The 144,179-nt window shown below is 37.1% G+C and overlaps 2 protein-coding genes across 3 annotated transcripts; one reads left to right on the top strand and one right to left on the bottom strand.

The window, feature by feature from the left end:
• Nucleotides 1-49,916: 49,916 nt before the first annotated feature.
• LOC121423295 (ras-associating and dilute domain-containing protein-like) lies at nt 49,917-124,395 on the top strand. Of its 2 annotated transcripts, none has more exons than XR_005971260.1 (12): nt 49,917-50,337; nt 55,057-57,002; nt 63,392-63,429; nt 70,726-71,020; nt 83,674-83,905; nt 109,638-109,807; nt 113,576-113,729; nt 117,798-117,956; nt 118,562-119,755; nt 120,705-120,916; nt 121,976-122,311; nt 123,625-123,707. XR_005971260.1 is itself a non-coding variant. In XM_041618635.1 (12 exons), the coding sequence occupies exons 2-12, from the start codon at nt 55,155-55,157 to the stop codon at nt 123,722-123,724; spliced, it is 4,542 nt and encodes a 1,513-aa protein (XP_041474569.1). In that variant the 5' UTR covers nt 49,917-50,337; nt 55,057-55,154; the 3' UTR covers nt 123,725-124,395. The 2 variants fall into 2 exon arrangements, 1 of the variants encoding a protein (XP_041474569.1); XM_041618635.1 differs by having other exon boundaries at nt 121,976-122,115; nt 123,625-124,395.
• A 5,902-nt stretch (nt 124,396-130,297) lies between these two features.
• LOC121423007 lies at nt 130,298-134,151 on the bottom strand. The gene is made up of 2 exons (XM_041618277.1): nt 133,957-134,151; nt 130,298-132,302 (listed from the first exon to the last, which is right to left on the bottom strand). Exon 2 carries the CDS (start codon nt 132,177-132,179, stop codon nt 130,356-130,358), a length of 1,824 nt encoding a protein of 607 aa, XP_041474211.1. The 5' UTR covers nt 132,180-132,302; nt 133,957-134,151; the 3' UTR covers nt 130,298-130,355.
• Nucleotides 134,152-144,179: the final 10,028 nt, after the last annotated feature.

Here is a 144,179-nt window from a genome sequence, read left to right as displayed (position 1 = left end):
CTAATCGTCAAATTCGTAAATATTGAAATATTGTATAATTCAAACAATAAAGAACAAAAGAAATAGTGAGTGAGTGACATCATCATCTCTCTCATTTGGATGTAACTGGCTCGTTCATATAATTATTTTGTTAAAAATTAGCGAATCTTTGAAATGTCATAACTTTCTTATTTTACATCCGATTTTGATGAAATTTTCAGCATTGTGCTTGTCTGATTTTTCTCTATTGATTCAAATCAACATTTTTCTGAGGTGGACTTGACCTTTAAGTAACTGCCTGAAACTGTATACACCAACTAGAGCACTTAGGTCAGCAAGTGATCACCTTCGCCTCACATATTCATTAACTCCTACATTAGCTGGTGACAGAACTTTTACGGTGTCTGCTTCAAAATCCTGGAACGACCTGTCACTAATAATTAGACTGTCTCCATCATTAGCAATTTTCAAAAAGTCATTAAAAACTCATCTCTTTCGTACTTTGTAGTTTTTTAAATATTACATTTAATTAATTCATTGTAAGCGCTTTGGGCCTAATAGCGTGGAGCGTTGTGGCCCAGTGGATTAGTCTTCGGACTTTGAAACAGAAGGTCGTGGGTTTGAATCCCAGCCATGGCGTAATTTCCTTCAGCAAAAAACTGATCCACAATGTGCTGCACTCAACCCAGGTGAGGTAAATGGGTACCGGAAGGAAGTAATTCCTTAAAAAGCTGTGTGCGCCATGATCGCCTAGCTTAGCCGGGTAATATAAGAGCGCCTTGAGCACCTAACAAGGTATCCACCTTGTTAGGTGCGCAATATAAATACCCTATATTAATAGGAAAAGCGCGGTACAAAAAATAAGTAATAATAATATACCGCGTCGGTATGGATTTGGGAGCACGCAGACACAACGTAGCATTTTTAGTGCCTAAGAAACTTTCGCTAGAGATACTGATTCACCCACAGTACGGGTAATGCGGGTGCCCTGTACAGCCAACAAGCGCAAAACACACTGACAATGTGAGTGTCAGTGCCGTCACTTGCTTTATGGATGTGCTCTTGAAAAGTGCGTAATCCGTGCTTACTAGGCAATTACCCAGTTCAACTGTCCAATAAGCACGCACATCATACCAAGTATGAACGTGCTCTGTACTTTTTCCAAGATGCCCGAGAAAATGCAGAAAAAGGAGTCAGCTGCATCTGCCTTCATTTTTTTGACACTTTCCTGACCTCTCCCTATTTGTCAACATTATGATATTGGTGATATGTTCGTAAGATATCAATCTTGTGATATAATGATCAGGTCAAAATATTTAGTTTGGCCGAACATTCGGTTTTTGTCTTGCCTGCATAGCATAGCAATACTATACAGTGCATCCCAGAAAAAACAAAACCGAGATTAAGCGATGATTTATCATAACTTAATCATAAATATAATAGACAAATGACTTATCAGTGTAAGGCTTAGAATCTCCTCTTTCATCTGATATTAGTTAGATTATTCCCCATTCACGCATGAGTGAGCAAAAAAAAATTGAAGAAAGGATACCAAAAAATCATTTGGCGGGGGGGTATCAGAATTTCAAATAGAAAATCACATGCCTAAAAAGTTCAATATCTGCTCTTTATTTGATACCTTAATCTAAGCTACAAGAAATGGTCAAGAAGTAAATAAGTTATGTTCCGTCAAACAATGCTTGTATTTCCATAATTTCATTAAATAAATGTGTTTTCATCGGTTTCCCACAGAAGCTATCGCATGGTTAACAAAAGACTTAATGCATGGCTAATCGTCAGCAAAACGGAGTGTCGAGTGAGTTTGAACGCTAGCATGTTAAACCTCGTAATTTTATGAAATTATTGCATGAAATTCAAGCCTTATTTCAAATAACCAGAACTTTGTTATTTCTTTACCATTTTCTGTAATTGAGGTGTCAAATTAAAGAGCAGATATTGAACTTTTTAAAAATGTGGTTTTCGTTTTGAAACCCAGGTACAGCCCGCCAAATGACTTTTTGGTATCCCCTCTTCAAATTGTTTTTGCTCACTCATGTGTGGATGAAAAATAATCTAAGTAATTTCAGATGAAAGAGGAGATTTTAAGCTTTACACTGGTAGGTCATTTGTGTATTGTATTTGTGATTAAGTTATGATAAATCCTCGTTAAATCTCGGTTTCGTTTTTTGTGGGACGCACTGTATAGGCGCTACTTTTCCCATGGCAACGGCAACATTGAAATCTTAACCTAAGGTTAAGTTTTTGATATGATATCACAACTTACAATATATATGGCAGGGGCCGCGGAACGGTTTTCAAAGTGGGGGGGCTGAGCCAAAAGTGGGGGGGCTGACCATGCTAAAAATCACAATCGTATGGTAATTTTTGCGTTTTTGTACACGGTTTTGGAAAAAAATGGGGGGGGGGCTGAAGCCCCCCCGGTTCCGCGGCCCCTGTATGGACCTAGTTCATGAAACCTGGACGTAAGGTTTATCAAGTATTACTGAACATCCTGGTTGGGTTTCAGGTCACATGACCAAAGGTCATTTAGGGTCAATGAACTTTGGCCATGTTCGCGATAATTGTTTAATTACCAGCATAACTTTGAAAGTTTATGGATCTGATTCATATACTTGGACATATTAAGAGCAATCAAGAATTACTGAACATCCTGTGCAAGTTTCAGGTCACATGACTAAGGTCAACAGTCATTTAGGGTAAATGAACTGTGGCCAAGGTGGGTTATTTGTTGAATTACCATCCTAACTCTGAAAGTGTATTGTTCTGGGGCCCGTTTCTCAACACCTGGACAAGTTAGTCATATTTTTATCCACCAACCACGGAGTTAGTTCCAATCTTACTAAACCCGTTTCTCGAAAGGCTTTCTAACTAAAATACCTTGATATCGATATTATCGTAAAAAGAGCAGACGAGACGTAGCCTTAGTCACAAAATAGCATAATTTTCAAAAAGAAAAATTACAACAAAATTGCAAATATTGTGATGAATTGGGAATTTCATCTTTTAAAAATAATAGCACAGGTATTTTATGCACCATACATACTTAGACCATGAAGACTAGAGCATTCAATTGCTGAGAATATGGAGTTATGAATAATTGATCTCGTGGCTAAAAAATCACATGTGGACGTTGAGATGGGTACCCCCGGGATATCCAATTTTAATAGTTTACGAAAGTAAAACCATAACGGTTTTCGTTGTAAAATGATGATAATTATACAGTATTTTACGATTCCAAACATAATCAAAATTAACAGTTTTCTTTTAAATCTTAGATACTAAAACTTAGGTTTGACAAATTCTATGCATAAATTAGAGATAGAATTTATCAAAATGTTAATAGGGGTCTGAAAATGACAAATATGAATCCATTTAAGGATGGCCTGACGTGGTTGAATCTTTATCGATTAAATTATTTTACTATTTCAAAATGAATGGTTTGTGGAGTATTACCAACAGTTTTTGTAGATTCTTTGTATTACAATGATCATAGAATGCATTATCCAACTTGTGTTTGGATGTAATTTCAACATCTATGATTGATTATGTAAGATTATAATTTTCACATTTCTAGGCACTTTTGCATGTCATAGTCTACCCACGTGATGCCACTACATCATTAAGAAGGAAGTTGTGACAGGTTCGGAGGTGTCATAAATATTTAGTGAGGTTGTTGTACCCGATCTTGGTAAAGAGGTAAAACGGTTAGCGGACAAGTAGCTCACTATCTCCGATTTAGTCAAGAAGTTAGACTTATGATGGTGTTGAGAAACGGGCCCCAGGTTCATAAAACTTGGACATAAGAGTAATCAAGTATCACTGAACATCTCCAACATGACCAAAGTCAAAGGTTAGTTAAGGTCAATGAACTTTGGCCATGTTGGAGGTAATTATCAAATTGCTGTCATAAATTTCAAAGTTCGTGATTTCCCCTCTAAAAAGTTAAGTCTAAACAGCACTTCCAGAACCACATTACGATCGGCATTCTGAAACAACGTTTGAAAATGCTGATTCTGTCCTCACAATGGAAGCATAAACACACCCTAATGATATTAACCTCCTTTGAGGGCACTCCGTATTTTATAGATTGGTTTCATAAAACCATTTGTTACTAATTCACTTATAAGCGTCATGGTGTAGTGGTTCTGACTTGAGTCTTGTAATCAGAGGGTCGTGTGTTCGAATCCCACCATGGCCTAGCTTCCTTTGGCAAGGCATCAATCCACACTTTGCCACTCTCACCCAGGTGCTAATTTGGTACCGTTAGGAAACAACCATCATTGTGGTTGGTTTAGCAAGTGTGCACCTAATAGGCTGTTTGAAATGATATGAATCCAGTGACCGGGTAATAATGATTGTGAAGCGCTTTGAAGGAAGTTTGAGCAGTCGTAGATTGATAGAGCGCTATATAAATGCCAATCATTATTATCATTATTATTATTATCAAGCATGGGAATCTTCATTTCATTTCATGTTCCTGTAAATGCAGGTCATAATCGTGCTCAAGTGCAAAGAAAATCAAGTATTTTTATAAACAAGTTATCCATATACCCTCCAATTTAATCTGCATGAAAGACTGTTGAACAGCTTATGCCCTAGTGAGTGACATTTTAGAATCCGTTGTATTATGGAAAATAATTATTTGAACAGAGATAGAAGCCACAGTTTAGATCCCCAAGTTCCCTGGCTCTGTAGAAAGGGCTCCTGTAGTTTGTCTGACAATCCTCTCCAATTATTGATGCTAATTAATGTTTCCCTTCTCCTCCTTATTCAGCAAGAATAATGCAGTTCCTGATTTAGCTAATTAATCTGCCATGTTGTGTGCTATGGTTGCTGTTTCTTTGTGTAGCCTGTAGGACTAATCTTTTTTAGCAATGTGTTTTATATTTTCTTCTCAGCTTTACCATTAATTCCTGGATGTGAACTCGCCATTTTCTTGGAATGAGCTACCAATCAAAATCAGAAAGAAACCATCAAGATCTAGTTTTCTTAAAGCTGTTGTTGAACATCTGTTGAATTTGAAAATGAATTTTGTTATCATCTATACGGTATTTTTGTTATCTAGATATCTGTCATATGTAAATACTGTTAACTTTTGTTAAATTGTTATGTAGTCATTGTTTATATATATTACAGAGTATGTTTAGTAGACTCATGATTGTTCATTCTTAACTAACAAGATAAGAAACATGTTTCTATCTATCTAGACCAGAAGGGGCCAGACTTGACTAGCATTCATGCTATTTTTTTGTTTCCTATTATCCTTGCTTTTCTATGTATTCACAACTGATTGTCTGTAAACTTGTAAATTGGTATCATCATTGCATTGGATAATAAATAAATTCATTCATTCATTTCATTTAGCATTTATTTAGAAATGCAATGACACATGAATAAGAAATGGCATATGATACAGCTGTGTAGAGTCATTAATGAAAGCTAGAAAGAAATGATGAAAAGTACAGTTAATCTCTTTCCTCATCCAAACAAGAATACTTGACTTGACGAATTAAAACCAGAGAAAGAATGGATTTTTTAATGAGAAGGTGCCTAACCCATCTAGCAGGATTTATGCAATTTACCGTGTCTCCTGCTTGGACTTTCAAGAGCTATAGGAGGGTCAGCAAGTAAATTGACTCAGAATACTAAAAGGTTCAATGACATAAACATGTAAAAGAATGCAAACATGTTGCACAAGCCCTTCTTCACTGGGACCCTGTCATTATTATGAAGGAAACGTTCTGCTTTTTTGTTGCATGTTAAGTGGGGGAAGGTTGTAGGTGTGTAAAAGACAGATGATGGTTATCACGGATGTTTGTGGGGGTTGTGGTAGGAAATGTCAATGCAACGGTGCATGAATGCTGTTCTCTTGAAATTCTTGTGATTTCATGTTGAAATTTTTTTGTAACCACCTGCACATATAGAAAAATACAGGTGGCCCCAATTATGTCTGAAATATATGATATTGATCTATTTTAATGAATAGTGGTGTTTGGGACTGATATTCAGAATATACTACACTACTTGTTCCTTACTTAGTCTGTAAATCAAAAAAACTTACCGTATAAAAGCCTGACACAAATAGAATCCATTCTGGTAACAAGTGTATGTGTTTTTGGTGGTTCCTGAAGGAGGATGGGATATCATCGGCAAGATCATTCAAATTTTATTTGAATTGAATATTTTGATGAGTTCTCTTTTGGTAAATGATTATTATTTTCATACTTGTTTTAGTCATATCAATATCAATTTCTAACTGTAATTTACTCCATTTCTGCATAAACATGTCTACATGTATTCAAACAACAGTTGTATAATTTAGAAAGATGATCTTTTGACATACAAAATTCAACATTTTCTTTTAAGGACAAGTTGTGAATAGAAACTGATTACATACAATAATCAATGTAATAAAGTGTAGAGATCAGCTCCATGATCCACCATTAAGCTTTATATTACAGGGCCTGGATATCTCAAGGGGTTTAACTAAGTCAAAGGTGGACTGAGCCTGGCCCCCAAACTGGCTCAAAAGTCAACTTAAAAAACCCTACTCATGTGTTACAGAGCCCTTAAAGGGGAAATTCACCCTGAAGAAAACTTTGTTGTAAAAATAGCAGAAATAATAGTAAAAAATATTGGTGAAGGTTTGAGGAAAATCCGTTAAATAGTAAGAAAGTTATTAGAGTTCAAAATTATGGATTTGTGACGTCATAAACGAGCAGCTGCCCCATGTGTTATGTAATATAAAATTATGAATTTCTTGTTTTGTATGGTTCCTGATGACTTAATTTTGTTTTCTTTTCATGATCGGGTGTGAAATGATTTGTCTATTGATATACAAAAGTTGCAGTGAAAACCATTTTCAGTTTTCTGAGAAAATGACATTTCATTGATTTTTTACTATTCGCTATGTAGGAATGCTGCTCGCATATGACGTCACAAATCAAATAATTGAAATTCTAATAACTTTTTAATTATTTGATGAATTTTTCTCAAACCTTTGGCAATATTTTTTATTATTTTTTCTGCTATTTTTACAATAAACTTTTTGTCAGGGTGAATTTTCCCTTTAAAGAAGAGATGTAGAAACCTGAAGAAAGAAAACAAAAGGTCAAACATAGCAGCCTCCTGCCTGTAGTGACCACTAGAACTGATTCCCATTCAGGTAGATGGTGTTTGTAGGAACCTGTCTATAGCAGCCACCTGCCTATAGTGACCACTAAAACTGATTCCCATTCAGGTAGATGGTGTTTGTAGGAACCTGTCTATAGCAGCCACCTGCCTATAGTGACCACTAGAACTGATTCCCATTCAGGTAGATGGTGTTTGTAGGAACCTGTCTATAGCAGCCACCTGCCTATAGTGACCACTAGAACTGATTCCCATTCAGGTAGATGGTGTTTGTAGGAACCTGTCTATAGCAGCCACCTGCCTATAGTGACCACTAAAACTGATTCCCATTCAGGTAGATGGTGTTTGTAGGAACCTGTCTATAGCAGCCACCTGCCTATAGTGACCACTAAAACTGATTTCCATTCAGGTAGATGATGTTTGTAGGAACATGTCTGTAGCAGCCACCTGCCTATAGTGACCACTAGAACTGATTTCCATTCAGGTAGATGGTGTTTGTAGGAACCTGTCTATAGCAGCCACCTGCCTATAGTGACCACTAAAACGGATTTCCATTCAGGTAGATGGTGTTTGTAGGAACCTGTCTGTAGCAGCCACCTGCCTATAGTGACAACTAGAACTGATTTCCATTCAGGTAGATGGTGTTTGTAGGAACCTGTCTGTAGCAGCCACCTGCCTATAGTGACAACTAGAACTGATTTCCATTCAGGTAGGTGGTGTTTGTAGGAACCTGTCTGTAGCAGCCACCTGCCTATAATGACCACTAAAACTGATTCCATTCAGGTAGATGGTGTTTGTAAGAACCTGTCTATAGCAGCCACCTGCCTATAGTGACCACTAAAAACGGATTCCATTCAGGTAGATGGTGTGTGTAGGAACCTGTTTGTAGCAGCCACCTGCCTATAGTGACCACTAAAACTGATTCCATTCAGGTAGATGGTGTTTTTAGGAACCTGTCTGTAGCAGCCACCTGCCTATAGTGACCACTAAAACTGATTTCCATTCAGGTAGATGGTGTTTGTAGGAACCTGTCTGTAGCAGCCACCTGCCTATAGTGACCACTAAAACTGATTCCATTCAGGTAGATGGTGTTTGTAGGAACCTGTCTGTAGCAGCCACCTGCCTATAGTGACCACTAAAACTGATTTCCATTCAGGTAGATGGTGTTTGTAGGAACCTGTCTATAGCAGCCACCTGCCTATAGTGACCACTAAAACTGATTTCCATTCAGGTAGATGGTGTTTGTAGGAACCTGTCTGTAGCAGCCACCTGCCTATAGTGACCACTAGAACTGATTTCCATGGAGGTAGATGGTGTTTGTAAGAACCTGTCTGTAGGAGCCACCTGCCTATAGTGACCACTAGAACTGATTTCCATTCAGGTAGATGGTGTTTGTAGGAACCTGTCTATAGCAGCCACCTGCCTATAGTGACCACTAGAACTGATTCCCATTCAGGTAGATGGTGTTTGTAGGAACCTGTCTATAGCAGCCACCTGCCTATAGTGACCACTAGAACTGATTCCCATTCAGGTAGATGGTGTTTGTAGGAACCTGTCTGTAGCAGCCACCTGCCTATAGTGACCACTAAAACTGATTTCCATGCAGGTAGATGGTGTTTGTAGGAACCTGTCTGTAGCAGCCACCTGCCTATAGTGACCACTAGAACTGATTCCCATTCAGGTAGATGGTGTTTGTAGGAACCTGTCTGTAGCAGCCACCTGCCTATAGTGACCACTAGAACTGATTCCCATTCAGGTAGATGGTGTTTGTAGGAACCTGTCTATAGCAGCCACCTGCCTATAGTGACCACTAGAACTGATTCCCATTCAGGTAGGTGGTGTTTGTAGGAACATGTCTGTAGCAGCCACCTGCCTATAGTGACCACTAAAACTGATTCCATTCAGGTAGATGGTGTTTGTAGGAACCTGTCTGTAGCAGCCACCTGCCTATAGTGACCACTAGAACTGATTCCCATTCAGGTAGATGGTGTTTGTAGGAACCTGTCTATAGCAGCCACCTGCCTATAGTGACCACTAGAACTGATTCCCATTCAGGTAGATGGTGTTTGTAGGAACCTGTCTGTAGCAGCCACCTGCCTATAGTGACCACTAGAACTGATTTCCATTCAGGTAGATGGTGTTTGTAGGAACCTGTCTGTAGCAGCCACCTGCCTATAGTGACCACTAGAACTGATTCCCATTCAGGTAGATGGTGTTTGTAGGAACCTGTCTATAGCAGCCACCTGCCTATAGTGACCACTAGAACTGATTTCCATTCAGGTAGATGGTGTTTGTAGGAACCTGTCTGTAGTAGCCACCTGCCTATAGTGACCACTAAAACTGATTTCCATTCAGGTAGATGGTGTTTCTAGGAACCTGTCTATAGCAGCCACCTGCCTATAGTGACCACTAAAACTGATTCCATGGAGGCAGATTGTGTGTATAAGAACCTGTCTGTAGCAGCCACCTGCCTATAGTGACCACTAGAACTGATTTCCATTCAGGTAGATGGTGTTTGTAGGAACCTGTCTGTAGCAGCCACCTGCCTATAGTGACCACTAGAACTGATTTCCATTCAGGTAGATGGTGTTTGTAGGAACCTGTCTGTAGCAGCCACCTGCCTATAGTGACCACTAAAACTGATTTCCATTCAGGTAGATGGTGTTTGTAGGAACCTGTCTGTAGCAGCCACCTGCCTATAGTGACCACTAAAACTGATTCCATGGAGGCAGATTGTGTGTATAAGAACCTGTCTGTAGCAGCCACCTGCCTATAGTGACCACTAAAACTGATTTCCATTCAGGTAGATGGTGTTTGTAGGAACCTGTCTATAGCAGCCACCTGCCTATAGTGACCACTAATACTGATTCCATGGAGGCAGATTGTGTGTATAAGAACCTGTCTGTAGCAGCCACCTGCCTATAGTGACCACTAGAACTGATTTCCATTCAGGTAGATGGTGTTTGTAGGAACCTGTCTGTAGCAGCCACCTGCCTATAGTGACCACTAGAACTGATTTCCATTCAGGTAGATGGTGTTTGTAGGAACCTGTCTATAGCAGCCACCTGCCTATAGTGACCACTAGAACTGATTCCCATTCAGGTAGATGGTGTTTGTAGGAACCTGTCTATAGCAGCCACCTGCCTATAGTGACCACTAGAACTGATTTCCATTCAGGTAGATGGTGTTTGTAGGAAGCTCTCTGTAGCAGCCACCTGCCTATAGTGACCACTAAAACTGATTTCCATTCAGGTAGGTGGTGTTTGTAGGAACCTGTCTGTAGCAGCCACCTGCCTATAGTGACCACTAGAACTGATTTCCATTCAGGTAGATGGTGTTTGTAGGAACCTGTCTGTAGCAGCCACCTGCCTATAGTGACCACTAAAACTGATTTCCATTCAGGTAAATGGTGTTTGTAAGAACCTGTCTATAGCAGCCACCTGCCTATAGTGACCACTAAAACTGATACCATTCAGGTAGATGGTGTTTGTAGGAACCTGTCTGTAGCAGCCACCTGCCTATAGTGACCACTAAAACTGATTCCATTCAGGTAGATGGTGTTTGTAAGAACCTGTCTATAGCAGCCACCTGCCTATAGTGACCACTAGAACTGATTTCCATGGAGGCAGATGGTGTTTGTAGGAACATGTCTGTAGTAGCCACCTGCCTATAGTGACCACTAGAACTGATTTCCATTCAGGTAGATGGTGTTTGTAGGAACCTGTCTATAGCAGCCACCTGCCTATAGTGACCACTAGAACTGATTTCCATTCAGGTAGATGGTGTTTGTAGGAACCTGTCTGTAGCAGCCACCTGCCTATAGTGACCACTAGAACTGATTTCCATTCAGGTAGATGGTGTTTGTAGGAACCTGTCTATAGCAGCCTCCTGTCTGTAAGAGCCACATTCTGTGCTTCCCTTGGTTGGTCATTAGACTGGTCATGGATCTTACTAGAACAGTCGTGGAGCTATGGTTAGTAGCGCCATAATCAAGGTAATAATGAATAATTAGGTGATCTATCAATCGACAGATCAACTATTAATTTCGTACGAATTTTCTTTTTTATTTCTTTATTTATTTATTTATTATTTATTTTTATTTCCCCACCTGTTGTTGTTAGCACAAAATCTCTAAAAAATCTACATTGTCAATAATCTTCAAAATATCATCAGATATGGGGACTTATCATGTGATGTGTACCAAACAAGTTCAAGGTCAAAAGGTCATCATGACGTCATCTAGACACCATTTTGTAAAATCACATTATCAATCGTGTCTTCATTATCAATAATAAAAAATTAACCATATTTACATCACATTAACTTCAGGTCAAGGGTCAACTGTCCATGTCATCAAAGGTCATGTAAAGGTCACGACGTGTGCGTCAAAATTTAAAAATGCTCAAAATCACTTTTTGACCAAAACAGATTACGAATCAGGTCATTTTAAGCATTTCAAAAATTTGCGCGCGCACGCGTTCCCTCACGTAACGGCACTGTAAAACATATGATTGCTATATTTTTCATATCAATGCACCGATAATATGATTCTGAACAATTTGATACCTTGATCAACCTTCTACGACAAGAAATAAAGGAATTAGCCTCCATCAACGTTTACAGCACACGCGCGCGCGCACTAACCATAGACAATATATGTGCAAAAATATGCCTATACAAAATTCATTATAGCTCTTAAGGTAGTCAGTTGACCCCAATTTGTTTTTACATATTCGAATAGAGTATGGATGGGAGATGTGATTTCATGTCACATTTGACCCGAAATTTTATCATGACGTCATCAAAATGGCATCGGAACTCAAAATTCCCATTTTGTTACTTATGACGTCATTGTAATTATGCAAATTTAACTCTAACTCTTTAGTTAATATTGGTCAATTTTCGCTCAGTTTTCAATATGTTGTAGTGAGGACATACTCTTTCTAATTTTATGGCTTTATTCACTTTTAAAGGAATGGATCATCCTGAAAAATGGCAAGTTATAGAGGCATGTCATTTTCACTCATTTTGTGTGCAATCTCTAGATCGGAAATGACTTTCTCAAAACTGGATTTTACATTCCTCTATTTTGCGAGCCATATCTCCATTTCTATTTGTTGGTTTTCTCTGAGCTTGGAGTATGTTGTAGCTGAGATTGTAAGCTATCGCTAGTGTGGTCTTTGTGTTCCGATCAGATGCTGGGATCATGCCCGTATTTCACTTGCAAAGTTGGATTACAGATCCTCTTGTTTTGCTTATGTGTAAAGTCTATGGGAAGTGTGTAGCTCAATGGGTAAGGCATCAGAAAAAAGTGGACAGAATTTTTTTTTCTTTTTTTTTTCTTTTCAACATTTCGCAAATGTTCCTTAATCACCATTACAAGGTATATAAGTTCAAATATCGCACAATAAAGTAGATTAAAATCTTTTTTAAAAAGCCTATAACATGTACAATGTGTATCGCCTACACCTACATGTATTTCACATATTCTCATTTCCCTCTTTTCAAGAGTATTCCACATTTTCTTTTCGTAATAAAAGTTTAGATTTCAATATGAGCATCGTATTGATCTCAATAAACAAAATAAAATCAGAGACAGATCACCTAATTCGTCCTCATGACGAATTAAAATTCTACTTTGTTTTTCTATTCCAATCATAAAGAAGCAGAAACGGAAATCAGCCATGTGTTTCGGTTTTTGAAAACACAAAAACGAATACACAATGAGAGAAGCATGTTTTGTAGATCAAAAACAGAAAATTGAAATCCGAAATACTTTTGGCGTTTTCTGATTTCTCATTCCAAATTTGAGTTTTTACACATAAAAAAACAAAATGAGAACACGATTTCCACTCTGTGATTATGTTTTCAGACAATCGCACAGCAAACATCAAAATTACCATCGGCTCTCTGACTTCTGATTTGATTTTGTTTATTAATATTAAAGGACAAGTCCACCCCAACAAAAACTTGATTTGAATAAAAATAGAAAAATTCAACAAGAATAACACTGAAAATTTCATCAAAATCGGATGTAAAATAAGAAACTAATGACATTTTAAAGTTTCACTTCATTTCGCAAAACAGTTATATGCACATCTTAGTCAGTATGCAAATGAGGGAACTGATGACATCACTCACTCTTTCTTTTGTATTTTATTTTATGAAATATGAAATATTTTGATTTTCTTGTCATTGTCATGTGAAATGAAGTTTTATTCCTCCCTGAACACGTGGAATTTCGTTATTTTAACATTTTGTGCTTCAGGCAAGGAGGTCCTAATCATCAAATTCGTAAAATTTGAAATATTGTATAATTCAAACAATAAAAAACAAAAGAAATAGTGAGTGAGTGACATCATCGACTCTCTCATTTGGATGTAACTGGCTCGTTCATATAACTATATTGTTAAAAATAACCGAAACTTTGAAATGTCATAACTTATTTTACATCTGATTTTGTTGAAATTTTCAGCATTGTGCTTGTCTGATTTTTCTCTTTTGATTCAAATCAACATTTTTCTGAGGTGGACTTGACCTTTAAAGAGCACCATCTACGTCAACAAAATGTTCAAAGCGCCATATTTCACAATTATCTTGATAGAATTCAAAGTAAACCACCGTTCTAGCATATATACTGGCAAGCTATGCGTGTCAATCTGTATTCATGGTTGGGGCCTGTTTTGTTCTCTTGTGAGGGATCTTTTTTTATTTTTTAAGATAAATTTTTGATAGCTTTTATTTCATTTCAAATTAAGTGAGTGAGGGAAACAAGCGAGCCAAAATGGCTTTTTGATATACAAATCAATTTGTTATGATGGATTTTTGTCATAATGTTTAACACATACATCATATCAAAATCAGTTGCAAAATTTTGATTTATCTATTTAAAAGGCTATTTTTGGCTCGGTCGCTTCCCTTGCTCACAGCATTTTAAAATTAAATTTTAGGCCTTTATGTCATGTCCTGCCCTGAAAACTTTAGTCTCATTACACCACTGACCTCCGCCCAAAGTAATAAAAAAAAGATAAAATAAAAGCTATCAAAAACTTAGAAAAAAAAGATCCCTCACAAGAGAATTAAACAGCCCCTAACCATGAATACAGATCAACACCCATGGCTTGCCAGTATGCTAGAACGGTGGTTTACTTTGAATTCTATCAAGACAATTATGAAATATGGCACTTTTAACATTTTGTTGATGTAGATGACGCTCTTTACTTCTTACTGTGCCAATACGAAAACCCCTTGACTGCCAGGGGTATTCGAGGGAATCCTAAATTGACCGAAACGTAAGCAGAGACTGATTTTAAAACGGTCATAACTCTTTACCCGTACGTTGTATGATGAAACCTTCTACACATGAAATGATGCATGGTTCATGGACTTTATGATCGTGTTATTATCTTATTTTTCTTATTTGCGTTTAAAAAAAACTGAGAAAAAATGTAATATTTTACTCTTTTTTTTCAATAGGTAAAACCCAGAAATTATAATTTCATGAACATTTCAAAGACCAAATAACCTGAGGAATTGTAGAGATACCAAGAAATTAAGAAGATAAAATGAAAGTTCAATGTTTAACCTTTTAAATGACGTAGCTATTGATGAAATTGAACGAACAGACTAAAAATAAAAAAAATAATACTCTTTTGGATGAAATACTATTTTGCTATTTAAGTTGCTTCCTCTGAAGAATACACACTCAATTGAAAGCGACCTAATCCAAAAAAGGGCATCGTCCTCGATCAAGTGACCAATCACAGCACAGCTGCGATCCCCCACGCGAACACACACAATAATATATCAGAACCCTGTATCTTCAAAGTGTTGCCAACCGTACCCTTTCATTCAGGTAGTCTTCAAAATAAGACCCTTTGTTTTTTATTTGTAGTGTAACAAACTAAGATAATACCAGTCAGAAGGAGACAAAATATAGAATTAAAGATGATATATTAAAATATAGATAAAGAGGGATCGGACAGATTCAATACTAACAAGTTTTGGGTATAAGATCCCACAAAATAATATGGGCGTTCTTGGCAAAGTACAAAAAAGTAAGAATTTTTATTTTCATTTTTCGTGAATCAAAGAAGAGGAAATGCAGATCAGTTACAAACAAAAAAATCAATACAAATTTTCATAAAGAAAATAGGCCTATTTGTTCTGTATTACTGGTCTGACCAAAGTAGCCACCTGTTAACATTCTACGCGACTACACACAATGGTTATATCACACCTGTCTTTGGGGAAAATCTTGATTCAGATCGCGGCAATATCCGAAAGCAACTCTTCAAAATACTAATGCAAAAATACCATTTTACTCAAAAAATGTCAATGTAAACCACTATATTTTATATGATAAAATCAATTGTGGACTCCTTGCCAGTATAACAACATGAAAAACACAGAATATGGTGTTGATTTTCTAGCTGTAAAATTGGTTAAACAAAAACAAGTTATTTGGGCAACTATAGGTGTCAATGGCATTATAGGGTTAAGGGCACGTATAGCAAATGAGAATTCAGAGAACCGACAGCAATTTTGATGTTTGCTGTGCGATTGTCTGAAAACAGAATCACGGAGCGGAGAGCGTGTTCTGATTTTGTTTTTTATGTGAACAACAACTAGCTACAGGTGTCTGTCATTGATCCAATCATTATACACTCAGGTGACATTTTGATAACGAGCTGTACTGAGACGAAACCTTTCATACTGTATAGTTTCATATTTTGAAGGCAGCACAGTATGGTGTTCACAAGCCTAACGACATTCCATCCGGGCAAAGTAAAGTAATACAATGTGATTACATGCCCAGTATCAAACGATGATTAGATGTTTCTCACTATAATTTGTAGCCCATTTGTAGAGGAAATGTAGGTTAAGCCAATGGCGTTTCCGCTGGCCTAATTACACAGGGAGATGGATATCAGTTGTTGTACAAGGTTCAGGATGCATCTGGCACTGCTGAATGATTTACAAACACTTTCATTAACATTTCCATTAATGTACTTTAGTTGGCTAATGATTATTCATTATTTCTGATGCAGTCGTGGTAAATTACCTGCTGTATTTACCTTGTTTGACTTGGAGGAATGATTTGCTTTCATGTTTGATTTCATGGGGTATTTTTATACTATCTCTTGTATTAGATGAACAACTGAAAGGAAGGAACACATCTTATGATCTATTCAAGATGTAGAGTTAGTATCATGTAATGTCAGTTGTCATGGTCTGTAGTTTTGTTCTTGAAAATTTTAATATGTATTTTTTATTCGCCCGTCCTAGACGAGACGTATTATGGTATCACGCTCGGTGTCTGTCCGTCCATCTGTCTCTCCGTAAACTTTTCCTTGTAAATGCGATAACTTCAGTTTGACTTAACCTAGGCTCATAAAATTTGGTGTGTATTATACTAGCTTGGATCCCAGGAAGCCTATTGATTTTGAGGTCCAAAGGTTAAGGTCACAGTGACATATTTTCATCTTACCCTTCTGCAGTACTTGTAAACGCAATATGTAGTCGCATTTATTTGACAAAATTCAAGAACATCAGGAAGATGAATGATAATAGTAATACTGGAATGTATGTAGGCCGTCATAAGTATGCAGGCACAGACCCTGCTTGAAACTTTGATAACAAGTGGGTCTCCACCTTAAGACTACCACATGCACTGAGTGCCTTCAGTACACAAGTCATTGTATGCTGCACATTCAGACCTCTTAACTTGAGTGAAGGATTACACAGCAGACTAGCCCGTTGTTACTTTCTGTGAATTGAATGAAGCAAATAAACATGTTAATCATTTGTGATTGGCTCCTTTGCCACCATACTCTAAAACAATTTGCTCTCTAAAATTAGATACACTAATGATTATTTACATCCCTTAACCCACTAGACTTTGCTGCTCTGTCCAATCACACATATGTGTGATGACTCAGGAAAATCGACCAGGGTTGATAATTTCATTAAGCCGTTGATTGGCCGAATCTTCATCCGAAAGTCCCCCTTCCTTAATTGATTGCGCTAAGAACGTATTTCCTCTATTCCTGACGAATTCTTCAGAGGGTCACACTGGACGCTTCTTCATATTGTGCCTGTCACCGCCATGTCTTGTTGAGGTTCTGCTGTTTTTAGCTGCTCTGGAGAGGAGTGAATTTTAGTGAACAGTGATTTCAGCAGAGAAAGAACAATCAGGGGCTTAGATACATTGGTCATATTTTGGATGAATATAAAAGTGAAGAGGAATCCTGATTGTTTATGATATCTAATTATTTCCTGGCTTGTCTGTAAAGATTCAACAACTCTGTAAGTATACTGGATAATTCGAGATTTTCTGTTCAATCAAATATATTTTTTGTCTTCATCTGAATAATCTGACATGTATTGTTTATACATGGTAAAATAAAGGTTTCTAAGTGTGCGTATGATTAGTATTCATCCATATACCATTAGTGCTAATAGAAACAGGTTTAGTGTACTGCTCATGTTATAAGCTGTACTCTTGTCCAAGATAACATAAATAAAACATTTAAAACATAAAATAACATATTAGGGTTCTGTCTTACAGAGAGCTGTGATTGATTCAATCAATCTCAAACCATTGAATCAATAACATCAGGGCTCTGTTTTACAAAGAGCTGTAATTGATTCAATCTATCGTAACTATTGAATCAATAACATCAGGGCTCTGTTTTACAAAGAGCTGTGATTGATTCAATCTATCGTAACGATTGAATCATTTACATCAGGGCTCTGTTTTACAAAGAGCTGTAATTGATTCAATCTATCGTAACTATTGAATCAATAACATCAGGGCTCTGTTTTACAAAGAGCTGTAATTGATTCAATCTATCGTAATTATTGAATCAATAACATCAGGGCTCTGTTTTACAAAGAGCTGTGATTGATTCAATCAATCGTAACTATTGAATCATTTACATCAGGGCTCTGTTTTACAAAGAGCTGTAATTGATTCAATCTATCGTAACTATTAAATCAATAACATCAGGGCTCTGTTTTACAAAGAGCTGTGATTGATTCAATCTATCGTAATGATTGAATCAATAACATCAGGGCTCTGTTTTACAAAGATTTAATTGATTCAATCTATCGTAACTATTGAATCAATAACATCAGGGCTCTTTTTTACAAAGAGCTGTGATTGATTCAATCTATCGTAACTATTGAATCAAATACATCAGGGCTCTTTCTTACGAAAAGTTTATCTAGATTTGGATTTCAAAATACATGAATTTGAAGAAGTAGAGATTGATGATGAAGGTTCTATTGAACAACAAAGCAACATGGGTAAAGATAAATTAGGGGAAATACGCCGGTGATGGTGAGTGAGACAAACTTTCTGAGTCGTATATCAACTTACATGCAGAGCTCTGCATCATTCAACAATATGCACCACTAAATCAATGAAAATCAAGCCTATGACCACTTTCAGACAGAATTTCTTTACTCACTCAACAAATTGACTTGATACCGAACATAATGCCTAGGCTGTATTTACAAAAGAGTGAAATATTTGAACCAGTATGAATCCAAATCAACTCATGAATAGCAGCAGACGATATACACTGATGATGAAACATGGGATAGATACTCACTTGTTCTGTAAGAGCTCATCTCATTTTTCTATAAAAAAAAATTTTTACATTTAATATGTCACACTCTTGTATATATTAATTGTTGGGTTTTCTAATAATTTGCCATACATGTATTTCAATCTACTGAAATTCTCTATTACACCCTCATATAATTAATTACCATTCCCCATTTCATGTAAAGCTCTTAACTTAGTTCATGTCACAGACCAATTCTTTGAATGTGTGTTTGATTCATGATTGATTATTTGATTTTCTAATGATTTGCAATACACATATATCTAATTACTTTTCTTTATATGGGAGCTTAAATTCAGTTGATATCTAAGAAGTTGTTTCCTTGAATAAATCTTGATTTTTTATCATTATTTGTTGTATAATTATTTTGCTGTTTTTTTTCTTTTGTTAAACTCGCACATAACAGTGACAAATGTCATGTACAACAATTCATTTCAGACTCTCAAAATTCAATCATTTGACCTCTGTGTCAAATGATCTCTGTCTCTAATTTGATAAATGACTATTGGCTGATTTGACCCAATCTTTCTTATTGTACATCTGATTTTGATGAAATTTTCAGTGTTATGCTTGTTGGATTTTCTATTTTTATTCAACTTTTCGTTGGGGTGGACTTTAATACACATCCATTTTTATGACTTGATGATTTTCTTTTTTAAAATCAAAATTACCTGAAGGGGACGGTCCAGGCTGAAAATATTTATATCTAAATAAGTAGAGTAAAATTCACAGAACAAAATGATGAAAATTTCATCAAAATCGAATAACAAATAGCAAAGTTATTGAATTTTAAAGTTTATCAATATTTTGTGAAAACAGTTATATGGACATCGTCATGAATATTCATTAGGTGGGCTGATGATGTCACATCCCCACTTTCCTTTTTGTTATGTTATTACATGATATCTTTAATGTTTCATTTTGTCATACATGTGTAAATGACGTGTCTCCATTATGATGAAATTGGGGAACCTGAATTACAAGCTCCGCTTTCCAAGGTTTCCCCCACAATATACAGCTAGCATTTAAGTTAAAACTGAACTTTCTAAAATTCAATTATACATTATATCTGTGTACTGGACCTTTGTGAATTTCAATATTTCTAATTGTTAATTTATTCTATACTCACATTTCTGTTGTAAAATAATTATCTTTGCTGTTATTGTGGAAATAAACGAAATGAAATGAAATGAAATGAAATAAGTTGCGGCAATAAATAACTAATGCACTTAATCAGTTGTCAATCCAATCGTTTAAGTTCTTGGTAGAAACATTTTGAATAAACCTACTTTCATATAATAAAATACAAAAGAACAAGTGGAGATATGACATCATCAACCCACCTAATGAATATTCATAAAGACATGCCTAGAACTGTTTCACCGGAATAATGCAAATCTTTAAAATCCAATAATTTTGTTATTTGTGATCCGATTTTAATGAAATTTTCAGTATTTTGCTCTGTAAATTTTACTATATTTATTGCGATATAAATATTTCCAGTCTGGACCATCCCTTTAAGTTTTGGATGGATTTGGCTTTTAAAAGTGTAATGCTGATATATTGAACAAGTTATTGATTAGTTTTTTAATAATAGTTTAAGGTATTTGTAAACTGCGCATATCCACCTTTGCCCTAGGCACTACTATATTAACCCGGCTCAGATCTGCAACCATGCTCCTTCCTGCCCGTACCCATTCACCCCACCTGGGTTGAGTGCAGCACAATTTTGACCACCAAGTTTAGAATCTTAATGAATCCATTTCCGTATTCAGCACCCATATTTCATAAGAATTTCATGAAAAGTTGCTCCTGTAGTGGGAATAGGGATGGTTTGAATTAAAGGTGGATTAGGAATCTTTCTTGGTCATAACCCCCTGTGGTTAGTAAGAGGGTCGTCTATTATTGCCAATCAATCTCTCATATCAATGTAATACATCATTCAAATGCCCAATTATCCATTAGTCTTTACCTTGTGACCAATAATTGGTAGAGGCAATTAATTTTTCCCCCTTTTGTGATATAAATTTCTTATCTTTTCATGAAACTTGAATTTCAGTTGAAAATTGTGTGGTGGCTGGTTGGAAATGGGAAAGTGATCAATTGATTAATCATTTTATTTATAGACACAAATCATTTATGATAAAAGAGTTATGTCTTTTCGTTTTGCTGATTCATGCATATTGAAATTTTATGGGATTATGGCTCATGGTAACTAACAACCCTTTTACACGGTAAAAAAATCGTAATTAGAATGATCCCAGTGAAAGATAAGGCTAAAGACAGATTTTAACACGTATGAAACCAAATTAGATCATGATATAGAATCATGAATGCTAATCACAATCATGAAATCAAATTCTACTCCGGAGGTGAATTCCAGTTAAGTTTCACTCAAATTATGGTACGAATTTTGCGTGTGAAAGGCTTGACCTCCCCAAAATCCTTGGGGGAGGGCAGAGCTTACTTGACCATTAAAGCACTTTGTAGAATGTAGATTGTCATGCACTCATCTTAGTTTGTATTTGCATGCAGTGCTTTGATTGACAAGTCACCATGGACACATACTGCCTTCACTCAGGAATTCAAATTCCAATCACAGTTTTCGAATGAGATGATTCTAAAGATGAATTATCATTACAATGATGATTCAAAATTCATGTGTGAGAACGCCCTATATAATTGTAAAGGCAAAAATAAAGATTAGGCGTGTAAGGTAATTAAGATGTTATTTAATCTGAGTGACAATATATATAATTTAGAATCTTGCCCCTTGCCTGCTTATCAAACCATAGTGTGCATGCTCGTAACTTTGAGAACTTACCCCACAAGGGTTTTCTTTGGGTCAGTATGAATGCAAGAGCCGGGAGGGGGAAACTATTGGGCATTTTTTCGCCTGAACAAGTTCACATAATTTAAATGGTATTCTGGTGATTGAGGTAGTCTGCATACACTTAGCATTGCATCATAATTACCCTGGCTTTAGTAAAGCAGTTATTAGGATATATCATAGGAGTCTGGAGAGGTATATAAGGAAAACACATTTCTCATCTGAAGTATGTCTCATCTGATCCATTCCAAATGAAATTTAGCAAATATGGTCTGCAGCCTTGACTGAATTTGATATCTTAAATCAGGCCAAGGTTTCAGGATAATGAAATGAATATCCTTAATTATTAATCTGTAATTGGTTCATTGCCCTTACATAAATTTGAGAAACTTTTCTTAGGTCAAGTTATGATTATGCCATAGTCTGGAATAAAGAGAAGTATAAGAAGTATGTTATAAACTTAGAATTTCTTGTATAGAAGGATGAATAACAGGCCATACATAATGCAGGGATTTTTCCAAGGTTGCAGGTATTCTTACTATGTGAAAGCAATTAATGAGAACTTAATGAACCCAGGGAGTAGTTGGCAGTGTGGGGCTGAATCACACACCTCTCTAACTGCTAATCATACTATGAGTACTGTAACTGAAAGGGTCTCTGCTTTGGGCCAATCCCCTACAGAAATTTAAGCGTGCCGCTTGCTAGTAACTAGCATGCGACTAGCAGGGCGCTCGCTTAATAAGCGAGTGCATGCTAGCGAACAGTCCCTGCTCGCTAAAAGATTGCTTAACTATTACTCTGCACGCATATTACACGCTAATAAGCTAGCTGCATGCTAGTTACTAGCATGCCGCAAGCTAGTTGCACGCTTCCCGCAAGCTTGGAAATTTCTGTAGGGGCCAATGTTGGGCTGATGTGAATGGGGAAAAAACTAATTGTCTGGCTTTTGAAGGCTTGAACAAGTTCTTGTGATTAAAGGGTATTCTAGTAATCAAGTCAGTCTGAATATGCATAATAACTCACAACTCATAACTTTGCTGAATATTGCGGTCATCATAGTCACTTTATTCTTGCTGCTTATTGGTCAGCTTACAAATCGCCTATATCCTGTTGATAGCAGTATTAATTATAAGACATTCATCCCCTTTGGATGGTTGCTTGCTTGCTGTAAATGATGGCCAAAATATTTATAGAATGTCTGCTTCACAAGAGGCATATTCAGACTGCCTTAAATATCAAGAATACCAGGTATCTTCTGATCAGAAAATACTAGGCATGCCAATATGAACAAAATACTTGAAATATTCCTGAAAAAATACCCACTAAACAGCAGGTACTACGCAAAATAGTGACATTTGCAGTGATTTTTTTTCCCAAGGTTTAAAACAAATTATATTACATCATGGATGGTGACAATGATGATCCTGTACACTCATCATCTACCCCCTACAGAAATTTAAGCGTGCCGCTTGCTAGTAACTAGCATGCGACTATAGCAGGGCGCTCGCTTAATAAGCGAGTGCATGCTAGCGAACAGTCCCTGCTCGCTAAAAGATCGCTTAACTATTACTCTGCACGCATATTACACGCTTATTAAGCTAGCCGCATGCTAGTTACTAGCATGCCGCAAGCTTGCGCAAGCTAGTCGCACACTTCCCGCAAGCTTGGAAATTTCTGTAGGGGACAATAGATTATTGCTTTTTATTTGAGTGTAAATTTATGATGAATTATTGTACCCCAGCTGTCATGTTAAGAAATTACACAATTATTTTACAGATGTATACACTTTTAGGTGTTTTATGTTATGCAAACCACATACTCTTTTCGAGAACTTGTATATTAGGCATACTACACCTTGATAGTGATAATGTTTAATTTCAACATTTGATATGTTTCATTCTCAAGCTTGTATTGTAAAATAGTATTAGTTGAGGCAAAAGCAACCCAATAAGATTGATCACCAAGCACAGTGACATTGCCATTAACAAGCAAACTGCCAAGGTTTAGGGCTACATATTTTTAGTTGCAGCCCCAAATTCAATTCTTGGCACAGAATTTATCTCTCATATAGACTTATACAGTCTCCTCATTCTCCCTCCTGAAGACTCGCAATTTGACCAACATATTTGTTATCTCCAGGAAAAGCATGCACCTGCCCTAAACGTTAGAATCTTGTCTCAACAGCAAAATCTTTAAAAAAAACGGCAACAATTTGTAACTGAGTTCAAGGTGACAGACGGTTGCGAAGGAACTTGGTGGAATGATACAATCAGTTTCGATCTTTGGTCATGATTACAAGTTTTCTGTGAAAGAAACGTCAATAAGACATATTTGGTGTTGAGATTGCGTCAACAAATGATGATGTTGTGGTAGAGCTAAATCTATAAGGCTTTCCTGCTTGCTAAAGGAATGAAAAAAAATGTTTACCATACTATAAAAATATATGAAATGTCATTGAGAATTGTATATATAAATTTAAAAAAAATTATGTTATGCTATTGATTATTAGTAAAGGGAACCCGGGGATGGGGGGGGGGGCACTTACATTGATGAGTGGATACCATGCACGACCCCAAAAACATGCAAATTGATGTGTTTTTCAAGAAAGGCGGGTTATGTACGTAACGTAATAAGGGTGACAAAAACACTAAAATAATGTAAAAGGGTATCTATTTCGCTAGGTAAGCTACATGTTTAGGGTCAAATTTCTGAGGGTATAAAAATTAAGTCTAACAATATAAAAGATGTACTTTTTGCCCCAACAGTAAACACTACGTGTTCAGAGTACGATTTGCACGAGGTGTGGGAGGTGGGGGCCGTAGTAAACCCAATGATGTAGGTAAAGGTAAAATAAGAAGGTTATGACATTTTAGAATTTTGTGTCTTTTTTCACAAAACTTTGATATGCACAGCTTGATGACATGCAAATGAGACAGTCGATGATGTCCCTCACTCATATTCATTTTGTTTTTTATAGTTTGAATAATGTAATTCATTTTGTACAGATTTGACAATAAGGACTTGACTGAAACAAAGTATTGAACAATGCTTATTCCACCTGTTCAGGGGGAATAAATCGTTGTTTCACTCGACAATCTGGAGAAAATTAGAATATTTCATACGATAAAATACAAAGGAAATAGTGAGTAGATGACACAATCAGTCTCCTCATTTTCGTACTGATCAGTATATTGATAACTGTTATATGAAATTAAGCAAAATTTTAAATGTCATAATTTCCCTATTTTACATCCAATTTTGATGAAATTTTCAGGGTTATGTCTGTTGTATTTTTCTCTTTTTATTGAAATAAATTTTTTGTTGGGTTGTACTTGTCCTTTAATAATGACTTGGGTCCATCCTCTTGGCACGACTGCCATGTTTAGTTGGACTAAATCTTTTTGAACATCCCCAGCAATATTTGATGTCACAGCTATCTATTTAGTATGAGGAGTAATCACTTCTAGATCTTCAATGGAACTTGGCAACCTAGTGATCTACTATTCAATCAAACAAATGATTCACAAGTTTATGGCTAGCCTATGACGGTTTCCCTGGCCTCAAGCTCTGTTACCAAGGACGAGAATAATTTCAGGAAATCATTTATTTGTTTTTGAAGGCAATAAAAGTTATGAAGAAGTTGGGTTAGCTATCCAAGTATATAAAGACTTACAATAAATCTATTACAAGAAGATGTAGCTGAGATGAAAACTAACCTGTCTCTAGATTTGGAGGTGAATATGGTCATATAGGCTAGATGTAGACTCCTTCACTTGTGATCATTGTTTTCTATATATAGAAATATATATATACTCATTATTCAATTATATACTGTCATGTTTTTCATCATTTTTGAAATGCATGTTTTAAATGCATTCATCTTTGCTGCTAATATGTTGTAACTAATTATTATATTTAGTATTATAAGATGGATGTTACACCAAGAAAGCGCTGACTGATTGTAGTGAACAAACTAAAGAGGAACTTGTTTATCTGATCTTCATTTCAACTTGGACTAACACTCTGGATTTGCTGTGCTCTAAACTTGGAATATTGAATTATTACTTTATCTTTGTGGGTGGAGTTTGGTTTGTGAGTGCACATGCTCACCATGCAAGTTTGTGCCAAGTCATGGATTATGATGTTCTGTAGGTAATGACACTTGAAATGCATACTGATAATGTGGGTGAATAAATGCTACGTCGGTTTTTGTCTCACCTGCGAAGCAAAGTGAGACTATAGGCGCCGCTTTTCCGACGGCAGCGGCGACGGCGGCGGCGTCAACATCAAGTCTTAACCTGAGGTTAAGTTTTTGAAATGACGTCATAACTTAGAAAGTATATGGACCTAGTTAATAAAATCTGGCCATAAGGTTAATCAAGTATTACTGAACATCCTATTAGAGTTTCATGTCACATGACCAAGGTCAAAGGTCATTTAGGGTCAATGAACTTAGACCATGTTGGAGGAATCAACATCGAAATCTTAACCTTAGGTTAAGTTTTTGAAATGTCATCATAACTTAGAAAATATATGGACCTAGTTCATGAAACTTGGACATAAGGTTAATCAAGTATCACTGAACATCCTGCATGAGTTTCACATCACATGACCAAGGTCAAAGGTCATTTAGGGTCAATGAACTTTGGCCGAATTGGGGATATCTGTTGAATTCCCATCATAACTTTGAAAGTTTATGGATCTGATTCATGAAACTTGGACATAATAGTAATCAAGCATCACTGAACATTTTGTGCAAGTTTCAGGTCTCATGATTAAGGTCAAAGGTCATTTAGGGTCAATGAACTTTGGCCGAATCGGGGGTATCTGTTGAATTACCATCATAACTTTGAAAGTTTATTGGTCTAGTTCATTAAACTTGGACATTAGAGTAATCAAGTATCACTGAACATCCTGTGCGCGTTTCAGGTCACATACCAAGGTCAAAGGTCAATGAACTTTGGCCGAATTGGGTGTATCTGTTGAATTACCATCATAACTTTGAAAGTTTATGGATCTGATTCATGAAACTTGTACATAAGAGTAATCAAGTATCACTGAACATCCTGTTCGAGTTTCAGGTCACATGATCAAGGTCAAAGGATGTAAGGTCAATGAACTTTGGCCATGTTGGGGTTTTTTGTTGAATAAACATCATATCTCTGTAAGTTTATTGGTCTAGTTCATAAAAAGTGGACATATGAGTAACCATGTATCACTGAACATCTTGTGCGAGTTAGAGTAGTATTCAAAGTCAGCACTGCTGCTATATTGTACCGCGTGATGCAGGTGAGACAGCCAGAGGCATTCCACTTGTTCTGTAAAACTGGTGAGGCAATTATGTGTAAGGATCAATTTGTTTTTGTCTTTGCAAAGATATTTTCTGTCAGTTTTTTATATGTACGTAAACTGCAAAATTTTACCACAGTGATTTTATAATAGTGCATCTCTACTAGTATAGACACACTCTGAAATATTGTTGTAAGCATGATATACTCCCATGGGTGGGGCCGGGGCACTCAAATCATATTTTGATGGGAATGTGCCTCTTGAAACCCTGAAATAAAGTTCTAAGGGACTGATTACAAGGGTAAGATGTTGGGTCTTGGGCACTAAAAAGTATAGGCCTACGGGGCGGTGTGAAAAACAGGGTCTACAGAACAGTATCAAATGGTAATGTTGGTATGATACATGCTACCACTGTGCATGTACATGTGGGTGCTTGTCATGCATGAAGCTGCTTGCGGGGGTTGGGAAGCCATGAGTGCAGCTCTATACATGTGGTGCTCGCACTGGACAATTTTGGCAGGGCTAGTAAACTGAGATGTTTCGTAACGGGGGTCTTGTGAGCGGGGCGATGTGGCTTCTGATACCGTGTTTACACAGTGACACGGCTCGGGGGTTCGACACGCGAGCCGTGCTCAACACGGCAATTTTATGCTGTGTAAACGCGATCAGTGTGATCCGCGAGCCGAGTCAGACTCAGCAATTTTTTCGTGTGTAAACAGAAAGCCGTGTCGAACTCTCTTGACCAGGTCACTGCGCGCGCTTTCACTTATGGCATTGTTGTTGTTCGCACGGACAAGATTCGATTCCGGCGGTGAATTTCCCGCATTTAATTTGCGACGTCATAATTCTTCTTCCGTTCGAGATCCGCGAGCCGTGTTGAACTCGCCTTTTTATATGTACGTATAAACGCAATCTCTGATCCCTTCTTCGCAGTGTTCAACCCAGCTCGCGGATTCAACACCCGAGCCGAGTCAATGTGTAAACACGGTATGAATGGAACTTGTCATTCAGAGTATCTAGAGAACTGAAAATTAGGGGGTCATCAAAGCGGCAAGTCCCTGTACCACCAATTTATGTGAGTGACCCCCCCCCGGTTGGGACATACCTATCTTTTTATATGCTCGTCCTCATCTTCTTTCTAAAACCAGGTCAGCGTGTCATTGGAATGCTAATAGCTGTCTTTGAAGTGGTCTTCTAAACCAATTTGGAAATCCACTTTTGATTTGGTTTTCAAGATTGCTTTGCCTCATAAAAACTGTAGATGAGGACGCAAGCGTTTGTCCACAAGCAATTTTCACCTAGAAGTATGATAGTGTGTGCAAGTTGCGTGCACTATTCGGTACATGCTTTGTTTAGAATACTGATGATTATATGTATGCTTATGCTGCAAAATCAATGTTTAGTCGACCTTCTCTCCAACACCGTTTCTCCTTCACTGTATAAAGGGCGATGCAGCGTGACCGGAAATCATAGGTCAACTTCAAAGCGGGTTTAATTGCAAAAGATACACAGTGTCAATTTCCAATATACGTGTATGGCTTTTGTTTGACGAAAAAGCAACAAATACCACTGTCAGCATGCATTATTGTATGAACATGGAAGTAGGCCATCACAATGACGATTGAATCGTGATTCAAATCACCATTACGTTAATTTAACCTTTTTCAATGTGATTCTGCAGAACGTCTATTCAAACGCCCCCTTTTCCACGTTTCCATGTGACTTGAAACGTTAACTTTTACTTGTGATTAAATGCAACCTTGATTCTGTAGAAATGTCTTTCTAAATGTGTTTCAAACATAAACACACCCGATGCTGGTTTTGTGAAGTGGTTTAAGGCTGCGTTTATGCGACCTCAACACAGAATCATGATTCAAAACAGCAACATGAATCACGATCCGACAGAATCAGCGTTTATACGACCATCTTTCTAACGCTGTTTCTCCCTGAATTCGGGCCGATCCAGTGCGCATCACAGTGCGCAGTTTGACCCAGGAAGTATAGGTCAACATTTTCGCGCATGTTTCTAACTTCACGTCGGCTGCTAGATTTTTGCTGCCGCCGGAGCTAACGCGCGATCGTTTGTGCAAGTGCAACGTTTACTCGGCTTCCGAAAAATAAATCTTTTACTTACAGAATTCTGTGTATTGTACCTCGTATTGTTTTTGATCGGGAACCAGAAGGAGTCATCATCCTCCCTCCCGATCAATTTTTCTTGTCTATGATGGTCCTGTACTGGGCACGAATTCTGTTAATTTTGTCTCGAAAGGCGGTGCCAAATCTCCGTTGAAATCCCTCCCTCGCAAGTGCCACTGAATGGGTTTCGTAGATCGTCTTATTTCTGTGAATCCCGGTAAGGGATGCTTGTGCTTCAGGCTGAGCCCAAAGCACAAGCAGAGCCCTGAGTTCGTCGTCGGTCCAATTTGTGCCTTTGGAACTTGAAGACATGATTGATGAAAAGAATGAAATATACAAATGACGCTACAGTACAACCCGGGGGTACAATACACAGAATGATAATTCCTAAATGCACGTGACAATAATTCGGTATATACCGGTACTAGTACACTGGCAATACTGCTACACGAAAATTAACCTGCACGAAACACAGCGCGCGCCTTTGAGTCAAACCCGGAAGAAGCACGACACAATGACGTCATAGAATCATGATTCAAATCATGATATCGTATACGACCTTTTTCGTTCATGATTCTACAGAAACGTCTTTCAAAACGCCCCTTTTTCCGTGTTTCATGTTTGTGATTTGAAAGACGTTTATTTCCACTTTCGACTAAACGCAATCGTGATTCTGCAGAATCGTGATTTTAATCACGATTCTAATCATGATTTTAGCGTAAAAAGTGTCGAATAAACGCACCCTAAGTGAAATCAGTTCAAGATAGTAGATAAAAAGGGTCTAGGGTGAGTGAGGTTTAGAAATAGTAAACACTTTATCATGAATGTTCACCAGATATATGCCTTATACCCCTTTCATACACCCATCCTCCAATTATCTGCCTAAGAGCAATGCGGATAATTCAATAAAAACTGCGTTCACAAACTCTGAAAATAATCCGCACTTTTTTTACGAGCGCCCGACCTGAAAAAAGGGAATAATTGTCATGGCAACTGCACACGCCCGCTCCGATGGGGATACGTTGGAAAAGGGTGACCTTGTGACTGCACCATGGCAATTATCCGCATTACTTTGGAAATGTGTTCATAAAGTCAAAATCTGGTCCCGATGCTGCTATTATGCGGATAATAGCAGCATCAAAATAATGCGGATAACTCTGGTCCTCCTCCGATTTTACGACCAAATTATGCGGCTATTATCCGGATAATTGGGTTTATGAAAGGGGTATAAGTTGTACCTGACAGCAGTTTTCACTTCGAATTGCTTGTGGTGTCCCCATATCATCATGTATGTGTGCATGAGTTACATCCCTTTAAATCTGGATGGATCAGTACATGGGTGAGATGTTCCAAATCTTGATGTCAAAGTCAAGCTGTCACTCTGTGGGTATATGAGTAACCTGCATGTGAGAATATTTTTTTGCTCAACCTCTGCAGTTTTCCCAGCTTACTCATTTTTAATTTGAACAGGTATCTGAATATTTGACAGAATGTTTGAATGTACTTCACAAGCTTACTCTACAATACCTTCAACTTTTAGATCTCTACAAGTCTACAAAAATGCCTTAGAGCCCGGGGGGGGGGGGGGGGGGGGCACTTCCATTGACAAGTGGATACCATGCGTGGCCATGGGGTTTTGAAAAGAATCCTAAACAAGTATTTTCCATGTTCTAAAAATGCACCCCTTAACAATTATTGGCATTTCAAACCTACCCTTAATTGGAAACAAAACGGAACCCTTGACAAGTATTAATTGAGTTCACCTCCTAAACAAGTACTACGATATCTTGTTTGTCACGGACGTGATTACGGACGTCGGCTTTAGAAATCAGACTATAAACATGTAGTGTTGGATCAGAAAGTACATCCTTTGTAGAGTATTTTAGTCTTTTTATACCTTCCCAAATTGGATTGTAAACACATAATTTCCTAGCGAAATTTATACCCTTTTTTCATTATTTTAGTGTTTTTGGCACCCTTATTTAATTCTGAACGTAACGTGCCCTATCTTGAAAAAGAGATCCTTTTTACGTGCTGTTTTGGTCGCACATGGGCCACTTGTCAATGGGAGTGGTCCCCCCCCTCCTTCCAAGGCATACAACAATCCTGACTGTGATTTCAATGTGCACGATCAAGCAAAATGTTGTATCCCCCTTTGGCCGTGTTTATGCTTTCACTTTTCAGGCCAGAATCAGCGTTTCCAAACGTGATTAGTCCAAAACACGGTTGCGTCCATGCTAACTTTCATTTAAACGCTGTTCCAAAACGCTGATCGTAAACTCACAAAAAAGTGTGTTTGTAAACGTCGTTTGACCAGAATCAAGATTTCTGGGGAAGTATAAACAGAACCACAATCGTAAACGTGTTTAAATGACGTCATTTGGTACATGCTTTTGGTGAGATGAAAATCCACGGGCAAATACAGTCACATTGCTCCATGTTATCTCCACGTAATAACAACACTCGGAATAAAACTTTCGAAAAAAGGCGCGCCCAATTTGACCTCGCTTTCCTGTGAAGCCAGCTGGAGATCGTGATTTCGCCTCTGAAAAGTTAAGCATAAACAGCACTCCCAGAACCACGTTTACGATCAGCGTTTTGAATCGACGTTTGAAAACGCTGATTCTGTCCTCGCAATGGAAGCATAAACACACCCTTTCACATGCAAAATCAATGAAATGCAGATACGACACGTTGGCTGACTGTGCATAAATTTGCATATGTAAAGTGCACGCAGCTGTTGCTTGCTTGATACAGTACATGTTTTCAATGGGATTTGCTCATTTTACAAAAAAATTTGTATGACACCGTCTACAAAATCCCTTCATATCTCAGAAACTAAAATACATTGCTGCCTAGGAATTTTCATATGTATAGAGTAGGACTTGTACTTCCATTTTCTGCAAAAATCTCAAAATCATTTTTTTTACCAAAACTGACTAATATGACAGTTCAGATGAACAATGAAGGAGTGTTTAACTCGCATTGGCTCAGAACAAGTTAGTCATTACAAATCACTGACTGTTTGCCTTGTGAAAACTTCCGTTTTCAAGTTAATGGCATCATCAGAGATGATTTTTGAAATTTTCTCATTCTAACTATTCCCTCTACAGGCGCGGATCCAGGAGGGGGCCGAGCCGGCCCCGGCCCCCCCCTATTTTTTGACAACCTGCAGAAAAAATGTACTCTTTATCTTGAGAGAAATTACGAAAAACAGAAAGAAAAGTAAGAAAGAGGTATTATACCCATGATGTGTAACTTACAGTCTCGTAACGGCCGGCTCGACCCCGAAAGGAAACAAGAAAAAGGTTAGGGAAACAATTGTAAAATAGACTTTATATGAAAAATTTCGCTCGCGCTTCACGCTCGCATTGCCTGTGTAATGAATCCTATTCAAGAGGATTAAATTACACTTCCTATTATATCCACTTCTGAAATCAATTTACACACAATATTCGCACATCAAGCTTTCATTATTTTGTTTTTGATTTACACAAATTGTTATATCAAAATTTTCAGCTCGTGCTGCGCGCTCGCATTGTTTGATTTGTGAGATACCTATCTTCTTTGGAAATTCTTTCCAAAATTTGTCAAAATGCTCTTTTATCATGTCAGTATATCAAAAAATTAAGCTCATATGCTCGCATTTAATTGCTTGACACACAGCTTGTTCTTTATTTAAATAAAAACGTGCTTAGACAGTCCAGTATTCAGGTCGGAATATCAAAAATTTTGAGCTCTAGCTTCGCACTCTCATTATTTATTGCTGATATCCTCTTCATTAATCACTAAAAACAGTCCTAATTGAGTCCCTTTTCACAATACTATAATCAAATTTCGGCTCACGCTTCGCGCTCGCATTGTTTAGTTGGATACTTATCTGTTTTTCATGATTATGAATACTGCTCAGAATCTTCAGTTCTAAGGACATAAAATATCAAAGAATTTTAGCTCAAGCTTCACGCGCGCATTATATATTAAGACCACATGAGATACCCTATCTTGTTTATAACAATAAAAACAGACATATATTTAAAACTTCAGTCTTTAGTTAGGACTACCCCCTGAAAAACCAACAAAAAATGAGATTATAGCGGCTAATCGAGAAAAAATTTTGATGAAAATATTTTCGGCCCCCCCTATTGGCGAAAGCTGGATCTGCCCCTGCTCTACAATCTTTAATCATGAAGTACCACAGACTGTATTGCTCTTTTTGAAGCCAGTACAGAATCATACTGCATTTACATGCTACACCAGCTCACGGGACAAACCCGGCTTGTGGACCAGACTGGACTTGCAGATTATCCAGCATCTCGTACTCGCGTTTACACCCGACTCAGCTCGTGAATCAGACTCAGGACAAAAACAGAGATCAGTGGATCATTGACTAACTTTGTCTTAAAAATCCAGTGGAATAGTGATGCATCTGAGGTGGATAACTTTCTCTTCTCTTTTAGAGTGGTATTTGACTTTAAGTTTGCTTTTATCGTTTAATGGATATTTATGCCACATAGACTTTCATAACTGAAAGAATGACTGATCGTTTTCTTGCAATTTTCTTTTCCTGACATTGCTATTGTTTAATGCGTGTAACCAGCCATGCACTGACTGATCCATTTCTTGCAATTTTCTTTTACTGACATTGCTATTGTTTAAAGCATTTAACCACCCATGCATGACTGTTCACATGAAAATGTCATGTCATACTGGAAGAAGAATATTGTCTGGTCATGTTGACATACAATGATTTGCCTTTAATCAAATATCGATATGGATTATTTTAACTTTTATAAGTGTCCAAGAACTTTTTTGCCAAGTGTAGTTCTGAGCAGATGACCAGTATTAGTCTTTGTACAATCCTCACTTCTTCATTTCTTCTGTTTCAAATATTCATTCTAATGTTTCCTGATTGCCAGATGGATCAGGGCACCTATAATCTTAATCTTCATCTTACTATTTTATCCATCAATGGATTAGATTGCTGCTCCCATGTCTTCATCTACTTTAGATCATAATTGCTTGTTCATAGGGTCTCCATGTCTTGGGGTTGAGCTGCCTTGAATAGTCATCCCATTGTGGTTTTGTTGCTGAATTCTTTTATAGTAGTCTTGATATATTCATTATCTTGGTCAGTGGTCCATGAAGCCTTTTGAACCACATTAGACTGTATTTTCACTGTTAGCCTCTTTGCCCACATTCACATTCTTTACATCTGTTCCGCACCTTTTGTTTGTCTGAAAAAGGAAAGTTATAAAACTTCTTCCCCTTAGAGCACACTTCTTCCTTGTTATATCCCCTCATCCTTCTCCCCCCATCTCTCCCTCTCATTTTGTGAGCACCAGCATTGTTAAATACCAGTAGTGGTATTTAATGGTTGATTGAAGCCATATGAGACCTGTTAAGTGCCCACCATTTCCTTACAACTACTTTAAATCTCTAAGCATTTATCTCCCATTTCATTGTTGAGTGCGCTTATTGGCCATAATCTATTTAATATGGTCCCCCAGACAGAATTAGAGCTCTATAAATTCATGTTATGTGTATTTATCCGGGCTATGGTAGAAATGAATTAGTTCTAATTGTCAAATGTATGTTCTTGTTGATCATATATCAGTATTATGCATAAAACAGACAGGGTGCTGTTTAGGTTAGATATAAAAGACTTGCATTGTTGGACTTTCATACCTGCTGTGAATGGCACCTACATGCCATGTATCAATTGAGTTTTTAAATATTCTGAAAGTATATCTTTGACTAAATTGACTTACCAAATTTCAGATGAAAATTCTTATGATTTAAAAAATAGGAGAAGTTTGAAAGTCAGTTCAAACTGTCATATCCCCTTCAGAATGAGTGGGACCCCAAATTTTTTTCATATTTCGATAGAGTAGGAATCATAGATATGATTTCATGTCTCGTTTGGCCCTCACTTATATCATGACGTCATCAAAATGGCGTCGGAACTCAAAATTTCCATTTTCCGTGTTATGACGTTATCATAATTATGCAAATTTGGCTCTAACTCCGTGAATATTGGTCAATTTTCGCCAAATTTGGGATATGTTGGAGCTTAGGTCTTACGCTTTCTGAGTATTGCCTTTATTTTTCATTTTGATAAACGGATCATCCTGAAAAATTTAGAGGCATGTCATTTTTGCTCATTTCTATCTAATAGGCCTATCTATTTACCAATTTATTTAATATGATCTTCTATCTGTCTATCTATCTATATATCTATCTATCTATCTATTTGTACAACGCCTACTTAGCTTGTTGTACGCGATCAAATGGGAGGCTGAATGTTACACATTCGTACCGTTGCACACAAGACGTACCATCCAAAATGTACCATTGCACGGCTTTAGGAGGTGACGTCACAATGCGATTTCATTGAATAAGGTAACAATGCGCGTACAGCCCGCTGGCTAAATGCGCAATGCTGTCCAAGATCATGTGCGCTTGTGGGCCCGGCTTGTGGGATTTTGCTTTTTGCTTTCAATATTTTTGCTCCCTTTTCATAGATTACTGGAGGGAAAAACTCTTGTGTTTTTTCATATTTTCGCTAGATTCCGAGGCGTTGTACAACACAAATAGCGAATATTCTTATTCGTGCAATGGTGCGAGATTTCGCATGAGGTGAAAGAAAGAAACGCTCTATTCAACTCGGCTAACGCCTCGTTGAATAGAGCATCTTTCTTTCACCTCATGCGAAATCTCGCACCATCGCACTCATGCCTATTCGCTATTTGTATACTATCTATCTATCTGTCTGTCTGTCTGTCTATCTATCTATTCATCTAATGTATATCTGTTTCAATATGTCTGTCTATCTAACACCTATTTATCAGTGTACATGTATATCTCTACATGTTTGCCTATATCTATCTATCTATTTATATCTGTCTGTCTATCTTCTATTAATATATCCACCTATTGTCTCTCCATCTTTCTATCCATCCATGTAATTTTCTATCGTATGTGCTTAGATATTGTCTGTTTGTAGATTTATCTTCCAATCTAATATCTATTTAAATAATTTTTTCTGTTTATCTACGACAGACCACCTAATTCGTCGGCATGACGAATTAAAATCTAGTTTTTATGTTATAATGGGACTATTTTAGTGAATAGGGTCATCACCTGTCAAGCATTACAAAAAGGAACGGTGAGCTGAAATCTAATTTTTCTTTTCGTTTTTTTTTTGGGGGGGAGGGGTCAACTAACATCTAATTCACCATGGCAATGATGATTTATAATGGTCTTTATAATGTTATTTGGCACTGAACTGTGTTCAGTTTAATCAGTTGAGATTTCAAATATGAATGGGTCTCTTTATTAGTATCCCCACTGATTCAAAGAACAGGAAATTATATTGAGATCATCATTGATTCTCTTTGTGTTTCAGCTTCATGTTTTCAATTTTCTGTGAATTTAAGGGAAGAGAGAGAGAGAAGGGGGAGGTGAAACAACAATGCAAACATCGTATTTCTCACCTGCCTAGAATCAATATTGCACTTGGTGCATGATACTAGCAGATAGGCATAAACGACAGATAGTATAAGTCTCTTATTACATACTGTCTGCCAAGAACAAGACCAATGCTCAAGATACTAACATCAAGTTGGAGTTATGCCCTTTTGGCTCCAAAGAGAGAATGTTGTATGAAAGTCTTACTACTATGCTAAATCTACACAAGCAAAAATTTCCCAGCACTGTAGGTGGGGCTTAATTGTCATTTAGTGTCACTTGATGAAATTTTAGTAACCAAGGAATGATTGAAAGAGGATTTATTTTCCATTATTTATTGCACAAGGTTTCAAGATTCAAGATATCATAAGTTTTATCTATACAATTTTATGAGATTTTGCAATATTAAAAGTGTGATAATTGTATTGTAGTAAAGTTAGGAAAATATATCAATTTTGTGCTCCAAACATGAAAGAGAGAAGTTACACATTAGATATTTAAAAAAATATTTTGGCTATCTATTCAACTCAACTGAAGAAATGACTCCTTGTGTGTGAGATAATTTTATAATTTGACATATGAGATTGTGATTTAAAGACACTGCCTTTCTCTCTTTCTGACTGACTATGAGAGACATCCAAATCATAGTGATTAAGTTTGATGTTCGCCTTGAAAGGCACAGATACCAAACAAATAATAATGATAATTATTGAACTTTTATCATATTAAAATTTCTTCATTATAAATATTGCTGATTTTAAAATCATACAAATAGATGGCTCCTTAAATTTAGAAAGTGCCCTGCAATTAGGTTCCCATTCTGCTAATTAAATGTCATTTAGATATGAATTGGTTTTGTGTTTAATGAAGGACAAGACAATTGGTCATCTATTTTTTTGTATTTTCCTTAAGATTTTATCAGACTTAATTCCCCCTGTATAATGTCACAAGACCCATTGTTTTGCTTTATATTTCTGTAATTTCTAAACAAGATTTTACAAGTATGATAACCCTATGGGTATCCTACGTATGTTTCCTTGATTTAAGTGATAATTGATTATTAATAAGCTTATATATCCTCTTTAATAAGTTTGACTATATATGAAATGATTTCATCCACCTATCGTCATCCCAGAAACATTTTGTTTACTAGACATCACACCTGTAGCCACTATCAACCCCTCCATGTTCTCCTTCTATCCAAGAACAATAAGGAACTGGAACAACCTACCCAGCTCAGCTCTCGGCTAATTATACCCTGCCAAACAAAGTTTGAAGGGGGTAAATAGGAATCAGTGTACGGTCGGGTGTACTATCAGTCGGTCCATTGCAAAGCTTGCGCATCAAAGTCCTTCCTTGGTTTTAAACCAATCATGAAACTAGGAACACATGTTGGTGTTGGAGTGAAAATGTGCAAGACATACTTTTTGTATGTGTCGGAAACTTTTGCCATGGTAACGGCATATTATATGACAAAAATTGGGTAAAAAACTTTCAGTTTGAATTCATCAATTTTCACCAATTCTCATTAAATTTGGCTCACACATAGGGTACAAGGTGAAACACATATATTGTGTGTGTCAGAAATGGTGTTGCCATGGTAACAACATATCATTGGCCCCAAATTTGGTAAATTCTATTGGTTCGAAATACTTGATTAGTTTTAAAACAATTCTCATGAAATTTGGCACTCATGTTGGTCTCGAGGTAATGATGTACAGGAAATATTTTTGCATTTATTGGAAGTCGTATCGTTATGGTAACAAATAATCTTGCATTTGAAGCTACTTCATCAGTAATTCTCCTTGTTTTTTATGTGTTGGAAACTGTTGCCATGGTAACAGCATTGGGCGGGGTATTAATCACCTTCAGTGATAGTTCTAGTTTTGGATTAGAAAAACACTAAATTTTACAATTTACTTCAAAAAATGATATAAGTGTAATTATGCAGTTTTGTATGGCTTCATCCAAACTATTTGGATGAAGATTATGAACCGAAAGAAAAATTGACTTCAACCCAAATTGCCATGCCAACTCCCGATGATAAAACATTTTGTTATTCATCCATGAGAACTGCACATGCTTGGATGAAATTCAAACAGCAACTGATTGTTGAAGGCAAAAGGGCATTATCACCTGTCATTTGATATGGATGAGTGCCATCCTAGCACTGAATACACAAATGAATGATGATCTTCCTCTCACGCTATGCATCCTATAGTTTGAATAAATCTCAGGATATTTGCCCTGCCAAACAAAAGATTTCCCTTTAACTTTGTCTAGACACACAAGACTTGCTTATATTCTTCAGATCCATACCTTAACTGAGACATGTAGTCAATTTAAAAGGGATACACAAAACAAGATAGAAAATTCACAAGGTAACAACAACAACACAAGTGGAATGCCTCTGGCCGTCTCACCTGCATCACGCGGTTCAATATAGCAGCAGTGCTGACTTTGCATACTACTCTAACTCGCACAAGATGTTCAGTGATACATGGTTACTCTTATGTCCTCTTTTTATGAACTAGACCAATAAACTTACACAGATATGATGGTTATTCAACAAAAAACCCCAACATGGCCAAAGTTCATTGACCTTACATGACCTTTGACCTTGATCATGTGACCTGAAACTGGAACAGGATGTTCAGTGATACTTGATTACTCTTATGTACAAGTTTCATGAATCAGATCCATAAACTTTCAAAGTTATGATGGTAATTCAACAGATACACCCAATTCGGCTAAAGTTCATTGACCTTTGACCTTGGACATGTGACCTGAAACATGCACAGGATGTTCAGTGATACTTGGTTACTCTAATGTCCAAGTTTAACGAACTAGACCAATAAACTTTCAAAGTTATGATGGTAATTCAACAGATACCCCCGATTCGGCCAAAGTTCATTGACCCTAAATGACCTTTGACCTTAATCATGAGACCTGAAACTTGCACAAAATGTTCAGTGATGCTTGATTACTATTATGTCCAAGTTTCATGAATCAGATCAATAAACTTTCAAAGTTATGATGGGAATTCAACAGATATCCCCAATTCGGCCAAAGTTCATTGACCCTAAATGACCTTTGACCTTGATCATGTGACCTGAAACTTGCACAAAATGTTCAGTGATGCTTGATTACTATTATGTCCAAGTTTCATGAATCAGATCCATAAACTTTCAAAGTTATGATGGGAATTCAACAGATATCCCCAATTCGTCCAAAGTTCATTGACCCTAAATGACCTTTGACCTTGGTCATGTGACGTGAAACTCATGCAGGATGTTCATTGATACTTGATTAACCTTATGTCCAAGTTTCATGATCTAGGTCCATATATTTTCTAAGTTATGATGACATTTCAAAAACTTAACCTCAGGTTAAGATTTCGATGTTGATTCCTCCAACATGGTCTAAGTTCATTGACCCTAAATGACCTTTGACCTTGGTCATGTGACATGAAACTCTAATAGGATGTTCAGTAATACTTGATTAACCTTATGGCCAAGTTTTATTAACTAGGTCCATATACTTTCTAAGTTATGATGTCATTTCAAAAACTTAACCTCAGGTTAAGATTTGATGTTGACGCCGCCGCCGTCGCCGTCGGAAAAGCGGCGCCTATAGTCTCACTTTGCTTCGCAGGTGAGACAAAAACTAATAGATGACCCCAAGGATGTAATGTTTGTAAAAAAAAAAGGGGGGGTCACCACAATACAGTAATACATTACATATAACAAATTATAAATAGGAATAACATTGTGTGGAATATTAAACAAAATGAAGCACAATTTGATTAAATTGTATTATTACAACTTTAATTAACGTCAAAACTTTAATTAATAAGAAAGTACATCAAATTCTGAAATCATTTTTATGTCAAACTATATTTCTGTTCTTTGATTCCCTCTAGTGATGAATGCTTTGGGTTTTTTTAACGGGTGAGAAAAATGTATACAGGGCTAACTTCATTTATTCTACTTTATTCCAAATTGCAGTATGCCTATGCGCTATATTGATTGCAATCAAGATATACAGGTTTCATTTGCAATTTGATTTACCTTGGCTGTTGGTGTATTTATTGTCATGGACAAAGTAACTTACCTGGCACACTCTGAAATTTTTTTAATTTTTTTATTGCTGTGTCTATTAAGCATCCAAAATATATATTAGATATCAAAACATTTAATTTTGACAATTCACAACATATAAAAGCAATACAAGTAAAAGTGTGGTTATAATTGAAATGAATTATTATTGTTTTACAATCAATGATGACGTTTTAAACCTAGATGACCTCTGAAGTTGCTAGCTAAAGTCATTTCAATGTCAAAATTACAGGGCATTGTGGCGAAATCAAATAAACTAAACGAAATTTAAACTAAACGTTTTCAATAAAATCATTGTGCTGTTTTTATGACTTCCAACCTACTTGTCCTTTCAGTGAGTAAGTGATGTTTTGGATGCTATTCATTTTATTTGGGATTTATTCAATTCTGGAGGTGCTGCACACACACACTTTACCGATACTCACTAATCCTTCTTCCTACCATTGAAAATATATTGATGAGTGAGGTACCAGCATATAATATAAAGAATAAAGACAAACAAGCAAGTTGCACCTGCTAAAAGCTTTTTCATGTCATGTGATACAAACTCCTTTCAGTTGAGAAAGTTGAATGACTGGGAAGGCTGTTCTCTGTATCTTATTCATTTTCATAAAAGAAGAGATGACTGAAAATAGCCTTGGAAAGACGTCAGTTGCATTCAGTGTTCCATTTTGAATGTGTTTTTTTTTTTTAGAAAGATCTGAATATGACAGTAAAAAGAAAGGCACAGGAAATTTGACTTAATGATTCATTCATTTGCTGAAATGATAAAAGTTAGGTTCTAATTTTGGTGTAATGTTCTTTTCAAGTTTCAGTTTATGCATTTTCTCTGGTTTTGCAGTAAAACAGCATTCTTTTGTCATCTGTCTACCTCCTTATCCCTATCTTAAGGTTGATTCTGATTTGAATATGTCACATTTTCACTTCCAATTTTTTTATCAGCATTGTCAATCTTTATCTTACATATAATACCCATCTTCTGAAATGTTTCAGAGAATTCCTACTACCCCATGCACCCATTTACTTCAAAGACCAGTGTGTTGGCTCAGTTGGTAGAGCGTGCATCTCAAACCCCGGCAGCACGAGACCAAAATTTTCATTTATTTTCTACCATTTTGGGGGTTCCACACATTTTTTTTTAATCAGTTTTAATAATTTTATTCCAGCAGTCATTTAATAGGCTTATCTTCATCTGTACCAAAAGCAACTCTTCATTTTGATCAACACATTATGATCCACCCTTACTCTTTTTAAGGAGCCTCATTCGATGACAAACATGATGAAAACACCTGTCAGGTAGTTAAACACCTTTCATTTTGCGTAGAAACCATTTGGTTTGTATCAACAGCAAAATTTGTTTCTATCTGTAATACTCCTCTTGCATCTGCTAATTCTATAAGTGGATTAAGATATTTCTTTTCTTGTCTGGAGGACAGCCCAAAAGATTCATACAATGTGCATTTAAAGTACCTAAAGCATGATGTCACATACATCCTTTTGACATGGTACTCACTCCTTTCAATTGAGTATTGATTCTCACATTGATATAAAAGGAAGTATAAAGGAGTTTGTGTCTGCCTGCTAAATGTGTTGGCTGGTACAGGGGCCAAACATCGATTGTTGATGTGTTGTCAGTTTGCAAATAAAGCTTTTACAGGTTCTGGGAGTAAATAAATAATTGGAATTGATTAGTGTCACTCCAACGATACCCCCTTGCATTGTATTTATTTACCCATCTACTATTGGTAGAAGATTTAGAACCATAAACTAAATTGAAATATTGTACTAAATTGTGATAGCTAGAGGGTTATTGGCATAACATTGATTAAAAGTGGTCTTGTATGGTTGAAATACGATGAATACACCCATAAAATATATTATTTGACATACCAACAGTCACAGTCTATATTAAATGTTCTTGTGATTTCTACAAGAAGTTTACTGCATGGAGTGTGTACAAGCGTTGAATATGTTTTGCAGGAATAGAAATCTCAAAGGTTATTCACAGAGTTACTTGAAACTGAAATGGGGGGGGCACTCAGTATATAATGCATAGTGGGTATGTGCCGCAGAGGGGACCCCCATTTTTATACTCAAATTTCCGTTCCAAGGCATAGCATTTTTGTCTTATTGAGAAGAAGAACAAAGAAAGCCGCTCCAAGGCATAGCATTTTCTTCTTATCGAGAAAAAAAGAAGAAAGAAATCCGCTCCAAAGCTTCGCATATTTTTCGTTACGCCGTTCCGAATGCAATGATCTGCTACAATGAGCTGCGATTTTGGTGAAAAGCGGCCGCAGAGCGCTGTCCTCCCATCGCCCCAGCTCTCCGTGAGCGCACCCGGCGGAGGCCGGGCTAGCTGCATCATGCACACATGACCGTTCCATAGGGATGCATACCCACTCACACGCTGGCGATTCTTCCAACGACCCCCGTTTCCACAAACATTTGTAGTTCCGAAGCCCGTTCCAAGGACCCTCCTTTTTACAATAAGCCCACTCCAAGGCCCCCGTTTTTGTCTCACCTGCGGCACACCCCCACCTTTTGTTTGGTCGAGTGACCCCCCCCCCCCCCACCCCCGGACTGAAATACAATTAATACTTCATTGCACTTGGTGTATGTAAAAAGCAAACTCAATTTCAATGTCTGTTCCTGCTAAAAATGAGTCACATCTCATAAAGGGATGGTCCGGGCTGAAAATATTTATATCTAATAAATTCACAAAGCAAAATGCTGAAAATGCATCAAAATCGGATAACAAATAACAAAGTTTTCTAGTTTAGGTTTTGGCATGTACTTGAAGTTGTTTTAATTTGACAGCTAGTAACTTGCTAAATATTTGTATCCATATCTTTTATCTAGAATGAACTTTAATATAAACAAAATTAGCATCTTTGTTCAAAACAAATCAACTTTCCATTTCATTTAGCCCTTTCTTTTCATCAAAATATTAAAGAAGAATAAGTCATCAGTGCTGATTTCGTTTATGGTCTATCTAATACTAGCAACTTGGCATAAAATCTGAAACTTATGTCTTGAGAACTGAGTCTGGCAAGGAAGATGTGGAAAACATTCATCACAAAGGGAAAACAAATTGAGTTTATTCAACTGTGTTCATCCTAACCACAACAATATGATTTGATAGAAAGAGTGTCTGGTGAAATGATTTGTCTTGGCTTTGTCTCAAGATCAGGGTATCACTCATGCATGTACACCAACCTTTCTCAGGTCATGTTTATTAGGGGTTGTCTGCTGGCCAGACAGTGGTACGCATGAGGTCATCAGCACTAACTATGTGAGAAGATGTTATATCTGAATATATATAAAGAGTTCTTGAGGCTTTTGGGGTAATCTGAATAGGATATGAGTTTGTATTTGAAACTTATTTTGCAGATCATTTGTTCAGACGGGGTCCACCAGCTAGTTATAAGAATCGTTATTCGTAAAGGTCAATATGTATAGGAGTCGCTGGTAATCAATGATAAGGGTCACTAATAATAAAAGAGGGTCGCTATTCATAGTCAAGCAAGAGTCACTAGTCAATAACAATGAAGCGGTTCAATATTCATAAGGATAGCTAGTCATACTAAGGGAGGAGAGTCGCTAGTCACGGCTATACAAATAATGCGAGATAGGTGAGCTGACATTTTTCATATTGAGATTGTAAACACTTTTTTGTAATTATGAACAGGACATGTATCTCACTAAACAAATGACGAAAGCTCAAAGCGAGTACAGAATTTTTTTTTCTTATTTTAGGACAAATCCTATGGGCATTTGATATGATATCCCATGTGTTGCCCACTGATTACACCCATGGCATATATCTGTGATATTTGGTATAATCATTGAAAATCATTATTGAGTGCTTAAAAAAGTGATCAATAAAGTGGCTGGCAAATCCATCTCAGTATGAATTCATGTTTTGTGTTAAATTAGAACCCCAAGTAGAGAAAAAAATTCAGTCACAGATATCTTGAAATTGTGCGCACAAATTTTGTTTTCTTCAAATCTTTGTTTTCCATAAAGAACAGTATAATATAAAACACAAAACAAAATCCAATATGATTAGGTCAATTGCCCAAGTGGACTCAAACCTATATGTTTGTTTGACAGGCAATCAATCCTCTTCTACTATTAACGAACCTCTATCTTATCATGACTGGTGACCTTCTACTATTATAACTAGTGACTCTTTTCCACTTTTATGACTGGCAAGCCACTTCTACTATTATTAGCAACCCTCTACTATTATAACTAGTAACTCTCACTATTATAACTGGCGAGTCAATTCTGCTATTATAACTAGCGACTCTCTTCTACTATTATGACTGGTGAGCAACTTCTATCATAACCAGCAAATCTCATCTACCATTATAACTAGCATCCCTCTTCTACTGTTATAATTGGCGACCCTCTTCTATCATGATTAGCGACCCTCTTCTATTTAATATGACTAGCGACTCTTTTCCCCTATTATGACTGGCTACCCCTTTCCCCTATTTTGACTAGCAACTGTCTCTTATTATTACTAGGGACCCTCTTCTACTAATATGGCTAGCATAGTAGCATCCCTCTTCTACTATTATTATTTGCGCCCTCTTCTGCTATTATAACTAGCGACTCTATAATGTGTTTATAAATGACCACCATTATGATAAATGAACCCCATTCCTTTAGTGACCCTTTTCTAGTACTATTACTAGCAACTCTTTTTTTTATTATGACTAGCAATTTTTATGAGTATTGATCATCATGTTTATTATGAATAATGACCCTCATCTTGCATTGTGAATGTTGCACCTTATGACTTATTGTCTTTATGATTTCATGACTAATTACCCCTTTCCTTTTAATGATGTGAACCTTTGGGTATAGGAACTTACATGTTATTGTCCTTATACGTCTCGCTGGTATTATCATCAGCAGTCCTTATATTATGACGCATCAAGTGTAATTCTATTAAGAAAGTATGATAAATTGAAATCAGTAACTTTAAAATGCATTTCTCTTGAGGGTATGTATTTTTAAAGTATACATACAGTTGAATGATCTCATTGTTTGTAATCAAAACATACTTTAAACAGATACTCATTTATTTCCAGACACAGACAGTAGATGCAGACAAAGCCACAAGAATATTTTCATAAAAATTAACTTTATAAGGTGTAAGTAATTAATGCTCACATCCTTCCCCCAAAGCTTAAATCATTCAGGAAGTGTATGTAATTAAATTTTATATCCCCATAGGTTGTAAGTTATCTCTGTACATAGCTTGTCATGCACATTATTTTTCAATGGCATTTAGCAATGCACATACAGCTTTTTCTTTTCTCATTTTTTCAGTTTCATTTGTTTTATTCTCTTGTTCAAAATTTAGGGTTGGTTTAAAGTTGTTTTTGATTATCATTTTTTGCCTCCGAAGAAGATTCTGCTAGGATCGAAAGCTTAGGCCCCTTTTGACTCACCCCAGCCTTACAATTGAGAGTAAGTTTGTCTGTAAAATGTATATAATATATTAATACTCTCCAAATTCTCTCTCAATGGTCATAAATAGTAAGAATTAAATCCTTTCTAATTTCAAGGAGTGATTATCAGCTGTCATCAAAATTCATTATAATAATGCCTGGCAATTTTGATCCCCATGGGAAATGAAAATTTTAGGTTAAAAAATCAGATTAGATATTGAATCTAGTTAATCTTAAGAAGACATCTTGCCAATGGGCTAATATTGTTTCAGAATTATGAAGTGATTGAAGGCTCATTTGTTCTCAAATCAGTTCAATTCAAGTAATATTGTTAATTTCTTTCCTTATTGACTTCCTTTAATTTCTTGATATTTGTTTAGATTTTAATTTTATGATTCACATCAGAGCAGATATAGATATCTTTTATTTAATGCATCATTGGTCATCACATGTATTCAGTAGATGTCATTTTTTTTATATATTCGTCTTGTTAGGCTAATTTCCTAGAATTCATTTACAAATTTATTGTTTCCTTTTTTTTCTTAAAGTGATTGTTTAACATTGTTTTGACTTTTGAATATCTGAGCTAGAAGGTCACGTCACCTGTGTCTGTGATATGTTACAAAAATGAAGCCCAGAAAAAATTGCGTTCGAAAATAATTATTTAGTGCTTCAAAAATTGAAATATAAAGTGACCGGAAACACCATATTAATTTCATCCCATACTCTTATATGCACTATTTAGGCGTCTATAAGATGCCTGTTTACAAAATCTGTGTTTGCCTTGTAGTTTTAGCTTTTCATTCTCAATAATGGTTTTCAGGGTTTATTAGTTCTAATACATGCACTTGTACACATGTTTCATCTTGGTTTGAGGATTTTTTGAATTTGCTGCTCACAGTTGAATCACAGTAGTAATGTCATTTTAAGAGCTTTTAGAAGACTTGTTTTGGTAAAAATTATGGTCTTCAAGAAACAAAATGTCATTTTTTTTCTTTTTCTTTTGGCTTCATTGTACTTTGGTGGCATTTACTGATTGTTTCTTCCATCTTTTTTTTAATAGTTTATAGGTATTAATGTTTTGTTAGGAAAATCCAAATTATTTTTTCTTTCCCTTGAATCAAAAGACCTATTTTGCTATAAAGATGGTCATGGGTAATTGCCATATTGATTTAAACTAAGAAGTTCACCCTCACAAAAAGTTTATTGTAAAAATAGAAGAAAAAGAGTGATTAAAAATATTGCAAAAGGTTTAAGAAAAATCTGTAAAATAATGAAAACAATTATTAGAATTTTTAATTATTTGATTTGAGACGTCAAATGTGAGCAGCTTTAATTCCCATGTGGTAAAATCAACGAAATGTCATTTTCTCAGAAAATGGAAAATGCTTTTTACTGTACCTTCAATAAAGACAAATCATTTCACACCTGATTCTATGAAGAAAACAAAAATAATTCATCATGAACCATTAAAAATTGAAATTTATGCATTTTATATTACATAACATATGGGGCAGCTACTCGTCTATGACATCATAAATCAATAATTTTAAATTCTAATAACTTTCGTAACTTTTTCTTTAATGGTTTTTTCTCAAACCGTCACCAGTATTTTTCATTATTTTTTCTGCTATCTTCACAGCAACCTTTCCTCAGGGTGAATTTCACCTTTAATCAGCAGATTAATCAACAGTTTGATGTTGTAGCACACAAAATCTCTGGAGTTATATGAGACATTTACATCCAAGGGAATTCAATTTACTGAGCAATGCTAGCAGCAAGTTTTACTACACAGCATAGCAAACAGTGTGCAAGCATATAGAATCAAATTAATATTCTACCATAAGGTGGTTTAGGACCATCTCCAAGGTCATCAGTTCCAGGTATTTTCCTACAGTCGGAAAATTTGCCCTGATAAAAAAATACCATGTAGTTTTGGCATCGTGAAAGAAAATTACATGTAATATTTTCAAAAGAAAATACCCACTAAATAGTAGGTACTTTTCAAAATTACAAGAACTTTCACATGGATTTTCCAAGGTGGCAGGTATTTTGGCAGGGTGAATTACAGGAACATTCTTAGGGTGTGTTTATGCTTCCATGCTGAGACAGAATCAGCATTTTCAAACAATGTTTTGAAATGCTGATCACAAACGGACTTTTGGGAGTGCTGTTTACGCTTAATATTAATTTCAGAGGCTAAATCGCAATTTTCAGCTGGCTTCGCATCACAATTTTAATTGAACAGGAATGGAGGTCAAATAGGGCGCGCCCTTTTTTTTTTTTTTTGCGAGTGTTGTGGTCGACTATTATTTTAACTTCAAACGATTTCTGATCTTTTAGTAATTGCATGGAGCTACTTGACATAGCCATAGAATTTACACCAAAGTGAGGATAAAAGTAAGACAAAATAAAGAATACTAAAATATACATAAGAAAATAATAAGATTGATGCTACTGGGGCTTCTGGCTCAGCTATGTCTCCTCATCATAACTCATATTCCATTTTTTTTTTGTAAACCGCTCAACATACATCGTGATGACATATTAGAGGGGTAGTAATAGTGAAAGTACTTAAAGGTCAAGTCTAGTGTAGGCGTATATAAGGTATGTATTTGCCTGTGGATTTTCGTTCCACTATAAGCATGTACTAAGTGACGTTATTTTAACATGCTTACGATCGTGGTTCAGTAAGCATGGACGCAACTGTGTTTTGGACTATAATAATGTATGAAAACGCTGATTCTGGCCTGCAAAGTGGAAGCATAAACACGCCCCTAGTAACGTATTTTAGCCCAGCATTATAGTTGGGCACAGGCACTGTGGGTGGCTGCTGAGCTAGCAACTTTGAATCTCGCGCCTTGCCTGCTTATCAGACCGTACCTAGCATGCTCGTAACTTTGAGAACTTTCCCCTATGGGTTCATGTATGTTTCAGTGCGGTGTGAATGCAGGAATACAGCCTGAAAAAGTTGTTTTTAATTTGATGGAGATCCTTGTAATCGAGGCGGTTTGAAACCACCAGTAATTAAAATCCAGAAATCTCTGCAAAGAAGCAGCCAGAGCACAATAGTGAATCTAGTCTCTAACTTCAGACTCTACATTATATACTGTACAAGAACCAAGGTCTGAGCCTGTTGACCAATTAGCAGCTGAGATTTGCTTGACATTACATGCTCGGTTGCCCTGTACATTGTCACATATCAAAAAAAATTCTGTAAGTATTGGCCTATATAGTGAGAGCTCTTTTTTGTTGCAGTTTGAAACCGTGTTTTCCATTTTTAATTAGCTAGGATTGTTCAAGTGCTTTTTATATTTTAGCTCTACAGTATTTAAAAAATCTTTGATACAAAATGAGATGCTGTTGTTATCCATCCCTCCTATATGCTATGCATTGTTACCTTACAACTATTCATTTTGAAAAGAGGTCAAGTTGTATTATCCATTGCTCTTATACTTTTCAATATATTCTAATTTATGAAATTCAAATTTGCTTTTTAATACCCTTGGAGATTCTGAGGGGTGGAATAGACTGTAATAGCCTCAGAACAATGTGTGTTTAAACAAGAATACTTTTTGTCCAATCAAATTTGAATCTAACTGTAGGATAAGAGCAAAAACAAATACTCTTGAGATCCTAACTGTCTTTAATCTTCCTTCAAAGAAACCTAGCAAGTTCCTACTAAAATGTGAAGGAGTTTGGCTTGAAAGTAGCTTACAATATAAGATTTACTACACCTCATTATCACCTTTAGGTTTTCTGTAACTCAGTGGTCCATCTAAGTCAGGGACTCTTCCATAATCCTTCACTATCAATCGATAATTCATTCATCCATCCCTCCTACAGGCTAGCTATTGTTACCCTCCCTCCTTCATCTCATTATTATACCATGAGTTTAGCCCCCCTACTTCCATGTACCTATATTCTATTTGATCATTCTGGCAATGAAGTGTGCTAGTGCTCCACTCCAGTGCATTTTGATGATGGAATGATGAATCTCTCATGGAGTGGATGACCGCACTCCAAAGTGCACAATCCGCCACACAGTTCTTGTTTTTCTTGCAGCGCATACGGAGAAGAAGTAATCATGAGGACTGTCTCAATTGATGATATTGATTAAAAGCGCTTGTTTGTGCACGCGATTCCAGAGAGAAGGTGTTTTTTTGTTATTACCAAATTGCTTTGGAACTATAGACCACATGGACATACACTCTTGTCTTTTGATATGATATATCAGTATTTCATTTCCAAATTGGAGGCATAAAAGGGTAAGACCTAATTATTTCACAGCCATGTTTATTTACTTTAGACAATTATCATTAGCTTTTGACGTTGTCTAGTAATTGCTCTCAACTTGTGGTTTGTATTGATGAAGTGAATGTATGAGAAGGGTCCATTGATTTCTTGATGTGTTTTTTCAACAGAGAGAAGCACAGGTGTGTCTGATTATTCAAGGTTGTTTGTGCAAACTTAGAATAAGACAAAAATGTTTTAGTTGAGTTTTTACCTCTTTGTTTTATTCAAATACACAAAAATGTCATTGATTTGAAATACAAAGTGCTCATATTCTTTTGGATACTATATACTATATTCAGTTATTGGAAACAGTTTTATTTACCTTTACACAGTTTACAAGTAATCATGATAGTTGTTATACTTCACACACAATGAAGTTGTTTTACAAACCTCCATTGAAGACAGGAAAAATTGCAAGATCAGGATTATATTAATAACATTATTTAAACTGTATAACACTACAATTTCTTTTATTTTAGTGTACTTTATAAACTCCAACAAATCAAAAAAAAAATATCTTTACATGATTGGTAATATGTCATTAAATAGTGGATCTTAAAAACTATATTTTGGAATACTTTTTTCAGCTGTGTATCTCTTTGGCTTTCCAGTCCTTAGTATATCTCATTTGAAATATCATATACCAACTTTTATTCATATATTTCTAATTATTTATGAATAAAATTGTGCTGGATAAAAGCCATTGCAGGGGGTATATTATCAATGGATTGATATTGAGTGTTAGCTTATGATCTCACAATACATTTATAAAGGGTCCTTTGTATATTAAGCAAGATAAAAGGCCTTATATTTTCAATAGCATGCTCAGTGTTAGTCAACCATGCAGTTTACCTTCCAAATTCATAGTACACCTTCCAAATTCATAGTACACCTTCCTAATTCATAGTATAGTTCACCATGGATGTCATTGTAAATGTATGTAGAGAGATAGTATGGGAGGATGGTTAACAAACAAGACTTCTTCTTAATATCTTATACCCCTTTCATAAACCCAATTATGCGGCTAATAGCAGCATAATTTGGTCGTAAAATTGGAGGAGGACAAGAGTAATCCGCATTATTTTGATGCTGCTATTATCCCCATAATAGCAGCATCGGGACAAGATTTTGAGTTTATGAATGCATTTCCAAATAATGCGGATAATTGCCATGGTGCGGTCACAAGGTCACCCTTTTCCACCACAACCCCATCGGAGGGGGCGTGTCCAGTTGTCATGACGATTATCCGCCTTTTTCAGGACGAGCGCTCGTAAAAATAATGCGGCTTATTTTCGGAGTTTGTGAACACAATTTTTATTGAATTATCCGCATTACTCTTAGGCGGCTAATTGGAGGATAGGTTTATGAAAAGGGTATTAGTTTATGATATGAAGGATTTTGAATTGATGTAAAGGCCTGGTCACACCGCCCAAGCGTTGTTGGAGCGGTCGTGGAGCGGTAGGGAGAGAGGGTCGAATTTCGCTCACAAAATTGGGGAAAAAATCGAAAACAAAATAAAAACAATCGAAAACGAAAATGGTGAACGGTAGCGAGCGGTGATGATTTTTTTTCTCTCCGCTCCACGACCACTCCAACAACGCTCGGGCGGTGTGACCAGGCCTTTATATGAAGGTCATTTAAAACTGCATATGAGAATGTGCATGTACATGTACTATGCACTGGAGGGGGGAACAGTCAAATATATTGCTATACATACGCGTGACCCCAAAAACACATTTAAAGGGTTTTTTTCAGTTTTGGACGCAGGCCGTGCGTGCACTCGTTAAGGATATCAAAACATTGATTTTCAAAAAAGGGTAGTTTTGAAAAACTATATAATATGTTTTTTTCCAAAGTTTTTGTCTCACCTGCATAGCAGAGTGAGACTATAGGCGCCGCTTTTCCGACGGCGGCGGTGGCGTCAACATCAAATCTTAACCTGAGGTTAAGTTTTTGGAATGACATCATAACTTAGAAAGTATATGGACCTATCTGTTGAATTACAATCAAAACTTTAAAAGTTTTTGGATCTGATTCATGAAACTTGGACATAATAGTAATCAAGTATCACTGAACATCCTGTGCAAGTTTCAGGTCACATGATAAAGGTCAAAGGTCATTTAGGGTCAATGAACTTTGGCCGAATTGGGGGTATTTGTTGAATTACCATCATAACTTTAAAAGTATGTTGGTCTAGTTCATAAAACTTGGACGTAAGAGTAATCAAGTATCACTGAACATCCTGTGCGCATTTTAGGTCACATGACCAAGATCAAAGGTCAATGAACTTTGGCCATAATGGGGGTATCTGTTGAATTACCATCATAACTTCACAAGTTTATTGTTCTGACTTTTGAAACTTGGACATAAGAGTAATCAAGTATCATTGAATATCCTGTGCAAGTTTCAGGTCACATGATCAAGGTCAAAGGTCATGTGAGGTCAATGAACTTTGGCCACATTGGGGGTATTTGTTGAATTACCATCCTATCTCTGTAAAATGTATTGGTCTAGTTCATAAAAGGTGGAAATAAGAGTAACCAAGTATCACTGAACATCTTGAGCGAGTTAAAGTAGTTTTCAAAGTCAGCACTGCTGCTATGTTGAATCGCGTGATGCAGGTGAGACGGCCAGAGGCATTCCACTGGTTTTTTCAAGACTAGCCAAGTGTGTTTAGGATATGTTTTTCCCTCGGGGTCATATTCTGGCGACAAGTTGAATCCAGTTATTATTTTTGTCAAATAAAATTGTGTGTGTGTATTTTCAAACAAGTACACAAACATTACTAACAAGAATATATAATTTGCATTTATTTGAATGTATAATAAAAGAGTACTGTTGATTAAATACCTTGCTCACCATACAAATGCCTTGGCCAGGGACCAGACTTCCATGTCTACCACCCGACCAAGTCACCTTTCAATTATTGTACTATTCAGTTACCCTCTTTAACAATGAAAAAACCCAAAACATTTACATAGAAAAAAAAGATTATTCCTTTCCATATTGATGTTCATACAATATTTATATCTTCATTGCATTAGGCCACTGTCAACCATTCTGAAATCTTTATTGATTTTTAATTTGAGTGAAATATTTGAAATATTTATTGATGTTATCTTGATTAAGTTCTGTTTTCTGAATCACTGTTCAGGTTGATGATAATCAATAATTTTCAATAATAATAATTGGAAACACATTTGATTAGAGATCAGTCAGCTACAAGTTGGCAGAGACAATTGATAGATACATAATGTTATGATGTGCCAATCTCACTGGTGATAATGGAACTCTATGTTTAGTTTCAAAGCTAGTATAAAATACTAATAAAACCATCAAGATTTCTAAAATCAGTAGTGTGATTTCACAGAGGAAAAGCAAGATTTTTAAAATAATCTAAGGTAGGTAGAGTTGAAATCATTGTCATTTATCAATTGGTACAGATAATGATACAGATTAGATCTTTTAGTTTGACTGAGACAACCCGTAATAGAGATGAGCTAAAATGTATTGAATATAATTTTTGTCTTGCCAACCAGAGGTGAAGGCGAGACCTAAAGATCCAAATGTTGTCCGTCCTTCCATCACAAACCTTATGACACATAATTCTACAACCGTAAGTCACTTTTCAACCAAACTTGGTTGGTAGATGAACTTGGGGACCTGCATGTTATGCTGCAGTCGGAGGTCACATGGTAAGGTCAAAGGTCATTTTCAGGTCAACATTAAAGTTTATGTGAAAGGCTCTTATGACAAGTGTTTTTAAAGGGATAGAGCCTCATCGATCTGGCGCTGCACAGCGGCTGCCAGCCCATGATCAATTTAGCAAATCAAATTTTCAGAGTATTACATTTCATGTCTATTTCAAACAATAAAATATGGATTTTCAGCATCATTTTTTGTTTCGCCCACCAGAGGTGAAGGCGAGACTTTGTTGTCCGTCGTCCGTCCGTCACAAGCGTGTAATGACACATAACTCCACAACCGTACATGTAAGTCACTTTTCAACCATACTTGGATGGTAGATGGACTTGGGGGACCTGCATGTTATGCTGCAGTCTGAGTTCACATGGTAAGGTCGAAGGTCATTTTCAGGTCAACATTAAAGTTTACATGTAAGACTTTGTTATGACACCTAACTCCGCAACCGTAAGTCAATTTTCAACCAAACTTGGGTGGTAGATGGACTTGGGGGACCTGCATGTTATGCTGCAGTTGGAGGTCACATGATAAGGACAAAGGTCATTTTCAGGTCAATGTTATGACACAGCAACTCTGCAACCGTAAGTCACTTTTTTCTGAACTTTGGTTGTAGACGTAGGATACCTGCATGTTATTGTGGTCGGAAGTCACATGGTAAGGTCAAAGTTCATTATGAAGTCAACATTAGAGTTTACATGCAAGACTCTTATGACAAATGTTGATTTGGCCTTGCCGCATCCGTACCTGTATAAGAGTACTTTATGACAGACATTGACTTATTCTTCAAACATGTGTTATATGTAATTTGTTTTGTTTTTCTGCTCTGAAGCGCATTTAGCATCTAATCAATATGGAAAAAGCGCTATACAAGTCATGTGTTTTATTATTATTTAATTATCAATACTATAGTCTAGTCAAAATATGGAGAAGAACTTAATTTGGTTATTACATTGGGTCTAATGAGTTTGTTTTTCTTCTTGTTCTTTCAGATGAAATTCTGCTATCTGAAGAGGAATGTCCATTGGACATTGCTGTAGAAAGCAAACGCAAAGTCCGGTTTGTACTTAAAGTCCCTCAGGATCAGGAAATGGCCAATCAACATGGGGCTTTGCCGGCCCTTACAGACTCTGCCAGACACAAGATGCTGAGCAAATTTTTTGGAGTCAGCAGCAGCGAACTTAGTCTTCCCTTCTCGCAGTCTGTACCTTCATCACATGATAACATATCTAATGGCTTTGACTCCCCACGTTCAGACACATATTCCAACTGTGATGCCATCAGTGTGAGCAGTAGTAACAGCAGTAGTAGCAGCTTTTCAAATGGCCAACGCAAATCAAGAGGGCAAAAACCTGTGCTTGGTTCAAATGGGGTTACAGGATTATTATTGAAACCTCAGACTCCTCGCTTCAAGCGAAAGGCATCCACTCCCGGTCAAGAGCATAGAAATATACGACCCCCTAACAGGGCACAGAAAAAGAGACACAGACCAAAATCACTAACTTTGATGCTGGAAAGAAGTCTGAGTTTAAAGAGGAGACAAAATGACGGTGGTAGAAAGCAGAATGGGAAAGAACTGTCAACAGAGGAATCAGCCCCAGGAGTACTCAAAGTTTTTGGAGACTCCTTGTGCCCTGGATCAAATTATAAGAGTATACTTGCTTCTGCAAGGTCATCAGCTGTTGAGTTAGTGAAGGAAATTTTGACAAGGTATTCTCTACCCAGAAGTGCACATACAGAATATGTTCTGTGTGATGTCATTGGAAAGTTTGTAAGTAGGAAGCAAAATGGACTGAAGAAGACAGAACAGGGTGATTCACAGGAAAGATGGATTGAGGAATGTGTAAGAGCACTTGCAGACAATGAGAAACCTTTGATGATCCAGTCATTCTGGAAGCCTGGTGATGGTCTTGTAAGGCGATTTGAGATCAGACGACGACAAGATCTCCCACCGGAGGAGATAGACAGCATCACATCTGGTATTAACAAGAATGCCAGAAGACTTCAGATGTCACGGTCACATGCTGTTGCTCCAAATGAGACCAGTATGGACAGGTTGGATACTGGTGTAGATATGGAAAATGGATTCTTCAATGGAGACCTTGCTTCCCATTCTAGTCCACGATCAAGCATCATCCACTCTCAGGATCCAAATTTGAGCCTGGAACGCGAAGAAACAGAGAGCAGTGATGAGCCAATCCTTTGCAATATGAGAATGCCCTCAGAAATGCCGTATTTCCTAACACTCCACGGTTATGACAATCATGATGTCTTGCTTCACATGCTCACCAAGGAAGTGATGCTTGTGGGAAATAGACAAATTGAACCTGAGGAGGATGATAGTGATGAATTGTATGCAGAGGGTATTGATATCTCTCTTGAGGCTCCTGATATCTTGCCACAGCACTGTTGGATCTTCCGCCAGCAGAGGCATCTACAGGAACAGGAAGACTCAAGAGAAGAAGAGAGTGAATTTGTTGTAAGACTAGAGACCTTACCCAATGCGCACGTCATCATCAATGGTATCCCTGTTTCTGGAAGTGCCACTCTTAACCCTGGAGACTTTGTGTGCTTTGGTCATCACTACGCAGTTATGTACAAGGACCCTACAGCCTGTACCTCTCCAGCAATGTTCCCCTGGAGTATCCCACCCAGCATGACTCAGAGGCGCTGGGTTGCTCCCAATCAGTATCTTGCCCAGAAAGCCAATGAATATACCAACGACAAGCAGAGAATTAAGGTTATGTACAGACCTCATGATGAGGACCAGATTTTCAACTGGATTGGGCAACACCTAGAGAAGGCAGACACCAAGTGTCCTCTTGGAATGTCTTACCTCTTAGCATCTATGGTTGAATATGCCGCCTATCATTTTCATCAGACCAATGCGAAGTCACTCGTTATCAAATCGGCAACTCTCATCCAAGGCATCGCTTGGGTAAGTGATAGTGTAAAGATTTTGAGACATATCAATATATTTCATTTGTTATTTTGTGTTTTAAAAAAAAAATCATTTTCCGTGTGCCTGGATCTTCCATGTCTAAATGCAAATTATGATGTGAAGCAAAACAGAGCTGGGAGGAAAATCTATACAAAAACAACAACTGATAAATGAAATATAGTGCTTCCCAGTAAAAAGAAAACCAGAATACAGTGTTATTTTTTGCTATCATAATCATTCATTTGCTTCTGGAGATGTACACTGTATATCAAAAAAAGATGTGCTTCCCCTCTTTCATTTAATGCCCATCTCAACGTTTATCATGCATGCCTGACTGAGTTAGTTTCCATTTGCACGAGCAAAGTACGTTTAAGGTCAATAAATTTGACCTTGTTGAGGGTATTTGAATTACCATCATAACTCTGAAAGTGTATTGTTCTAGTTCATACAACTTGGGCATAAGAGTAATCAAGTATCACTGAACATCCTGTGCAAGTTTCAGGTCACATGACTAAGGTCAAAGGTCATTTAAGGTCAATGAACTTTGGCCAAGTTGGGTTTTTTTTGTTGAATTATCATAACTTTGTAAGTTTATGGATCTGATTCATAAAACTTGGACATTGGAGTAATCAAATATCACTAAACATCTCATGCCATTCAAATGTCATTTAAGGTCAATGAACCTTGGCTATGTTGGAGGTATTTATTAAATTGCTGTCTTAAATTTCCAAGTTTATGGATATATAGTTTATGAAATATGACATAGGGGTAATTTAAGTATCACTGACAAGTCTTAGGTCACATGATGAAGGTAAAATATCATTTAGGGTCAATGAACGTAGTACTGTATTATTATATGAATGGTGTTTTTGTGAATAATTATTTCATAGTAGTTTTCAAAGTCAGCACTGCTGTTATATTGAGTCACGTAATCAGGTGAGACTGCCAGAGGCGCTCCACTTGTTCATCTTTCATATGAAACCTTATCGTAAAATTGATTGACTTATGGTCGAGCAATTAAAAGTTGCATGAAAACGATTCCTATCTATTTGATAGAACAAACAATCATTTCCAACAAAATGTTAAACTAAGGGCTACCAGTGATGATATTGCTTGAATATTATATTTGAATTTCGTCTGTAAAATTTGTAAAAAATTGCTTGATATGATTAGATGAGGCAGGGGCAGCAGAATGTTGGATGGGGGGGGGATGACCCACTGAGAAGAACAATCTGTCGAATGGGTAAAAATTAAGCATGTTTTCATGCTACTTTTTCTTGACCATGCTGCATTCATATTTTACACTTTTGGTCTCATAAGGAGGAAAAATGGCTATTCAAGTTATGAAATTTCTTTTTTTGAAAAGATAGTAGTAAAAGCCAGGAAAACCAAATCAAAATCGTAATTTTCTTGTGCAAATTAAATTTGGTAATACCACATTCCTTTGTTCTTACTCAGTCATGCGTGCATTACTAACATTGAGATGGATCTCAAATGAAAGAAGAGAAGCATATCCCTTCATGTACATTTCAGTAGGCGGTTTCAAACCGCCTCGATCACAAGAATCCCCGTTAAATTACGAGAACTTTTTAAGGCTAAAAAATACCCGTTAATTATTCCTGCATTCACACCGCCCCGAAACACATCCTTCGGGATAAGTTCCCGAAGTTACGAGCATGCGCAGTGTGGTCTGATAAGCAGGCAAGGCGGGAGATTCAAAATCACTAGCCCAGCAGCCACCCACGCCGCCGCGCCCAACGACACGCTGGGATAAAAGTTCCCGTAATTTGCTTTCACATCGCCAAAATACCTGCGACCTTGGAAAAATCCCCACGAAAGTTCTCGTAATTTCGCCAAGTACCTACTATTTAGCGGGTATTTTCTTTCGGGGAGATTACGCGTAGTTTGCTTTCACATTACCAAAATACCTGGTATTTTCTGATCGGGGTAAATTTCCCGATCAGAGAATACCTGGAACTGGCGAACTTCGAGGCGGTCTGAAACCACCTATTAAGAAGATTTATGGTTATACAGTCTGACCCCCGGTGGGGTCACTCAATATGACTTGGGGACCGCATGACCGTTACAAAAATCGCGGGAAAAGGGGTCAATTTTACGGAACGTCCGCGGACAGAACACTGTCTCGAAGTAGTGAAAATAGGGGTGCTCATCGTCCTCGATCTGATGGAAATAGGGGTCAGGAAAAAGGGGAGAACGATTACGGGAAGTAAAATCTGTCGCCGAGTCACCAGCCGCATGATGCGCGCGCATCATGCTCTGTATCTTTATATGGACAACTCTACATTTATTTTTACAAAGAATTATACTTTTCTTATTTTTCAAGAAAAATAAAGTTCTTTTGGATTATTGTATCAGTATGACATGGCTCTTGGTCATCTTTAAGGACTGAGCACTCTGACGCCTGTGTTGCAATTTCCTCTAATGAGGAAAGGGTGTAAATGCCCTGTCCTTGAAATACGGTAAATAGGGGTAAATTTGCGTAAAAGGGCAAAAGTGTCCTTACAATCTTATAATTAGGGGTGTTTCAAGGTACCATTTTACCGCGATTTTGTCCTTGTTTTGCGTGAAAATAGGGGGGTAAATTTCACAAAATGTCCTTGAAATTGACTGCAATAGGGGGTCACTTGCATTTGTGGTAACGGTCATACATGTCCCCCTTTGCGGCTGAGTGACCCCACCGGGGTCTGACCTCTCTTATCTGGACAAGTTGGGACCAGTACCAATCTGGATAAGGGATCTCGGAGACCTAATATTGAATACACGCAGCTGCTGCCTCAGCTCCCTGAAGGCAGTCGATCAAAAAAGTGGTGGGGGTGTGGAGCGGGCGAGACAAAAAACGGGGGCCTTGGAGCGGGCTTATTGTAAAAAGGAGGGTCCTCGGAACGGGCTTTGGAAGATGAGTTTATGCTGTGGAGTGGCGTCCGTCATCTGTCGTCCGTCCACAATTTCAAAATGCTACTACTTCGCCATTTCAAGTCCGATTTCAATTCTGTTTGCTTTATATGATAGCACTAGGTGTCGCATTCAAAACCTCTACACAGAAATTTTAAAAATTCATTAAATATGCTAATTTATTCGCATTCTTCAAAATTCACAAAAAATGCTACTTCTTCTTTATTTGTTGACCGATTTTGATTTTTTGCTTCCATCTGGTAGAGCTTCATGAGGTTCACCAATGTTTTACACAGAATTTTGAAATTTTGACCAGAACAATTTTTATGCTAATTTATGCATATTTTTAAAAATTCACAAAAAATGCTTCTTCTTTATTTGTTGACCGATTTTGAATTTTTTGCTTCCATCTGGTAGAGCTTCATGAGGTTCACCAATGTTTTCATTCTTCAAAATTCACAAAAAATGCTACTTCTTCTTTATTTGTTGACCGATTTTGATTTTTTGCTTCCATCTGGTAGAGCTTCATGAGGTTCACCAATGTTTTACACAGAATTTTGAAATTTTGACCAGAACAATTTTTATGCTAATTTATGCATATTTTAAAAAATTCACATAAAATGCTTAGTTCTTCTTTATTTGTTGACCGATTTTGATTTTTTTTCATCCATCTGGTAGAGCTTCATGAAGGTCACCAATCTTGTACACAGAATTTTGAAATATTGACTAGAACAATTTTTATGCTAATTTATTCAAAATTAATTTATTCATGTATTTAAAATTTCACATAAAATGGTTTTTCTTCTTCAAGTGTTGACCATTTTTTACTTTTTTTCTTCCATCTTGTAGAACTTTATGAGGTTCACCAAACTTCTACACAGAATTTTGAAATTTTGACCAGAACAATTTTTATGCTAATTTATGCAAAATTAATTTATGCATATTTTTAAAAATTCACAAAAAATGCTTCTTCTTTATTTGTTGACCAATTTTGAATTTTTTGCTTCCATCTGGTAGAGCTTCATGAGGTTCACCAATGTTTTACACAGAATTTTGAAATTTTGACCAGAACAATTTTTATGCTAATTTATGCATATTTTAAAAAATTCACATAAAATGCTTAGTTCTTCTTTATTTGTTGACCGATTTTGATTTTTTTTCATCCATCTGGTAGAGCTTCATGAAGGTCACCAATCTTGTACACAGAATTTTGAAATATTGACTAGAACAATTTTTATGCTAATTTATTCAAAATTAATTTATTCATGTATTTAAAATTTCACATAAAATGGTTTTTCTTCTTCAAGTGTTGACCATTTTTTACTTTTTTTCTTCTTCCATCTTGTAGAACTTTATGAGGTTAACCAAACTTCTACACAGATTTTTCTGTGCTAAATTTATTCATAATCACAGAAAATTCCTCTTTTATTTGTTGACAGATTTTGATTTTTTTCTTCCATCTGGTAGAGCTGCATGAGGTTCACCAAAATTGTACACAAAATTTTAAAATTTTGTCTGGAAAATTATTTATTCTAATTTATGAAAAGTTTATTCATAAATTACAAAAAAATGTTTTTTCTTCATTTGTTGATCAATTTCAGTTTTGTTTGCTTTATATGATAGCTCGAGGTGGTGATACAAAATTTAAACATAGAATTTTGAAACTCACTGAATCTGCTATTTATTCATATATTTTCAAAACTCACAAAAATTGCTTACTTCTTTGTTGATTGATTTTGGTTATTTTTGTTCCATCTGAGAGCTACATTAAGTTCACCAAGGTTCTACACAGAGTTAAGAAACTTTGACTAGATAATAATTAATACTTAATTCATATGAAATTTATTCATAGATCACAAAAAATGCTTCTATGTCATTTCTTCATCAATTTCAATTCTATATCCTCAATTTATGTCACCAATATAATTCACTACAGTGTCAACTGGGCTGAAATTCAAATTGTGTTAAATTGTGTTGCGAGATGCCGGATGAGCTCCACATCATTGATGTGCTAGTTTCTGACTTATGATCTTATAATTTTCATTACAGATCGAGCATACTGATCTTAAACAAATGGGAGTAATGCCAAAAATTTGTTAACAAATTATAATTTCCTCCTATAAAAGCATCTTCATTTACTATCTATTGTCCACGGCGAACGGCATTTGAATATTAATGAGTCAGAAAGAAGAGGATCAAGGGTATTTGAATTCCAGTCCATCGTGGCTTAGCCGTAAACCAGAATAGCCTGGTGGTTGAGTCGCTACCCGGAAAGCAGTAGATGGCAGGTTCGAATCCCACTGGTTCCAATTTTTTCTGACTTATGATCTTATGATTTTCATTACAGATCGAGCATACTGATCTTAAACAAATAGGAGTAATGCCGAAAATTTGTTAACAAATTATAATTTCCTCTTATAAAAGCCTCTTAATTTGCTATCACAAAAATTACTTATTTATTTGTTATTGATTTTGATTCTATTCGTTCCATCTGAGAGCTACATGAGGTTCACAAAGGTTCTACACAGAGTTAAGAAATTTTGACTAGAAAGTTATTTATGCTTAATTTATATGAATTTTATTCATATATCACAAAAAATGCTTTTATGTCATTTCTTCATCAATTTCAATCCTATATCCTCAATTTATGTCACCAATATAATTCACTACAGTGTCAACTGGGCTGAAATTAAAATTGTGTTAAATTTCATTGCGAGATTCCGCATGAGCTCCACATCAGGTCCACATCATTGATGTGCTAGTTTATGTAATAACATAAGGATAATGGGGACATGATATCAACCCACCTATTGATATTCATGACAGTGTTACATATAACTGTTTTCACAAAATAGGAAAACTTTGAAATTCAGTAACTTTAATATTTTTATCAGATATTGATGAGATTTTTAGCATTTTGCTCAGTGATTTTACACTATTTCTATAGATATATTTATTTTCAATAGGTGCACCCTCTATGTCCTTGCTGGTATACTTTGTCTACAAATTACCATGTACGTAATCAGATTGCATTTATTCTGCCATTAAAAAAATTAGCAATTCAAAAACTATTTTTCTAAGCACTTATTAAAATAAATTTGATAAAATGGCTTGAAACTCTTTAAAATGTGATGAATAATTTGCATTTCAGTGAAATAAAACACTATATTCAACAAGTTTCTAAAACTTGAGGGGAAAGATCATTTACTTAGAATGCATGCTCCTCTTTGTGGTGTAGCCTTCCTGAAGACATGCGCCTCTTTCGAGACTTTTACAAATCTTCTGATAACTCTTTTATTTCACTCTTAGCCTTTTATGCGCCTTGAGCAATATACGAATTGGATTTGGCGCTTTACAAGTCACATTATTATTATCATTATTACCATTATTGTAATGGCTTAAAGTATTGTATTTAGGAAGGAATATTTTGTGAAGGCTCTTAAATATTTTCTTTATATTTTTTCTATGCACAGGACACAACTAAAAATCTTGCCAATCGCCCAGCAGAGAAGTAAGTACATTTCTATATGTGTGTATTTTTTTTCTAGAAGTGAAATTGATTTTAACTGTAATTTTTCAATTTGTGTGATAAACAAGGCATGATTTGAAAAGTTGATTTTTTTTTCAAAGAGCTAGCTTAAATGACATCTGAGCCTGCCCTGAGATTGGCCTTATTGATTTGATTTCATTTGCAGAACTGTCAATTCATGTCCTTCTAAATGATAGATGCTAGTAAGACAGGAACTGGTTTCTAGGTGGAAAATTACTATGGTGAAAACTAACAAACTGTCCACTCATGTTCAGAAAATAATATAAAATCGCATTGCAGTTATGAACCAAAATCAACAGAATTGACTTAAAGCATTTGAATTTTACAAATTGTTTAAATTCAATATGTAAGATTTAGGACACCAAATTGAGGGAATGTTTTTGTGAGTGACACTGCATTTTTTTTACTTTATTGAGAACTTCTAGAAAATGTCTCCTCGTGGGATTTTTTGTTTTGTACTGATCTTTATTATTCATTCAAATAAATTCCATATATACATAATGTAGGATAAATTTTATCTTCTGTAAACAAATACTACCCCTTTCATTTGACCTTATACAGTGTGTCCCACAAAAAGGAAACCTGTTTTCAGAGATAGATTTCTTAATTATTTTAATATGTTTTTACTATAAATTTCATCTTTCTCATTAATGTGTGAATCATTTGTCATATACTAGGTATTAGAATAAAGAGAAATGATTGAATGATATGATTATGTAAATGATATATCATAATGCATTTGCCTTTGAAGAAAACATGCATCAAAATCTCAGTTTCCTTTTTTCTGGGACACACCGTATACTACGGATTGAATGTGGATCTGAATGACATGGTTATTAAAACTGGGATCATGAATACAGATATATTTTGTATTGAAGTGAGGAAGTAATTTTATGATATTGACTGACTTTGAGGGAAACATATATATTGCAGGTCCCTTACTGATAGCTGATAAATTGGCCATTTTATTGTCTCGCCTGCATAGCAGAGCAAGATGATAGGTGCCAGCTTTTCCGAGGGCGGTGTCTTCGACATCAAATCTTGACCGAAGGTTAATGTTTGGAAATGTCATCATTACTTAGAAAGCATATGGGCCTAGTTCATGAAACTTGGACATAAGGATAATCAAGTATTACTAAACATCCTGCATGAGTTTCATGTCACATGACCAAGGTTAAAGGTCATTTAGGGTCAATGAACTTTGGCCCTGATGGGGGTATTTGTTGATTTCCTTTATAACTTTGAAAGTTTATGGATCTGGTCCATGAAACTTGGACATGAGATTAATCAAGTATCACGGAACATCCTTTGTGACTTTCAGGTCATAGGTTATATTCACGAAGGTGACGTCACTCGCTGCTTACAAAGTAATCAGGTAGTTAATTCGATTTATGCGCTAGTGTTAACGCGTCGGTTGCATGAAGAACGCGCTTGATGAATTAAAAAAAAAATTATATTATGACATAGATGGATCAGAACTGTGGCAAGAATTTCAGGTTAATCAGAGAGCCAGATGATGAATGCAATCTCTGATGGTGAATCCACATAGACCACTAGTATATAATATAACATATATTGCCTAGTCTATCTTTGTAATAAATAACTTTCAACTCCCCTCCGAAGCTATATTTTTCCCTCTGGAGAATATTTTCCCTCAGGGCTGCGCGCTTCGGGCAAAACATAATGTCTTGGGGAAAAATATAACTCTGTCGGGGAGAGGAAATGTTATATGTCAAACTCTACAGTAGGTAGGCAATATCTGTATAATATTTCATAGACTGCATAATGTGTATGTGATCATGGATGACTTTCCACTTTTCGGGGGAAAGGAGAGGAGCAATTAATTATCTTTGCAGGACATACTAACTTCCTCAAAAGTCTCTTAAGCTGGCCTCACTATTAGTTGGGGGATTTTTTTTTAGTACTTTGAGGTGGTATGAGTGTGAGGAGGTGGTAGGGGTATGAGAAGGTTGTAGGGGTGTGAGGAGGTGGTAGGGGTGTGAGGAGGTGGTAGGGGTATGAGAAGGTTGTAGGGGTGTGAGGAGGTGGTAGGGGTGTGAGGAGGTGGTAGGGGTATGAGAAGGTTGTAGGGGTGTGAGGAGGTGGTAGGGGTGTGAGGAGGTGGTAGGGGTATGAGGAGGTGATAGGGGTATGAGGAGGTGGTAGGGGTATGAGGTGGTAGGGGTATGAGAAGGTTTTAGGGGTATGAGGAGGTGGTAGGGGTGTGAGGAGGTGGTAGGGGTATGAGAAGGTTGTAGGGGTATGAGGAGGTGGTAGGGGGTGAGGAGGTGGTAGGGGTGTGAGGAGGTGGTAGGGGTGTGAGAAGGTGGTAGGGGTACAAGGAGGTGGTAGGGGTGTGAGGAGGTGGTAGGGGTACGAGGAGGTGGTAGGGGTGTGAGGAGGTGGTAGGGGTGTGAGGAGATGGTAGGGGTGTGAGGAGATGGTAGGGGTGTGAGGAGGTGGTAGGGGTGTGAGGAGGTGGTAGGGGTGAGAAGGTGGTAGGGGTATGAGGAGGTGGTAGGGGGTGAGGAGGTGGTAGGGGTGTGAGGAGGTGGTAGGGGTATGTAGAGGTGGTAGGGGTGAGAAGGTGGTAGGGTGTGAGGAGGTGGTAGGGGTATGAGGAGGTGGTAGGGTGTGAGGAGGTTGTAGGGGGTGAGGAGGTGGTAGGGGGTGAGGAGGTGGTAGGGGTGTGAGGAGGTGGTAGGGGTGTGAGGAGGTGGTAGGGGTGTGAGGAGGTGGTAGGGGTGAGGAGGTGGTAGGGGGGTGAGGAGGTGGTAGGGGTGTGAGGAGGTGGTAGGGGGTGAGGAGGTGGTAGGGGGTGAGGAGGTGGTAGGGGGTGAGGAGGTGGTAGGGGGGTGAGGAGGTGGTAGGGGTATGAGGAGGTGGTAGGGGTATGAGGAGGTGGTAGGGGTGTGAGGAGGTTGTAGGGGGTGAGGAGGTGGTAGGGGTATGAGGAGGTGGTAGGGGTATGAGGAGGTGGTAGGGGTATGAGGAGGTGGTAGGGGTATGAGGAGGTGGTAGGGGTATGAGGAGGGGGGGGTGAGGAGGAGGGGGTAGGGGTGAGGAGGTGGTAGGGGGTGAGGAGGTGGTAGGGGTATGAGGAGGTGGTAGGGGTACGAGGAGGTGGTAGGGACGAGGAGGTGGTAGGGGTATGAGGAGGTGGTAGGGGGTGAGGAGGTGGTAGGGGTGAGGAGGTGGTAGGGGTATGAGGAGGTGGTAGGGGGTGAGGAGGTGGTAGGGGTGAGGAGGTGGTAGGGGTGAGGAGGTGGTAGGGGTATGAGGAGGTGGTAGGGGTATGAGGAGGTGGTAGGGGGTGAGGAGGTGGTAGGGGGTGAGGAGGTGGTAGGGGGTGAGGAGGTGGTAGGGGTGTGAGGAGGTGGTAGGGGTGTGAGGAGGTGGTAGGGGTATGAGGAGGTGGTAGTGGGTGAGGAGGTGGTAGGGGTATGAGGAGGTGGTAGGGGTACGAGGAGGTGGTAGGGGTGTGAGGAGGTGGTAGGGGTATGAGGAGGTGGTAGGGGTGAGGAGGTGGTAGGGGGGTGAGGAGGTGGTAGGGGTGTGAGGAGGTGGTAGGGGGTGAGGAGGTGGTAGGGGTGTGAGGAGGTGGTAGGGGTATGAGGAGGTGGTAGTGGGTGAGGAGGTGGTAGGGGTGAGGAGGTGGTAGGGGGTGAGGAGGTGATAGGGGGTGAGGAGGTGGTAGGGGGTGAGGAGGTGGTAGGGGTACGAGGAGGTTGTAGGGGTACGAGGAGGTGGTAGGGGTACGAGGAGGTGGTAGGGGGTGAGGAGGTGGTAGGGTGTGAGGAGGTGGTAGGGGGTGAGGAGGTGGTAGGGGTACGAGGAGGTGGTAGGGGGTGAGGAGGTGGTAGGGGGTGAGGAGGTGGTAGGGGTATGAGGAGGTGGTAGGGGTACGAGGAGGTGGTAGGGGTATGAGGAGGTGGTAGGGGTATGAGGAGGTGGTAGGGGTGTGAGGAGGGGGTAGGGGGTGAGGAGGTGGTAGGGGTGTGAGGAGGTGGTAGGGGGTGAGGAGGTGGTAGGGGTATGAGGAGGTGGTAGGGGGTGATGAGGTGGTAGGGGTATGAGGAGGTGGTAGGGTATGAGGAGGTGGTAGGGGTGTGAGGAGGGGGTAGGGGTATGAGGAGGTGGTAGGGGGTGAGGAGGTGGTAGGGGGTGAGGAGGTGGTAGGGGTGTGAGGAGGTGGTAGGGGGTGAGGAGGTGGTAGGGGTGTGAGGAGGTGGTAGGGGGTGAGGAGGTGGTAGCAATGGACCTTCAAGCCACTCGTTAATGAGTTTACACATTTTCAAAATATATTCAGTCCTTCAATTTCAGCCATTGCTCAGTTGAATTCATTTTAGTAGAAAAAGTAGAAAGTTCAATTACTCTGGGAGTTGATTCTCATTCTTTGTTTTAAAAGGTGTTGTGGTTAGGGCTGGGACTAAAACCCAGGTATCTGGGTCCCGCCCGGAAGCCTTGGGTACCTCGGTAGATAAATCCATACCCGATACCCGAAAATTGCTCACCAGTATAAGTAACGTACATGTATTTGATTTGCATTGCTTAGTGTAAGATATGATTGTAACTCATCACAAAAGTACACAAGTTTCATTTTTAATCTCACCAATTACCCTTGAAATATCCATAAATATACAAGTTTTTCAAGTGATGATGTGACTGAGATCATTCAATCGTCAGCATTTTTCTTTTGCACCAGCCAATCATGTTTGTTTTCCCATTTTCAGTTCATCACAAAACAAAAATGGTAACACTATCGTGATTGGCTGGCGCATCTGCCACTCCAAAACCCGGAAATCAATTGACGCTTCTTCGCAAGATTTTGACGGAAAAGCAAGAAGTAATCAAAATTTGCGTACCTGTGTGGTATTGTATAATCATAATTCATATGAAACATAAGAAAGTGGAATTCTAGGTTGATTTTGGTATGAGGTGACAGAGTATTGCAGTCTCGCTTTGATGGAATACTGCGCATGGGAGGCTTGCACTGCTTACTATATTTTCATTCATAAATTGGCTTCGGCGCAGTGGCTGGATGACGTCACCTGTGGGTTTTTTCCACCAGTCATATTAATTATGTTGCAATAACTTGATTCTATATCTTTATTTTATAACTTCACAATAGAAATCAAATCTGAATTATATTTCTGACCTTTTTGTTGTATGATCTAAGTTTAAAACAGTTTATACCCCAATACACAATTATTTGAATCCCAAGCTAGTAATATTATCTACTGAAATCTCACTTATGCATAACTCAATCAACCAACTGTTTCTCATTTATATGTGATTTTTTTTTTTTTTTAAGAGTATATACAATCTTCAAATGTAAATAATATTCAATGTAAACTTTGCACAATTAGTCTTTGGACTACAGTATTGTATTCTGTTTTATATCTAATAAAACGAATTGAATTGAATATTTCATGCCACATGATTTTCGGGTACCCGCCCCAAAATTACCACAGGTACCCGAAGACAAAAACACCCGCAAGTCCCAGGCCTAGTTATGGCTATTATGGTATATAGAGCAGAGTTAGGAATAGGTATAACTAAGTCCAGGATTAGATCTACAATTTTGATTGGCCAAAAAATGAGTGACTACATAAAACATCCCCAAAGAATAATAACAATCTCTCATCTATTAACCTGCAGCATGTGATCTCAGGGGGCATCTGTTCTTGAACTTTTTTTGCTTTTGGTTGGTTTATTTTAGAGAATAATAGGTTATTAGGTTGCCTAAATGGATGATGATTAACAGACGTTGACTAAGACATAGTTTGCTGAAAGGGCCTCACACCTGACCCAATGCTTAATCTTCTAATTCAGTTTCGTATCTTTCTTAAGGAAGATCCCCCATAACTTAATTAAGTGTTATATTGGCAATGGAATCATTCTTCCCATTTGTCATCAGCATGACAACTTTATTGTTTTCAATATCACCCTGTTACAGTTAAAACTCTCTCATCAGAACATCATATCTGTTTGCTGTCCCTTTCAATGATTTCTTATCAAATAGTCAAACTTTCATTCAATTTCAACTGCAAAAATACACAAAAAAGCATGTGGATACACACATAGGCAAAGTGTGTTGTATAAGAGATTTCATATCATAGATTATCATGTGAGGGTGTCTTGGTCTAGTGGTCATGACTCTTGTATTTCAGGCTGGAGAATGTGGGTCCAATTCCAGCCATGGTGTGTTTTTATTCAGCAAGAAATTTACCTACATTGAGCTTCTTTCAATGGGTAAATGGGTACCAGGTACTTGGGTGGGGGGGGTACTCCCATTGAGGAGTGGATACCATGTGCGACCCCAAAAACATGTAAAAAGGATGTCTTTTTCAAGAAAGAGCATGTTACGTAGTAAGGGTGTAAAAAACATTAAAGTAATGAAAAAAGGGTATCTATTTGCTCGGAGAGCTACGTGTATATGGTCAAATTTGCGAGAGTATAAAAAAAGACTAAAATGATGTATAAAGGATGTAATATTTGCCCCAACAGTCAACACTACGTTTTAAGAGTCCGATTTGCGTGAGATGTAGGAGGTGGGGCTGTACTTAACCCAATGAAGGTAAAACAGACGATCGACGTCCGTGACATAAAAATCAAAATATCGCTGTTCTTGTTTAGGGGGTCAATTCAGGGAATACTTGCCAAGAGTGTCATTTTGTTTCCAATACTCGTTAAGGGTAGGGTTTCACACGCCAATACTTGTTAAGGGGTGCATTTTCAGAATATGGAAAATACTTGTTTAGGGTGCTTTTCGTGACCCCTTGGTATCCACTCGTCAATGGAAGTGCCCCCCCCCCCTTCCCGGGACCTGGTAGGAATTTATTCCTTGAAACGCAGCATGCGTAACAGCTGCACTGCTAAAGCCAGGGTAATTATGCTGCTTTAATGTAGAGTGCTTAGAGACTTCTGATAAAGTAAGTTTTTAACGTTATATAAGCAAATATAATTATGGATTAAATCACAGGACATTAGAATGTGTGCAAATGATTGCAACATAACCAAATATTGAATTTTGGGGAATATAATTTTCCTTTAACTACACAAATTATGATATAGACATGCTAAATTTGAGAAACTCCTTTCTTGTTAACGCAAATGAGCCAAAATATATGCAATCATTCATTTAAAAAAAAATCAATCTTGTGATCAACATATATAGGTAAACTTTGATTTTTTTAGGAATTAAATGAAACTGAATAATCCAAAAGTAAATTTTGAATTGTGCTTTCTTGTTAGACCTGAGGATGTTCATGGTACCATGGCAACACTCGTCCCAGATCTGCGTATTCTACTCATCTGCATGGCCAATGCCTTGGAGCTTCTTAACTTCTACCAGAACAACCTTCACAACTACTTGGCTTCCCAGATGCCCTATAAGGATGGGAACAGCTCAACACCTTCAACTTCATCATCAACATCTTCATCAGAGCAGGAAAAGAGAGAGGTAGAGGAGGGTGAACAAGAAGTCTTGTCTATCTTAGAAGAGGTGATGATGTATACATTCCAGCAGTGTGTCTACTATCTCACCAAGGTAAGAATGATCAAACAACAAGGATAACCTGGAGCACAATTTGCCATAAATTCCACTTTGTCTTAAAAACCAAGGGAGTAGGATTAGAAAGGAATAGATAGGAAGTAGAGAGAAAAAAAAGGTTGATAGAAAGAAGAAAGGACCTGTACAATGAGAAATGGTAAAGGGCCCGTGGTATAACCATGGAGCTATAGAGGGAAGTTTTTACATGGAGGGGAGTGGGGCGAGCCCCTGGTATAACCATGGAGCTATAGAGGGAAGTTTTTACATGGAGGGGAGTGGGGTGAGCCCCTGGTATAACCATGGAGCTATAGAGGGAAGTTTTTACATGGAGGGGAGTGGGGTGAGCCCCTGGTTTAACCATGGAGCTATAGAGGGTAGTTTTTACATGGAGGGGAGTGGGGTGAGCCCCTGGTATAACCATGGAGCTAAAGCGGGAAGTTTTTACATGGAGGGGAGGGGAGTGAGCCCCTGGTATAACCATGGCGCTATAGAGGGAAGTTTTTACATGGAGGGGAGTGGGGTGAGCCCCTGGTTTAACCATGGAGCTATAGAGGGTAGTTTTTACATGGAGGGGGGTGGGGTGAGCCCCTGGTATAACCATGGAGCTATAGCGGGAAGTTTTTCATGGAGGGGAGTGGGGTGAGCCCCTGGTTTAACCATGGAGCTATAGAGGGAAGTTTTTACATGGAGGGGAGTGGGGTGAGCCCCTGGTTTAACCATGGAGCTCTAGAGGGAAGTTTTTACATGGAGGGGAGTGGGGTGAGCCCCTGGTATAACCATGGAGCTATAGAGGGAAGTTTTTACATGGAGGGGAGTGGGGTGAGCCCCTGGTTTAACCAAGGAGCTATAGAGGGAAGTTTTTACATGGAGGGGAGTGGGGTGAGCCCCTGGTTTAACCATGGAGCAAAAGAGGGAAGTTTTTACATGGAGGGGAGTGGGGTGAGCCCCTGGTTTAACCATGGAGCTATAGAGGGAAGTTTTTACATGGAGGGGAGTGGGGTGAGCCCCTGGTTTAACCAAGGAGCTATAGAGGGAAGTTTTTACATGGAGGGGAGTGGGGTGAGCCCCTGGTATAACCATGGAGCTATAGAGGGAAGTTTTTACATGGAGGGGAGTGGGGGTGAGCCCCTGGTATAACCATGGAGCTATAGAGGGAAGTTTTTACATGGAGGGGAGTGGGGTGAGCCCCTGGTATAACCATGGAGCTATAGAGGGAAGTTTTTACATGGAGGGGAGTGGGGTGAGCCCCTGGTTTAACCATGGAGCTATAGAGGGAAGTTTTTACATGGAGGGGAGTGGGGTGAGCCCCTGGTTTAACCATGGAGCTATAGAGGGAAGTTTTTACATTAAGGGGAGTGGGGTGAGCCCCTGGTATAACCATGGAGCTATAGAGGGAAGTTTTTACATGGAGGGGAGTGGGGTGAGCCCCTGGTATAACCATGGAGCTATAGCGGGAAGTTTTTACATGGAGGGGAGTGGGGTGAGCCCCTGGTATAACCATGGAGCTATAGAGGGAAGTTTTTACATGGAGGGGAGTGGGGTGAGCCCTTGGTATAACCACGGAGCTATAGAGGGAAGTTTTTACATGGAGGGGAGTGGGGTGAGACCCTGGTATAACCATGGAGCTATAGAGGGAAGTTTTTACATGGAGGGGAGTGGGGTGAGCCCCTGGTTTAACCATGGAGCTATAGAGGGAAGTTTTTACATGGAGGGGAGTGGGGTGAGCCCCTGGTTTAACCATGGAGCTATAGAGGGAAGTTTTTACATTAAGGGGAGTGGGGTGAGCCCCTGGTATAACCATGGAGCTATAGAGGGAAGTTTTTACATGGAGGGGAGTGGGGTGAGCCCCTGGTATAACCATGGAGCTATAGCGGGAAGTTTTTACATGGAGGGGAGTGGGGTGAGCCCCTGGTATAACCATGGAGCTATAGAGGGAAGTTTTTACATGGAGGGGAGTGGGGTGAGCCCTTGGTTTAACCACGGAGCTATAGAGGGAAGTTTTTACATGGAGGGGAGTGGGTTGAGCCCCTGGTTTAACCATGGAGCTATAGAGGGAAGTTTTTACATGGAGGGGAGTGGGGTGAGCCCCTGGTATAACCATGGAGCTATAGCGGGAAGTTTTTACATGGAGGGGAGTGGGGTGAGACCCTGGTTTAACCATGGAGCTATAGCGGGAAGTTTTTACATGGAGGGGAGTGGAGTGAGCCCCTGGTTTAACCATGGAGCTATAGAGGGAAGTTTTTACATGGAGGGGAGTGGGGTGAGCCCCTGGTATAACCATGGAGCTATAGCGGGAAGTTTTTACATGGAGGGGAGTGGGGTGAGACCCTGGTTTAACCATGGAGCTATAGCGGGAAGTTTTTACATGGAGGGGAGTGGAGTGAGCCCCTGGTTTAACCATGGAGCTATAGAGGGAAGTTTTTACATGGAGGGGAGTGGGGTGAGCCCCTGGTATAACCATGGAGCTATAGAGGGAAGTTTTTACATGGAGGGGAGTGGGGTGAGCCCCTGGTTTAACCATGGAGCTATAGAGGGAAGTTTTTACTTGGAGCGGAGTGGGGTGAGCCCCTGGTATAACCATGGAGCTATAGAGGGTAGTTTTTACATGGAGGGGAGTGGGGTGAGCCCCTGGTTTAACCATGGAGCTATACAGTGTGTATAAAAAAAGGGACAGTTTTGAAAAGTCTATAAAAATTTTGTTTCAAATCATTATATTTATATTTTGATCTTAATAGATGCTCTAAGATCTTATCTTTAAAATGCCATCAAAAAAATAAATTTTGTTCATGTTTGAGCGAACACGGGATGTTTTTGTCGGGGGTTCAAAAAGAGCCTTGCGCCAAATTGGCAGAAATGAGAAATTTGACGATTAGTCTTTTTACTAATCAGCAGACCTCTTAATCTTTTCATTATCTTTGCCATAATTTTCGAATTATGCTGTCAAATTTCATTTACAAATTTATTTACCTGAATTATATTGTTTTTTGTTTAAACTTCTTTTACCTGTGATTTTTCCTTCATAAATAAGAAAAGAAGAGACTTTTTGTCAAGTAAGAATATTTGCATTATTGATTGGGAGAATTTGTAATTATTCAAATCCTTTTATTATATGAAACGAATTATGTTATGGTACAATTAATAATTATTATGTGAAACAAAGTATGTTATGTTACCTATAAAAGACATGAATCCTATTTTCAAGGGGTTATTGAATCCTTCACCAAGTTTAATTATGTGCTTGACAGGACAAACAGGAAAGGATTCATGTCTTTCAATGACAATGGTGTATTGAGTCAATTTTGAAGGAGCAAGATATTGCAGATCAGGTAAAATGTATCAAAAAGTTCTGCAGCGAGCAAGCAAAAATTTCCTCTTTTTTATTAAGATATCAAATTTTGTGATTTCGACATGAAATTCAGAAAATGATATCATATTTCACTTTCTATGTCTTCTGTTATTTTTACTTTCCACTTTTTTCCTTGGTCATAATTTTTTTATCGGGGGGGGGGGGACACCCAGAGCCCCCATTCCTCAGGATGGCACTGTTCAAAGGCACCATAACCTTTATAGCGCACAATGAAAGGATTTTAAAAAAAAAACACGCTCTCCCATACTTTGGTTTAAAAAATGTTCTTGCCTAAAGAATGAATAAGAAGGAATTCAAAGCTAAAAGAGGACATAGTAAAAAGGAACAACAACATATTCAAGCAAATAAGTAGATCTGGAAATGAATTTTGACCGCATAATTCGAAAATTATGGCAAAGATAATGAAAAGGTTAAAAGGTAGTCTGCTGGTTAGCAAGAAGTCAGACCATCATATTTATCATTTTATGCCATTTTGGCGCAAGCCTCCTTTTTTACCCCATGAGACAAAAACATTCCGTGTTCGCTCAAGCATGAACGAAACTAAATTTTTTTAATGGCATTTGAAGGATAAGACTCCAAAGCACGTATTGACACCAAAATATAGAGATCATAATTTGAAACAAAATTTCATAGACTTTTCAAATCTGTCCGTTTTTTTTATACGCACTGTAGAGGGTAGTTTTTACATGGAGGGAAGTGGGGTGATCATTTTATATAGCAGAAATATGAATAATTCACATTTTCTCCGGGCATTTTCTGTTGTGACTTGACCTTTAAGAGAGGTGAATAATATCTCCTAGAGACTTAATATGCCATGATGGCAACACACACTGGCCTTTTGGCATTCATCCATCCATCCTTTATCAGAAATATGATTGAAATTCAATAATATGTAGCTGGTATATCATCACTTTTTAAAGTTGGAGATGTCAGTCAAGAAGTGCATGGCCTAATCTAAGGACTTTTATTTCAGTCGCCTGTAGCATTTATAGAATTCCTTAACTGAAGTGAAACCATGGCCTCTTGGCCAGACTTGATTCATCACTAATTGTTATATAAAATGTCATTTAGCTGGTATGGTATCACCTTTGAAATGAAAGTAGGTGAATGAAGTCATGTATGATTCATAGCCACGGTTGGCCCATATTATGTCATGATAAATGTTGTGATATCATTGTTATCAAAAGTGCAATGATCTCATCCCTGGATTATGTATCTGAAAGCTATGCATTAGGGACTTGGCAAATTGGCAACAATTTTGATATATGATCGAGTAACATTTAAAGTGTGAATTAGACACAACAAAATCAATTTAAATAATTTATGAATTATATTTTTATTAGTATTTATTAAATGTTTGATTTTGCTTTCAGCCTCTTTTATTAAAGGTCACGTCCACCCCAGAAAAATGTCGATTTGAATAAATAGAGAAAAATCAAACTAGCATAATGATCAAAATTTCATGAAAATCAGATGTAAAATAAGGAAGTTGTAACATTTCGTAGTTTCGCTTATTTTTCGCAAAATATGTGATATGCACAATTCAGTGACATGCAAATGTCACAGTCGATGTCCTTCATTTACTATTTCTTTTGTTTTTATTGTTTGAATTATACAATATTTCATTTTTTACATATTTGACAAGAAGGACCAACTTGACTGAACCATATTGTAATAAACAATGCTCATTCCACAGGTTTTGGGAGGAATTTAATCGTTATTTCACTTGACAATGAGGAGAAATTTAGAATATTTAATGTTATAAAATACAAAAGAAATAGGGAGTGGATGACGTCATCAGTCTCCTCATTTGTGTACCTACCAGGATGTGCATGAAACTGTTTTGTGAAATTAAGCAAAACTGCAAAATGTCAAAACGTTCTTAGTTTACAACCAATTTTTATGAAATTTTCAGTTATATGCTTGTTTGATTTTTCTCTTTTTATTCAAGTAAACTTAAATAAACACAGAAACGTAAAAGAAGATAGGGAGAGAGACAGAGAGAGGATCCATGATATTTCATTTCCTAGGCTATCAACCCTGTATTGCCGATAATCCCTCTTATCAGGCAAGCCCAGGTTAGACCATAAACAACAGCTGATATTACGTAAGAGCAGCTCTGCCTGAAGTAGGCGTTTCGGAATTAAATTATTGTATTTGATATTCAATCAAGATTTTGAAGGGATACTGTATGTTGAAATCCAATGTTTTTCTATTTTCAGTCCCCAAAATAACGAAACTATTAAGAGAAATAAAAAGACTGCATGTGATGGCGAGTGAGTGTGCTTGAGTCGGCGTATGTAATTGCGGTTTAGTTTTTTACAGACCCATCGAGGTCAAGAAATACATGTTTAGATACTTAAATAACTGGCCTGGGGCGATTTAGGTTTTCCATAGTTCGTAACAGGGGTCTGCTTTCTCCAGCGACGGAATTGCCTTATACTGATCCATGTACTATACCTGTTATTAAAAGAGATACATTGCAATTGATTATAACTCCATAGTATATGGTTTGTCATTATTGTACAATTGATATCATTTCATCAGCGGTCATCGGACCATCGTATCACACATACATTTACAAAGGTTCAAACCCATTTCAGAGAAAATCGACTTCAAAGTTTACTATAATTCTCACACTTTTCACACCCCAGTCTAGGAAAGACCAAGACAATTGCTTGACATTGGTATCCTTATTTTAACACAAAACCAAGAATAAAAGAAAATATTGCAAAAGAGATCCAGGCTTGTAATTTCGGTTTGAGCGGATTAGATTTCCCCTGTACGAAAACGCCATAGGGGATATAACAACCCTGACCGTGATTTCAATGCGCACAGGCAGTCAAAACGTCACATCGCTTTTCACGTGCAAAGTCAATGCAGTGCCAATGGCCGATACGATGGTTTAGCTGACCGCGCGCATTGAAATTGTGGTCAGTCAAAACGTATCGCTCTGCTACAGTACACATTTCCAAAGGGATTTGCGCATTTTAACAAGCATTTTATGGCATTGCCGTGAAAATCCCCTCATCAGAAAATAACATAAATTGCTGCCTAGTAATTCAGTTATGAATAGAATAGGACTTGTACTTTCGTTCTCTGGTAAAATCTCAAAATCGATTTTCTGTTTTGGGGGGACCAAAATAGACTGATACGACGGTTTAGATAAACGCCGATGAATTGTCAGGTCAGTAGATTTAAGTAACAGGTCAATAAGTTGGCAGCATAAAAATATCATCCAAGCATTATCTCCCAGTAGGGACTGAGCTATGCAGTTAGTTTAAAGGTAAATGTCTATGGCTCAACTCTTTACAACTACTTTAACCATAGAGTATTAAATCAACATGTTTTTGCCCCTAAAAAAAACAAGGTTTTCAAAGATTTTAAGTGCAAAACACTTTTTCATTTTTTCATTCAATCATTGTTTGCTAATGGGCCTTTCAGTTCTGCAGAACCAATCAATTGAATGCTACAGAGATCTCAAAATTCCACAATAGCCTCCTTCTGGTTTCAATGTATACTTCATACGTATGTAAATTGTACTGGGTGGGCTTTAATAGAGAGAAAGACAGTGCAAATGAATATTCTCACAAAATAAATCTCTTTTGTGTTTCATTATGATAATCATTCTTGTTTCTTTTTGCAGCCTTAGAAATTTAATTGAACATACCCAATGTTGTGTGAACATGTCATGCCTATTGTTAGTCTGAACAGACCCAATGTTGGTGTGAACAGGCCTATTATTGGTATGAACATGCCCGTTGTTTGTGCGAACAGGCCTTTGCTGATGAGTCAGTTGATCCTAAGACGTGACAAGGATATACCAGACTTCACATTAATGCTGTGGTTTTATCCCGTCAAAGCCGTCTTAACAGAATAAAGTTTTCATGTAGCTCAATTTTCCAATGATACAATGTGCAAGTCATGAACTGGAGATTTGTATTTGTGTGTTTGGTACTTTACAAGGTGGTGCTTAGTGTAGTTGATTTCTTTAATCTTGCTTTATCCTGTGGTGGATTTAAAAATGCAATTGATCTAAAGCTGGAAGGAGATATCTGAGAATGGGAGGGGTTATGTGAGAGATGGAAGGGGGAGAGGATGTGGGGATTGGATAAGATATAGGGGCAAGGATGGAGAGGGGTGGTAGTACTAGCAGAAAGGAAGGAATGACATGAAAAGAGAAAAGGAAAAGCAGAGAATACTGGTTTAAGATTATTTTGGAGAAGCCTTTACATTTTCTTTCTAGATTTCTGTTGGGATTGGAAAACACCAGGTCTTTTGGTAATGTGAAAGCAAACTACGCATAATTTCCCCGAAAGAAAATACCCGCTAAATAGTAGGTACTTGACGAAATTAGGAGAACTTTCATGGGGATTTTTCCCTGGGGGGGCCACTTCCATTCACGAGTGGATACCATGCGCGACCATGGGGTCTCGAAAAGCACCCTTAACACGTAATTTCCATATTCTGAAAATGCACCCCTTAACAAGTACTGGCGTGTGAAACCCTATTGGAAACAAAACGATACTCTTGGCAAATATTACCTGAAATGAACCCCTAAACAAGTACAGGAATGTTTTATTGTTACGGGTCCTTTGGTCGTCGGCTTTACCTTATTTGGTTTAGTACGACTCACGTCCTTCTACACCTCACGCAAATCGGACTCTAAACACGAAGTGTTGGGGCAAAAAGGACATCCTTTATAAAACATTTTAAATTTGTTTTATCATCCCCGCAAATTCGACCCTAAACACGTAATCTTCCTAGCGAAATGGATACCCTTTTTTCATTATTTTCGTGTTTTTGACACCCTTATGTAACGTGCCCTATCGTGAAAAAGACATCCTTTTTACGTGTTTTGGGGGTCGCGCATGGTATCCACTCGTCAATGTTAGTGGCCCCCCCAGGGATTTTTCCAAGGTCGCAGGTATTTTGGCAATGTGAAAGCAATTTACGGGAACTTTTAGCCCAGCGTGTCGTTGGGCACGGGCGCCTTGGGTGGCTGCTGGGCTAGTGATTTTGAATCTTGCGCCATGCCTGCTTATACAGACCATACTGCGCATGCTTGTAACTTCAGGAACTTATCCCGAAGGGTATGTTTCGAGGCGGTGTGAATGCAGGAATAATTAATGGGTATTTTTTAGCCGAAAAAAGTTCTCGTAATTTAACGGGGATTCTTATGATAGAGACGGTTTGAAACCACCTAAAGATTAGCGATGAATTGCAAATATGGAAGAACACTTCTGATTGGTTTCTGGTCATTATTATGTGCCAAATGCGCGTGTAATGTTGATCTTGATTGGTCAGTTCATTTAGCGATTGGTCGCTTATCTTTGTGTTATGGAGCCCAGATGTACATTAGAGGGATTTTGCTCTCAATCATCTTTCCTATTTTCCTAGATAAACATAGGGAAAAATTTATTATTTTCACTAACTTCCTAGGTGTTATACAATATAAATAGCAAATATTCTTATTTGTGCAATGGCACAACATTTCACATTTGATGAAAGAAAGATACACTCTATTCATCCTGGCTGTGCCTCATTGAATAGAGCATCTTTCATTCACCTCATGCAAAATCTTGCACCATCACATTCATGCCTATTTACTACTTACCTCGTCATTCCTGAATTTGCCTCAATCGAACTGATACAAGTTGTCAAATGTGCACGCACTACCAAAATCCTACTCATAATTCTTTATCATGCTGTCTGACTGCTACTACGCTTTGTATGGGCTTGTCAATAATACATCTCCCCCTTTGTAAACTCTCTTGTACCACTATGAATGTCCCATCCCCTCTCAAATAATTCCTAAGAAATAATGTCAAATTGACTGAATTAATGCTTCAAATTGAAAAGTCATGTTTGTGTAGATGAGTAATTTACAGATACGGGGCCCTCTTCTAGGTAATGAAACGCCCCTCTAAGCAAAAAATTATTCTCTTCATTACATGTAAAAGATCATGTTTATCTCTAATTTTGATGTATTAAGTTTTATCTTTTCTACAACATGAAAGGCACTTCTTGTCTGTAAACATAAACACTCCATAGACTTCAATTGCTAAGGTCTGTACATGTAGCTATGGTTACTTGCACGCCAAAGCTAAGAAATTGAATCTAGGATTATCTATTTTTATCAGAATGTAACATAGCCTATCTTTTAAAACCTCATTAGATTTTTTTGTAATATAATAGCATATCTTTATCATTGGTGGAAATATTATTTAGACTTGCCAGACATAGTGCACCAAAGCTCAGTAACAGTTTTAAAAGTTTAGATCTTGTGAGACAAAATGGCCCATTTATATTGAAAGAAAGAGGCCTGTCTGTTTGTGCATCAAAATAAATCTTTTTCCACAGTTTAATACCAGAAATAACAAATTTTTCACTTTGAATTCTAATGTTTCAGAATATTTTTTTGGTGAGACCCCCACCCCTTTCTGAAAAAAGGTATCTCTGCAATGTTTTGGTGGTTTCATATCATATTGACTTTGGACACAAGATAATTTGGATCATTATCAGTGACCTTGTTGAGCTATGTCTGAATAGCCCTTATACTAGGCAGTGCTGCACCAGCGTGAATTTGCTCAATCTCGATATTTTAGCCCGATCAGCCCTCTTTGCGATTATTCTCGAGATTGTTCAGATCGCGATAATTTGCCGGATCAGAAATAGGACGCTAATTTGAAATCTTTGGCTGAGGCAGACGGCCCTAAAGATTGTTAGACCCTTGTTACATCTGAAAAATTACTGGCCTGAGTCCCGACCGAGACCGGTTGCTACCTTGAAAGAGATTAAGTGGATGAAAACGGACCTAGTCCGGAAAGGAGTCTGTTTATACATCACATTCATTCCCCCCTTTCGATCATAGAAATTTATGTCAATCCCAAATTCCTGACCACTTTCATCTAGTCTGAAGGCACAGAAACTGATATAAATTTGGAGAATGTTGAGGATTTGAAAGTGGTCCAAAAAAAGTGTAGATTATCTTTGTCAATATTCTGGACATAGGTGTTTTGTTGCTACATTTTATAAATCTGATTCTCCTCTTCCTGAATGACATTCATACTATTGACAAACTTGGGTCTGTGCTACAAACTACTGCAAGTGGACTGAGATGGGTTTGAAAAATGAAAAAAAAAGAAAAATGAAAATCCATAATTTATTGTTTTAATAGACATGAAATGATATACTCCGAAAATTTGCTTTGCCCAATTGATCGTGGGCCCGGCAGCCACTGTGCAGCGCCAGATCGACGAGGCTCTATCCCTTTGATCGCCAAACAGGGTAGCAGCGCTGAGGTAGGTCTGCATTTACATCTGTGAGCCGTTGCCTGGGGCTGGCCCCGAGACTACTCTGAAGGTGGTCTTGGATAGGTTTACTAAAAGGGGCCCGAGCCCGGGGGGGGGGGCACCCAGTATATAATGCATAGTGGGTATGTGCCGCGGAGGGGACCCCATTTTTACACTCAAATTTCCGTTTCAAGGCATAGCATTTTTGTCTTATTGAGAAAAAGAACAAAGAAAGCCGCTCCAAGGCATAGCATTTTCTTCTTATCGTGAAAGGGAAGAAAGAAATCCGCTCCAAAGCTTCGCATATTTTCCGGTACGCCGTTTCAGTCGCATTGATTTGCTGCAGTGAGCTGCAATTTTGGTGAAAAGCGGCCGCTGCATGCACCTATGCCCGTTCCATAGGGATGCATATACGCACTCACATAGAGGCGACTCGTTCCAAGGACCTGTTTTCACAAACATTTGTAGTTCCGAAGCCCGTTCCGAGGACCCTCCTTTTTACAATTAGCCCGCTCCAAGGCCCCCGTTTTTTGTCTCGCCTGCGGCACACCCCACCACTTTTTTGGTCGAGTGCCCCCCCCCCCCCGGGGCCGAGTTTGGTTTGACAGGTTTACATCTGTTTTCTTTCCTACCTGAGGCAGGCCAAGGGCCAGCAATTTTTCAGATGTAACAAGTGCATTAATTAGTTACATCATGTGCAACAAATTAGGCATTAGGCAAATGTTATTTCATCAAACTTTACCAAGGTTAGGTACAACTTTGAATACTCAAGCACCATAAAGACACTCATGCCAAAACTGAACTCTTCATACTATTCTATACAGATCTCATAGACACGTTCTCATTACGCTTTCTAAAACTAGTTCACTGGAAACCGGTTCAGGAAACCAGTTTGGAAGATCGCTTTGCTAGTATTCCCACTTGATCACATGAAGTGGTTTTCAAAATCACTTCACGTAAAGCGATCTTGTTGCTATGGAAACACTCTTAGTGGGGTGACACGTTTCGCGCGAAATTTGAAAACGCAGCGTACTCATCCCACACCTGTCGTGTGGAGTAGCGCGCTCAACATATGCGAAGATTGCTTCTAGAAGAATGATTGTGTTCTCACGCTAAAACCAGTTTAGCGAGGCAAAGTAATCTTGAAAACTACACTGCGAGCTGGTTTTCTGAACCAGTTTGGAAGATCGCCTCGACCATTCTCATAACACATTCAACTAGTTTCCAGTAAACTAGTTTTAAGAGGGTAGTGAGAACGGTGTCATAGATGGTATCCTAACATTGCAGACTTATCTTGGAGAAAGTTCATAATCATGTTAGACAGGAAGAGGGGGAAATTTGAGGGAGAGCAGGGGGCTTAGAATGGTTTTCATAAGGATATATATGACATGGTCTGAGAATGTAAACCTAATATCCGATGAGTCCTTTCATTCATAGAGGGAAGCGTCTGCCCTTCCTCTTAGCCGTACTCAGGAACTACTATGGATGTTCTTAAAGATTCAAGATTAGGTAGAAAGAATATTGCAAGGAAGGTTTATGATTGAGTTTGTTTTAAGTATGTGATCATTAAACTAATTGATCAAAGCTGATTTTATGAGAACTTACTTTTACTATAGTGTAACTATGTGCATTCTTTAGAAAACTTAACTTTACATCAAAGAAAGTCACTGTGCAATATGACAATGAATATATCAAATTTATATCATGAATTTAAATTAACACAATGATATTATTGGAAATTTCTTGTTAAAATATTGTTCAAATAGCAGTACACCTGATTTCAATCAATTATTATAGGCTACTGGGTCTTTCATTGATCTTTAAACTGACCGTTACCAGATTTTGATATTCTTTCTTCCATTCGCTGCTAGCTTTTGTTTTGGCTCTCTGACATGAAAATCTTTGAGAGATTCTATTTCTCTAGTCTGTATAAGGTGATATAACCTGATCTCATCAATATTTCTCCTGTTATTTATCATTCATTTTAGACGCTCTATGTAGTCCTACCAGCGGTTCTCGATTCTAACCCATTCTTGGATGAATCAAACGATGGACGTAGTTCACCAAGCAACAGTGGTATGGACAAGGTCATCTATGTCTTTCAGTCGACCTATGACCTCCTACATGAGGTTGGAGTTCATTCTCAGATTACATCACAACTCTTTGCATACCTGCTATTCTTTACCAATGCATCACTCTTCAATATGCTCATGGAAAGAGGTTTGTAGCATCCTATTACAGGGGCCCATCTTACAAAGAATTATGTTTGATCTGATCAATCACAACTATGGAAAGCCAGCACAGTCAACATAAACAATGCATATTTGTTCAAAAAAAAATCTAGATATGAATGTATATCCAGAAATTCATTGATTTCGTGACAATTTGGTGTGTTTTCCTTTGTATACAAATGACAATTGACAAATTTCCTGTATGAAAATTATGACACTGATGGATTTCCATTTACGATTGATTGGATCAATCGTAACTCTTTGTAAGACATGGCCCAGGTCTTTATGGTATTTACTATGTTAACATGTCACAGTAGCCAATTACACTCAAGGTTTCCATGGTAGTAACCATAATGGCAAATTACTATCTTTATGAAGCCGGCCCCTTATCTCAGAACTAGTATCTGCATCTAATTATTTACCAAGAGTGTTGTACTAATACCCCTTTCACGCTGCCCTCTTCATTTTTCACCGGCGAACTTCTCCGCCTCGCATTCCTCACTTCACCGGCGAAAAAAAAAATGTACCCTTTCGCACTGACATTTTTTTCACCGGCGAAAGTTCAATGGGCGATTCGAGGGTATCTACTTGGCCACAGCATTCAGCTGAGCTTGCAAGTAGTTGCGCGCGGAATCTCGGTGCAGGAGAGAAAAAAATTGACCTCTGACGTCATTAAAGAGGAGAAGTTCTCCGGTTTGCTTTCATACTGGCTGTTTCACCGGCGAAGTTCGCCGGTGAAAAGTTTCACCGGCGAAGTTCTCCACCTCTAGAGGTGGAGAAGTTCGCCGGCGAACTTCACCGGTGAAGTTCTCCTGTGTACCTTTCATACTGGACACTTTCCCCTTCGCTGGCGAACTTCGCCGGTGAAGTTCACCTGTGAAAAGCGCACTATGAAAGGGGTATAAGTGTTGATGTTACAGTCTTCAACCACTACTCAAAACCTACCAACCCGTACGTTTTAGGGGTATTTAGTACGTTTTTGCAACCAAAATATATGCTAAAAAAAATGCTTTTTTTTTTTTTTCAAAATCATAATTTATTGAGAAAATTCATCTCTATATGTCTCTATTTCATAAAACGTACACAAATATGATTCTTAGATCAATGTAATTTCAGGTAACTTGGTTTTTTTTCAATCATTTTGTTAAAACCAGGGTGAAGATATACACATGTTTCAATGTTATTTTTTGATCTGCAAGAGAAGTGCGCATGTTAGCTTGCATGCAGCTCGAGCGCCGTGATGAGCGAGTGTGCCAAGCATTTCATTATGAAATACATCTTTTGGGGGGAAAATGCATTGTTTTTAATCACAGAATACAGTTTTTCATTCCTAGAGGTTGGCAGGTCTGCTACTCATCTAAATGATCCTGATCTGCCCTTCGTTACCAGTGCTTTGAACGAGCTCAGAGAAACATTTGTTTTCTATTTCTGTGCACCCATATACATTAGCCAAAGTTTTACTACAGGTTTTTGCAAGGTCACAGGGCACTTCACTTGTGGTAATAATCTCAAAATGAGTTCAAACATAATCCAATGAAAATACCACCCAAGTGTTTGCATCTATGAATAAGAAAAATATGTGGCAAATGGCTCTGAAAGAAAATGTGTAATTGCTGAGAAATTAGCAAAATCAGCACAGAATTCCATAAAATGTCAGTCATTTTTCCAAGCAATAATGATACACTTTCCCACATATGCCTTTTTGTGTTACTCTCCAGAATTATCAAGTTTTCAGCTAAGATTTCATGATTTTGCAACTTGAGTTGATTTCAGTGTACCAGATCTAGATCTGTGATGATATGGTGGTAATTAACCTTGATTTTAAAAGTTTCTTGTGAAATAATTGTTTGCTGCAACTATTTTCTTTTACCTTTAATTGTGTTTATCAAATACAACTTCAAGAAATCCCGTTCTGTAATCCTTATCCGGGGGGGGCACTCAGTATATAATCCACAGAGGGGACCCCCATTTCAAATTTCCGTTCCAAGGCATAGCATTTTTGTCTTATTGAGAAAAAGAACAAAGAAAGCCGCTCTAAAGCATAGCATTTTCTTCTTGTCAAGAAAAAAAGAAGAAAGAAATCCGCTCCGAAGCTTAATTTGCATATTTTTCGTTACGCCGTTCCGGTCGCATTGATCTGCTACAATAAGCTGCAATTTTGGTGAAAAGCGCCTGCAAAGCGCTGTCTGACCATCGCCTCTGCGCGAGTTCACATGGCCGCCGGACTAGCTGGCGATCCGTTCCAAGGACCCCCGTTTTCACAAACATTTGTATTTCCGAAGCCGTTCCGAGGACCCTCCTTTTTACAATAAGCCCGCTCCAAGGCCCCCGTTTGTTGTCTCACCCGCGGCACACCCCTACTACTTTTTAAGTTGAGTACTCCCCCCCTCCGTCCTTATCTATTCATGTGTTATGTGTTTAGAGTGCTTAAACACAAATGATTCCATTCACCTGTTGCATGCAATTTGTTGACACACTAAACCTGCTCTTGTATGAAGAGGGAGACAGCTGTAGACAATGAATACTGCCAAATAAATCTCATTGCCAAATTCAAATCATAATGAGTTCAACAGGTTTTAACACATGACATATTAATCATCCCATCTTGGATTGTTGTTTGATTTTGCAAGTATTATTATTTATTAAAACTTGCCTGAAAGATGAATTTGTGTAAGACCCAGTGGCTCAAAATCACAGTCATTTTTTTAGTTTGTGCTAAATTATGCTCACAGTCATGCCTATTACAATGAACTGACTTTTCTGCAAGACCAATTTAAACGAATGGGTTCTAGATGAAATTGAGTATGAGATGAAATTGGGTAGTAGATGAAATTGGGTTCTAGATGAAATTGGGTTCTAGATTAAATTGGGTTCTAGATTAAATTGAGTATAAGATGAATTTTATTACTAGATGGAATTGGTTACTAGGTGAAATTGGGTTCTAGATGATATTGGGTACTAGATGTAATTGGGTACTAGATGAAATAGGTACTAGATAAAATTGGGTTCTAGATGAAATTGGAAGTAGATGTCAACAGAACAAATAAGAATTGACCATAGGGCTGTAAAATCCCAAAGTAAATTCTTGATTGAGATCCCAAAATGCATCTATATAGATAGTTTTGAAAGGTCTAAATTTGAGATTCACATCCTCTATAGACTCTCAATAAGCTCTGCAAACTGACCTATTTTGAGGCTAAAATTGAATAATACACTTCATCAGTGATGACAAACCATGATGATTTGTCAAAAATAATTGCTGCAGGTCACTGATGATGACAAATGATGATGATCTAGATTCTTATATTTCAATGCAGATGGCCTTCACAGTGGTGCACTTTTCTATTCTCCTAATCGTTGATTTCTGTCTGTGATCTCATTTCATGACTGGTCCTTGTTCTATAACACTTCTTATCAATGACAAATTCTTTCTATGGATAGCAAACTATTGGCCGATAGAATGACAGTTATTCACTACATTTTATCAAAGAGTTGTTTCCTGTCATTTATGGTGTTGGAGCGGAGGTGACCACACCCTCATGTTTCGAGAAAACTGGGGGAGCTTTTCTTGAAAAGTGGAGGGGGGGGCATCCACAAATGGCAGTGTGAAGCAGTGTTCTGAAACAGTTGTTTCTTCGAAAATCATTTTGCAAATAATAACAATGATATGATATTGATAGGAGAATAAAGAGCTTGCATTTTTGTTGATTTTGAATAAAATTGCATTACCAATGATCGAAGGAGGATGTCATTCTTAGTTTCATAAATATTGTGGTAATATAAAGTTAAATCAACAATCTAGATTTCTCTTTTTTGTGACTTTTCTGTCTTCTTTTTCGACACTCCACTTTTTCTTTATGCACACGCCGGGCAACGGGTGGGGACATATTATGGTGGAGCGTTGTGGCCCAGTGGATTAGTATCCAGACTTCAGCAACAAATTTATCCACATTGTGCTGCACTCAACCCTGGTGGGGTGAATGGATACCTGGCAGGAATTTATTCCTTGAAATGCCGAGCGCGTAAAAGCTGCTTGAGCTACAGCAAGGGTAATAATATCCATGTCCTTTGGAAGTGCATAGAGGTGTAATGTGTAATGCGCTATACAACTGACTGTTAGTATTATTATTATTATCGTGGTCGGTGTCTGTCTGTCTTATAGCTTTTATAATTTGGTGTGTATGATACTAGCATGGAGCCCAGAAAACTTATTGATTTTGGGGTCCAAAGGTCAAAGTCACAGCAACATGTTGTCATCTCATACCCCTTTCATACTGCGCTTTTCCCAGGTGAAGTTCGCCAGCGAAGGGGAAAGTGTCCAATATGAAATGTACACAGGAGAACTTCCCTGGCGAACTTTGCCAGGTACTTCGCCGATTCTACTGTTTTGTGAAAAATAAAGTGAAACTATGCTAGTTTGATTTTTCTCTATTTATTCAAGTCAGCATTTTCCTGGGGTGGACTTGACCTTTAATACTATGTGGTTCAGATAAGTTGGCCCTTATTGTGAAATCTGTAAAAAATGAAATAATGAATAATATAAACAATAAAAAACAAAAGAAATAGTGAGTGAGGGACACCATCGATCGTCTCATTTGCATGTCTCTGAGTTGTGCATATCAATGTTTTTTGAAAAATAAGCGAAACTTAAATGTCAGAACTTTCATATTCTACATCAAATTTTGATGATATTGTCAGTGTTTAATGCTAGTTTAGTAGATTTTTCTCTATTTATTCAAATCAACATTTTTCTGGGTTGGACTTACCCTTTAAGATATCGTACTTGTTCAGGGGGTAAATTCAGAGAATACCTGTCAAGGGTACCATTTTGTATCCAATACTTGTTAAGGGTAGGGTTTCCCTGGCCAATACTTGTTAAGGGATGCATTTTCAGAATATGGAAAATAACTGTTTAGGGTGCTTTTCGGAACCTCATTGTCTCGCATGGTATTCACTCATCAATGGAATTGCCCCCCCCCCCGGTAGAAGTAATAATAATAATAATTATAATAGGCAAGTATTAAATAAGATATAACACAGTAATAAACAATACTTTCAGGCACAAAATGTATGCAAACATAGATATTATTATATACACAACAAAAAAAGTAAGTCCCCCCTTAAACAAACATCAATAATTTCCGAACAAATGTGAGTTTTTAATATATTTTTACATGAGCTTATAGGTAATTTTATAAGCTATCCTCTGAGTAAATGTTATGGACGTATTTTACGTCATGCTTCAGTGAGCACCGTCAGAAGGCAAAAATGTCACTTTTTCAAAAGTCACAAGCCAAATATCATTATTTTGATTCCATTTTATTGGAACTAATTCCACATTCTCATCATGAAAAATAGTCAGAAGGCTTGTAAAAGGTACTTTTTAAAAGACGATACAATTTTTTGTGCTAATTTCACAGTTGAATAAACACATGTCCAAGTTTGCTATAATTGGATTTTTACACATTTCTATCAATGAAAATTATAGAATATGATGACACTTATGTTGGGGAAGAGTATCCTCAACAATATTCATCGTTTCATGGTTCAATGAACATTTATTGAAAACAAAAAAATACAATTTTCAAATATCATAGGCATGTATTGTTTCATTTTAGTAACTGAAAATGATCTTTTCTCAACTTTTTCGTTATGTTCATGACCAATTAACATGCTTCAATGATTCAAAGGCGTTTAATAAAACATTCACGCTTGAATGAACATGTGGAAAGTGATTAGCTCTTTTTTACGTTATTGGAAAAAATGCAATTTATAACTATGGATATCTGTCACAAACCTACTTGCATAGTTCATTTGATTAGATTTTTATGAAAATCCCAATGTTTAATGCATCAGTGAGCACACAATATTTGAAAATTATGCAAATGAGAAGAAAGTTCAAGGTCTTGGCCCCACTCTGTGCGATATCAAATGGTTATTTTCGTGTGCGTGCCTTTTGGATAATGTTACGCTGAAGCCATTTTCAAAGTTTCATGAAATAACTGTTGGCAGAAGTAACAAAAACCGTCCATGAAACAAACCCTCATTTCATATTTGTTAAGAATTTGACTTCCTCTCTCATAGACTTGTGTACATTATGGGTGCATATGTTTGAGAATAAGTAACCCCTTATTCAATATGGTAGAACTTTCTTTTCAAAGCTGTCTTTAGCACTGTCATTTGGCAGTAATGTTTATCAACCTATGGTCAGAATTCTGTGCAAAAATGAAATTGAATTGTTCATTTATGGATGAGTGAGCACGCATCGAAGAGGGAAAATTGGTATTTTCAATGTCACAGACTCATTTTAAAGGGTAATAAAGTGAATATTGGGGGCGAATTCGGTTTCAAATGTGACTTTAATTGCTGTTGTTTTATCATCCATCATTTCTATCACCACACACTTTCCGAACTCTAAAACATTTTTATGGTTGAGCGAGCACATTCGAAAACTTAGGAATGAATACTCTTTATACTGCATAAATGTATTCTTTTCCTAACAATTTCTCATGATCAGTTTAATTTATGGACAAATCAGTGGTGGATCCAGAATTCTAAAATGTTGAGGGGCCTATAATCGGGGAGACACCAACATTTTCAAATTTTAACATGATCTAACAAGTTGTAGAGGATACTACCATAAACCCCTATGATGATATGTCACAATACAGGGGCTTCGGAACGGTTTTCAAAGTGGGGGGGGGGGCTGACCATGCAAAAAGTCACAATTGTATGGTCATTTTTAAATTTTTGTACATGCTTTGGGAAAAAAGTGGGGGGGCTTCAGCCTTTGCACAATCTGAAAAACGACTCTTGTGACTTTCAAAAATGGTCATTTTTAATTCAATCTTTAATTATTCATGCATGACTCAACCGATCAATCTCATTTTTCACCGGGAGTTGCTTGATGAATGTAGAAAATCACCTACGAAAAGACATATCTCAAAACAATTCCGTTCAAAAGTTACAACAATCCGATTTAGGGGGGAGTTACTTTTTTTTGTTGCGTATATATTAAAGCATTTCTCAATCATGTCATGAGCTAAAGATTTCCAAATTTGATCTTTGTAGCTTTTTTTTAAGAATTTCTAGTCAGTAGAATCTGAATTGCTAAAAAAAACTTGTTTAAAAAAAACATAATCAAAGCTTCACCTAGTAAATATCTGTTATCTGTGTCTTATAAGATGATATTTTATTTTTAATTGGACCCTGTTTGGAAATATGCTAAGCGGAAACTTTTCCTTTGATGCAGACAAACATCCTAATGAAATAAGGAACACTATGAAAAGATTTGGCCACGTGGACCTGCCCCATATAAGATAGTTGAAGTATGTGTGTCTTTGTCCAACTACAACTGTCTATGCATCACAGCTCAAAAACCCCCGGGGGGGGGGGCACTCGACCAAAAAAGTGGTGGGGTGTGCCGCGGGCGAGACAAAAAACGGGGGCCTTGGAGCGGGCTTATTGTAAAAAGAAGGGTCCTCGGAACAGGCTTCGGAACGACAAATGTTTGTGAAAACGGGGGTCCTTGGAACGGATCGCCAGCGTGTGAGTGCGTAGGCATCCCTACGGAACGGTCATGCGTGCATAATGCAGCTAGCGCGGCCTCCGCGGGGGAGCTCTGCGGCCGCTTTTCACCAAAATTGCAGCTCATTCAACGCGATCGGAGCGGCGTAACGAAAAATATGCGAAGCTTTGGAGCGGATTTCTCTCTTCTTTTTTCTCGATAAGAAGAAAATGCTATGCCTTGGAGCGGCTTTCTTTGTTCTATTTCTCAACAAGGCAAAAATGCTATGCCTTGGAACGGAAATTTGAGTGTAAAAATGGGGGTCCCCTCCGCGGCACATACCCACTATGCATTATATACTGAGTGCCCCCCCCCCCCCCGGCAAAAACCAACCAAAATGATACTTCTCTATTTTTGGCGGGTTTAGTTCTGTTCTTTATCGAATATTACAGAGAGCTTCCAAACTAATATGAAAAATGCAAAATTTATTCAGAACAGGAAACATGCTATTTCTGTTAATTCTGTTATTTTATATGGCTTTGTGGATTTGTGTGTGTGGGGGGTGAGTTCAAGAATTACGATCTTCATTAATATGTAATTTTATTCAAAATCAACAAAAATGCAAGCTCTTTTTTTTCTCCTATTAATCTATTAATATTATATTGTTGTTACTAATTGATGAAACATTTTCATAAAAACAACTGGATCAGAAAAATACAAAACACAGCTTCTTGTGAAAAGCCCCCCCCCCCCCTTTGCTTGTCCTGAAAGTTTGTGTTAATTTGACTCCCTTCCTCAACCCACACTTTCGAGAGAGGCCCCCCAAGTTTTCTTGAAAGGGTGTGGCCACCCCCGCTCTATCCCTGGTCTATGAACACAGATGATCCTTACAAGCCATTTACTTATAGTTTCATAAAAAGCAGTTTTAAACCTCTTCTCCATTTGCCCATACCTGTGTCTTTATTTTATGTTTTGAATTCAAAATAAAGATAATCCAAAGTTTGGAGACCTGAGAGCCTGTCTCTCTCAGTAGGATTTTTTAGGTTAGATTTTATATTTATCTGATTGAACTGCATTTTCTCTTGAAATTGCATCCACCTGTTGAACTGGTCTATTTATCATCAACTTCATAATGAAGTTACAGTGGTCAATGCATATCATATTGTCTGACTCACTTATGGAAGAAGGACCTACCTTCATATATTTTTGCAGAGAGTCTAGCATCACTATTTTATAAATTTCACCAGTTATTGTCTCCTTTTGATCAAGAGGGTGTAACGGAGAAATAATCCTGCTGCCTAGTGTTATTTTAAGGAAGGTATGACTGTACTCCCGGGGGGGGGGGGGGGGCACTCAGTATATAATGCATATTGGATATGTGCCGCGGAGGGGACCCCCATTTTTACACTCAAGTTTCCGTTCCAAGGCATAGCATTTTTGTCTTATTGAGAAAAAGAACAAAAAAAGCCGCTCCAAGGCATAGCATTTTCTTCTTATCGAGAAAAAACAAGAAAGAAAACCGCTCCAAAGCTTCGCATATTTTTCGTTTCGCCGTTCTGATCGCATTGATCTGCTACAATGAGCCGCAATTTTGGTGAAAAGCGGCCGCAGAGCTCAGCCGGCGGAGGCCGCGCTAGCTGCATGACCGTTCCATAGGGATGCATATACGCGCTCACACGCTGGCGATCCGTTCCAAGGACCCCCGTTTTCACAAACATTTGTCGTTCCGAAGCCCGTTCCGAGGACCCTCCTTTTTACAATAAGCCCGCTCAGAGGCCCCCGTTTTTTGTTTCGCCTGGGGCACACCCCCACCATTTTTTTGGTCAAGTGCCCCCCCCCCCCCCCCCGGGCTGTACTCAGGAATGGCTTTCATCCGGAGTGGAGGGAACACTCACATATAGGCTATTGGTGGTATGACCCCTTTTTCAGACCTACTTTTCAGTTCTCTAGATACTTCGAATGACAAATTTTCAGTTCAGAAGCCTGCCAGCCCCGCTCCCAGACCCCTGTTAAGAGACATCTCAGTTCCCCAGCCCTGCCAAGATTGTCAAGCGTGAGCAACCCATGCAAGAGATGCATGTACAGCTTCACAACTCCCTACATAATGACTAGTAGCCGCTCCATGCATGGCTAGCGCATGTACAGCGCTATACCTACAGTGCCGCGATCCTGTTCCTTAGACACTCTTTTTCGCACCGTGCAGTATATCCCAAGACCCCTTACTTTGCCCTTTAAGTCATTTCATTTGCCTGAAGAGAGAAAGGTGCAGGGAAGAAGAGTGTGTATGTGCACTTTTTCACACTGCGTGGTATATTTCTAGTTCCCTAAACCCCGTACTTTGCCCTTTTAATCAGTTCCTTAGACCCCCATTTCAGAGTTTCTTTGAGGCACACCCCCATAAAAAAATAACTTGAGTCAGAGTGCCCGGGGGGGGGGGTGGTTTCATAACCTATGCCTGAAAAGAGAAAGGTACAACGAATAAGAGTGTGTATGTGCACTGAACCATGCTAGAAAAATGAGGACACGCTCATAAATTACACATATGGACCCAGGACACACAACACACTGAAGACGTCCTCTGTACACAGCAAATGGTAAAAAAGAGAGGTAAAAAGTTGAAAAGTTCCTTATTCACAATGAATAACATGTCTGTGGTGTAAAAGTTTTGTACATACATAAGATAAAAGTGATTGGTTGTGAAGTGACATACTTCCATCATAATTATGTGTGTGTGCATGGATAGAATAGAAGAGATAAAAAGATAAAGAATGAGAGTGAGAGAGAAAGGAATATCTGCTCATCGTATTAAGTAATGGATTTCAATTCTCTTTGCCTAATAGCTATGCCGAAACAAAGGGGGAGGCCCTTTTTGTTTCTTAAAAGCTTTCATATTCGGATAGACACTGTATGTCTAGTTCAACAGTATCACTCATCTCAACAGGAAATGACCTTAAATATGGCACAAAGACAACAGCAACAATAGCACTGATTGGTTTCTACACTGATGGAGATCCTGTGCATGAACTCTGGTGGAACGGTCTTTGTTCAGGATCCTTCACCTCTTTAGTGAAGGCATTATAAGGCCTTTAAAAATTCCCTTTAGTTCAATAGTAGGAATATTTTCCAGGACACAATAAATGCATCACAATAAACATGCATTTTCTAAATATACATAATTGTTTTTCTGCCACGTAATACTTAAGGATAATTACTTTGATACAAATGATATGCTACCCCCCACGCCTCCACTTACACAATAACGATATTACATTCTGCGTGTTGGACACAGATGAAATAAAAGAGGCAAAGAGGTAATGCATTGTTAGAGTTCCAATAAAGTCTAATTCCAAGTCCAAATTTATGACTCAAACCTCGCATCTTCATCAGGGATACAAAACTCACAGAGACAACATATTGAAATTATAGATGCATTCATCATATATATATATATATATATATATATATATATTTGAGCAATCACATTGAAATTTCCTGAAGTAATAATAATAGTTACATTTATATAGCATTTCATACATTGGTTTCTAAGTGGTTTACATTGTAATTGTTATTGCCCGGGTCATAGGATCCATCACTGTTCCACACAAAGTGCGCCATCTCCACTCCCTGGGGAGTATCTTGGCCAGGCAACCATCTGTGGGTGCACATATCACATTGACGTTCAGATCTTACGAGGTACCTATTTGACACCTGGGTGGAGAGTGACAAATGTGGATAAGTGCCTTGCAAAAGTACACTAGCGACGGGTGGGATTTGAACCCTCGACCCTTGGTTTAAGAGTCAAGTGACTGAACCACTACACCTCCATGACCTTGTGTGATAGAGCATCCAATCACTGAAATTTGCCTAAAGTATATTTAACTTTACAAATTTCATTCAGTGACATATAAGAGCATTATTTATCCTGGTAGCTAGCATTGACATGTTGAATATTACCCTTAAAGGACAAGTCCACCCCAACAAAAACTTGATTTGAATAAAAAGAGAAAAATTCAACAAGCATAACGCTGAAAATTTCACCTAAATCGGATGTAAAATAAGAAAGTTATGACATTTAAAAGTTTCGCTTCATTTCACAAAACAGTTATATGCACATCTCGGTCGGTATGCAAATGAGGAACTGATGACATCACTCACTATTTCTTTTGTATTTTATTATATGAAACATGAAATATTTTGATTTTCTCGTCATTGTAATGTGAAAGGAAGTTTCATTCCTCCCTGAACATGTGGCTTTCCATTATTTTAACATTTTGTGCTTCAGGCAAGGAGGTCCTAATCATCAAATTCGTAAAAATTGAAATATTGTAAAATTCAAACAATAAAAAAGAAAAAAATAGTGAGTGACATCATCGACTCTCATTTACCCTTTTTACACACGCTAAAATTTCCTTAACCCCGTACTATAGGTGGGGCTAAATTGCCATTTAGCCCCACCTATAGTACGGGGTTAAGCTTAGCCCACTTTCTTTTTACACAGCATTTTTGCAAAGTGGGCTAACCCCACCTTTAGTACGGGATTATTTGGCCCTGCAAAAAAGCAGGGTTATCCCAGCAATTGCGGTGCTAAGAGCGATAGTACCGGGTTAAGATCGCTAGTGTAAAATGAAAGTGGGCTAAGCTTAACCCCGTACTATAGGTGGGGCTAAATGGCAATTTGGCCCCACCTATAGTACGGGATTAAGGAAATTGTAGCGTGTGTAAAAAGTGTACGAGTGAAGTATTTGTACTACGAAAGTCCGGGGTTAGCGAGTTTCGTGTGTGAAAAGCAAGCATTCCTTATCCGGGGTTAGCAATAACAATTTGGCATGTGTGAAAAGGAAAAAAAATAGTACGGGGTTAAGGATAGTACGGGGTAAGCGATAGTCCGGGGTTAAGAAAATCCTGTGTAAAATGGGTATCATTTGGATGTAACTGGCTCGTTCATATAAATATTTTGTTAAAAATAAGCGAAACTTTGAAATGTCATAACTTTATTATTTTACATCCGATTTTGATGAAATTTTCAGCATTGTGCTTGTCTGATTTTTCTCTTTTAATTCAAATCAACAATTTTCTGAGGTGGACTTGACCTTTAACTATGTTATTTCACCAATGACAATGTTGGCATGTGTAATTATGCCTCTGCTCTGTGTGCTAATGAAGTCATCAATGTACTTTCGTTGTCAATCATTCATCATTCATGCAGTGATAATTCTGTTCAAGCCTGACACCCTGGTATGACGGGCTGATGAGGTCAAGTCTCTGTTGGATTGTTTTCATTATCCAAAGATAGCCCTTTCATGATAATAGTGAAAAGTACTCTGTGGTAGAAGGTTACATGCATATATCCCATGTAGATTACCATTGAACTCAATAAAAAAAAAGTAATTGAGAATGAACTCAAGAAAGGAAAATAGACCTGTAAAGAAATTCTAATTTTTCCTTTATAAGATAGGTAATGAGTGGTGATCTTGATGTGGTTGTAGCAGTCTTGAGATATGCAAGAAAATGGGTTTTTGTCACTTAATGCATTTAAATTGAAATAATCTCTAGTCTAGATTTCAAGTAAGATTTGTTTTGTTGTGATTCATTCTTTGAGGAGTGCGAAGATTTATTACTGGATATTTTGTTCAGATTCATTGTAATGTATTGCTATGGTAGCTCTATTTTTTTAAAATTTGTTTCCATGAATTTTAAGCTCACCAGCTGTAAAATGATTTTATGTCTTGTTGCCTTCGTGATAGAGATATCTTTATCATTATTATCCTTAATTTGTCAATTGAAGGTCATCCAACATTGTAAATAACCTATTATAACCCCGGGGGGGCCACTTCCATTCACGAGTGGATACCATGCGCGACCATGGGGTCTCGAAAAGCACCCTAAACACGTAATTTCCATATTCTGAAAATGCACCCCTTAACAAGTATTGGCGTGTGAAACCCTACCCTTAACAAGTATTGGAAACAAAACGATACTCTTGGCAAATATTCCCTGAAATGAACCCCTAAACAAGTACAGGAATCTTTTATTGTTACGGGTCCTTCGGTCGTCGGCTTTACCTTATTTGGTTTAGTACGACCCCACCTTCTACACCTCGTGCAAATTGGACTCTAAACACGAAGTGTTGGGACAAAAAGGACATCCTTTGTAAAACATTTTAATTTTGTTTTATCATCCCCGCAAATTCGACCCTAAACACGTAATTTTCCTAGCGAAATAGATACCCTTTTTTCATTATTTTTGTGTTTTTGACACCCTTATCACGTTACGTACGTAACGTGCCCTATCGTGAAAAGGACATCCTTTTTACGTGTTTTTGGGGTCGCGCATGGTATCCACTCGTCAATGTAAGTGGCCCCCCCCCTGGGATTATAACTAATTCCATAGCTTTTGTTTCTCCTTGGTCTGTTGATGAGTTTATTGATTGGATGAGAAACCTTTCTGAATGCAAAATATTGTGAATACCCCAATAGTAGGTAATATTGCCTTGTCTTCCTGTTGGAGGTGTGTTCTGGAAGCTTGATGAAGAGGAAATTCAGTCTGTTTCCCTGGTGCTGCTCTGAATCTCATGTTTCAAAGTACTTTATTGAAAGATTTGGCATTCTTAGTTCCTTTTTTCACTGTAGATCTTTCAGCCAGAGTATTTTCTTGTCATTTTCTGTTTGTACTTCTCTTTCACCATCTTCTATTTTGGATTCCTCTTGTTTTGCATTGATGTCTGTCTTAATCATTTCATTTGTGACTTCTTTTGTTCCATCCTTCCTTGCCATCCTGTGTTCTGATATATTTTGCCTGTCATACACCAAATCAAATTTTCATGCATTAAGGTGAAGGTACTAGTTTGGGCGATTAACTACATGCAGTCCTAAAAATCATTAGTTAAATTCCATTAAGTCAGTGCAATACATCGCCTATGTCTATGCTTTGTCTTCTAAGGATAGATAGGATTTATTTGCTTGTCAGATAGTTGTTGAAAAATAAGGTTCCATTAATACAAATTATTGTCCAAATATTTGAATAGCCAGTCAGGCCAGCAAGATGCCACTTCAAATGGCCATTGACATTTGGTCACTGTAAAATTCAAATCCTGGTCATTTCTTTACATTTCGATGAACCCAGGAAGGTATAGCCATGTGGATGGTTGGGTGTTCTGAACGAAATAGTTAACTCATAATACTAAACACGGGTATTCCATCATGCTCTAGTTATTGATGATGTTAAGAAAAGCAATGAGAGGTGTGACTCGGCCATATTAATATGATAAGGAGAAACATTGGTAGAAGGGCTGACTGACAGGGCAATGGATAAGATATATTGATTGGATTGAAGGGAGTCAGAAGATGGTCAAGATTACTACATAACATGAGAGTCATCGAGAGAGACGTTAGGTGGTTTCAAACCGCCTCCATCACAAGAATCCCTGTTAAATTACGAGAACTTTTTAAGGCTAAAACATACCCGTTAATTATTCCTGCATTCACACCGCCCCGAAACACATCCTTCGGGATAAGTTCCCGAAGTTATGAGCATGCGCAGTGTGGTCTGATAAGCAGGCAAGGCGCGAGATTCAAAATCACTAGCCCAGCAGCCACCCACGCCGCCGCGCCCAACGACACGCTGGGATCAAAGTTCCCGTAATTTGTTTTCACATTGCCAAAATACCTGCGACCTTGGAAAAATCCCCGCGAAAGTTCTCGTAATTTCGCCAAGTACCTACTATTTAGCGGGTATTTTCTTTCGGGGAAATTACGCATAGTTTGCTTTCACATTACCAAAATACCTGGTATTTTCTGATCGGGGTAAATTTCCCGATCAGAGAATACCTGGAACTGGCGAACTTCGAGTCGGTCTGAAACCACCTACTGAGAATGAGAGAAGAAGTATTGGATAAGATATTGACGAGTAGAAAAAGGAAGTGCTGAAGATGAAAAGATACAAATGGAGAAGAAGAAGAAGGTTTTGGGAATTATGTAAAAGAGATTTTTTCAGAGACTTTACCAATTGTTGATGTATTGTTGCATTCTTTTTAACCATCTCCTTTTTCTCTTCTTATCCTCTCTCTCTCCTCACTCCTCTCTCTTTCTTTTCCTTTTCTCTTTCTATCTTTCTCTACCTCACTTTCTCACTGTTCTTTCTGCATGTTCTGCTTTCGGATGATTAGGATGTGTGTTTGTATGGTGTGTTCGGCGTGTGTGTGTGAGAGTGTTAAATGATGGCCAGCCAATTTGTTTATCTTTTTTTTTCTCCCCCGCCCCTTTTGTATATTATGTATTGTATTGTATCAATTTTTAATGTGTTATATATATGTTGGGCCCCAATTCACAAGCACTGCTTCTTATAGGGGTCCAAACCTTTCATTTAATTGTTTACTTTGTATTTTTCTTTGTTTTTATGATTGGTTGAATAAATAAACTGAAGGTGGAATAAGAGGAGCAGGAGGAGACTGATGAAAGTAGTGGAAGAATGACCTTTTATAATACTTTTTCTTTACCCTTGTATAAATGGAAGGACTTTTTTATTCATTCGTTTTTAATTTGATCTATTTATCTGCATTAAGCTGCATGTCACTTATACTAATGTAAAAGCTCAGCATACAAGGCTGTGTTACTCAATTATGTTTATCAGCTATTTCTTCTTATCAATACTATTTTAAAATATATTGAAGATGTGATTGATATTGTGAGATATTATGTATAAAAGTGAGTTTGGGGATTTTCTCCATCTTCATCTAAAGGCATTGGATGTGATGAAGACAATTTAAACTTCATATGAAAGTGCTGTGAAATTTGTGGATACAGCCTACTAGTATTCAAGGAAGACAGTAAAATCTGTGTAAGGAGGTGGTTTCCTTGACCACAAGAATCTCTGGTAAATTACGAGAACTTTTTCAGGCTCAGAAAATCTGATAATTCCTACATTAACATCACCCCAAAACATACCCTTCAAGAAAGTTCTCTAAGATAAAAACATGTGCAGTAGGTCTGATAATCAGGCAAGGCACGAGATTCAAAATTGCTAGCTCAGCAGCCACCCATGGTGCCCATGCCCAACTACCCATTGGGCTAAGAAAGTTCCCGTAATTTACATTCACACTGCCAAAATACCCCTGCGAAAGTCCTCGTAATTTTGACAAGTACCTACCAAATTTAGCAGGCATTTTCTTTTGGGGATATTACGCGTATGTTGCTTTCACACCAGCGAAATTACTTGGTATTTTCTGATCGGAGTAGATCAGGGCAAGTTTCCCGATCAGAAAATAACAGCAACTGACAAACTTTGAGGCAGTCTGAAACCACCTATTGAGTAAAAACAAAGAAATCAAGCGCAGATATTGCACCCCATTCAACATCCAACACTGGAGAAGATGAAACATGACATCTGAAGCTGGATCGGTTTTTGGTAGCTTTCAGAGGTTCTTTATAATTAACTTTCATTTTTTTACTTGCCAAGAGAGTGGTGCATGGACCTTGAAATGACACTGTACAGTATGACCCCATTCGCATCTACTTTCTTAAACCGGTTTAGTGGACACCGTTCAGTATTTAATGAGAACACTTGGAGTGAGGGGGGAAGAGCCAGGATTTTCAAGGGGGGGGGCACAATTTCCCAATGGAAATTTGACGAGCAAAAAAAAAGAAAATGAAGGTTTTCACCTAAAATTGAAGGTCATTTAGTCCATGTAAAATTTGATAAAAAAAGGTCCTTGTTTGTGTATGAAGGATATACTCCCATTAAAAATAAATGTTGTGACTTTCAAAGAGAGGGGGGGGCTTTCTTGTGTAAGAACGGCAAATTTTTATGATGGCGCTCAGTATATAATGCATAGTGGGTATGTGCCGTGGAGGGGACCCCCATTTTTACACTCAAATTTCCGTTCCAAGGCATAGCATTTTTGTCTTATTGAGAAAAAGAACAAAGAAAGCCGCTCCAAAGCATAGCATTTTCTTCTTATCAAGAAAAAAAGAAGACAGAAATCCGCTCCAAAGCTTCACATATTTTTCATTACGCAGTTCCGGTCGCATTGATCTGCTACAAGGAGCTGCAATTTTGGTGAAAAGCGGCGGCAGAGCACTGTCCGACCATCGCCTCTGCGCGAGCGCAACCGGCGGAGGCCGCGCTGGCTGTATCATGCACACATGCCTGTTCCATAGGGATGCATACGCACTCATCACACGCTGGCGATCCGTTCCAAGGACCCCCGTTCCATTTTCACAAACATTTGTAGTACCGAAGCCCTTTCCGAGGACCCTCCTTTTTACAATTAGCCCGCTCCAAGGCCCCCGTTTTTTGTCTTGCCCGCATCACACCCCTACCACTTTTTTAATTGAGTGCCCCCCCCCCCCCCCCCCCTCGGGAGTTCACCCTAACAAAAAAAATTATTGTAAAAATAGCAGAAAAAATAATTAAAAATATTGGCGAAGGTTTATGGAAAATCCATTGAAGATTCAAAAAGTTATTAGAATTTCAACATTTTGATTTTTGACATCACATGCGAGCAGCGTTACATGTATAGTGAATTAAGAATTTCAATGAAATGTCAATTTCTGAAAATGTTGAAAATGGTTTTTATTATACCTTAGTATATCAACAGACAAATTATTTCACACCTGATCAATTTATGCATTTTATAGTACATAACATATATGAGGCAGCTGCTCGTATATGACGTCACAAATCAAAAACTTTCAATTCTAATGACTTTCTCAAACTTTAAAAATATTTTCCTCAAACTTGTACACAGAGACACAGCATCAACAAACATGCCAGGAGATAGGGCATTAGTAAGATTCAGAGAGAAGGAAAAATAAACTAATTTGCATATTCATTTATATATTTAAAGGCCATTTATTATCCATTTCATGTTTATCTTCTAGGAAAATCTAATTCGATGTAACCTTAAGTGAATCATTTTGGGTGTGACATGAAATTAAAGCAAGTTACTCAATCACTTTAATACAAGAAATCATACTTGCCATTTGGTTAATTCCTAATGTGGGGAAAATAAAAACAGTTATGAGATTTGTCATGTTTTGAGAAGAATATTACACTAAAAAGGTGTAGTGCAAAATAATTATCCTTGAATGTCCTCTACATTCAGGCCTCTCATGGCCTACCTAGAACACCCTCCATTGTTTTTATCAATAAATGAAAAAATATCATAGAACCGCTGAAATGAATAGTGTCAAATAAATGTGTTTAGTCTCAGGAATTCTTCTTCTGATCTTGCATGCATGGTTTCAGGTATGATAAACATGGAAAAGTAATATATGTGGGACTTTTATATATTGGCTACAAGAACTATATGATCCTGAGTTCAGCAAAGTGATTTCAGTTTCATCTACACAGTTTCAGAAGGTGTCTCTAGTGGACACAATCTGTTTGTTGATAAGTGTTAAAGAAGGCCTGTTTTTCATTACATTCATAAGAAAACAATGGGGCATACTGGCCTTGAAATGACTTATGAAATTAAATAAGTCTGATGAAACACACATTTGAATTGCCATATGTATTAAGGCATTGGGTCAATATATGGGTCACCATCCTGATAAATAATTCAAAGCAGGGTATCAAAGGTGTGTCGTCCCATCCCCAAGGTGATATCCCATAATTCCCATCAATACACTGCTCTAGATCATCTTCCTGTGAAAAGTTGCAACTGAGGTGAGAGGTTTGACGGGAACCTTGTATAGAGGAAACTTGTTGTGACAGTGTCTCCTTGATTTAATTTACCTGGTCTTGATGAGCAAGCAGTGGGTTGAGAGTTGGAGGTGAAGGCTCCCTCACTTGACAAACTTCTGACAGGAATTCATGAGCTTTGTGTTAGCTGCACTCCACTCAGTATAATAAATGAATTATAGGGAAAGTATACCCTGACATCAAGTTTGTTTAAAGATAAATTCCAGTTTTGGTAACAATCTCGAAATGACTTTTTACAGAATCTAATATAATGACCACCCAAGTGTCTGTTTGTATGAATAAAAAATATGTGCCAAAGGATTCTGGAAGAAATTGTGTTATTGCTGAGAAATAAGCTAAATAAGCGCGGATTCGGTCACTTCCGTCGGGCCTTCATTCCAGCAATAATAATACACTGTCCCACGTGTGCCTATCTGTTTTGGTGATCTTCAGTGTGAACATTTTTCAGCGTAGATTTCAAGATTTCACAAAGTTCAGTTTATGTAACTGTACCAGATCTAGATCCACGATGCTATAGTCATACTTAACCTTGGTTTTACACACTCTACCTCTACTTCTGATCTATCATAGTCTACCCCTAGATACTACTAGACACTCTAAGTACCTCTACTACTTACCTATCATAATCTGCCCCTACTAGACACTCTAATACCCCTTTCATACTGCTCTCTTCATTATTCACCGGTGAACTTTGCCGGCGAAGTTCTCCGCCTCGCATTCTCATTTCACCGGCAAAGAAAAAAATGTACCCTTTCGCACTGACATTTCTTCCCCGGCGAAAGTCAACGGGCGATTGCAGAACAAAACAAAAGAAAATTGTAAACATTACTTCTTACCTTTTACAAAACGAGAAAACCAAACAATATCACCTTGTTTTAATATTTTAGCGCATTTTATACATGTAAAAAGTGCTTTTAAATAAATATTGGTAGTAAAAAAAAAATTGTTCGAGGGTGTCTACTTGGCCATAGCATTCAGCTGAGCTTGCAACTTATCGTGCGCGGAATCTCGGTACAGGGGACTTTGGGAGAGAAAAAAATTGACCTCTGACGTCATTAAACGAGGAGAAGTTCACCGGTTTGCTTTCATACTGGCCTTTTCACCTCTAGAGGTGGAGAAGTTCACCGGTGAAGTTCTTTTGGGTACCTTTCATACTGGACACTTTCCCCTTCGCCGGTGAAAAGCGCAATATGAAAGGGGTATAAGTACCTCTACTACTTACCTATCATAGTCTATCCCTACTAGACAATAGGTGGTTTCAGACCGCCTCGAAGTTCGCCAGTTCCAGGTATTCTCTGATCGGGAAATTTACCCCGATCAGAAAATACCAGGTATTTTGGTAATGTGAAAGCAAACTACGCGTAATCTCCCCGAAAGAAAATACCCGCTAAATAGTAGGTACTTGGCGAAATTACGAGAACTTTCGTGGGGATTTTTCCAAGGTCGCAGGTATTTTGGCGATGTGAAAGCAAATTACGGGAACTTTTATCCCAGCGTGTCGTTGGGCGTGGCGGCGTGGGTGGCTGCTGGGCTAGTGATTTTGAATCTCTCGCCTTGCCTGCTTATCAGACCACACTGCGCATGCTCGTAACTTCGGGAACTTATCCCGAAGGATGTGTTTCGGGGCGGTGTGAATGCAGGAATAATTAACGGGTATTTTTTAGCCTTAAAAAGTTCTCGTAATTTAACGGGGATTCTTGTGATCGAGGCGGTTTGAAACCGCCTAATAAGTACCTCTACTACTTACCTATCAAGATTTCACAAAGTTCAGTTTATGTAACTGTACCAGATCTAGATCCTCGATGATATACTGACAATTAAGCCTCTTTTTACTGACTTTCTCATGAAATCAGTGTTTACTGCAACTACTGGCATTTCTCTTTAAGAGAAACTATAAAGTTAGTTAAAATCCACCATAAATTTCAGGGTAATGAATTTTCAAGGGGGGGATTCTATCTTCCTTTTACCAGTAGAAGTTCTTTGAAAATCTTGAAAGCAAAAAAAGGAGTGGGATATTGGGTCAATTCTTAAACCTGACTTGTCATGTCTCTCTTCCTCTCTGGATGATTTAAGAGCAGACTGGGTTGGTCAGTGAGTAGGATCCTCTTCTTTCTTGTACCCAGTTAGGAAACCAGATTAGAAGACTGTTTCGCTAGTTTCCTCATCAACAGCTCCTTAACTGGTTTTCAGAACAACTTCTTGTCAAGGGAACTTATTGCCACGGGAATGCTCTCAGTGGGGTCACATGTTCCACACGAAATATGAAACTGCAGTGTAAAAATTCTACATACTGTTTGTGGAGAAGCGTGCCCAACATGTGCAAAGATCACTCCCGGAAGAACAATGGTGTCCTCACCTACTCTTAAACTAGATAATTGAGGCAAAGAAGTCTTGAAAACCACATCGCGAGGTGGTTTTTCAAACTGATTTGCAGGACCATAAATATCACTTCCAAGACTGCTTTGAGCATGGCTATTGCACATTGTTCAAGCCTTGAATTACCCAATAATTTATTTCACCCTGACTTAAACCAGTACAAGTTTTCATTTCTGTGACCTAGCAACAAAACCCTTGCATTTATTCACCAATAGCTACCCGAATTCACAAAGGATGCTGTATTTACTGTGTTTGGGTGGTTATAAATTCACCTATTATTAAAGTTATCATGAATGACTAGTTTGTGAAGATGCTCATGTGTAAATATTACATTTAAGATTTGTTTCATCAAACAGCGTAGAGGTTGTCTAGTATTCTTCTTGCAATGATTATTTTCCCAAACATGTTTTTAAACATTTGCTTAGCTAGATGGTTTAAGCATAATAAACTCCTCAAAAAAAGTTTGGAAATCTGATTTGATCGATAATCTCTCCTCGGTTTTAGTTGATATTAATGTGTGATTGATACCAATAAATAGATCTTTTAATCCTCTTTAAAATGATACCCTACATGATATGATTATGGTTCACATGGATGTGCAGTGCCTTGTAATGTGGGGCAAGGTCAAAATTCTGAAGTTCCAAAATGACGCTGAAAGTCACTGTTCTTTTTTTCCGTGGTCATGAGCGAGTTTCTCAGCAGTTTTCATGCACCTTAACATCAAGATTAACATGGAATCAAACACACCTCTGCACAAGCAAACACATAACAAACATGCATGCATGGGTATGGATTTGTTGGAAGTCTTTAATCAAATTAATTACATATGACAAGTATAAAGGAAGAAGATGATGTAGGTCTCTATGATATAGCCTTCAAAATGACCTTTTAATCTTTAGTTTGTATTATAGTGAATTCTTTGTTTGTTAATTCAAAAGTACTGTAAAGCTCAACCATAATAGAATAAGATAAAATATTGTAGCCTGAGGATCAAATGATAACTATCTACAAGCTTTGTTTCTCCCAATCTTGAATATTTTACTTCTATGTAAGAACACTCCCTAAATTTTCATATCTGTCTTTTATCAGACTATGAGTCATCTTTCTATATAAGTCATCTTTTATAAGGGAAAGTCCATTTTTTATTGTTTTCTTTCAAGTTGTGTCTGTCTGTCTGTATGAAATGTATTGTATCTAGGTTACTATACACATGTGTTCAAGGAAACTGAAAACAGGGTTTTCACTTCTACAGATGTTAACAATCATCGTATTCAGTGACCTGTGAAATGCTATATATATTCTTGTGTCAGAATTAAAATCTGAGGTTTGTAAGGAAATATGATCAATCTCTGTTTTTCTAGGAAAGCCACCTCTACTTTAATTGAAGCACTGACCCAGATAGAAGGGAAAAAAGTCTAAAATATAATCTCCTCAATCTTGTGTCATCAAAATTGGATGTAAGATAAGAAAGTTATGGTCTGTTGCAAAATTTGTTTATTGAAGGAGCTTTGTTTTCACTTAACACTCACAAAAAGTTAACACACATATTGGTAATAGACAGTTCAAGACATATTTTTTCTAATAGGTTGGGTAGTATGCTACCATGGTAAACACAATATGACAAGAACTTTGGGGCATGTAGAGCCAAGTACTTCCTCAGTTTGGCCCAATGCCCTTAATATGTGGTTGGGCAAAAGAACTGCCCTTTCACACGGTACCAAAATCGTAATTTGAATGATGATTCCTGGGAAAAATAATTCTAATGAGGAATTTTAGCATGTGTGAAACCAAACACAATCACCAATTCAAATTCTACTCCAGAGGTTAATTCCAGTGAAGTTTCACTCAAGCTATGGTTCAAATTTTACATCTTTTGAGGGGCGGAGCTGACATGACCTTTCAAGCACTTCCGGAGATAATACAATTGTCATGCACTCATCATAGTTGCTCTTTGTGATGTAGTGCTTTTATTGGGTTTGATTGACAAGTCACCAAGGACACAATACCATCTTCGCTCAGGAATTCGAATTCAAATCAGAGTTTTGGAGTGAACGTGTGAATGGTACAATGATTCTAAAGACGAACGGCAAACATCATCACAACGATGATTCAAGATTCATGTGTGAAAATGCCATATTATCTTTTGTGTTTGTTACTGTGTTGTCATGGTAACAATACATACCAGTGAATCAGGGGAAAATGGTATTTTTCGTATATTTTTGCTCCTCACATAAGGCCTCCATGATATGACAGAAGTAATTATAACCTTTATACAGGAGTATTTCTTGAACCCTTTTGTCTCACCTGCATAGCAGAGTGAGACTATAGGCGCCGCTTTTCCGACGGCGGCGGCGTCAACATCAAATCTTAACCTAAGGTTAAGTTTTTGAAATGACATCATAACTTAGAAAGTATATGGACCTAGTTCATGAAACTTGGCCATAAGATTAATCAAGTATTACTGAACATCCTATTAGAGTTTCATGTCACATGACCAAGGTCAAAGGTCATTTATTGTCAATGAACTTAGACCATGTTGGGGGAATCAACATCAAAATCTTAACCTGAGGTTAAGTTTTTGAAATTTCATCATAACTTAGAAAATATATGGAGCTAGTTCATTAAACTTGGAAATAAGGTTAATCAAATATCACCAAACATCCTGGATGAGTTTCACGTCACATGAATAAGGTCAAAGGTCATTTAGGGTCTATGAACTTTGGCCGATTTGGGGGTATCTGTTGAATTACAATCAAAACTTTAAAAGTTTTTGGATCTGATTCATGAAACTTGGACTCAATAGTAATCAAGTATCACTGAACATCCTGTGCAAGTTTCAGGTCACATGATCAAGGTCAAAGGTCAATTAACTTTTGCCATAATGGGGGTATCTGTTGAATTACCATCATAAATTTGCAAGTTTATTAATCTGACTTTTGAAACTTGGACATAAGAGTAATCAAATATCACTGAATATCCTGTGCAAGTTTCAGGTCACATGATCAAGGTCAAAGGTCATGTGAGGTCAATGAACTTTGGCCACATTGCGGGTATTTGTTGAATTACCATCCTATCTCTGTAAGTGTATTGGTCTAGTTCATAAAACGTGGAATAAGAGTAACCAAGTATCACTGAACATCTTGTGCGAGTTATAGTAGTTTTCAAAGTCAGCACTGCTGCTATGTTGAATCGCGTGATGCAGGTGAGATGGCCAGAGGCATTCCACTTGTTAGTAGTTACCCCATCTATTGAAAAAACACAGTTGAATCAAATTGAATTTACAGATTTGATTGTACTTTTCATTGTTCATCTTGTCATAAAATACAGCCTAACTCAAATTGCAATGGTTCATAATGATAATAGATAGCTAAGTCAAAATTCAATTGATGATGTCATTCTCCATGCAAACTAATTACTCTTTTTTATAGACCTATTTGCTACATGAACCTTCAGAGTGCTTGATGAATTTGAAGTGTGTAATTTTTAATCAGATCTGACTTCAATGATCATTGATTTGGGAAATTCAAGTCTTCTCAGGGATTGTTTGTTCCTGTTGTTATATGAAATTTTATGAGGTATTATTGATTGGCTGTGGGCAGCCAAACTCAAGTTTGTTTTGTTGATTAAGTGCCCCTTCTTGATTCTTTTAGAGATACAAAGGCCTGAAAGTAGAGATGGAAGGTGTATGCCCTTAGTAATAGTAACATCAAGGTTTAGATACAATCCTTAACATTATGGTTAGTCACTGTAATGGAGGGTTATTATAGATGTTTTCTTACCCACCCTAGCGAATACAAGAACTTGTTCAGACCTCAAATACCCAATAAATTTTTGATTTTCCACTCACCAGCCTCAACCAGATAAAGTTCCAGCAACAACAGTCTTGCATACCTCGATACAAATGATAATCTTTCTCATACCTGAAGTAATTTCTCACACTGCAAATAATTCCAGACCTTGGAAAAATCCCTGTTGAAGTTTTTCATCATTTTGACAAGATAGGCCTGCAGCATTTATAAATTTGTAAAGACTCTCCTGTCTTCGTAAGTTTTAATGTTCTCTTTCCTGGTTGCTGTTAGCATTGCTAGGATTTTCAATCTCTTGCTTAATCTTCATTATACTTTGATTTGAATGACAGGAGTTGGAGGCAAGTTCTTCAAGTGGTCAAAGGGAGCCCAGATCAGAGGCAACCTGGATCTTCTAGAGATATGGATCCATGAGAAAGATCTAAAGCTCCAGGCTAGCTTCCTACAGAAGGTTTCCATGGCAACAGACCTACTAGCCACACCCAAACTCCAACTTGCTCAGGTAAAATAAGATGGCCCTTCTCTCAGTCTTTCTTTCACCACCCCCCCCCCCACCCTTCACCCCATATGTTGTGGTAGCTTGATGAGTATGGTGGCCCTGAAGGGACATCGCATATAGACCAAATCGCGAATATTCATGACGAAATTGGCGACGAAATTCACGATGTCGCCAATTTCGTCGTGAATATTCGCGATTTGGTCTATATGCGATGTCCCTTCAGGGCCACCATAGATGAGGGAATGGAGACCCTAAACTATTCCTGTATAGGCCGATGTGTGTAATGCTTCAAAAACAAGATTTATTCCTTCTCCTTGGGTATCAAAGTATAATTGTGTGTTATAGCAGGGTCCATAAAACAAAACTTGATCAAACTTTGTACCAATAGCTTGCCAATAATGTGACATCACGTATTCAATGACTATGAGGTAGAAATAAAATGTGAAGTTCTTGATGTAAACAAAACAAATTGATTCCATTTCTTATGTTTTCCTCTGAGAGGAAATATAGCTGGTTCCCTTTGGCCCTCATTGTAGAGTGTCTTGTGTATCACATCAGGTTTTAGTTTCACACAGGAAACTGGTAGATACAGTGAGGGAGATAATAGAGGGTGGCAATAGTGGGATCATCATTCTTTGATCGTCTTAATAAAATGATTTGAATAAGAAATTTTAAAAACCATTTTCTCTTTTCATTTTATTGTTATCATCTTGTGCCTCCTGTGATGACATATCAGAGCAACAGGTGGAGAGAGAGTGTGAGAGAGATAGACACTAGGTGGTTTCAGACCGCCTCGAAGTTCGTCAGTTCCAGGTATTCTCTGATCGGGAAATTTACCCCTATCAGAAAATACCAGGTATTTTGGTAATGTGAAAGCAAACTACGTGTAATTTCCCCGAAAGAAAATACCCGCTAAATAGTAGGTACTTGGCGAAATTATGAGAACTTTCACGGGGATTTTTCCAAGGTCGCAGGTATTTTGGCGATGTGAAAGCAAATTACGGGAACTTTTAGCCCAGCGGGTCGTTGGGCGCGGAAGCCGCGGGTGGCTGCTGGGCTAGTGATTTTGAATCTCGCGCCTTGCCTGCTTATCAGACCATACTGCGCATGCTCCTAGCTTCGGGAACTTATCCCGAAAGGGTGTGTTTCAGGGCGGTGTGAAAGCAGGAATAATTAATGGGTATTTTTTAGCCTAAAAAAGTTCTCGTAATTTAACAGGGATTCTTGTGATCGAGGCGGTTTGAAACCACCTACAGAGAGGGAGAGGGGAGAGTGAGAGACAGATGGACATAGATAGAGAGGGGGAGGAAAACAAGGAGTGAGATACCGAGAAAAAGAAACTTCCAACCATATATCTTCTCAAATTACAAGAGGTCATTTTTCATTTTCATCTATTTGTTATCCTTATTCTATTTTGACAATATTTGGTTGATATAATGTACATCTTTTGTGTAAGGCTTTCCTGTTCTAGTTATATAAGCCCTTGTCAGGTTAGCAGATAACATTTATCCTTGAAATTGATTTGACAATCCGCTTTATCCATCTTCAACTCTAGATTTCATGATTACTTTCGGCTTTTTGATACACGGAAGGAAGTCTAAGATTTATAATTTGTTATTTGATATAAATCAACATTTGATGTGATATATGTCAGTTTCTGTCTTTTGAAAAGTGTATGATATCCCTTGTTCTATTGAATGAGAATGAGTATTGAATTATTGTCTTGTATCTTCCATGTATATTCATTATCTGTGAGTTGGATGTATCAATCATCCCCAGCCTGCCTTTCATTGTGGAGTTCTATTTTTCCTAGTCCTTGATATACATTAGAGCATTTCTTTATTCACAAGTGACCTTGGGTGCGTTTATTCGACACTTTTTTACCCTAGAATCATGATTAGAATTATGATTCAAATCACGATTCTGCAGAATCACGATTGCGTTTAGTCGAAAATGGAAATAAACGTCTTTCAAATCACAAACATGAAACACAGAAAAAGGGGCGTTTTGAAAGACGTTTCTGTAGAATCACGAACGAAAAAGGTCGTATGAACGATATCATGATTTGAATCATGATTCTATGACGTCATTGTGTCGTGCTTCTTCCGGGTTTGACTCAAAGGCGCGCGCTGTGTTTCGTGCAGGTTAATTTTCGTGGAGCAGTATTGCCAGTGTAGTACCGGTATATGCCAATTGTCACGTGCATTTAGGAATTATCATTCTGTGTATTGTACCCCCGGGGGTTGCACTGTAGCATCTTTTGTATATTTCATTGTTTTCATCAATCTTGTCTTCAAGTTCCAAAGGCAACTTTACTTCCTGTGTCAAACTGCGCACTGGATCGGCCCGAATTCAGGGAGAAACAGTGTTAGAAAGATGGTCGTGTAAACGCTGATTCTGTCGGATCGTGATTCATGTTGCTGTTTTGAATCATGATTCAAATCGTGATTCAAATGATGATTCTGGGTTGAGGTCGCATAAACGGAGCCCTTTTTATGCCACTCCCCTTATTTTCAATTATCACACAATTTTATGAATTACTTAGACAGAGTGATTACTGAATTTGGGGGGCTATTTCTTTCATTTCAAGGGCTTCTTATTTTGCACAAGAAGCCAAAATTTTTGCGAGTTGTCAAATTCTTGATTGGAGATGCACCAAACCCTTATCCGGTAATTTAGAGCAGAGAAAATAATGCAAATATGCTAAAATAGGCTCCTCAATAGGCGGTTTCAAACCGCCTCGATCACAAGAATCCCCGTTAAATTACGAGAACTTTTTAAGGCTAAAAAATACCCGTTAATTATTCCTGCATTCACACCGCCCCGAAACACATCCTTCGGGATAAGTTCCCGAAGTTACGAGCATGCGCAGTGTGGTCTGATAAGCAGGCAAGGCGGGAGATTCAAAATCACTTGCCCAGCAGCCACCCACGCTGCCGCGCCCAACGACACGCTGGGATAAAAGTTCCCGTAATTTGCTTTCACATCGCCTAAATACCTGCGACCTTGGAAAAATCCCCACGAAAGTTCTCGTAATTTCGCCAAGTACCTACTATTTAGCGGGTATTTTCTTGCGGGGAAATTACGCGTAGTTTGCTTTCACATTACCAAAATACCTGGTATTTTCTGATCGGGGTAGATTTCCCGATCAGAGAATACCTGGAACTGGCAAACTTCGAGGCGGTCTGAAACCACCTAAATGATTAAGGATGACACATATCTTTTACATTAATATATCCAGATAAAAACTGGTCGATAAGTTTGAAAACAGTGCCATGAATTTCACATTTTTTTCAGTTTTAGCTATGTAAAACTCATGTCTCATTGTGTTAAAGTAGACGTGATGTAGGAGGTAAAGTGAAGCAAGACATAGTCCAGCTGAACAATTGATGAAAAGGACACTAAAGCTTTCAGTTTAGTATTTCTTATGGTGCTAACACACCTTTTTCATATGAAATAATGTAATTCATACATGTACACCATACATCATTTGAGAAAGGTCTCACTTCTAGGGTTTTTACTTTAAAACTCTGACCCATTTATTAAGAAAATAGCATAGCATATACAATAAACATTATCCCGTATTAAAGTAGATGTAAGGTTAACATTGCACAATGCTGTGAAGAAAACAGAATCATTCACTGATAAAAACTGTTAAATATTTGAAATATGTCATTGTTGCAGTTTCTATGTAGTAAATGATATTTAGTTCAGAATTTAAGTAAAAGTATCAAAGTGATGTGAATGATGGAATTCTTGTCTTCTATGTAGGCGGAGTGGAGCTCAATCCGACGGGATTTCCCAGTGCTGAATGCAGCCCAGATTCATCAGATGCTTAGCGAGTATGATATTGGATGTTCACAGGCTTCAAGACCCAGGGCTTGGTTCCCAACACCCAAGGAAGTAGAGGCTGCATTGAAAACAGGTGCGTCGGAAACCCCTACACTTCCTATCCTTAATCTACTGCTCATCATCACTTTAGATCAAAGAGTTGGTAAAGACAGGAGAGAGGAAGGGTCATGTCTCTTATGATGGTCTTTTCTTTATTCCAGTATTTATTTGATATCATCAGAATGGATCAGATCATCTAGAATACTAGATAGTGAAGAAGGGTAGACAATGAGTTCCTGCCCCCCCCAAAAAAAAAAGGCTGAAATTAATAATAGGAAATAGATAGATCTTTAACCCCACCTCCCTTCTTTACTTATTAATTGGATATTGTCACTTAGGGTCAAACCATCTACAAAAGAGTAGACACAATTATATGAATCTTTCATACCCAATACTTATCTCATATTATCATTTGTTTTAAATAGTATCATCCAATGAGATCAATAAACTTGCAATGTCTTTAATCCTTGTGTCTACAGTTCTCATTGCTATTCCAATGCATATGTTGAGCTGAGAGCAGGTTCAATATTTTGATGAGCACTGAAGAAATTGTACCCCCCCCCCCTTCTTATCTTTGTACAAGCTACTGGATTCCATGCCTTGTTTGACCTCTCCTTTTGCTCACCTTCATTCATTGCAGTTTAAAGGGGAATGAAACCTTTGGAACAAATAGGCTTGTGTAGAAACAGAAAAATTAAAGAATAAGAATAAAGAAAGTTTGAGAAAAATCGGACAAATAATGAGAAAGTTATGAGCATTTGAATATTGCAATCACTAATGCTATGGAGATCCTCCCATTGGCAATGCGACAAGGATGTGTGATGTCACTGATGAACAACTTTCCCTTTGGTGGACTATAAAATACCCTCAAAATGTCTCTTTTTGCTTTTTCTTACGATGATACAAACTCTTTATCCATTATGTATTCTTAAAAAATATGTATTACATGCCCTCATGTAGAAAGAACACATAATCTATGGATAGATGTGATAAAAGTGGCAATTCAAGTGAAATATATACTAAAGTAATGGGGAGAGTTGTTCATCAGTGACATCACACATCTTTGTCGCATTGCCAATTTGCTATCTCTATAGCAATAGTGATCGCAATATTCAAATGCTCATAACTTTCTCATTATTTGTCCGATTTTTCTCAAACCTTTGTTGATCTGTTTCTTTGATTTTTCTGTTTTCACACAAGCTATCTTGTTCCAATGGTTTCATTCTCCTTTAAGATATATTCACCAGAATGATCAAGATAATAATAATAATGATTATAAGTGGTAATGATAAAAGGATGAATGTACAATGCTGAAAAGTACTAGAATTATCACAGCTGAAGAATAGGATGATGACTGAATGGGATAATCATCTTCATAATTAGAACTCATTGTGATAGGGATCACTACCCTCATATTTAGCCCATTACTTCAATTGGTTCATAACTGTCATATGATATATCATTTGAAGAAAAAGTTGTAAGATGTCAATACTCATTTTTTGTGTTGATATTACAATTAATAAGAACACCTACAAGTTCTCTTTATTAGGGGTATATTTATATATGTAGGATTCTTCATATTTTTGTAAAGTGTTCCTGTTAAAAATGATTGTCACCCTTGCCTATGCCTGAGATTACCTGACTAATAAAATGTGAATATGGTTTGTATGTTACCCATGGTACAGATGAGAACATTGAGCAGGAGGGGAAAAATGAAATCAAAGATATTTCTTCTCACTTTCTGTAAGATCCAATTCATTATCTGACTACATGTAATAGGAGCCTTTTGTAATCAACATTAGTTGTAAAGACTTTATTCCAGCAAATGAAGTTCTGCAAATCAACTCCGGAAGATTGGAACATTTTTATTTTTCTTACTTATATGAATGAATGAATGAATGAATGAATTTATTATCCAATGCAATAATACAAATTTTACAAGTTTACAGACAATAATTTATGAATACATAGAAGAGCAAGGATAATAGGAACCAGAAAATAGCATGGATGCTAGTCAAGTCTGGCCCCTTCTAGTCTAGATAGATAGAAACATGTTTTTAAGAATGAAAATCGTGAGTCTACTAGTACACGCTAGCAATGACTACATAACAATTTAACAAAATTAGTTAACAGTATTTACATATATGAAAGATATCTAGATGATGAAAAATATAGATGGTATCAAAATTCATTTTTCCAACAGATGTTCGACAATAGCTTTACGAAAACTTGATCTTGATGGTTTCTTTCTAATTTTGGTTGGTAGCTCATTCCAAGAAGTTGTGCCTACATAGGATAAACACTCTTTTCCCAAGCTTGTCCTAACCTTTGGTACATACAGGTTATCGTCTTCCTTTTGCCTTGAATTATATCTATGTTTAATCAGTGAACAATATTGCAGCAGTGAATGTGGCAAATTTGTATTAATTAGATCGTACATAAAACTACAGATAGATAATCTATACAGTTGGTAAATGTCAAGTATCTTAAGAACCCTGAATAATGGTGCTGATCTTGTCATATATGTACTGAATGTTATCGCACGCACTGTCATTTTTTGAATTAATAATATAGAATCTAGAAAACGTTTTCTAGCTCCACCCCAGACTTCAATACTATATGTGATGTGGGGCTGTATGAATGTCTTGTACAGCAGAATCAAAATACTTCGTGGTACGAAGTGTCTCAGTCGATATAGAATACCAACCTTCTTGCGTATGCATAATTTAATTTTTGCAATATGATTTTTCCATGTCAAATGTTTATCAATGTCTACTCCAATAAATGTTGTAACATCTACTTCATGCACCTCTGTGTCCATGAGATGAATTTTCTCTTTTACCTTAATTGCCTGTCTCTTCCCTCTAATTAGCATATAATTTGTCTTTGACAAATTTATAGTAACTCTATTGACATTACACCAATTCAGAACTTTCTTTAATTCTAGGGTCACTTCTCCCAGATCTATCTCAAATTTTCCAGCTTGAAATGTATGAAACAAATTGGAATCATCAGCAAACAGTCTAAAAGTGAAATAGTTACTTGACCTTGGTAAATCATTAATATACAAAAGAAACAGAGTTGGTCCAAGAACAGACCCCTGAGGTATGCCGCAAGTTATTGGACTGTACTCAGAGAGCTATGAGAGCTTATGATAGTTCTGGTCTGGATTGTCATGTTTCTTTGATCTGTTTCATATTTATAGCATTCAGTATCTACCTAGGGAAATTATTTTACCTGTTAATATATGAAATGCTTTTTCATTAGTTATTTTCACTTCTAATTTCCTTCCAATCGAGCCGGGTTTTTTTTTGTTCTTTATTTTGTAGTTTTTTTTTTGGTTATATCCCCTCTATGATATGTTAAGTTTATTTTCATCATTACTAGATATAATGTTCTTATATAATATTTGCATATCATTATCCTTCATATTCAATATCTTTGTACTCCTCTCCTCTACTCTCATTGCTTTATTTGTTTCTTTTCTTTATATTTGTGTATGCCTGTCTGTTTATTGGTCAATAGAGGTGTCTTTTCACTGTGTTTCTCTGATTGTCCATTCATTCTCATGATAAGTAAATAACCATTTATCTCTTTGTATATTCACATCTTAAACATTATGGACTGGCCTGTCCTCCCTCCCCTACTGGAAGTATGGTGTCCCATGATCATTTTTTGTTTCCTCTCTCTATTTTAATTTAATTTTATCTGTGTAATCCCGCCTTCCTCTGCTGTCACAATCAATAGATCACATCTATCTGTTTTCAATCTCCTCATTTTAAGGGTATTTGAAGCACAGTTCCACACAATTCAGAGTTTTAATTGATGAGATGAATTGTTTCCTTAATATGCTTCATAGAATGATTACAAACATTGACCCGAAGTTTGCACTCCAGGCAAGTTTGTTTCAATTCTTTCAAGTTATATATTTCAAATTTGTTTGTTACTTCTTTTCCTGTCTTGAGTTGTAGCTCTGTGTTTCTTCTATGTGTGTTTTCTCTCGATCATTTTTTTTTAGGGGAGTACATTTTTTCTGCTCAGCAATGCAAGTTTGTAGTCTTTATTGTTGTTAATTTTATTGTTATTGTTATTTGCTGTTCAGAGGAAATCCTGGTAAGCTTTGATGATCATCCACCACTGGTTCTGCCTACGGATGCCTTCCAACTTGATCTAAGATGTGATGTCTGTGAACTGTTGCCAGGATTCAGAGATATTCTTCAGGCGCTCCATAAAGAATTCCCAAAGATCAGAATAAAGACTGGTAAATGTCATGTCTCCTGATTGCTTCTAATTAGATAATGTCAATATAAATTACATAGTTAATTGGGAGATGGAAACATTCATTAGAAGGGCTTTCCGGAGATAAGAATGCTGATAGATGTCTACCAGGTTTACTTACTGCAATTGATTACATTATATTAATATGATAATATAAATAGCAAATTTGGATGAATTCAAGTACATAATTACGATATGACATTCCTGTGATCAGAATCATGACAGGTATGTCTCCTCACTTTTATAATTAAGTGTGTATATATAGATCAAGATATCACTCTATAGACAAAATTTACGACTATGGGTGAATGTCATAATGTTATTGGTTATGACCTGATATCTTTTTATTGAACAAAGGACACGCTATCAGTAATAATATTGAGAGTACAGCTCTATCCTGTAAGAATGTTTGGAATGTTGAGATTAGAATGTGTATTTCCTCTCAGCAACATTAAACCAAAATGAGGTATATGGGCTTATTCATATGATAAATATGCTCATTTTGTAATGGCCCTTTTTCTTATTAATATTTGATAAAAACCGAAATCATTAATGATTTGTCATTTCTTCCTGTTTTCTTCCTTCAAGATCATGGAGATATCAATCTACCGGTGTTTGATGAGGAGTCATCAATCGAAGAGACAACAGGTCCGGAGGAAGACATTCCATCTAGGGACAAAAGGAAAAAAGCAGTCATGCCCAAGATCAGATCTCGATGTTCTTCTTGGCCTACAAATGAGAAAGATGCGGGGGCTATTCTTGATGATAACCTGGAGGAAGAGAAAGGTGTGAAAATTCATCAAGCAAAAGGAGGAATCGACCAGAGATGCCAAAAACTCATGGAGGAATTATCTCTGAATGGGGAAGTCAACAACAATGTAAGGAACATCAGAGCAAGGCCAAGTGTCAGAAGACAGACATCTCTTTCTGCATTGCCAGACCATAAGCCACATCCACCCCTTGTCAAGAGTTATAGCTCTCCATCAATGCCAAATGTAGCTACAATGGTACCTAAGGTTGATACTGATACAAATGGTTCAAGAACTCTTTTGACGAGTGGAATTAGTGAGAATGGACATGGTAGTAGGTTGATGGTTGCAGATCGGAAGCCAGAGAATGGCTGTAAGGGTGCTCCGGTGAATCATGTTGTCAAGCCAATCCTGAAGAATAAAAAACCCAAGCCTCATCGGATGGACATAGAGAATGGTATATCCCACATTACTCAGGATGTCATATTAGAGGAAGATGGTGAAGTTTTCCTACCATCGCCACCACCAGTCTCGCCCAAACCTGCATCTATTCCTCCATCACCAAGAATCCCAACATCAACCATCACCATGCAAACTCCATCTCTTTCATCATCAGCGATATCATCTACTGATCATAAGAAACATTCCTCACCACCTCCACCTCCTCCCAAACCAAAGACAAGACCAGCTTTGAATGGCTTTCAGCTTCCTCGCACTCCAGCCACCAATGGAAACCTCAATGTCATAGCTCCTCCTCTAGGATTTGAGTCATCCCCAGAAGAGAAACAGAGGAGAGAGGAAGCAGTAAAGCAAGGTGATAGGATTAAACAGGACGTCTTCAAACTGGAGGGCAAAGATATTGAGATAACCCTGGAGAATGGAGACAAGGGAAGGGTGGTGGAAGAAAGTAAAGAAAATCAGAAAGTCATTGGAGCAGAAAAGGGGGAAGCTCTAAGCAGTAATATGAGCAACAACAATGTGGATCTGGATGGAGAAGGGCTAGAGGAACTTCTTAAAGGGATTGATTGCCAAGGTATTTTAACATATTCTTAAGACTTGAAAATAACAATTTCATAGCAAGTGAATGTACATTTTTCAATAATTTTATAATGATATGCTCAAAGTTAGCATAGAAATTGACTTTCATTTTTGTCTCGCCTGCAAAGCAGAGTGAGATTACAATTGGTGCCACATTTCTGACAGCAGTGGCAGAGTCAACATTGAAATCTTTACTGAAGGTTACATTTTTGAAACGTTATCATAACTAAGAAAGTGTATGGACCTAGTCCATGAAACTTATACATAAGTTGAATTAAGCATTTACTAAATATCCCCTCTGAGTTTCAGGTCACATGTCAAAGGTCATTTAGGATCAATGAACTTTGGCTACGTAGGGGGTATTTGTTGATTGCGATCAAAACTTAGAAAGTTTACTGATCTAGTTCATGAAACATAGACATAAGAGAAATCAAGTATCAGTGAATATCCTGCATGAGTTTCAGGTCACATGACCAAGGTCAAAGGTAATTTAAGGTCAAATTTCCAGTATTTTTGTTTTAATTTTCGTCAACTGAAAGTTTATGGATACAGTTTATAAAATGTGGACATAGGTGTAATCAAGTATCACTGATCTGTCTTAGGCCACATGATCAAGCTTAAATTTAATTTAGGGTCAATGAACATAGTATTTTATTAACATGTGATTTTTTTTGTAAATAAATATTCAATTGTGGTTTTCAAAGTCAGCACTGCTGCCAGAGGCACTCCACTTGTTTTACAGAACATTTAAAAGCTAGCAAATACAACTGTAAAGAGGGATGTTTTTCACTAAACAGTACATTTATCTTGGCTGTGATTCGATTTGTAACTATGTACTGTTCAAATAGAAAACTTAGGTCATGTTAAGAAGATTAAAAGTTCAATACCTCTTTCACTTTTCCAAAGAGTTCTTTCTAATGTTAGTTATGCTTTATACCCGACAGACAACAGCGACCTTAGTTTCTGGCAGGAAGACCGCACAGGATCAGAGTCAACAGGTAGCCTTGCTACTCCTGAGAGTTGGACCAATGAATCACCTCAAAGTGAATGGTCATCATCATCATTCAGGCAACGCAAGGATTCTATAGATGATGTGTTTGTAGTGGATCTAGAGAAGGGAGAGTCTGGTCTTGGTCTTGGACTAGTTGATGGACTGGTAAGAGAACTAACACTATTGGACTTTATCTACCCTTCACACAGATGTAAAAATACTCATTTAAGAATCACCCCCCCCCCCCCTGAATGCTTGGGATATTCTCCATTACTGGTAAATATATTGCCACAATAAAGTCCTATGTTAGTATAAAGCTTGCAGTATTTTGAGAGTATGGTTTTATGACAACAATCATTATGTACTTGGTTTTACATTGTTGGGGTTTTTGTCATAAAATAAAGTATGAAATACATCAATATTGATTAAATGATGGATTCCTTCCTTCCATTTGACTAAATAGTTATTTTTATTTATATTTGACAAACTTAGAATCTTGCTATCGGATTGGTCAAAATCAGTTATGTGATAAAAGGTGGTTGGGGCCAATTATCATCACTCTTGTCATGATTATTTTGAGTACATGCAAAATAAGAGGTCATTGCCCCTCAATTTTATTTGTTCCATTTTTCTCAAACACATGCAGTGACAATCTTGCAAGATCTATATATATGTGTGTATATATATATGTATGCTTACAGTCATACATGTGCACTTCTAGGAGAACTTTACAAAACTTGCCCCTCATTTGTTTTGTTGTAAGGATAAAATTCCTTTGTGAGGTCACAATCATATTGCTTGAGCATGATCTAGATGTTTACATACACACTGACTGTTATTAATAAAAGGCATCAATCTTAGTGATTTTTATGAGGAAACCTATTATTTGTTTTAATCAAAGTTCCTTATTGTAGAGAAGTACGAATATTGGTTTCATCTTTAAAGGGGTTCCAAATGTGGAATATAATGCATAAAATCACCTCTTAGTGACAATGAAAACTATCACCTCCTTGCTGAGTTATCTTTTCTCAGCCTCACTTTTGAAAGATATCTACATCCACCTTGCCTAGAAAGTGATAGTTTACCTATCACCTTCACTAATGGTGATTATTTGCTCAATATCCAAGAAAAATGTAGGAAGGTTTATAACCATTCACAAAGCAATGATTAAAAGAGAAATTGGATATTGTTACATAAAAACTTTTTTTTATTTGACTTTTTTAGCACACTGTGTTGAAATCTCCTGGGATCTATATCTGTAAGGTACTGCCTGGTGGGTCAGCTAACCAATGTGGTAAACTCAGAGTTGGTGATAGGATTCTAGCAGTCAATGGTACAAGTCTAGTAGGGGCAGATTATGATAGGTAAGTAGTAGAGGTACTTAGAGTGTCTAGTAGGGGCAGATTATGATAGGTAAGTAGTAGAGGTACTTAGAGTGTCTAGTAGGGGTAGACTATGATAGGTAAGTAGTAGAGGTACTTAGAGTGTCTAGTAGGGGCAGATTATGATAGGTAAGTAGTAGAGGTACTTAGAGTGTCTAGTAGGGGCAGATTATGATAGGTAAGTAGTAGAGGTACTTAGAGTGTCTAGTAGGGGTAGACTATGATAGATCAGAAGTAGAGGTACGTAGAGTGTCTAGTAGGGGTAGACTATGATAGATCAGAAGCAGAGGTACTTAGAATGTCTAGTTGGGGTAGACTATGATAGATCAGAAGTAGAGGTACATAGAGTGTCTAGTAGGGGTAGACTATGATAGATCAGAAGTAGAGGTACTTAGAGTGTCTAGTTTTTACAAAGTTTTTACATACATAATCATATTGTATGAAAATTATCAAACTAAATATCAAAATAACAAAATTGTCTTTACTTTCAATTAATACCAATTTCTAACTGAGAGATTAAAAGTGATTGCAGAGAACAAATTTCATTTTGAAGATGAAATGAGAAAAGTTACAGATTGAATTTCAGAATACCACCTTTGTATTTTAAAGTAATACTGAGCAACATAGAATATGTTTAATATTCAAAAACAGTTTTTAATAAGTTGTCCTGTTCTCCTTAACTCTTATTTTTCATTCTGAAAGTCTGTGCTATATACCTGTATTGAAATGATTTCCTAATTCCAAAGCGGATAAATATCTGTAATTGATATGCAATTTGAGATTACCTGTCATGGAAGCATGGAAGAAAATACAATTGAAATCATCAAGAAAATAAAAGTTAAAGAGAATTGCCAGTAGTTGCAGTAAACACTGATTTCATGAGAAAGTGTGTAAAACCAAGGTTAAGTATGACTATATCATCGTGGAACTAGATCTGGTACAGTTACATAAACTGAACTTTGTGAAATCATAAAATCTACGATGAAAAATGTTCACACTGAAGATCACCAACACGGATAGGCACACGTGGGACAGTGTATTATTATTGCTGGAATAAAGATCCGACGGAAGTGACTGAATCCGCGCTTATTTTGCTTATTTCTCTGCAATTACTCAATTTCTTCCAGAATCCTTTGCCACATATTTTTTATTCATACAAACGGACACTTGGGTGGTCATTATATTGGATTCTGTAAAAAGTCATTTTGAGATCATTACCAGAACTGGAATTTATCTTTAATATGAAGAAAAATAAGAGGAAAATGGGAGTTCAAGAAAAATAAGAAAGAAAACCATGGAATGAAAAAAAAATAGCAGTTCATGTATCATATAAATTTCCACAACATAATTTACTCAAAAGTTGATTGTTAAAACTATTTTTTACACACATATACGATATTATGTAGCACAGCCCTTCTGCATGGAACCAGATAAATTGTCTTTTTCTATTAATTTTTCTTCAAATTTCTTTGTTTTTTTGTCCATCATCAGTGCAATGAATCTGATCAAGAATACTGGTGATAAGTTACGTATACTGGTTGGCAAATCAGATAACAACACTGCTATGAAGATCACAGCTTCCAGCTGCTAAAGAATGATCAAAGACCAAATAGAGAGCCAATAGAGGGCAGTCTTCATTCTACTCTTTGAAGCAGGATTTAGTTTTTATTGCTCATATTAATCATATATATTACTCTCTGAACAGCAAATGTATAACCATAAAATTTGCAAGATAATCAAGATTGCTTTCTTTATAAGCAAATAATATTTGTGGTTAATTATCAGACTCAATTCAGCAATATCATTAAACTGAGTTTGTGTCTTATATCATTCCTTGAACTTTCATAAAATTAAAGCTGTGCATGTAAGATTGACTGAATCATTTTCCTAATTGGTAATGAAATTTTACCATGATTAGGCATTTAGGGTTTATTCCTTTGTTGCCTATCTGCGTTCATTCAGTCATTGCTGAGTGTTTATATTCATGAATGTATTAATCATGAAATTACCCTTAAAACTAAGCTGTTTAGTTATTAATATATTCTTATCTTTCTAGAAAACATTATTCGTTATCCAGGAATTACAATTGTCAATAGATCCATTGTATGCATACATTAAATCTCTAAGTAAGTATTATGGTATATCTGTGCTCAGAAGAAAAGTACAAACCTAAATTTAGAAAGATAGATACTGTGGTTGAAACCTTGATTTGATCAATTGTTCTAAGAAGTAGTTTCAGCATTGAGAAGAGTTGTAATTAGACACGCAAGCAAAACTTTCGAAGCAGAATAATTAGCCTTGTTCACACTAACAAATAGTCCAATATTTCTGCTATGTTACCAGTATCTCAAAATTACAATAACTCTTTATCAGGTCTTTTTGGCATTTTCCTTTGAGGGTTCATTTTTTTCAGGGTTTTTCAGTCAAAACAAAATGAAGGTTCATCAGTATGAAAACAATACAAACTTTATTATCAGACCACTGATGATTCTCTGGTGTAGATAACAAGCCACCATGCCTATGTATAATTCTATTTTATACTTATTGTATTGTAAGTTTCAGTTGCATGTCAACATTATGAAGAACAATTAAAACTTACGGTTTCGATACGTGACAAGCATTTCTCAGACACGTCAAAAGTACAAATGTACATGTATAATTGTATCATGAATATAAAAAAAGCTCCAAGGAGTTGTATGTCCTGTTGAGCAATAACTGTTAATTTATTATTCTGGAGTCTATAATATGACACATTGTACATGTACTGGAGTTTGGCCTTCAATGCACAAATCATAATTGAGAATTAGCAATTCCACTAATGAAAATGTTTCAGACATTAAGAAAATTTAACGCATAGATAAATAAGTGTATTGATGGTGATGATACAAAATAATAATAGTAACAAAAATGATTTGAATGAAAATGATGAAAAGTAATGTTATTGTTATTATATATGTCTTTATTGTAATCATTGCTGTTTATTCTTATCAATTATGGTTGTTATCATCTACCATCACCATTTATATATATGTATTGTTGTTTTAGAATTTTGATTGTTTTTGTTGCCAAAAGATAATTTAAGAAACACAAACCAAAATCATAGTCAAACACAAAAATGTAAATTGCATTTTTTTTAGTTGACAGCAATAAAAGTGTGATTTGAAAAGTTGCAAATCCTATGTTAAATTGGCTTATAACCTTTGAATTATTAGATCTCTGTGCAATCGTTATCATGAAGTAAAGTCTTTGTCATGTGACTTAAATATTTTATGATTTTGTCAAGTTTTTCTTGACCTGTGTTTTATTTATCATATTAGAAATAAAACCTTTTCCATGAGAAAGTTTCTTCCATGATTTGACATATCTTTGCAAGTATATTTTTTTAATGAAAATCCCATTTAGAGACTGATCTGTAACCAGGGTTTATTTTCCTAGGAATCTATTAGATGTGTTTACTTGCCATGTAGAATGTAACTATACCTTGCATTTTATTCTCCAATGTAAATCTTTATATATTATGTACATAGTCAAACAACTTATGTTGTGTTATATTAAATTATATGCATGAAAATAACCCAACCTACATTTATTGTACAGTGCGTCCCAGAAAAAACGAAACCAAGATTTAGCGATGATTTATCATAACTCAATCATTAATAAAATAGACAAATGACCTACCAATGTAAAGCTTACCATGTCCTCTTTCATCTGATATTACTTAGATTATTCCTCATTCACGCATGACTGTGCAAAAACAATTTGAAGAAAGGATACCAATAACTCATTTGGCGGGGAGTATCTGAATTTCAAAAAGAAAACCACATGCCTAAAAAGTTCAATATCTGCTCTTTTATTTGATACCTTAATCACAGAAAATGGTCAAGAAGTAAAAAAGTTATGCTCCCTCAAAACATTGCTTGTATTTCCATAATTTCATTAAATGTCAAGTCCACCTCAGAAAAATGTTGATTTAAATCAATAGAGAAAAATCAGACAAGCACAATGCTGAAAATTTCAACAAAATCGGATGTAAAATAAGAAAGTTATGACATTTCAAAGCTTCGCTTATTTTTAACAAAATAGTTATATGAACGAGCCAGTTACATCCAAATGAGAGAGTCGATGACGTCACTCACTCACTATTTCTTTTGTTTTTTATTGTTTGAATTATACAATATTTCAATTTTTACAAATTTGATGATTAGGACCTCATTGCCTGAAGCACAAAATGTTAAAATAATGGAATTCCACGTCTTCATGGAGGAATGAAACTTTGTTTCACATGACAATGATGAGAAAATGAAAACATTTCATATTTCATATAATAAAATACAAAAGAAATAGTGAGTGAGTGATGTCATCAACTCTCTCATTTGGATGTAACTGGCTCGTTCATATAACTATTTTGTTGAAAATAAGCGAAACTTTAAAATGCCATAACTTTTTTATTTTACATCCGATTTTGATGAAATTTTCAGTGTTATGCTTGTTGATTTTTTCTCTTTTTATTCGAATCAAGTTTTTGTTGGGGTGGACTTGTCCTTTAAATAAACGTGTTTTCACCGATTTCCAACAGAAGCTATCACACGGTTAACAAAAGATGTAATGCATGGCTGATCGTCAACAAAACAGAGTGTCGAGTGAGTTTGAACGCTAGCCTGTAAAACCTCTTCATTTTATGAAATTATTGAAATTCAAGCCTTATTTCAAATTGCCAGAACTTTGTTATTTCTCGACCATTTTCTGTAATTGAGGTATCAAATTAAAGAACAGATATTGAACTTTTTAAAAATGTGGTTTTCTTTATGAAACCCCAGATACAGCCCGCCAAGTGACTTTTTGGTATCCTCTCTTCAAATTGTTTTTGCTCACTCATGCGTGAATGAGAAATAATCTAAGTAATTTCAGATGAAAGAGGAGATTGTAAGCTTTAAATTGGTAGGTCATTTGTCTATTTTATTAATGATTAAGTTATGATAAATCATCGATAAATCTCGGTTTCGTTTTTTGTGGGACACACTGTATACTGTACAATAATAAGTTATTGTATGGTATTCTGTAGACAATCACAAGAGTGCCAATGATTATATTTTTACTAATATTAATTTCTTTGACTTTTTTCTATCGGCCTGGTTAATCAAGAATCTTTATTTGTGTGTTTTTTTCATATTTAAATGTATGTTGCAACATATCTTCATTTAGTGTCTTGTAATTTTACGATGTGTAATGTTATTACTTCCACTCCATAATGTATGCACTCCATAAGTTTACAGTATATAGTTGAGTGGGTTACTGTTGTGTTGATAACAGGTTTAGTTTCCATATATCCAAAATAAATTGTTATGTTACCAAAACAGCAGGATTATTTAATCCATTATTAAATAACATAGTTTTGTATAAGGAATGCCAGGAATAAAATCATGTTTGATAATTGATATTCTGAAGTATAATCCTCCATGTTAAATAAAACTTTCAAGTATGTAGACTACATGAAAATAACACAGCTTTTGTATATCAGGTTACGCCTCGTCAATGTACACACTTTATATACCATTATATGTTTAATTTTATTGCAGAGGTATTTCACTTTTAATGATTATATGAAATACCCCGTTACTTAAAATTCTGAAAGGAAGTAAACAAATAAATCAGAAATGAAAATGAGATAAGATAATACACTTGGTAGTGTAAGCATGTAAAAGTGATCTTAACAAAAGTTTGCTGTTACCTCTTGAACTTGTCTAGTGAGTCATTGTATAGGGGCTGTGTTGGGTAATCTACACTGCAAGTATACATTAACAAACATTGACTGACTGGTTGGTCTTTCATAGTGCTGTCATAAATTAAAGCAAATTGAAATGACAAATTTTCTTAAAGTTCGTGATAAATCCTGACTGTTTTTGAGATAGGACCTCATTTAAATGGGAGCCAACTACCACTAAGCATTAGTCAATGACAGAAAGAACTTTGAATATGTGCTGAGTTAAAATCATCAACACTTCTGAGCTGTGTGACAGTCTGGATTTAAGAAAGAGAGTGTGAACCTCCCTCTCCCACCCCCCCCCCTCCAAAAAATCAAAGTAGATATGGATTAAATGATAGAGGTTAAGAACATGTAATCTGAAAAGCATATATTCTTCTGAAGATGGACTGTAACCTTGAATGATCACTGCCTGGGGCATATTTTCTGAAACTCTAAAATTTTACTTCAAACAGGGTTCCAGATTAGTCATGTGCGAAACTTATTTTCATATTTATTTTGTAAAAATCCACTGCATGTTAAGAATAAATATTTACAGTCTTTCAGCTAAAATACAATTATAAGATATCTGTAAATATTTATAAACTTTTAATGTTGCAATTTATTCATAGAATGATTCAAACTGTTGCATAAAGCACAGTTTTGTAAATATTTGGTGCTGTTGTATGATACACAGATTACATAAAATTCATAATTGGAGAAGAGAATAAAACATATCAAACAAATAAAATGTAATATGCTGTATAAAAGATCACTTATATAATAATAAAATGATTGTCATATAATAAATACATATATAATTGAAATGACAGATAGTTTTTGCTCTTGTAATTATTATTGTAGCTATATATTCTCAATAACACCACAATGTAGAAAACAAAATGATTTTTATTAGGAAAAGGATTTATTTGACATTTAAAACTATTGCAATCCAAACCCTTTTATTGATATCATTAATACTATATCATGAATTATTGTGATATTTTAATTACCCAAAGTAGCTAGTTCAATAATGAATCTACTATATTAGATTCAATCTAAATGCTGAATGTCAAATGTTAGAAGGCACAAGGAAGTGTAAGTAATTGATATAGTGAGTTGACAGTGATATGAAATCATGTCTTATTGACGAAGAGGCTAATGATCCTTTTCTTACGACAGTCCTCAGTAATCCCAGACTTTCCTTATCCCAATACTCATTTTTCCTTTTTTCGTGGACCTTAATTTTTTGCTTATACCCTGCTTCCTGTTTTAAAAAAAAAGGAAATCTGAACTAGTGGTAGCCATTTATAAGCACTTTTCTCTGATTAGACAACAGTACTAGCTCCATTTCTTTTCTCACCATTTCTCTTAACCCCTGAATTTCACTCGTAATTTCCCAGCAAACCAAACTATATTGTAGGGCCAGATAGTCACATACCTATAGATAGGGTTTGCTCACTTTGCAAAAATATTGTGAGAACACAAAGTTGACTAAGCTTAACCCCTTGACTTAGATGGGGCTAACTTGCCATTTAAACACTGTTACACTGCACAGCATTAAAGAAAATTTTGTTGATGAATTAAAGGTATTAGCCACCATGTCGCCCCCCCCCCCCCCGAAATTTTGACTGTTATCTTGTTACAAGCCACCTTTGTGTTTTTATACGCCCATCCATTAACTTATCCTTGTAAAGGTGATAACTTCAGTTTAATGTAATAACCTAGGCTCATATAATTTGGTATGTATGATACTAGCATGTATCCCAAGAAGCCTATTGATTTTTAGGTCGAAAGGTCAAGGTCATTATTGACTTGTAAATACATCACAATTTGGCCTTTGCCACGATGATGTCTTGATTTTTATTAATGAACCATTATCTATCACATTATCTTTACTTGAGTGATACTTTTAGGAAATAAATGTAACAAAATTGAACAACATTCCATGTTTCACATTGCCCGTCGATTTCGGTAATACCAAATCACCCCCTAAAAAATCAGATTTTAGTTTATTTTGATAAAAATTGGATACATGTACTTCCTATGTGGTGAATGATAAGTTAGATAATTTTAAACTTTGCAGTTTTACCACTTGTCTTGTATTTAGCGCTGATGACAATTTGAACAAAGTGTTTACTCAACTTTCAAGATAGTAGATTCATATTCAATTCATGTAGTCCTAGAAATATGCAACTGTGTACAAAAATAAGGCTGTGTTTATACACTGTAAAAACTGGTGTTAAAACTTAAACCAGTTGGTGTTAAGGACCACACCTGAGGTGTTAAAATAATACCCTAGAGATTGAACATAACACCAAAGAGTGTAAATGTAACAACCATAGGTGTTGTAATAACACCTATAGGTGTAAAACGAACACCACCAATTTAACACCGGTGTAAAATAACTGGTGTGGTCCTCTATTTACACCGGTTAACACCACAATTTTTGCTGTGTATAACTGTTGTCTTCAGGCGAGAATCAAAGCTGGCAATCCCCACAATCACTGATATTTTTCTCTATTTTGCAAAGTCTTACTATTAAATAGGATGGCTCTGGTACGGATGTCCATTTTCTGTTTATCAGACAATCAATAACCTGATTAAATTTCCTATGCTTCAGAGCAATAAGGAGTGGGTTTAGGGCACTAATGGAATAATAAAGTGTCTCTGCCATTTTATAGAGGAATGGTGGATAACAAGTTAGAATCATACAGATTAGTTTAGGAATAATAAATACAAGATAGAGGAGGGTTAGGATGGAGAGCAGCTGAGAAACTGATAACACGAATGCGCAAGGTGATGATTTTCTCCAAGAAATGCCTTCAGATGATATCATTGAAGATCCTATCGGTTGGAGTTCGTAAGAGTATGGTACAGAATACTTCCCATCAGGCGTACGTTTTTTGTTTTCATTATAATTCGGAGATGAATATACATTCCTTGATGTGAAATCATACGTTTCTCCAGTTTGGGCCATTCCATCAATCGTGCCATCATCATCGTCACAATCATCATCACGCACATCATTAAATTCAGCAACATCTTCATGACTGGTATTGCTAATCATTGTCTCTGTGCTTGCTTTCTTCCAGTGCAACCTTTTCGCAAAGCTGCCTAACTTGACTCTCATTTTCACGCTATTTCTATTCTGGTTTTCGTTCTTTTCATTGTCAACATTACTCCTGGCTAAGCCCTCTCTGTTTTCACTGTTTTTACGTATAACGGAAGGCTTAATAGTGTCCTCTTGCTCCAGAGAGAACATCATTTTCAATTCTTTGCTAATTGTTTTTATATCATCTGTCTTGTGGGGCAAACAATTTTCTCTTTTATTTCCAAGCATTGTTGCATTGTCTGATTTATTCTTGTTTCTCTTTCCACTTGAAAAATCTAAAAACTTTGGTAATTTTGAAACTTTTTCTTGGTTCATTTGTGATTGATTACACTGCTTCTTGTGTTTTCCTTTATCCTTTTTGAAACTAGTCATTGGACGAGCTTGCTGAACTTCTTCAAAAGGTGAACTAGGGGTCATGTATGCTCCTGGGTCTCTTCGGGGGTTAGGTCTTCTCTTTTTCCGAGGAACAAACTTATTTTTTCGACGATTTTTCTCAAATATATGGATTTTGTAGAAATGCCGTGAGGAGAAAAGTACTGTGAGTAGCCAGAGAATGGGCATTATAATCCTGATAATAAGTCGACTATGATTGCAACCTTCCAAAACACAAAGTTTTATCCTGCTTGAATATCCTAGATTAATTGAATCTGTAATATTTGGAATGTAAATGATTAAGAAAATACACATCCATAATAGGGATGCGATTATGAAAGGTCTTTTTCGCTTGTGGATACTGGCCCAAAAAGATCTTGACTTTGTGTGTTGCTTCCATTGCTGGTGAGACAACACTCCAAACGTTACCATCCTGATCCAGAGACACATATTGGTAAGGGTTGCAACACCAGCGCACATATAGTTCGAGAGTGCGCCCTCATCGTCGGTATCTACAATAAGAAGCGTTGCAGACTGGAGAGGCAACAGGAAACAAATCACAAGGTCCGCAAGAAGAACATTGATGACAAGAATATTGCTCCTTGTTTGTAAACTCTTGGACACGACAATGGCCAGGAGAATTAAGCTGTTAACACTGATACCTATCACCATGATAATAATCCAAAGGGTCACCGTAACGATGTCCAACCAGGATGTTGGTTGTTGCGAATAAGATAATGTACATGTATCCACTGACCCTGTCATGGTAGGATTCTCTGTCTGTCGAGGTACATCCAAAGATATTCTAGGAAGAGCCATTTATACTCTCCTAAAAAAACCTCCTGATGGGCTCTAGGTGGTATTCTGGTTAACGTGTTGAAAGTACTTCATTCTAAGATTTTATCGGTAGACTGTAGATCCAAGCTAAAAGAGCAGCTCTACCTGCCAATCAAAAATGAAAGCAAGACACACTTCCAGTTAGTCATTTTGAATTTTAATAGTACACCGCTTTTCCCTTGGTGCAAAGTCACTTAACCACAAGGAAGCACTGTGACCTGGACGTCAAATTGTTTGTTTTATGGCTAAAAGTCAGTCCACCACGTAAGCTGTGATGGAATAACATTTTTTCTAGAGTTCAAATTTATGTATAAACCTAACCCTCTACCCTACTGTATGGCTACGTTAAAGACCGCATGAAAATGGTAGAATGAAATAAAACTCAAGAAAATCTTGGACTATAACTGAAGATATTTCTAAAGCTTTAGAAGAGTTTGACGGGATGGAGGAAGCGATAGTTAATTCGTGTAATTAATGGTTCGGCAGATGTTGTGAATCATTGTCACGTTCTAAACCCATACTGCATGTAAAATCAAAACGAAAATCTCTGCCAACTTTCAGAAAAGTAGATATGTTGATACATCGACAATCAAATCCCACATTGTAATGCGGGCGACTCAATTCAAAACCATGTTCTGTTATTAGATCATATCCAAACCTAGATCTGATTATCATGCAGAAAAGGGGACAATATGGAACCAAAATTAATTACGGCCAGACAGTCAGGCTCGTAGTATTGGCTTTGATTTTAATTTAGTGGATGCATGTAATACTTCAGATTCAAAAGTGTGATAATCAATGAATGTTAATTCGTTTAATCTGTATTTAGCATGGTCGTTCTGTGTATTACAAGGATTGTGTGAAATTGATTTGGTTGTAACACATTCATCACTAGAAACATAGATTTTCATCATTCCCAGCTGTTATTCACTCTCCCCAATGCTCTGCATAGCCATGTTTTAGGCATTCTTTTTAAAACTAAACAAAATTATGTTTCTGTCACACCCGACTGAATTATTAAAAAAAAATATTTCTGGTAGATACCATGAATGGGTTGTTTAGAGTAGGTTTGAATGCTATAACCGGAGCAGACATAATACTGACTGGATAATGTGACTAGATGGTTGTAATCGTTGAGTTCACATCAAAGTAAGTCAGTAAAAAAAATGACATGACAGCACATGCACAGTAACATAAACATTTATAATTATTACAGAAAACCTCACAAACAATTACTTTCTTTCGCCTTTCGAAACTATATAGAGTGCTATGAAAATACAAAAAGAAACGGCAAACATATTGCTTATTTACAAAACAAAAGTGCCTTATCCGCATTATTCATAATGAAAACATTTGATAATTTCAAATATCATACTGAGGAAAGTACAGATTACACACAATCATTTCAACACTGCATATCATTTAGTTTGCAATATATTGAGTCTCTTGGCACAGACGTATGTATTCTTCGCTTCAAAAGCCACTTTAATGATTGATCATGAGGAATGTGTGCCAAAGACTAATTTATTTCTCAAAAATCAAACTTCACAGATTTTAGGTACAAGAGAAACAACACTGCCGCATTCACGAATGACAGTTGCTTGATAATTACGAGTCAAATTTATTACCAGTTTTTGCAAAAGAATCATGCATACAAACCTATTCTTCTAATTAACCAGTTAGTAGATCACAGACATCACCTTCATTTAAATAGATCGAGAAAGATTTAAACATTTAAGTTAATACAAAAATAACTTACCATTGTTGGAGAATCGAGGAAAGGTTGGCGTGTGTATCATATTGAGTATCGTACTGAGCCATTTACAAAGTGAGTATAAGGTTCAACAACTGACACTTAATCATGGATCATAATGTCATTGTCACTTACATGAGAGATAGAGAGTGAAAGTAGGAGGGGCGGGAGAGGGAAAAGACTGAAAGGGGAATATAGAGATACAAAATAATGGAGAAAGTAGGGATTAGGGATGCAGTGTTTTCATTAAACACAGAAAATTATTCAAAGTAGAGAAAGTTTATTAGATTATCTGTAGGTAGAATTATCTGTAAGTAGAATATCTTATATTATATATGTAAGTATAGAATAGAGAACATAGATGAAAATGGTAAGATGCTTTAGAGAAAAGGTTGAAGTAAAATTGGAACAAGGGTGAAATAGATGGAATATAGAAAACTAAGAAAGAGTTTAAAGATGTTGAAACAAGCGAAATGAGACTATGAAGATAGAGTCAATTCAAACCATGAAAACAGATGCGAAAAAACAGATCGAAACGACGGATATTAACAGACGAGGTTAAAAAAAATGAAATAGAAAGAGAGAGGACAGGAAAGAAGGAGAAAATAGAGAGAGGGAGAGAAAGGAAGAAAAGTGAGAAGTGTGAAGGAAGAGAGAGAGAGAAGAGACAGAGAGAAGAGACAGAGTTTGGAGTGTGATATAAATGGGTAGTAGAAAAGGAGGAAGGGAAATGTATACATGTGGGAGTGAGAGGAAGAGAAGGTCAAACATATCCCATGCGAAACTTCTGCAGCAAAACACTCTCCTGATTTGATATTACATTTATGATTAATACAGCAAATCAGAAATTATATTAAAAAGGTCCTTGAAAACAGTTCTTGAGCTCTAATGAAGAGATCCCTTGGGAGGAAGTCTTGTATGACGTTGGATCATAAAGGCTAATGGGACAGTGACAGGCCACTCTCTATTTTTGCAAAGTAAATATTTTTTTGTTTAACGATTTATCTGAAGGTGAATAAACTTCAATCTCATAAGATGTGTACTAATTGAAAATAAATAAATAAAATGGTCTTATTTGACAAACTAAATTAAAGTCATGTACATGTTTTTTTTTCAAAAAGCAAAATAAATCTTAGATGCATTGTATGGACAATCATTGACATTTCAAATTAATAGCTCACAAATGAACGACTAATGAATATTTCTATTTTAAAAAAACACGAAAATCCATATTTTATTGTTCGAAATAGACATGAAATGAAATACTCTGAAATTTGCTTTGCCCAATTGATCGTGGGCCCGGCAGCCACTGTACAGCGCCAGATCAACGAGGCTAAAGGGATTAGCCCTTTAATCGTTGAACGCCAAACAGGGTAGCAGCAACTCCCATCTTTTAACATCTTTTGGTCTGACTCGGCCAGGGTTTGAACCCCCCGACCTCCCGGTTTTGAGACGGACGCTCTACCAACTGAGCCAACACACCGGTTATTTTGTTTTGTTTCGATAGACTTTATTCAAATATAGATATATTAATTAATAAATAAATTGAATAAACGGTCAAGATCAAGACACTGAATATGATAATAATGTGTCATTTGTATGTGGGAGTGTCGTGGTATATAGTGCTTATGACTTTCGACTTTCAATCTGAGGGAAATGAATTCAATTTCAAGCCATAGCGTGTTTTTATTCTGCAAGAAATTTACCCTCATTGTGCTGCACTCAACCCAGGTGAGGTGAATGGATACCTGGAAGAATTTATTCCTTGAAAAGCAGTGCGCATAACGGCTGCTCTGCTATATAAAGCCATGGTAATTATGCTGTAGAGTGCTTAGAGACTGGTGATATAAAGTAAGTATAATAATTACTATTTTGGGTTGTTCTGAACTCCACATGTGTGGATTCATGATATATGATTCGAATTGGCCTAAGAGATGAAATCAACAAACATATCATTACAAATACACTTCATTAAATCTGATATCAAACAAGCCTTACCATTTTGATTAATTACATTATCTATGAACAAATGAACAAGCCGATGACGCCACAGATTTAATTCATTGATTTGAAGAATGAGCATGTCATTAGGGCGGCCATCATCAATTAAATTTCGAAGGAAAAGTGTTTTATCGATTGAAAAAAAAATCACAGCTTAAAAAATGACCTTGTTGATTGCTTTGGTTTAACTTAAAATCTAATTAATTTTCTTTTAATTATGTTTTAGCCTAACTTCAAGTATTGCTTGTTAAGGAAATGTCTAGTTTTGTTTAATGAAAGTATGTTTCGGTTTCGATGTTTAATAGCTTGTTTGGAGAATCAAATCCAGTGGTCACGTTAATCATTTTTTTTTTCAAACGATATTAAAGCACTTTCAATCGTTCCCCCAAAGAACTTGAAGTTTGAGGTCACTGTGTTGTGTTTTGATTGAAATAAACTGAAGCATATTTTCTTGTCTATGTATGTAGGCCTATAACCAGTGGCGTAACTACGGGGGGCATGGGGGGCACGTGCCCCCCCCCCACCTATCGGCTGACAAAAAAAAACGGGGAAAAGGAGAAAAAGAGGGAGAAAGGAAGAGAAACGTAGTGGGAAAGAAGACATTGTTGTTCATTATAATGTTATATTATATCATAATTATGTTATGTTATATAACATAAGAAACATTTTTTCATAACTTTATGAGACATAATTTGCTCAGGGCCAATGTCTTCATTGTTCCTGGTGCTCGCATTGTCTGTTACCGAGAAATATAATCATGCTATACTAAAACCTCCCGTTTGCAAGTCGACATACACCAAACTGCCAAATATATTTCCTCGCACTTCGAGTTTAATATTATTGTTTTATGTACAATAGTATGCTTCTTTTTCATGACTACTTATAGTGATTGCCCCATTTTAAGGTCTTAATATAAAACATTTCCTGTCCGTGCTCACGTTCGCAGTAGTGGATTGGTGAAATATGAATTCCTAGAATCAGTCCTTAAAATGTCCCTTTTTCTAATCTGAATATCAAAAATTTTTCAGCTCGCGCTTCGCGCTCGCATCATTTGGTTAGTAAACTATGTATGATCTTCGTGGATTTCTACAAACAAGCCTTAAAATGCCCCTCTTCAGTTCTGAATTTCCAAAATTTTCAGCTCGCGCTTCGCGCTCGCAAGATTTGATTAGTGAGATGGGTATGTTAATCATGATTACAAGTGCTTTATGTGCATGTTTAGATGCAATCCTAACAAAATAAGCAAGCGCTTATTGGCACTCGCATTAGATTACTACGGTGAGATGTGGATAATCTTATAGATTCCTAAAATATAGTCCTTAAAATCTTCCTATTTGGGGGTCAATATTTACAAAAAATTCAGCTCGCGCTTCGCGCTCGCATTATTTAGCGAGACAAGTACGTATCATGATTACAAAAGGTTGATTACAATGTCCTTTTTTAGGTCTGAATATAAAAAATTTTAAGCTCGCGCTTCGCGCTCGCATTATTTGACCAGTGAGAGACATTTCCGTTTGATGGCACTGTCCTTAAAATGTCTCTAATAGGTCAGTATACCCAGCAACTGGGCGCGCTTCGCGCGCTCACTTAGTGACTCAAAATTTTTGCTGGTGCCCCCCCAATGCCATGACCAACGGTACGCCACTGCCTATAACTGGCGTGAATCCGGGGAGATATAGGGCGATATGGCATAGTAGGCTTACAAACATCCCCCACTTTTCAAGAAATGAATGATTATTTGTTAAAATCATATTAATATTGTTGTCTGAAGTTGTGTGCATTCATGTTTATATACCGTTAAAATGGTTTAATCTGCCAAATTTTGTATTCTAAAACACAATATATTTTTTTTTCATTTCACTCCCTCACTAAATTTCACCCCTCAATAACTGGCTCTAATGAATTTTTACGTATGGCATAGTTACATCATGTATGTAGGGAATATTTTGAATGATTCATGAATTGTATAAATTTCAAGACGTTTGGATAATGGTTATTTACAATTGTCACAAATCATTTTCCTAATATGTATGTATCCTGAAACTCCTGATTTTTTTTGGGGGGGGAGGGGGGAATCTGACTTTGATTGATAATCCATCCTCGGTTTTAGTAAATATTAATGTGTAATTAATATCAATGAATAGAGCATTTAATTCTCTTTAGAATGATACCGATTTGATTATGGTTCTCATGGAGATTCAGTTCCTTGAAATGTGGGGCAAGGTCAAAATTCAAAAGTTGCAAAATGATACAATATTGAAAGTCACTGTTCTTATTTCTGTGGTGATGAGTGAGTTTCTCAGCGGCTTCTTTTAATTGTTTTCATGCACCTTAACACCAACATTAACATGGAATCAAACACACCTCTGCACAAGTAAACACATAACAAACAAACATGCATGGGTATTTCAAACCATGTTATCTCACAGAACCATCACTACATAAACCACAACAAAATATAGAAAAATGAAGAAGCAGGGGCTTGATTTGAATGGATTTTCATCTCTATTGAGAGAGGCGAGGGAATCATCTTCTGTGTTGACCCTTCATGGCTATTTCTGCTCGTTTTGCAGCTTTTCAATTCAGACCTAACCCAACACTTATGAATCCTGCTCTTTTCATGATGGCATCATGATCATAACAAGCATGGTGTCATTTTAAAGAGAATTGAATGTTCTGTTGAATGATGTCAATTATCAAATTGGGAAGAATTGTCAGAGTGCCTCTGAAATATTTTTACTACTTTTTCCTTGATCTTTTGATATGCAAATCATCTCCACCACTAGCATGCTAAGTACTCTAGGTTGATTGCACAACTTGTATAGGTCATGTAGGTATGGGGTGTGGAGCTATGTTGGGCATATTTGATGTGTTGGAGAGGTCTCCACAGAAAGCAGGGACCATTTGATTTATGCAGAGGAAACCCTCATTGAGAGGAGTTTCTTCGAGTTTTTGTTTTGCCAGCTTTAAAGTATCAACTGGCGGTTTTATTTTTGTTTTCATCTTCCAAGAAATCAAGTGTAAGTCTTTGATATTTCTATACTTGTATTAATTTGGACAATTTAGTTGACTGGCTGGGTAAACATTGCTGAACTTGAATCCGTGAGCATTGCCCTTCTTCCCTTTGAACTGGACATTATACCTTGGTCACATTTGCTCTACGGGGGCCGTACGGTGAGTCGATAACACCCATTTTAACATATTTTGTACCAACAACATATATGTGGATTGAATTAAAATCAATAAAACGGCTGTTTTCGACTCTCTGTACGGTCGTCGTAGATCAAATGTGACCAAAGTATAATATAAATCCATTCCTACTTGGAATAGATTTTTATACCATACCGGCCTGGTAGTTATTATGAGATGTTTTAAAGGGCAATCACTTAACAAATTGCAAACCCAAATCTGTCACAGATTACGTTTTACTACCACTTTATATTTGGTTGAAAAAATTATTGTAATGTCTTGTAAGTGATTTAATTCTGCATGCTAGCGTCACAAGAGTGAACGATAGAGATGATTGTATTGTAAACCTTGAAAAATAGACTGATTATTATGTTAATAAACCTGTACTTCATTTTAATACAGTAATTTTATTCTATTTATTCTGAGTGCAAGCTTTTACCTGACATATATATATATATATAAGAAATCTACCCGTCTCCAATTTATATCTATCTATAAATATTATGTAGAGAGAGAGAATAATGAAAATATTTGTCATTTCTCATGAATCATAATCTTTTGTTTTAATTACCATGATAACAGTACATACTACACAAGAATTACCACCCGCCGAAAATCGAATAAGCTATATACGCCTACCATTGTTCTCTTCATTCACTTCATTCATTTCTTTCACACACACACACACACACAAAATATATATATATATATATACATATATATATATATATATATACATATATATATATATATATATATATAAAGAGTTTAGTTGCAAAAGGGGTTAGGTCCACTTTTTACCATTCCGAGAGAAACCATCTTTTTCTATTCTCACTTACTGCAATAATCTTATGAGAAACTAAATTGTCATGATGTACTACCCTATCATGTGAACATAAAATTGGGTATAAAGGAAATCTACCCGTCTCCAAATTTTTTTCTATATATTTTTTTACAAATCATCATTTTGGACCTAACCCCTTTTGCAACTAAACTGAAATGAATCCAATCTATTTTGATTAAAACGGTTATTTTTCTTTGCCACTTTTATTCACGTTTTTATGTGAATTTTAAATTTTTGTGGCTTTCATCAGAACTACTAAAAATTTAGAGGATTTGAAGACAGAAAACAATAAAAACAAATTATGAACAATGGACCTAACCCTTTTGACAAATGAGCTCTTCAGAATAGTTTGTTTGCAAAAGGGGTTAGGTCCACTCCAAGAAAATAATTTTGTGATTCTCTTACATTGCAATATTCTTATGCGAAACTAAATTTTCGTGATACCCTACCATGAAAACATAAAATTGAGTATAGAAGCAATCCACCTGTCTTGATATTTTTGTAAATATTCTTTTCCCAAAAAATCTAACCCCTTTTGCAACTAAACTTAAATGGACCTAACCCATTTTGAAAAAAAGGTGATTTTTCTTTGCCATTTTAGATCACTTTTTAATGGGAATTTCAACTATTTTTGGTATCATCCTATAGAGATACTAAAAATCTATGCAATAGGACCAAGAAAAAAAATCAAATTTGATAAAAAATAGACCTAACCCCTTTTGCAAGTGAGCTCTTCATATATATAAATAGAGAATGCTGAAAATAGTTGTCATTTCTCATGAATCATTATCTTTTGTTTTAATTACAGTACATACTACACAAGACTAGCCACCCTTACAGATGCCCATACCCAGTTAATCTCCTTTGCTGGTAAATACATTGTCTTTCTTCAGTTAAGTTACCAAATCGTTTTCCATTGAACTCAACCATCTCGTTTAATTTATTACCCCCTCTGTTGTTATTTTTTGTTTTATTTTACTGTTACCCTGAGTGTTCTGTACTTTTTTTTACTTACTTTGTTATCATTACGACTTTATATGCATAGTTTTGTTCTGTTTTATTTTGTTTGCTTTGTTTTCAATACATATAGGCCTGAAGAAAGCCGCACTGGCCGAAAGCTAGCCATTAAAATGAGATACAATTGATGCCTGCATTTTTACGTCTATATTACCCCTTTTCCACTAGGGTCAGGACAGCGTCAGGACAAGGCGCGGAATGTAATAATTACAATCCGCGACCCTTCCGCAACCTGTCCGGACATTCCTGGGATTGTCTGCACGCTGTCCTAAACCCTTCCTTGTGTTCGGGAAATCAAAATTTGTCCGCATCCAAATTTCGGTCGAGACCAAAATTTGGACGCGGATATTGAATTCCTGACACCTTCGGGACCTTGTCCTAACGATGTCCCGATGATGTCCCGCCCTTCCTAAACCATTCCTCGTCTTCCGGAAACCATCTGCGATCAGGTCAGCTTCAGGTAGCAAAGAAGAAGCCATGCGGAATGTTTCAGGAACATGCGGATTGGAATAAGAAGGCAGGCGGACAGTTTCAGGAACGTGTGGACAGGAATAAGAAGGCAAGCGGACTGTTTCAGGAACGTTCGGACTGGAATAGGAAGGCAAGCGGATTCAGGAATGTCAATGCTAATATGTATGGAACGAGTACACAAGTAGCAAAAGCCATTTGTGGTCAGTGCACTAGATGGGACAACGGGATAATACAAGACAAGAAAATTACAAAAAGTAAAGAAGTACGGGGTCAAGGGGCCTAATTAGTATATCACTAATACCCCTTTTCCACTAGGGCCAGGACAGCGTCAGGACAAGGCGCGGAATGTAATAATTGTAATCTGCGACCCTTCCGCAACCTATCCGGACATTCCTGGGAGTGTCCGCACGCTGTCCTAAACCCTTCCTGGTGTTAAGGCCCGGTCACATATAGCCCGACGCACGACCCGCGCATTGAAAATTGGAAAATAGGGCCAGTGCGTTGTTGTGCGCTCAACTCCTGTCAGAATTTGTGAAAGGCTAGCGAACTTGCAACGAATACATAACGTATTGCTAACGCGCTGCGCGTATACTGGACGCATTTTGACCGTACACAGAGCGCATATGCAAAACCTCCCAACGAATGCATCACGTATTGCGAGCGTGTTGAACAATGGCTAGCGCTGGGCTAGCGCATGCACTGCGCTTTCAACGCGCAGCCCGCGACCGAAAACTTCCAGTCACGTGACTGTGGCTGCAAAACTAAAAAGAACCTCAAGTCAGATGGCATCTTCGACATCGGGCCAGATGACACCCAGGGATATGAATACTCCTACTATGTCTGGTGCCGGTGAGAATCAGTCTTGATCAAGATTGGGAGGGACGCTATGGAATGATGCACAAGGACAGTTTTGCTTTTTAATGCATATTTCATCGTTAATTTTTAATTAAAATAATACGCTTTGTGTTTGCCCATTTCTCATGTGGACAGTGCAGATTGAAAACAAGTGGTAATAAAAGTCTTGGTAAATTATTTTTTATCAACCTCTCATTTCAACTATTAAAAAATGTGCTTTGTATTCGATTTTAATATTCCAAAAATATCAAAAGAGAAAGCGTTAGTTATTAAACATAGTAAAATGTTTATTACACCTTCGAGTTTGTCATTCTCATTACAACAAGTTTTGTTTAATGTGCAGTAGATTATGGAAACTATCCTAATTGAACAAGTCCCTCAGTTCAAGTTTCAGTGCTTGTACCTCTTTTTTTCTTTTAGTTTTTCTTCGTTTATATTGTTTGATCTATTGATTTGCTATTACCTGAATATTAATAATGAAAACTAATGTAAGGGGACTTGCCAAGTATATGATATAAAAAAAATTGAATGCAAAAGATTAAGACAAAGAATTTAATGTTATAGAAATGCTAAAAAGAAAACACTTATAATGATTTTAGTTTATTCCATTTCGGTTTTGTACCCCCCTTCCTTCCCCTCAATAAAAAAATGATGGGGGTATTAACTTTTGCAAGGTCTTTAATAAAAACAATCAGTGCATTAAATAAATACAGCACAGTCCTGTTTCTTGTAAAACTTATGTTTATTAAACTTACTCTTCTGCAGCATGCAAATTGGATTTACACACTGTAAAAGTCGACATAATAATCAATGAAATGGAAATATAAAAACGCGAATACATTTAGTTCTTGAAATAGACAAAATATAATTACATAATTAAAGAGAGGACATGAATAATGAGAAAAAGATAAAGAATAGGAATTGAAAGAGATATCAGGAAAATGGGAGCAGAAGTACATTAGAACACATTTGGTAAAAAAGACTGACGTGATATCCAGTAAAAAAAAACGAAGTACGAAAAACCCTATAAACCACTGTATACATTAATTTTGTAGAAACAATACTATTTAGACTATTTAAGACAATATATTTTGTTACTTATACTTACACTACCAAAGAAAAATAGTTTGAAAATATTTTATTTCTAAAGCAGTTTCAATTTATCAGGCAGGGAAAACACAAGTTAATTTTTTGAACAAAAAGTTGCCGGCATATCTGAATATTATCACTGTACAAAATATTTTTAATACTTTACAAAGAAGAGAGGGGAAATATGAAAAAAGCTAATAGACACATGAAGGAGAAAGGGGTGTGTGGATTTAATGATAAAATGATAATAAATAATAACTTTTTATTTACCCAGGGTAGCCATTTCAGTTAGGAAACTGCTCTACCAGCGGGCCCTGCATAACATAAGATGTTATTATTTCCCTTCTCCAATCTAAATGCTGAGCGCCTAGCAAGAAGGCAGAAGGTCCAATTTTTATAAGTCTTTGGTATGACTCGGCCGAGGATCGAACCACGACCTCCCGTTCATGAGGCGGACGCTCTACCGCTGAGCCACCATGCCCGGATTTGTCTTCAAATGTTACATTTGTTTCCTTTCTCCTTCTGGAGACTTGTAGTTGGTGAATAGTCAGTTCCATTAGGTTATGCTGATGTTGAAGAACTGCAATTTTATATTTCATTTGAGTGTCAGGATCATCCATCTTCCGAGGTGATTCTTTCGAGGGCTGGAGGAGAAGTGATGAGGAGTTGGTGCCGGATCCACTTAAATGCCCTATGACCACACGCTAGACACACGCCGGGTATAGGTTATGAACACGCATGATACACGTTGTGTGCGTTAGAG

Source organism: Lytechinus variegatus, chromosome 10, assembly GCF_018143015.1.
Source record: "Lytechinus variegatus isolate NC3 chromosome 10, Lvar_3.0, whole genome shotgun sequence".
In the NCBI taxonomy this organism is placed as follows: domain Eukaryota; kingdom Metazoa; phylum Echinodermata; class Echinoidea; order Temnopleuroida; family Toxopneustidae; genus Lytechinus; species Lytechinus variegatus.
Note: the sequence above shows the minus strand (reverse complement) of the source record. Positions and strands in the feature narration are given on the sequence as shown.

Coding starts and splice junctions, on each gene's coding strand:
- LOC121423295 (XM_041618635.1), top strand. CDS start 55,155: ATGGCCAATCAACATGGGGCTTTGCCGGCCCTTACAGACTCTGCCAGA. Junction 63,430..70,725: donor GCCAATCGCCCAGCAGAGAA/GTAAGTACATTT, acceptor CTTTCTTGTTAG/ACCTGAGGATGTTCATGGTA. Junction 83,906..109,637: donor CAATATGCTCATGGAAAGAG/GTTTGTAGCATC, acceptor TTTGAATGACAG/GAGTTGGAGGCAAGTTCTTC.
- LOC121423007 (XM_041618277.1), bottom strand. CDS start 132,179: ATGGCTCTTCCTAGAATATCTTTGGATGTACCTCGACAGACAGAGAAT.